Source organism: Coregonus clupeaformis, unplaced genomic scaffold, assembly GCF_020615455.1.
Source record: "Coregonus clupeaformis isolate EN_2021a unplaced genomic scaffold, ASM2061545v1 scaf0024, whole genome shotgun sequence".
Classification (NCBI taxonomy): domain Eukaryota; kingdom Metazoa; phylum Chordata; class Actinopteri; order Salmoniformes; family Salmonidae; genus Coregonus; species Coregonus clupeaformis.
In genome coordinates this window covers 235372-379550 of record NW_025533479.1, presented here as the reverse complement: position 1 = coordinate 379550, position 144179 = coordinate 235372, and the positions used below count along the sequence as shown (strand labels likewise).

General features: G+C 45.4%; 4 protein-coding genes and 1 long non-coding RNA gene across 15 annotated transcripts in view; 1 reads left to right on the top strand and 4 right to left on the bottom strand.

Moving 5' to 3' along the window:
* LOC121531394 (zinc finger protein 711-like) overlaps positions 1 to 16615 on the bottom strand; it is a 22305-nt gene extending 5690 nt beyond the window's left edge. Inside the window, exons 1-8 of one of the 4 annotated variants that reach the window (XM_045212562.1) lie at positions 16313 to 16615; positions 14998 to 15077; positions 14636 to 14735; positions 14008 to 14387; positions 13314 to 13953; positions 11540 to 11686; positions 8558 to 8701; positions 8181 to 8309 (exon numbers count right to left, since the gene is read on the bottom strand). In XM_045212562.1, the coding sequence (XP_045068497.1) occupies positions 8181 to 8309; positions 8558 to 8701; positions 11540 to 11686; positions 13314 to 13953; positions 14008 to 14387; positions 14636 to 14714 (1519 nt within the window). In that variant the 5' untranslated portion in view covers positions 14715 to 14735; positions 14998 to 15077; positions 16313 to 16615. Of the gene's footprint in view, positions 1 to 8180; positions 8310 to 8557; positions 8702 to 11539; positions 11687 to 13313; positions 14388 to 14635; positions 14736 to 14997; positions 15078 to 15777; positions 15875 to 16312 lie in introns of all 4 variants that reach the window. The other 3 variants (XM_045212561.1, XM_041836636.2, XM_045212560.1) reach the window with 3 other exon arrangements.
* A 366-nt stretch (positions 16616 to 16981) lies between these two features.
* LOC121531405 (SLAIN motif-containing protein-like) lies at positions 16982 to 40573 on the bottom strand. Of its 4 annotated transcripts, none has more exons than XM_041836667.2 (9): positions 40348 to 40573; positions 38962 to 39647; positions 27665 to 27804; positions 24884 to 25015; positions 23613 to 23753; positions 21641 to 21970; positions 21103 to 21246; positions 18543 to 18810; positions 16982 to 17383 (listed from the first exon to the last, which is right to left on the bottom strand). In XM_041836667.2, the coding sequence occupies exons 2-9, from the start codon at positions 39633 to 39635 to the stop codon at positions 17377 to 17379; spliced, it is 1836 nt and encodes a 611-aa protein (XP_041692601.2). In that variant the 5' UTR covers positions 39636 to 39647; positions 40348 to 40573; the 3' UTR covers positions 16982 to 17376. The 4 variants fall into 4 exon arrangements, with proteins under 4 accessions (XP_041692601.2, XP_041692588.2, XP_041692580.2 ...); XM_041836654.2 differs by lacking the exon at positions 16982 to 17383 and adding an exon at positions 17706 to 18323 and having other exon boundaries at positions 38962 to 39650; XM_041836646.2 differs by lacking the exon at positions 16982 to 17383 and adding an exon at positions 17706 to 18323.
* LOC123483092 lies at positions 18720 to 21092 on the top strand. Of its 4 annotated transcripts, none has more exons than XR_006658065.1 (3): positions 18720 to 20688; positions 20740 to 20910; positions 20962 to 21092. It is a non-coding gene; the product is annotated as an uncharacterized LOC123483092 (long non-coding RNA). The 4 variants fall into 4 exon arrangements; XR_006658068.1 differs by lacking the exon at positions 20962 to 21092 and having other exon boundaries at positions 18720 to 19891; positions 19932 to 20688; positions 20740 to 20952; XR_006658067.1 differs by lacking the exon at positions 20962 to 21092 and having other exon boundaries at positions 18720 to 20244; positions 20296 to 20688; positions 20740 to 20952.
* Positions 40574 to 77046: 36473 nt separating the features above from the next.
* Positions 77047 to 83604, bottom strand: LOC121531442 (ribose-phosphate pyrophosphokinase 1). Of its 2 annotated transcripts, none has more exons than XM_041836685.2 (7): positions 83289 to 83604; positions 82446 to 82635; positions 81157 to 81255; positions 80693 to 80817; positions 80110 to 80283; positions 79463 to 79622; positions 77047 to 78935 (listed from the first exon to the last, which is right to left on the bottom strand). In XM_041836685.2, exons 1-7 carry the CDS (start codon positions 83408 to 83410, stop codon positions 78843 to 78845), a joined length of 963 nt encoding a protein of 320 aa, XP_041692619.1. In that variant the 5' UTR covers positions 83411 to 83604; the 3' UTR covers positions 77047 to 78842. The 2 variants fall into 2 exon arrangements, with proteins under 2 accessions (XP_041692619.1, XP_041692626.1); XM_041836692.2 differs by having other exon boundaries at positions 82452 to 82635.
* Positions 83605 to 93828: 10224 nt separating this feature from the next.
* Positions 93829 to 116626, bottom strand: LOC121585863 (FERM and PDZ domain-containing protein 3-like). The gene is made up of 12 exons (XM_041902149.1): positions 116581 to 116626; positions 113525 to 113629; positions 108748 to 108855; positions 105918 to 106049; positions 105518 to 105637; positions 104939 to 105075; positions 102258 to 102384; positions 101704 to 101793; positions 101136 to 101315; positions 100542 to 100677; positions 98748 to 99716; positions 93829 to 97357 (listed from the first exon to the last, which is right to left on the bottom strand). The coding sequence occupies exons 3-12, from the start codon at positions 108850 to 108852 to the stop codon at positions 94488 to 94490; spliced, it is 4866 nt and encodes a 1621-aa protein (XP_041758083.1). The 5' UTR covers positions 108853 to 108855; positions 113525 to 113629; positions 116581 to 116626; the 3' UTR covers positions 93829 to 94487.
* Between the last annotated feature and the right edge of the window lie 27553 nt (positions 116627 to 144179).

Sequence of the window (144179 nt, the reverse complement as noted above, 5' to 3'; positions counted from 1 at the left end):
GGGTTATTGTGAGTTGATTGATGAGGAAAACATTTAAATGTAATCAATTTTAGAATAAGGCTGTAATGTAACAAAATTTGGAAAAGGGGAGGAGTCCGAATGCAACAATATAAAATATAAAACGCAACAATTTCAAAGATTTTACTTCACATAAGGCAATCAGTCAATTGAAATAAATTCATTAGACCCGAATCTAGGGATTTCACATGACTGACAATACAGATATGCATCTGTTGATCACAGATACCTTAAAAAAAAGGTAGGATCAGAAAACCAGTCAGTATCTGGTGTGACCACCATTTGCCTCATGCAGAGCGACACATCTCCTACGCATAGAGTTGATCAGGCTGTTGAATGTGGCCTGTGGAATATTATCCCGCTCCTCTTCAATGGCTGTGCAAAGTTGCTGGATATTGGCGGGAACTGGAACACGTTGTTGTAAACATCAATCCAGAGCATCCCAAACATGCTCAATGGGTGACATGTCTGGTGAGTATGCAGGCCATGGAAGAACGATTAGTTACCGGAGTGTAACTCCAGTTCTATGAGTGGAGCGGATCCCCATAGGGGAGCTCTGCTCCTATTGGTTTACCCTCTGCCCTAAGGCAGCATCAGCCTGAGACAAAATTATGCACACACCTGCAGCCAATAGGAGTACAGGTGTCCCTATAAGAGGGGATGCCTCCCCTCGATCAGCCTCCCAAGATATTTTTCTTCAGCGAGACTAGAGAGGGTCGGCAGGGCCTTGTCCTATGGGGGCTCCGCTCCACTCATAGAACTGGAGTTACACTCCGGTAACTAATCGTTCTATATCGTGGAGCTCCGCCCCATAGGGAGCTCTGCTTCTATTGGTTTAAGGCGGAGCGTAGCGCTCCCAAAATGTACTCCTGCCGAGCCCAACACTTCCCATCGAAACGAAAAGGTCAGGCCTAGCAATGGCTGCGACCAAGTCCCGCAGTACTGCAACTAAAAACCCCTACGGGCGTCACAATATACCGCGTCATCGGTTAAAGACTCTACCACCTAGTCCAATGGCAATGCCAATGACTAGTGGGCAGATCACCAGAATAGAAGCCATACTAATCTGTACTAGCAGATAGATGTGCCTCAATATCCTGTGAAAACACTACCAACCACTAATGGAATGACACCAAGTGTCACTCTACATTGTGAACGCGGTAGACCGCCTCACTCACTCAATTGAATCCCAGAGATTAGTGGGCAGGAACAAAACATGGGTCATACTAAACTGAACAAGCAGATAGATGACCTCACATTCTGTCAATCAACACATGCCTCTACTGTACTGACCCTGTCAGTCAGGATTCATGCCACAAAATATGTTTTCTTATCCAAAGCGGACCTGATGGAAACCCAGTCCATAGTCCTGCTTTTCCCTCTCTTCCTAGCTCCAGATCTCCCTTCAGCTATGCTGAGTACAGACCGAGCCAAAGAGTTAGAAGACATATCTAAGAGATAGAAACTGATAAATGGAGACGGCGTCGACCAGGATGCTGCTCTACAGATATCCTCTACCCCTGTTCCTCTGAAAAGGGCAGTAGAAGCCGCTACTCCACGAGTGGAGTGAGCTCTGATACCCTGAGGCAATTGCCGCCCGCTGCCTCATAAGCTGTCTCAATGCCTTCACAAAGCCAGTGAGACAACCACTGTTTTGAAAGTGGTCTACCTAGTGCAGCCGCACCGTGACACACAAACAACTGAGGCGATGACCTAATCGCTGCTGTGCGCTCGACGTAACACGCCAAAGTGCGTACCGGGCACAGGCGATGGAGCTTTTCCTCACTCCTCTCTCTATGAGGAGGAGGAGAAAAAGCCCACAGCTCCACGGTCTGTGACCTATATGAACTCTTAATAACCTTCGGCACAAATGCCGGGTTAGGACGTAACACTGCTCTGCTCAGGTCACCATTGATGGCCAGGCAGTCAGGTCTCGTCGAAAGAGCACACAAATCACTGACCCGCTTAGCTGTAGTCAAAGCGAGCAACAGTGCTGTCTTGATAGACAGCATCTTGAGGGGTATTTGATTCAATGGCTCAAAAAAGCCAAATCCCACTGAGGAAGCGTGACTCTAGGTGTTGGCCTAAGTCGCCGCATTCCTAATAGGAAGCGTTTCACTAGAGGGTGGCTAAAGACATTGTCTCTGCCAAACCCCTCATGACAAGCTGAAATCGCTGCTGCAAACACCCTAATAGTGGCAGGCGATTTTTGCTTATCAAACATGAGCTGTAGAAAAGAGAATACTCTCCACCTGACAGCTCATGGGGTCTACACCTTGTGTGACACACCATCGTGAAAACACGTTCCATCTACTGGCATACATCTTAGAAGTGGAACTGGCACGTGAACCCTGTATGGTCCTGATCACTGCATCAGATAACCCACGGCGCTCTAGCCTGTCCCTCTCAGCAGCCAGGCCTTCAGTGGTTGGCCGATTATGGGCAATTTCCCTATCGTGCCTCCCGCCTGAGATCAACGCGTCCCGTCGATGTGGAATTAGCCAAGGTGGCGCAATCAACATCTGACTCATCTCCGCAAACCAAGGAGCCCCGGGCGATCGGGCGCTATCAGTATCACTGACAGCCCCCTGACCTCACCCTGGCTAGCAGTGGGAGAATGCAGGACAGCGGAGGGAATGCATACAGGAGAACTCTCGGCCACGGTTGGTGCGCAAAGGCGTCCCTTCCCAGTGGCGGTTCGTCCTGTTCCCTCAGAGAGAACCACAGAGGACATTGCGCGTTCACGCGTGACGCGAATAGGTCCACCTCGGCTCTCCCGAATTGTTCCCAAATCTGGAGAACAATGTCCGGATGCAGACACCACTCGTTGTCTCGTGGACCCCCTCTTGACATGAGGTCTGCTCCTACGTTCAAGTAGCCCGGAATGTGTGCTGCTCTCGATGAGCGAAGGTGCTCGTGAGCCCACAGCCACAATTCCTCTGCCGCCCGATGGAGAGCAGGAGACCTGACTCCTCCCTGGCGATTTATGTGAGCTACTGTGGTCCGGTTGTCTGACCAGACCAGCACATCGCGACCCCGAAGGGTAGACGCGAAGTGGGTCAGAACCAGTCGAACCGTTTCCAACTCCAAGAGGTTGATATGACGACCTGATTGAGGCCACACACCTCCTATCGCTTGGGTCTGACATGTCCCTCCCCATCCCGTCAGGGACGCATCCGTGAATACTGGGATGTGAGAGGACACCTTTCCTATCGGGACTCCGTGCGTGCGAACGCGCGGGTTTCTCCAATAGTTCAGATCTGCACTGAGCGAGAGGGGAACCACCACCAACCGATGACGTTGACGCAATGGGTCTAGTCTTAGTTGGGCGAACCATCGCGCATCCTGCACATATGCAGGAGTCCCAGCGGAACCACAGAGTGGGCTGACGACATGAGACCCAAAAGTGACATGATCGACAGCGCCCGTCACCGTGTGATTCGGACGACACTTCCTCAGGGCTAGCAACAAGGCTACCCTTCGGGGTCCGAAATTCGAGCCCTCATCCTCACAGTGTCTAGCTGTATCCCCAGGTAGACAATCTGATGAGTGGGCCAGGGCGCGCTCTTTTTCCAATTCACAGCAAACCCCAGACTTGTGAGATGCATCACTGTCTGTGTTGTGTGAGTGATCGCCAGCTCTGCTGACGGGGCGAGAACCAGTAGATCGTCCAGGTAGGCTAGTAGCCGTATTCCCTGACGACGCAACGGTTCCAATGCCGCCTCTACACACTTGGAAAATGTGGGAGGTGCCAGGGCGTACCGAAATGGCATCCTCGTGTATTCGTACGCCACCCCTTGAAAGGCGAACCGCAGAAACTTCCTGTGACGCGGCTGAACCGGCACATGAAAGTACGCGTCCTTTAGGTCTATGCTCGTACAAAAGTCTCCTCTCTGGACACATTCCAGCAGACGTTTTGTCGTTAGCATTCGGAAGGGCCGTTTGGTTATGCTCTCGTTGAGAATGCGTAAATCCAAAATCGGCCTCACTCCCCCCCGTCTTTTTGGGCACTAGGAAATAAGGCGAATATAGCCCTTTGTTCCTTTGCTCCCGGGGAACTACTGTCACCGCCTCCTTCGCCAAAAGTTCCGTAATCTCTGTCATCAGAGCGGCCACTTTGTCTGGCGTTTCATCACCGTCTCCACCACTCCCCTGAACGGGGGTGGGGTCCGGTGGAATTGGAGAGCATAACCCTTCTGCAACGTCTGTTCTAGCCACCATGAGGGTGCAGCTTCTTCGCCACTGCCAGCAATGCAGGGAAAGCGGCTGAGCACGAAGCTGTGGTGCATCCAGTAGGAAGGACCTGTATTCCTCTATGGCCCTTACCGCCACTGTTCCCCAACATTGAAGTGGTGGAACAGCCCAAGGTGGGCCTCCCGTGAAAGGGAGAGGAACCATCAATGCGTTCTGAGAGAGAAAGAGGAGCAGGGACGTCGGTTAAACTAGTAACCGTCGTATTCCTGCCCTCCTTGAACGCATCGCGGGTCTGAATTGCGCTGACCGAGGTCACAGCCTGCGGCAGGGCACCATCCCCAGCAAGCGATTGCGTCATCTTAGGTGACTGCAATTCGCTATCAGAGCCCTTCACTACAGTACTCCTAGAAGTCTGTAGTATGAGGTCTCTATGAGGTAAAACAAGGCGGCGCCTTGATACCTTCTTAACTTTCACCTTCTGTGTGTGTTCAACTCTGCACCCCTTGTGGGTTGATTCACACTCAGTGTGGTGAGTACTAGCTCGTTCTGTCAGGGGAGCTGATACTTTGGTTATACCCATAACCCTAGTAATCCGGCCCTCCGTAAACGTAGCATGGGTCTGAATCGCATTAACCGAGACCTTGGTCTGCGATAATGCGCCGTCCCCAGATAGCTGCTGTGTTACAATGCCTGGGGGCGCCGATACTCTGGACACCTTCGTGACCGCGGTAATCGGGCCCTCCGTGAACGCAGCATGGGTCTGGCTCGTACTAGCGGAGACCTTAGTCTGTGCTAGTGCGCCATCCCCAAAAAGCGGCTGCGTCCTCATGTCAGAATCTGACAGGGACTGCTGCCTGCTATGTAAAGCACTTCTTATACGTGAAGTGTGATGTGACGACCTGATTGAGGTCTTATGGATACCTACTCTAAGTGCCTGTTCAGCAACGCACCCTCGGTGGGCTGAACGGCTCTTAGAGTGGTAAGGAAGAGAGGGTGAGATTTGAACGCTCTCGGACGTATTATGGAAAAGAGGCTCTTTTTTGACAAAGTCAGGTGGAGCCAACTCTTTATTAAACACATCAACAAAGGCATTTACATCAACACCCGTCCCTTCGACCGAAGGGTGGGGGGGAACAGTGGGCACGTTCGACACCATCGATGCGTCCTCCATCCACTCCCCCGCGTCCCGTCACGTACGCCTCCTCTTGCCTCCCTTGGAGGGCCAGGTCGGCGTCCTCGTCACCTCCCTCGCCGGCTGTAGTGGGGCTACCGTAGCTGCTGGAAGGGCGGGGCCCGTTCCCTTGCTGCTCGTGGCCGCCGGATGACGCCGACACGCCGCCTCGCCGTAGACCCCAGTCTACTTGGAGGGGCGGAGGTAGATGGCCTTTGGGATGGAGCGGGGCCGAGTCGTCCCTGCCAACGGCAGGTGCTTGGCCAGCTGTTTCTTCTCCTCCTCCAGCTTGGAAAAACGCTCCGTCGCCTCTTTGACTGCGACCCCAAAGAGGCCGTCGTCAGAGAGGGGGCGTTCAAGAGAGACGTCCTGTCTGCCTCTTTCATGGATGTCAAGGACAACCAGAGGTGTCGTTCCCCGACCACCGAAGTGGCCATGGACCTCCCCGCGCAGACTGCGGACGCCTGTGTCAGGTGGAGTATGGCGCCAGAAATTCTGGACGCCTCCTCCACCTCCTCCGGTGCCAGCTCTGTCTTGCCCGTGGTTAAACGGGACAGAGAGGCCGCCAAGAGGGCAATGTTGTTAGCTGCTGCTACAGCTTGGGTTCCCAACCCAAAGGACTTCTCTAACAGCGACACTGTGAGTCGGTCCTTCTGGGATGGCAACGTGGCCTTCTTGGAAGAGGGCCAAGGGCTCGAACCTGGTACGAGATACGCCGCCATGGCGCTCTCTAACCTGGGGATTCCCTGACCCTGGAACCTTCCTTCCACTCTCGTGAATGGGAGATACGCTTTTACTGGCGAACGCGCCGCTAAAGGTGCCTCCCACGAGCCCCAAACGTACCTAGCCAAAGAAGGCATGGCAGGAGCCACTGCCTCTGCCGCCTTCCTTGTCCTGGAATAAGGACCGCCCTCCATCATATCAACCTCCGGTGCGGAGGGAAGAGAGGGCAGCCTTATCACCAGCCGTTGAGCAGCTCTCTCAATGAGACCCGGAAAATCCGATCTCAGAGAGGCTGCAGCGAAAGAGAGAGCTTCTGATCTCTCAGAGCTCGTATCCCCTTCGCTATAGGGATTACAAGCCCTCTCGCTCTCCAAAGGAAAGGGGGGCTTGAAAATATGAGGGATGGGGTCCGACTGTTCCATTGGAATGCCAGACCCCTCCTCAAAGTCCCTATCTTCCCCGAGTCTGCGCTGCCGGACGACGCCTCTGAAGCAGAGGCTAGTATCGACAGCACGTCCTCAAGGGGGATGTCCTCCCTGAAAACGCCTAACGCTGCTTCCTCTCCTTTAAAGAAAGGAGGGTGCAGGAGGCGCATTCGGGGGGACTGCAGACGCCTTCCTTGGCATGCTGGGATCCCAAACACACGAAACACAGGTCGTGGTGGTCACCGGGCCGACATGGAAGTGCATCTGCACTGAGCTCTGAAAAGAGCTTTTGGGGGTGGAAAATCTCCCGGTGTGCTCATTTAGACGACGTTGATGACTGGAATATCAACGGCGTTTTCGTCCTGAGTCTTCGTGCTTCGTCTCTTCTTGGCTCTTCAGTCTAGTCATCCAGTCGCTGAAGAAAAAGGGAGGCTGATCGAGGGGAGGCATCCCCTCTTATAGGTACACCTGTACTCCTATTGGCTGCAGGTGTGTGCATAATTTTGTCTCAGGCTGATGCTGCCTTAGGGCAGAGGGTAAACCAATAGGAGCAGAGCTCCCCTATGGGGCGGAGCTCCACGATATAGAACTGGGCTATTTTCAGCTTCCAGGAATTGTGTACAGATCCTTGCGACATGGGGCCGTGCCTTATCATGCTGAAACATGAGGTGATAGCGGCGGATGAATGGCACAACAATGGGCCTCAGGATCTCGTCACGGTATCTCTTGTCCGTAGCGGTGTTCGTTGGCCGTAGCTTACGCCTGCCCATACCATAACCCCACCATGGGGCACTCTGTTCACAACGCTGACATCGGCAAACCGCTCGCCCACACGAAATGAACATTCAATTATCTGGCAACAGCTCTGTTGGACATTCCTGCAGTCAGCATTCCAATTGCACGCTCCCTCAAAACTTGAGACATCTCTGGCATTGTGCTGTGTGACAAAACTGCACATTTTAGAGTGGCTTTTCATTGTCCCCAGCACAAGGTGCACCTGTGTAATGATCATGCTGTTTCATCAGCTTCTTGATATGCCACACCTGTCAGGTGGATGGATTATCTTGGCAAAGGAGAAATGCTCACTAACAGGGATGTAAACAAATTTGTGCACAAAATTTGAGAGAAATAAGCTTTTTGTGAGTATGGAAGATTTCTGGGATCTTTTATTTCAGCTCATGAAACATGGGACCAACACTTCACATGTTGCGTTTATATTTTTGTTCAGTGTAGAACAATGTGGACTGCAAACAGCTTCAAGTTATTTTGTTTCTGTAAGATGTTTAACAAACTATAACGGACTAACATTGGAATTGGAGTTGATTCCAAGGCAATACATAAAAGACCGTAAATACACAACTTGAAGCAACCACATATTTAGTTAGCCATGGAGCACGTTATGATTGGCCAGTGAGGGGCCAAGCCTTAACACACCCACAATTTGTTTATTTATCAAAACCCAGCCTTTCGCGGCAATGCCAGCACTGTGACGATAATTTGAACCGATAGCGCTACCGCCAGCGCTTGGATTTACCATTACGTTAGGTTTGTTAAAATAGAGCCCATAGTCGTATGTCTTATATCCAGCTGAAGGAATACTGTTATTACTGAATATAAAACCAGTTGATCACACGATCCTTATTCCTTACCATAGGCTGCAGCCCAGGAGATTGGGACAAACATCTTGCTGTTCGGAGAGTCATCTATCTGGTTCTCCTGGACTGCAGAGGCCTCCTCCTCTCCTACAATCACCTCCATGTACACCTGCTCTGCCATGTCTGGAAACACACAGAGACAGACAGATTCAGTAACAACCTTAACCCTCCTCCTCACCACCAATCACCTACACCTGCTGTTCAAATCCTTTTGAGCTGCACCTGTGAATGCTATTTGTTGGAACCTTTGTTGGAGTCGTGTTTGATCACGTGTTTGATCACATGACTGAAATAAAGGGTTCCACTAAGAAGCCTTCACAGATGCAGTCATGTGAGAGGAGTTATTTCTTTAAAGAAGAGTGTATACTCACTGATCTCTTCCTCTGACTGGGTGTGGTCCTTCACAGCCATGTAGACCATCTTCTCCCCCCGGCCATGCCTGCCTCCTCCCCCAGACTCCCGCACAACATGGTGGCCGTTATGGAAGTCACTCTCAGACTCCACCTCTGTCCCACCTACAGACACAGACAGTAACCACGCTTCCATCCACAGTTTTTATGCGAGTAAAAAGTAATACCGTATTTAAAAAAAAATCACAACAGCTGTGATGGAAACAGGAAGCTTTGGTACAATTTTATAAATGGTGACAGATAAATTTGTTCATTCGACATAGTGGGATCTTTTTGTATCTGTAAAATTAATTATGCGAGAAATGGCGGTGGAAACACCTTTATGCGCAAATATTGATATAACACCCATCATATCGAAGTAAACTTGGAGTCACGTGATGATATGGTGTGTAGTCCTCTCACTATGACTCGGGAAAGCATAGTTTATTAGGCTACAGATGAAATAGTTATGATGAACTTCACAGGGTGGTGAAAGTTCACGGTGATCTTGATGCTCCGTTCTAATAAATACTGAAGGTCTTGTTCTGGTGACATGATGATCAATGCTTGACTGCCGTTCGACAAATAAAAAATATTCTGGCTATCATCCATAATAATCTCATGTAGACTAGGCTACCCGCACTATATCTGTCAGCTGTTGTGCCAAGACCCGAGTAGGCACATCTGCTATTTAACGCAACAGTTTGAGAAAAAACTATCGGTAGAGTTGCAAATGCAATGGAAACACATTGAACTTTAGATTTTTATTCAGTACATGAAAACTTAAGCGAAAAAGTACATTGATTGCAATACATCATCACGCACTGATTTTTATCAGCAACAAGTCAGTTTGTTGAAAACACCACTGGTGGCAAAATGCGCATATTTTCTTTATACAGATTTTTGAATACTCGCATGAAAATCTGTCGCCAATTGGATGGAAACCTAGCTAGTCACACACAGTTTATGCCATCTCGCTACTTCTCTAGGGAAAACATACCATCTAAAGTATAATTTTCATATACAGTGGGGAGAACAAGTATTTGATACACTGCAGATTTTGCAGGTTTTCCTACTTACAAAGCATGTAGAGGTCTGTAATTTTTATCATAGGTACACTTAAACTGTGAGAGACAGAATCTAAAACAAAAATCCAGAAAAACACATTGTATGATTTTTAAGTAATTAATTTGCATTTTATTGCATGACATAAGTATTTGATCACCTACCAACCAGTAAGAATTCCGGCTCTCACAGACCTGTTAGTTTTTCTTTAAGAAGCCCTCCTGTTCTCCACTCATTACTGGATTAACTGCACCTGTTTGAACTCGTTACCTGTATAAAAGACACCTGTCCACACACTCGATCAAACAGACTCCAACCTCTCCACAATGGCCAAGACCAGAGAGCTGTGTAAGGACATCAGGGATAAAATTGTAGACCTGCACATGGCTGGGATGGGCTACAGGACAATAGGCAAGCAGCTTGGTGAGAAGGCAACAACTGTTGGCGCAATTATTAGAAAATGGAAGAAGTTCAAGATGACGGTCAATCACCCTTGGTCTGGGGCTCCATGCAAGATCTCACGTCGTAGGGCATCAATGATCATGAGGAAGGTGAGGGATCAGCCCAGAACTACACGGCAGGACCTGGTCAATGACCTGAAGAGAGCTGCGACCACAGTCTCAAAGAAAACCATTAGTAACACACTACGCCGTCAAGGATTAAAATCTTGCAGTGCACGCAAGGTCCCCCTGCTCAAGCCAGCGCATGTCCAGGCCCGTCTGAAGTTTGCCAATGACCATCTGGATGATCCAGAGGAGGTATGGGAGAAGGTCATGTGGTCTGATGAGACAAAAATAGAGCTTTTTGGTCTAAACTCCACTCGCCGTGTTTGGAGGAAGAAGAAGGATGAGTACAACCCCAAGAACACCATCCCAACCGTGAAGCATGGAGGTGGAAACATCATTCTTTGGGGATGCTTTTCTGCAAAGGGGACAGGACGACTGCAAAGTATTGAGTGGAGGATGGATGGGGCCATGTATCGCGAGATCTTGGCCAACAACCTCCTTCCCTCAGTAAGAGCATTGATGATGGGTCGTGGCTGGGTCTTCCAGCATGACAACGACCCGAAACAAACAGCCAGGGCAACTAAGGAGTGGCTCCGTAAGAAGCATCTCAAGGTCCTGGAGTGGCCTAGCCAGTCTCCAGACCTGAACCCAATAGAAAATCTTTAGAGGGAGCTGAAAGTCTGTATTGCCCAGCGACAGCCCCGAAACCTGAAGGATCTGGAGAAGGTCTGTATGGAGGAGTGGGCCAAAATCCCTGCTGCAGTGTGTGCAAACCTGGTCAAGACCTACAGGAAACGTATGATCTCTGTAATTGCAAACAAAGGTTTCTGTACCAAATATTAAGTTCTGCTTTTCTGATGTATCAAATACTTATGTCATGCAATAAAATGCAAATTAATTACTTAAAAATCATACAATGTGATTTTCTGGATTTTTGTTTTAGATTCCATCTCTCACAGTTGAAGTGTACCTATGATAAAAATTACAGACGTCTACATGCTTTGTAAGTAGGAAAACCTGCAAAATCGGCAGTGTATCAAATACTTGTTCTCCCCACTGTATGTAGCTGATACTTCACGCTAGAAGATAATAGTTCAATGTCATTCACAATATGCAAATACTGCTTCACGTTTCAATTGACGTGGCTCTTGAAATGTCGGCCTCGTTCATGAAAGAATGATGCTTTCAAGACAACTGGGAACTCTGAAATAACCAAGGTCAAATCATAACGTCGGTGATCTTCAGGTCGGAAAGTCGTAGCTCTAGAAAGATGCCAGAGTTTCCGAGTTGAGATTCCAAGTTGGATGACCGTTCAAACCGATTTTTCCCCAGTCGGAGCTGGGGTTTTTTCCGCGTTCCCAGTTGTTTTGAACGTGACAGAAGTACCACTCACCTATCTCCACATCGTCATCGGCCTCTGCTTTGAAAATATAGACCTTAATGACCTCTGACCCCTCCTTGTTGGAGCAGTCGTCCTGCACCTCAGTAGTTATCTCTAGAGGAGTGTCTCCTATGTCCAGCTTCTCACCAACGTCATCCACTGGATGGACACAAATAACACATCACAGTTAGCTTTTACCGCGCAGAAGGGTAGGACAATAACAAGGACTTGGGAGGCAAAAACGCCCTCAAAATGGACTTCAGAAACTGTCTCCAAACAATACTTCAGATATATTCTAGCCTAAATTTGCAGTAGTCGTCAACAATGATTTAAATACAAAACCCCACACTGTAGATCACTGATCATAGCAAATCATTCAATGAAATCAACCCTTATTATACACTGAACAAAAATAGAACGCAATATGCAACAATTTCAAAGATATTACTGAATTACAGTTAATATACGGAAATCAGTCAATTGAAAAACATTCATTAGGCCCTAATCTATGGATTTCACATGACTGGGAATAGAGATATGGTGGTCCTCTGTAGCTCAGCTGGTAAAGCACGGCGCTTGTAACGCCAAGGTGTTAATCTATCGTTTGTCAGGAATGTCAAAGTAAAATACGTTATGGGGATGTGCCAGTCTGTTCTTGTAATGCTAAGAACAGAGCATTACAAAATGCTTTTGTAGAGAAAAACTCACTGTTCCTTCTTTAAAAAGGTTTCCATGTCTGATTTAGCTTGTTGCTGTTATATTTCTTCAGAAGAAAGCCGCCTCAGCTTGAGAATGTGACTGTAGGGGAGGGGAGGTAAGTGGGAGGCCATCTATGCTATGAGTGGGTGGATAGAATGTTGCCTTCGCATTAAATTATTATTATTATGTTTACAGGGGATGTAGCTCAGTTGGTAGAGCATGGCGTTTGCAACGCCAGGTTTGTGGGTTCGATAAAATAATGTATGCACTAACTGTAAGTCGCTCTGGATAAGAGCGTCTGCTAAATGACTAAAATGTCAAATGTAAGGTAGTGGGTTCGATCCCCGGGACCACCCATACACAAGAATGTATGCACGCATGACTGTAAGTCGCTTTGGATAAAAGCGTCTGCTAAATGGCATATCATTATATTTATTATTATATGCATCTGTTGGTCACAGACACTTTAACAAAAAAAGGGGCGTGGATCAGAAAACCAGTCAGTATCTTGTGTGACCACCATTCGCCTCATGCAGCGCGACATCTCTTTCGCATAGAGTTGATCAGGCTGTTGATTGTGGCCTGTGGAAAGTTGTCCCACTCCTCTTCAATGGCTGTGCGAAGTTGCTGGATATTGGCGGGAACTGGAACACGCCGTCATACACGTCGATCCAGAGCATCCCAAACATGCTAAATTGGTGACATGTCTGGTGAGTACGCAGGCCATGGAAGAACTGTGACATTTTCAGTGTCCAGGAATTGTGTACAGATCCATGCAACATTTTAGAGTGGCCTTTTATTGTCCCCAACACAAGGTGCACCTGTGTAATAATCATGCTGTTTTATCAGCTTCTTGATATGCCACACCTGTCAGGTGGATGGATTAACTTAGGAAAGGTGAAATGCTCACTAACAGGGATGTAAACAAATTTGTGTACAACATTTGAGAGAAATATGCTTTATGTGAGTACTGAACATTTCTGGGATCTTTTATTTCAGCTCATGAAACATGGGAACGACACTTTACATGTTGCGTTTATATTTTTGTTCAGTGTAGTTTGTAGGGCTAGTTGGTTAGTTGACTCACAGGAGATCATGAGGTAGTCCTCCGAGGTGCTCTTCTCCTCCTCCTCATCAGTCTGCAGAGAGACAGCCTTCACCTCCAGCTCCTCGTGGGCCTGGATCACTGTCTCCTCCTGCCCCACGTCCTCCCCAACCATCACCTCCTGGTCCAAGCCCTCCACCCCGTCCTCCTCCTGGTGCTCCACAAAGAGCTGGTCTGGCATGTGGTGGTGGTGATGGTGGACGGAGCCCTGAATGAGGTCTGAGGTTAGAACATGGTGGTGATGGTGAGAGTCCATAGCCTCCTCGATGGCCACCTCGGCCCCCAGCAAGTGCTCGTGGCCGATGTCAGGTCCTTCAATCACCTCCGTCTCTAGGTCTTCCTCTAGGACCTCTACCTCTTCCTCGAGGCCCTCGACTTCCACCTCCGCCTCCAGGCCCTCCACTTCCGCCTCCGCCTCCAGGCCCTCGACCACATCCGCCTCCAGGCCCTCCACGTCTACCTCCGCCTCCAGGCCCTCCACGTCTACCTCCGCCTCCAGGCGCTCCACGTCTACCTCCGCCTCCAGGCCCTCCACGTCTACCTCCGCCTCCAGGCCCTCCACTTCTACCTCCGCCTCCAGGCCCTCCACTTCTACCTCCGCCTCCAGGCCCTCCACTTCTACCTCCGCCTCCAGGCCCTCCACTTCTACCTCCGCCTCCAGGCCCTCCACTTCTACCTCCGTCTCCAGGCCCTCGACCACATCCGTCTCCAAGCCCTCGACCACATCCGTCTCCAGGCCCTCGACCACATCCGTCTCCAGGCCCTCGACCACATCCGTCTCCAGGCCCTCGACCACATCCGTCTCCAGGCCCTCGACCACATCCGTCTCCAGGCACTCAACCATCTGTGTCTCCAGCTCCACCAGCTCCTCTCCAAAGCCTTCAACTTCCGTCTCTAGGCCTTCCACCTCCACCTCCGACTCGAGGCCCTCCACCTCCAGGCCGTGCTCCAGCAGGATGCCTTCGTCCGTCATGATGTCAGACAGGAGCATGCCCTCTGGCACGGACACCACAATGTGATCCCCGTCGATGTGGGCCAGGCCCCTCATTCCTGCCACTGTACAGGGAAACAGTACGAGGGGTAATATTATTACAGGAATGTTTTCCCACTGCAGCCCTGGTTTGGCCTGAGGCTTTTCCAGGCTTTCCTCTTAGTGGAAAAGCACTAAAAAAAAGTACTAAGATACAGCTACACATGACATTGCTGTAGAGTGGTCAGCATCTAACTTTGCATGAGGCATTGGGCTATCAAGTGAAGACTAACGAACACAACATATACATTATCACAAGGCCATATTGACCTACCAAAGTCTTGCATGATCATGGTGTGAGGCATCTTTAACTCCTGTGTGTGTAGCTCCAAGACCCCTCCGCCGTCGTCCATCTCTTTGATCTTAAAAAAAGGCTTCAATCAAATTATTATTGTTAGGCCTACACATCATTTCAGAGGTTCTATATTCGTTACACACTGCGTGAGAATTCAAGAATGTCAGAGGATCAGGGCCGGTATCCACCAAGCATCTCAGAGTAGGAGGGCTGAACTGGGATCAGTTTGGCCTTTAGATCATAATGAATAATATGGTATGGACAGATCCTAGATCAGCACTCCTACTCTGACACTATGTGGATACAGGCCCTGGATATTGACTAGTGTCAGTGTGTATTACCTTCACATTTGATGCCAATGCTCTCTAAAATAAGAACAGGGTGTTGCTGGTGTTTCTTCCTTCCATCGGGGGAGAGAACACTGCGAAGAAGGGACAACATCAGCTGTGAGATAGATGCCACTGAAAACACTTCATCCCTGGACCACGAGAGGAAATGTGGGAAAGGCTGATGACATCATCACATATCCAGTAGATATCGGATCCCTCACAAACGTCCTCTGTGTAAGCTATTTCATTATGATAAGGATGTTGAAACTGCAGTATTCTAGCTGCTGTCTGTCTTGCCAAAATTAATGGCTGGAAAAATATGACCACATACTTAATTGGTGCTGCAGTGGAAACTATTGATTACTTAACACTTGTTGATGCCATTTAAGTCAGTCCTAGCTCATATGGAATATGAATGAATGAGATATTGGGCCATATATTTATATTATGAGACCATTCCAGCTTTCAATATCGAAAAGGACCTAGAACGGATATGTTGTTTTTCCTGCTTGTTAATTGCAATGATTTGCGCTGTTCCACACACGCCCACCATTCATTGCCAATTTCATGGTTGCCTGGATTGTGCATCTGAAGCAGGGCAAGCTAGCGAGCACTCGCTATTTAAAACAAATCAAGATAACCAACCAACTACCTAGTGTTACTACCGCCACCTGATTGCCAAATGTACGTGGTAACACTTGCAAACATGTTAGTTAGTCAATCCACATTCATTGGTTGGGCTATGTGTATCGGGCTAGCCAGCTAACAGTAGCTAATAACTAGACAAGGTACCTAGTTAGCTAAGCAAGCTTGTTTGGCGCCGTGCAGACGTTTTGCGGCTGATGCCGACATCTGGGGGGAAATTCCACAAACGCAACGTTGTGCAATACTGCAAAGAAAGGGATGTATAGAACAGTAATAAGTCGTTGAACAGTGTGTGTTGTGCTTAATGGCTGTTCTTTACGATATATTTATATCTGAAACGTTGCGCCCACAACAACGTTAGCCTCGCTTCCGCCATTTTGGTTAGGTAGCTTGTTAGCTAGCGTGTTTTAAAATTCCAGAAACCTCCACAAATCAACGATTGGTATTACATGACACACAATCGATACCACAAAGTAAATACAATCGACGTGTGCATTCACAACATTTCTCGATGCATTTGTAATTGCGAAGGGACATTAGCTAGCTAGCCTAGCATGTTAGCTAGCGCATGCGGCATTATCAACCATGTTGTTTTCCGACGGGCTGAAGGCGGCCCGCAACGGCCGACTGGGCCCTAGTCTCATATACGATATGCAATTTCAATCGTTTCGAAATGTTTTACCTGATTATGGACTCCTTCAAATGTATCGTCGTTATTTCTTCTTTCTTGGTTTTGTCTGTTATTGTTTGGGTTTATTTTTCGACACTAAGGTAAATGCGGCCTGTACATTTGGATCACCGGGCACTCATTCCGAGGCCTGGGCCAATCACGTTGCTCGCTCGCAACCAAGGGAGGGCAGACAATGCGTGGCCTCGTTTAGCGCTGATCCCTGTCTATTTGCGTCACGCAAGGGAAAGCTTGGAGTCCAAATCGATGTTGTCAAATTGACACCGAGAGAACGTACTATTTACCTATTGATCCGGATTGTTACAGCAGTTGATGAAATAAGAATATACATTTGTGTTTATATGTGTGTGATTATCAGGCAGGGTTCAACATTGGATAGAGCAAGGACAGCAGTGCATTGAAGTTACAATCGATCATGTGCATACACTCATCATTCATATTTCCTAATAAAAAAAATGGTCCCCTACTATAATGACATTACACATTTTGGAATAGACCAACTTATTGCCTGGTTCAATAAGACATAACAGTAGGATTACTCTTAGATTCTGAGTTTCAAAAACGGAACAGATTTTTTTTTATTACCATAATTTGTTCCAGCCTACAGCACATCAATCTCTGGTCTGTGCAGGAAGAGCATCTACATGAGAAACAAAGTAAACATTCAAGTTCTGGGTAGGTTTTATTGTTCATTTTCATTACAGTTCCTGATTTTCAGAGGCACTCCGCATGAGGCTCCATAGCTGGTTGTCTCTTAGAAAAGGCATAAGACCTTTGCTTCATGCATAAACCGTTTATTTTAATAGTACAGTGGTATTCAAAAACCAACACTCAGATTCAACTACCAATATGCAGTAAAAACAACTGTGGTAAATCAATGCATACATTAACTCAACTACAAGTAGTACTTCATTGGATTTTAGAAACAACAGTGCTGCAGCAACAGATATGCACCTTGGCACAAATAATTTATCCCAACAATAACGTTTGTTTTTAAATGTTTCTTAAGGGGGTCTTGATGGAAAGGCAGTGTGGTCCAGAGCAGTTGCGTTGTTGTGTCAGATTCTGCAACACACAAATATACAACACTTATAATTATAGGGGAATCACAACCAATCAAAAAACCTTCCCACACACACCAACATGGAGGTTGTTCCTTGGAAGAACAGACTTATTATTTATAAGGCTATTATATAAGAACAACTAATTTGGAGGAAAGAAAAAACTAAAACATCATGCAAAACCCAAGTTACAGATGAGATCACCTTATAATTAATAAAAATAATTGGTCATTTAGCAGACGCTCTTATCCAGAGCGACTTACAGGAGCAAATAGGGTTAAGTGCCTTGCTCAAGGGCACATCGACAGATTTTTCACCTAGTCGGCTCGGGGATTAGAACCAGCGACCTTTCGGTTACTGGCACAATGCTCTTAACCACTAAGCTACCTGCCGCCCTACCTTCATATCAGTCAGAGTTCAACTTCACCCACAATAGAACAAACAGTCCATTCAAAGTCTTCAATAATTTGTACATCTACAGAACAACAAACAAATCAAATAACAACCCTTAGTCTTCTCTCAACTATCATCATAAAATATAGACTGGAATTGGAATCGACTTGTTAAAAACAACATCTTCTGTACTCTGGAAGCTCTGTCTAGGTCCATAGAGCGAACGGTGTGTGTATGTGCTCTCAGTCACTCTCTACCCGGTCTCCAATGGAACCGTGGTGTGAGGGTTCTCCATGCCAGGGAAGGTCTGTTCATCTACAGTGGTCCAGCCTACAGAGGTATGTTCAGAGGACAGCGGTACGTTCAGAGGCAAGTACGTTGGTGTTGCCTACAGGGGTACGTTCAGAGTCAGTACGTAATGTTGGTGTTGTTTATACTAAAACGTAAGGTAAAGGAGAGAGGTGGAGGAAGTTTCCTTGTTGCCTCAGTAGCAGCCGTCTCTCCACGACTCATTTGAGATTGGGCCATTCATTCTAGTCATCCCCATAGACCTAACAAACAAAGACAACAATAACATAAGTCTTGATACCTGTAAGAGTGCCATTCAAACGGTTTGTGCCCTCCACTGATAAGGAGTAATCACGTTTAACCAACGAAATGACTGTACTGAAAATCACACTCTTATCAACTCACTTTGAGTAATCATCCCAAGTCATAATGCTGAATGTGTATTTCTAAACGATCGATCAATCAATTAATGAATTAATCACCTTCTAGGTGTCTGTGCCAGTCTTCCCCTGGAGGATGGGGCTGCTGCTTGCCTCCCACCCCCAGTAGAGGCTCTCCCGGCTGGGTAGGCTCCCCCGTTGGCAGGCCCTGGGGACTGGATCCTCCGTACCCCTCCATTGGGTACACTCTGGACTACAGGCAGGCCCCTGGAGGGCTGGTGGGCCCCCGGCATGGAGCCCATGGCTTTGACAGGGACCCGCATGGACAGAGGGGACTGGCCACTGCCTCGCATCCGACTGGATGACATACCTGGGCGGAGAGCGATGGGCATGATGAGATGGGTTTAAGAGAGTGCTATCCACACTCACACACTGCGAAGTAGTACACTCAAAAAGTATACATGTGGTCTTCTCCCTTATTTAATGTTCATATGCCAATGCTCTGATGACAGTACAATACAGAAAATGAGGGAGAAGGGCACATATTCTCTGTATACTTGAGATCAGGAATTGTGGCAGCAAAGAGTTGTAGGCTAGATGCCTGAACCCAGAGGAATATCAGTGGAACTGAGGTGTATAACCAGGGAGGGAGGGACAGTGCCTGAACCCAGAGGAATATTAGTGGAACTGAGGTGTATAACCAGGGAGGGAGGGACAGTGCCTGAACCCAGAGGAATATCAGTGGAACTGAGGTGTATAACCAGGGAGGGAGGGACAGTGCCTGAACCCAGAGGAATATCAGTGGAACTGAGGTGTATAACCAGGGAGGGAGGGACAGTGCCTGAACCCAGAGGAATATCAGTGGAACTGAGGTGTATAACCAGGGAGGGAGGGACAGTGCCTGAACCCAGAGGAATATTAGTGGAACTGAGGTGTATAACCAGGGAGGGAGGGACAGTGCCTGAACCCAGAGGAATATCAGTGGAACTGAGGTGTATAACCAGGGAGGGAGGGACAGTGCCTGAACCCAGAGGAATATCAGTGGAACTGAGGTGTATAACCAGGGAGGGAGGGACAGTGCCTGAACCCAGAGGAATATCAGTGGAACTGAGGTGTATAACCAGGGAGGGAGGGACAGTGCCTGAACCCAGAGGAATATCAGTGGAACTGAGGTGTATAACCAGGGAGGGAGGGACAGTGCCTGAACCCAGAGGAATATCAGTGGAACTGAGGTGTATAACCAGGGAGGGAGGGACAGTGCCTGAACCCAGAGGAATATCAGTGGAACTGAGGTGTATAACCAGGGAGGGAGGGACAGTGCCTGAACCCAGAGGAATATCAGTGGAACTGAGGTGTATAACCAGGGAGGGAGGATGAGGAAGTAAAGTTGTGGGCAGGTCTGAGTTACCTGCTGACGGACGGACAATGGTTACCTGAGAGGAGTGGGGTAGGTGAGGAACAGGTTAGGGTTACCTGAGAGGAGTGGGGTAGGTGAGAGACAGGTGAGGAACACGTTAGGGTTACCTGAGAGGAGTAGGGTAGGTGAGAGACAGGTGAGGAACAGGTTAGAGTTACCTGAGAGGAGTAGGGTAGGTGAGGAACAGGGTAGGGTTACCTGAGAGGAGTGGGGTAGGTGAGGAACAGGTTAGGGTTACCTGAGAGGAGTAGGGTAGGTGAGAGACAGGTGAGGAACAGGTTAGAGTTACCTGAGAGGAGTAGGGTAGGTGAGGAACAGGTTAGGGTTACCTGAGAGGAGTAGGGTAGGTGAGGAACAGGTTAGGGTTACCTGAGAGGAGTAGGGTAGGTGAGGAACAGGGTAGGGTTACCTGAGAGGAGTAGGGTAGGTGAGAGACAGGTGAGGAACAGGGTAGGGTTACCTGAGAGGAGTAGGGTAGGTGAGGAACAGGTTAGGGTTACCTGAGAGGAGTAGGGTAGGTGAGAGACAGGTGAGGAACACGTTAGGGTTACCTGAGGGGAGTAGGGTAGGTGAGGAACAGGTTAGGGTTACCTGGGGGGAGTAGGGTAGGTGAGAGACAGGTGAGGAACAGGTTAGGGTTACCTGAGAGGAGTAGGGTAGGTGAGGAACAGGGTAGGGTTACCTGAGGGGAGTAGGGTAGGTGAGAGACAGGTGAGGAACACGTTAGGGTTACCTGAGAGGAGTAGGGTAGGTGAGGAACAGGGTAGGGTTACCTGAGAGGAGTAGGGTAGGTGAGGAACAGGGTAGGGTTACCTGAGAGGAGTAGGGTAGGTGTGAGACAGGTGGGGAACAGGGTAGGGTTACCTGAGAGGAGTAGGGTAGGTGAGGAACAGGGTAGGGTTACCTGAGAGGAGTAGGGTAGGTGAAGAACAGGGTAGGGTTACCTGAGAGGAGTAGGGTAGGTGAGGAACAGGGTAGGGTTACCTGAGAGGAGTAGGGTAGGTGAGGAACAGGGTAGGGTTACCTGAGAGGAGTAGGGTAGGTGAGAGACAGGTGAGGAACAGGGTAGGGTTACCTGAGAGGAGTAGGGTAGGTGTGAGACAGGTGAGGAACAGGTTAGGGTTACCTGAGAGGAGTAGGGTAGGTGAGAGAGGCTCCCTCTGTACCTCTCAGGATAGGGTAGGCAGTATCAGGTTCCACTTGAGAGAGTGGGGAAGGTATAGGCCAGGTGTAGGTGAGGGTTACCTGAGGAGGGGGCGTGGGGCAGGTGGGATATGCGGTTGCCAGAGCTCTGGAGGTTAGCCTCCATGCTGCGGCTGTTCCTGACCGCCTCCAGGGAACGCAGGCTGGTGCGGGGGGCCAGGTTAGGCATGCTGTGCCTCAACTCTTCTGGAACCACACACACACGGCTTGAGTTGGAGAAAGACTGAACTGAAACTGCGTTCTATAGCAAGGTCTCCCAAAGTCGGTCCTGGGGCCCTCCCCGGGTGCATGTAGTGCTAGGGCGAAAATCAAAACACAGCTGATTCAAATAATCAAAGCTTGATGATGAGTTGGTTATTTGAATCAGCTGTGTAGGTCTAGGACAAAAAACCAGGGGGGGCCCCCAGGACCGAATTTGGGAAACCCTGTTCTATAGAACTAATCGATTTATAAGTCATGTCTTTAAACAATACAGAGTACATCTAACCGATCATTCTCTGTAGTTTTGACTGTGTACAGACACTGCTATGTGTTCGGTTTGTGTGTGATGCATGAACACTCCTCTCCAGTCTCCACCTACCCTCGGTCTTGACAAACTTTAGCAGCTCGGGCCCGGGCCCCTGTAGCGATCGGCGTGGAGCGCGTTGCCGGGGGGCCCCCAGCCTGCTGTACTCTGTCTGGCCCTGGGAGCCCGTGGAGGGGGAGAGGCAGCGGGGTGAGCCCAGGGGAGAGGGGGAGTAGCGGAGGCGTCGCTGGGGCAGAGAGCAACACTCATCCTCCTCATCCTCCAGGCTGTAGGTATCAAACTCCTGGTCGCTGTAGGTCCCACCCCGACGTAAAGACTGGAGGGAGGCAGAGGAACTACGACGAGACACTGAGGCAGAGCTGGAGGCATAGTCCTGTCTCAGACCTGAGAGAGAGGAGACAGAGAGAGAGAGAGTTACAGGGCCTGGACACATAAAAGAACAAGGGTCTACTGTATTTTATACAACGGGTGGGTCTAAACCAATGCTGATTGGTTGAAACCGCATTCCAGCCGGTGTCTATTCCACAAGTTACCACCAGCTAAATCTATGACGTTAAAATGCCCATTTACTCTGTTTCATCTGACTGCGAAATCCACTGTCTCATCAGCCCAGCCAGGCAATTTATAAACTTGATCTCCACTATAAAAAGCATCTATATATTATCCCCCATTTCTTTTAGACTAACATTTAGTTTAACAGTGGAGATTTGTATAAACCTTGCTGTCTGTCTAGCCAACATTTGCAACATTGTTTCAATATTTAAATTCGATTTCCAGCTGTCCCATAGTAATGATCGTGTCGGAAGTCGGGTTGAGACAGACAGGCAGCGTTTCTCAGCCAGTCGAAATCATGAATCAGCATAGCTTTTATGGATATATACAAATAACTATTAATAGAAAACAGGTAAAACGAAACGAAGTGCAGCTAGTTTGCAGTGATTGTGTTAGGGGCGTTGTTGGCTAGCTCTCGTATAACAGTGTCCTGACGAGAGAGCACATTTTCTATGCCAGGTGAAATCGGGCATCAGTAGCTCAATGTTATGGATGTATCCAAATAATTATCACTAGAAAACAGCTTAAACAAATGCAAATGCAGCTACTTTGTTGTTATATTGGCTGCACTGTTTGATGTGACTGTAAATTAGCTGTAGTTGGCTAGCAAGCAACCCTAGATTTGTGTCGGGACTATATCTTGTGGAAGGATGAAATTGTATGAATAAATTCATCAAAATAAAGTTTAATGAAAATATGTCAATCATTATTTGAATATGTTGGTAACCCCTTGTATAAAAGTGATAATGCCCGAGAAGCCGGTGTTTAGAGGATGTATTGGCGCGCAACGCCGGCTTCTCTAGCATTATCACTCAAGTGTGTATCCAGTATCTACACGGACAAACTCTGAAAGACATGGACACACCCACCCACACATCACAAACACTACCACAATGAGTCAGCATATTCTCAGTCTCCTTTATAAGTTACCTGTGGCATTTTGACAATCACAATGATGTAACCCTTTAGACTTTCATAACAGAATTCTAAACAACACCACTCACTCTCTTCCTGAAACACATTATCACAGCAGTCATTATTCAACACCACTCACTCTCTTCCTGAAACACATTATCACAGCAGTCATTATTCAACACCACTCACTCTCTTCCTGAAACACATTATCAAGGCAGTCATTATTCAACACCACTCACTCTCTTCCTGAAACACATTATCACAGCAGTCATTATTCAACACCACTCACTCTCTTCCTGAAACACATCATCAAGGCAGTAATTATTCTACACAACACCACTCACTCTCTTCCTGAAACACATTATCAAGGCAGTCATTATTCAACACAACACCACACCACTCACTCTCTTCCTGAAACACATTATCAAGGCAGTCATTATTCAACACAACACCACTCACTCTCTTCCTGAAACACATTATCAAGGCAGTCATTATTCAACACCACTCACTCTCTTCCTGAAACACATTATCAAGGCAGTCATTATTCAACACCACTCACTCTCTTCCTGTAGGCGGGCCATGATCTGGACGTCAGTGAGGTCCTGTAGCTTGTAACCCATGGAGATGGAGTCGTCTGAGGTACTCAGTTCACTGTCTATAGAAGACTGGGAACTCAGAGCAGAGTGCACACTCATGTAGCCTGGAAACACAAGAACACAACCAGGATTTAGATCACACACTCCTTCAGAATCCATCCACAGGTTTGTCCCACACAACTGCCCCTCGAGGGATAAAAACAAGGACTATAATACAACTTGAAAACCAAGGACATGCAACTATACATTATCCATCCACAGCTATACAGTAGTCAATTATCTTTATTAGTCTCTAAATCAGAGACGGAGGGCTGGACCAGTAACTGCGTTATGAGAGGAGATGACTTCCCTGTCTGTCCTGCTGTATTAGTCTAGACACTGTGCTGAGGACAGCTGGAAGCATGAGGCGTCTACTAGGCATTAGGCATTAGGCCATCGTCTGACACACACCCACACACCCTTCATTCAAACTGACACAGAGGCAACAACAGCAGCATCCAGGGTGTTTGGTTATATAACAGATCTGGGATTAGGAGGGATCACCAGCAAGCAAAACATTTACATACTTCATGCAAAGAGTTATTTACAGTCGGTGTTCATAATAAAAACATAAGCATTGTGTTGGCTTACATAGCGCCACACACACACACACTGAGAAGTTAAAACGTTTGTTTTCCCAGTATCGCTAAGGATCACAGTATTTGATATCCACACCACTCTGCAAAGCAAGCCTGTAAATGCCATTAGTTTTGGTGAAATTATTATCAATGCATAATACAAGATACCATTCAGCATCTTCACTGTAGTAGGCCAATATACAGAAGAGATCCAACCTTTGACCCTTTACGTTGTTGAGTTGAGGAGAACAACCCTTTGAAGAAACGTTGCAGATAACAGCAAATATTGTAAACAAACATTGAAAACATTAAAACACTCCTTACAAACTTGTTACTTTAAAGTCCTACTCCAGTCTCCCTTTCAGCTCATTTATCACCTGATTTACTTAAAATGCCCATCTCTATAGGTGGTCCAGATTACTGTATTTATACATGGGATATTGTTTTCAACAGGAAAAGTTCCAAAATAGCTGGAGTGCATATTTAAGAACTTATCAAGTTCTTTTTAATCTGATAAAGTAGTATCTTGAGTTCCACCAACACAAAATTAAAAACACTGTGGAGAGCGAGAGCAGCTGGATGTAAAGAAGCATGTGGTGTGTTAATATCATGTGTACCTGAGACACCACTGGTTAGTAGGGTTTTGGTAGTGGATTTGTTGTGGTACCCAGGAGAGAGGAGGCCAGAGCCAGAGGAGCAAGCCTCCCCCATCTGACCAGAGCTGCTGTAGATGTTCCTCCAGCGAGACGCTAAGGCACACAGGAGAGGAGACAGGAGAGGAGACAGGAGAGGAGACAGGAGAGGAGACACACAGTTACATAAACAGAGTCAAGGCCCAGTTTAAAAAGCAGCCTGTATTGTGCGAAGTGTTTACTTCACTAGAGAGTGTTAGGACTTTTTTGGCCAACATCTATGTGCCTTGTAGACAAATATAAAAACACACTGGGGTGGGAGTGAGTATGTGCTAAGGATTCCTTTACCGGTTCTTTAGGTAGTGAGTCTGAAGTGAACAAGAACTTTAAAAGTAATTCCCGATCAGATAGAATCTACAACTTTCATCAGTGTTACTAAATGGCCGTGGCTGGTTCGTTTTGAGCTGTTGCAAAAGACAGTTGAGACTAGATGCATTGGTTTTGTCTTAAGCAGGACAGAGGAAAATTCAAACATCTTTTAGAACTTACTGTCCTATATCAATACAATGGAGGCTATGACACAGCATTTATTCCTAGGGCAATGGGTTCTATATGTTCACTTCATCAAGTGTCATTGTCTATAGCTGAATTGGTAGAGCATGGCGCTTGTAACGCCAGGGTAGTGGGTTCGATCCCCGGGACCACCCATACGTAAAAATGTATGCACACATGACTGTAAGTCGCTTTGGATAAAAGCGTCTGCTAAATGGCATATTATTATTATTATTATACACTGTTGGCCACTACCTTCATTCTATTCAGCCCCATTGGTGTCTATATTATTTACTGACTTCACACAGCTTCATTGTCAGCCACTACCTTCATTCAGACTCATTGCCGGAGCCAATGGGCCACAACACCACAGGTTTGGCAGGGTGTACCCGTTCTACATCACCCTTATAGGCTATGAGAGGTAGCAATGAGGCTATGGCAGGTCATTATTCCTAAGGCACTGGTTCCTATAGGTTTATTTACTTCATCCAGGAAGCAGTATTGTTTGCTATTCACTGTTTGCCATTGGCTCAGTCATTGAGCCTGAGCCAATGGGCCACAACAACACAAGTTTAGGAGGGTGAAACTATCCAATATCACACTTATATAACAGGACTCATTACTATGGGGTAGGTTATAGCCTAGTGAATGACTTCCTATATTTGCCTGCTGCCTGTGCCAGTGGGTAGTTTGTAATCTAGCACGTTCAGGAGTCATCTTTAATCTTTTCTACAATCAAGTCAACTCTGGGACTGTAATCTCCTGTACCACAATGGTGTGCATGTTAACGTTTCACTTCTAAAGTGGATAGTTTCATGCCCTGACAGACAGCTGTGTTCTGGTGCTATAAAACTATCTGAGCCAGCCCAGTCGCTACACCATGTGGTCATTGAGCCAGGCCCTGGTTGGGTGTGAATGGCTCGGTTGTTGAAGGTCAGTATCTGCAGGAAGTAGACGCATAAATAAATAAATAATGAATGAATGGGGGTGTGCTGCTGGATCTAACACTCACTGAGTGGTAAAGTACTGGTGGTTGCTGAGCTGCCGTCTCTCTCACACACCTCTAAATAAGGCTTTTAGCACTGGTGCTCACAACTTCAAAGTTAGGAACACCACACTAAATTTAGGAGCACCAGAAAATATATTTTTTATTGATTGAGATGCAACCTATATTGGGCCTATATGAATTCTAGCTACTTTTGAAGCACATTGTGCCCTAGAAACTAATATTTAACACTGTAAAAGACATTAGTTTATTATAAAAGCTAAAAATGTTGATATGAATACCTGTCATTGAAATTACAAAGTAATTTGTGGAATATTACATTTCTACATTGTGTAAAAGCACTATTTTCCTATTGAGATCATTACATTGAAAATTGTACACTCTTTAAAATGTCAGGGTTGCCTGACTTCAACTGTAGTGACCAGCTTTTTGTCTGTGTTGCTAATCCAGCTCGTGGCAGGGCGCTCTCGATCTCCCTGGAATATAGCAGCAAGGGTCAAGGGTTACCTAGCAGTGTATGTGCCCACTCCACCAGGGGTCTGGCAGCGTCTTGGGCGTTATTTAAAGGATTGACTATAGGAGATATTTGTGCTGTGGAGAGTTGTGCTGTGAGGTTGTCGCTTGGATGTCACTGCTCCCAGTGTAGCCCAGTGTGCTTACGGCTGGGACAGGGGACAGTCACTAGGCAGCACGCCGTGTGCGCAATACCCAAACTGCCGCATCCGGCGGGGTCAGGTCTGGGTGGTCATTTAGTATCCGTTGGGGGGTCGGCTTGGGGCGTGATTATATTTCCCCATAGTGTGTTGTACCTCATTTCCCTCCTTCAGGGAACAGTAGTTAAGTCATAATGTTAGGTAATTGGATACGAGGTCGAACTGGTTATTGCCTCAGATACTGTGTTATGACTGCATTCACTGGTGGTCAGTGGCAAGTTTATAAATTTTTGTATTAGTTTATTGCTTGTTATGAGGTTATTGGTGTAGGACAGGATGTTGGTTATTATAGGGTTACTGGGCACTGGTAGGAAGCAAGGTTATTGTAGAAGGAGTCCTATAGAGTTGTTATAATGTTATTGTAAGGTTATTATATTTTTTTTATGGTTTCAGGTTTTATTTTTTTTACTTAGGGTTATTGTTGTTATACATGGTTGTTAAGGTTACTGATTTACTTTTATATGGTTATCATAAGGTTACTAGGTAGGTGCGTACCCTGGTCGAGACGGTTGAGCAGGGTACGACAGGCCACCTCCGTCTCTGGGGTGGGGTGGTCCAGAACCTTCCGACACCACTTCAGAGGAGACTCAGGCCTGGGCTCAGCAACTACCTGCTTCTTAGGGGAGACATACAACCTGCAGGGAGAGGAGGGAGAGGGGGAGGGAGGGAGGGAGGGGGAGGGAGAGGGGTGGAGGGAGGGAGGGAGAGGGAGAGAGGGGGAGGGAGAGGAGAGGGGAGGGAGAGAGAGAGGGGAGGGAGAGAGAGAGGGGAGGGTGGAGAGAAAAGAGATGAGGATAGAAAACAGAGAGAAGGAGAGAGATGTGGAGAGGTGAGGGAGAGAGAGAGGCAGGGAGTGATGAAGGGAAGAGGAGGAGAAAGGAGGTGGTTAGAGAGAGAGAGAGACAGAGAATTTACATTTTGCAAACCCTGTTTATCCAGCCTGCCTGCAGCCAAGCGAACAGCAGAACAGTGGGATGGGAACACAGTATTAATTGAGTTCTCTGGCCTTTTAGTATGTGGGAATGTCTGCAGGAGGCATGCCTTCTACGCATGGTGGAACACAACCACAGTATCCTTCATAACACTAACCATCTACTACTAGAAATAGGCTAGCCATAGCGAATACTCCACTTGACCCAACATACAGCAACATGTCTTCGTTGCATACATAAGCCATAGCCGTAGGCTACACTGTAGCAGGACGATATTGATACATTATACTTTCTTGTCCGTACTTTAAGTACAGTCAGGCCAGTCTCTTGACCTAAACCCATCCAATTATTCAATCCTAGACGGTCACCACTCCACACACACAGCCCATCTCACTCCATCCCAACCCATTTAGTTCTGCCCATTCTAGCCTGTCCCATGTTCCCAGGCAATAACCACAATCCACAGCAGTAGCAGTGTTGTGTGTGCTCAGCCCATCCCTGGCAGTGACCTCTTCCCTCCACAGCAGCAGTAGTATCATGGCCCCCATCTCCTAATGAGGGCTCTACTGTACGGTCCTCCGGTCCTCTCCCAGCCATCACCATGCATTACCTTCTACTGCATGAGTTGTCTGAAATAGGCACATCTACAGCACGTCTTGCCTACTGTAGACAACATGCCTAGTCTACTACACACCACCTCACATGACAAGGGGATTAGTTCAACTGATATCAATACGTGTGACTTGAACATCTGTGATCGGCCTGATAGTCCTGCATTTTGTTTCTAGAGTACATGCGAAGTCTAGCGATGTAGCGATGAGTGTTTGAGTTGAGGGAGTCCCTCCCCTTGAAAAACGTGCAGAGCAAACAGCCAAGTCCGTTAGGACGTTTGATCCGGGTCACATGGGGAATGCGTTGAGGCGCGAAACACACAAATAGGCCTGGCTGTGCGAACTGGTTTTTGAGTAATCAACCTGGCCTCATCTTCCCATTGGACAAACACAAAGACAAGCCCTCTATCCCACTGGGACCAGCAACAATACAGACAGACATTCTCCATGCCTCTCTCACACACAGAACAGATGGTAGAGTAGTCAGTCAGGGCTATAAAGTCAGACAACTTGAGCCTGGAACCATTTACTTCTGGCAATTGGAGAGCTGACCAGCAGTGGCTGATGCTAACGAGTAGGCCTAGTTAGCTAGGCTAGCTGTTTAACGGTCAGATCGTTTGATCCTCAGAGCTAACGAGTAGGCCTAGTTAGCTAGGCTAGCTGTTTAACGGTCAGATCGTTTGATCCTCAGAGCTACAGTTGAAGAGGCTCTAAGGGCAGATCATTTGGTAAATGGACCATTAGTAATTATTTGTTTTACATAGATAGAAATACCAGTAGGCACGCCATCATCTGCACACAAAACAAAGCTCTCAGTAAATGTTTTAAGTACCAGAAGGTCCATGACGGATCACATGCAGCCTAAGTTCCCTCAAAGCAGTTTAGCCCCCAGCAGCCTCCAGCCCAAATGGCACCCTATATAGTCCTCTACACCCACAGGGCTCTGGTCAAAAGTAGTGCACTATAAAGGGAATAGGGTGCCATTTGGGACTCAGCCCTGAGCCCTAGAATCCAGCACAAAGCAGCTTAGGGGTCCATGCCTGGGCTTATTATTTATTGAATGTTGTGGTAGTTGGAACCTCCTGTCCTCATACAGACTGGCTAATGATGTGGTAGTGGGAACCTCCTGGACCTCATACAGACTGGCTAATGATGTGGTAGTGGGAACCTCCTGGACCTCATACAGACTGGCTAATGATGTGGTAGTGGGAACCTCCTGGACCTCATACAGACTGGCTAATGATGTGGTAATGAGGACAGGAGGTTCCCACACAGACTGGCTAATGATGTGGTAGTGGGAACCTCCTGTCCTCATACAGACTGGCTAATGATGTGGTAGTGGGAACCTCCTGTCCTCATACAGACTGGCTAATGATGTGGTAGTGGGAACCTCCTGGACCTCATACAGACTGGCTAATGATGTGGTAGTTGGAACCTCCTGGGCCTCATACAGACTGGCTAATGATGTGGTAGTGGGAACCTCCTGGGCCTCATACAGACTGGCTAATGATGTGGTAGTGGGAACCTCCTGGGCCTCATACAGACTGGCTAATGATGTGGTAGTGGGAACCTCCTGGACCTCATACAGACTGGCTAATGATGTGATAGTGGGAACCTCCTGGACCTCATACAGACTGGCTAATGATGTGGTAGTGGGAACCTCCTGGACCTAACACAGACTGGCTAATGATGTGGTAGTGGGAACCTCCTGGGCCTCATACAGACTGGCTAATGATGTGGTAGTGGGAACCTCCTGGACCTCATACAGACTGGCTAATGATGTGGTAGTGGGAACCTCCTGGACCTCATACAGACTGGCTAATGATGTGGTAGTGGGGACCTCCTGGACCTAATACAGACTGGCTAATGATGTGGTAGTGGGAACCTCCTGGATCTCATACAGACTGGCTAATGATGTTAGTTGGGAACCTCCTGGGCCTCATACAGACTGGCTAATGATGTGGTAGTGGGAACCTCCTGGGCCTCATACAGACTGGCTAATGATGTGGTAGTGGGAACCTCCTGGGCCTCATACAGACTGGCTAATGATGTGATAGTGGGAACCTCCTGGACCTCATACAGACTGGCTAATGATGTGATAGTGGAACCTCCTGTCCTCATACAGACTGGCTAATGATGTGATAGTGGGAACCTCCTGGACCTCATACAGACTGGCTAATGATGTGATAGTGGGAACCTCCTGGACCTCATACAGACTGGCTAATGATGTGATAGTGGGAACCTCCTGGACCTCATACAGACTGGCTAATGATGTGGTAGTGGGAACCTCCTGTCCTCATACAGACTGGCTAATGATGTGGTAGTGGGAACCTCCTGGGCCTCATACAGACTGGCTAATGATGTGGTAGTGGGAACCTCCTGTACCTCATACAGACTGGCTAATGATGTGGTAGTGGGAACCTCCTGGACCTCATACAGACTGGCTAATGATGTGGTAGTGGGAACCTCCTGGACCTCATACAGACTGGCTAATGCTGTGATAGTGGGAACCTCCTGGGCCTCATACAGACTGGCTAATGATGTGGTAGTGGGAACCTCCTGGACCTCATACAGACTGGCTAATGATGTGGTAGTGGGAACCTCCTGGGCCTCATACAGACTGGCTAATGATGTGGTAGTTGGAACCTCCTGGGCCTCATACAGACTGGCTAATGATGTGGTAGTGGGAACCTCCTGGACCTCATACAGACTGGCTAATGATGTGGTAGTGGGGACCTCCTGGACCTAATACAGACTGGCTAATGATGTGGTAGTGGGAACCTCCTGGACCTCATACAGACTGGCTAATGATGTGGTAGTGGGAACCTCCTGGGCCTCATACAGACTGGCTAATGATGTGGTAGTGGGAACCTCCTGGTCCTCATACAGACTGGCTAATGATGTGGTAGTGGGATTGTTAATCCACAGATCAGCTGCTAAAGTAGCTACCAGGAATACAATATGGCACCTGTTTGTGTCGGACAATACTGTATAAAATGGGATGGGTAAACAAACGCATAATGGGTTTAGAACAACACCCTGGACTTGGCAAACACACACAAGCCACAGGCCTAGATGAACCTTGTGGCGTACAGAGGGAAAATGACATTTTAATGGATTATATGGGAATTAGCAGTCTGCCATTACAAACATTTTGAGGTAATCCAATCGTGTTAATTAAATTCTGGTAAACAAGCCAAGCTCCTCCTCAACAGAAGAACCCTGACTAGACACAGGAACTCAGTAACAACAGTACAGGGCTGACATTCATTTGATCATTTGAATGATGCAAAATATAGTAGTGACTTCCAGGACTTTGCCAGCAGTAGTAGAAGCCCTGAGTAGTGACTGAACTAGGACTAACCTAGGCACTCTGCATGTGGGATACACAGACGACAACAAGAAGCCCTGAGTAGTGACTGAACTAGGACTAACCTAGGCACTCTGCATGTGGGATACACAGAGGACAACAAGAAGCCCTGAGTAGTGACTGAACTAGGACTAACCTAGGCACTCTGCATGTGGGATAAACAGAGGACAACAAGAAGCCCTGAGTAGTGACTGAACTAGGACTAACCTAGGCACTCTGCATGTGGGATACACAGAGGACAACAAGAAGCCCTGAGTAGTGACTGAACTAGGACTAACCTAGGCACTCTGCATGTGGGATACACAGAGGACAACAAGAAGCCCTGAGTAGTGACTGAACTAGGACTAACCTAGGCACTCTGCATGTGGGATAAACAGAGGACAACAAGAAGCCCTGAGTAGTGACTGAACTAGGACTAACCTAGGCACTCTGCATGTGGGATAAACAGAGGACAACAAGAAGCCCTGAGTAGTGACTGAACTAGGACTAACCTAGGCACTCTGCATGTGGGATAAACAGAGGACAACAAGAAGCCCTGAGTAGTGACTGAACTAGGACTAACCTAGGCACTCTGCATGTGGGATAAACAGAGGACAACAAGAAGCCCTGAGTAGTGACTGAACTAGGACTAACCTAGGCACTCTGCATGTGGGATAAACAGAGGACAACAAGAAGCCCTGAGTAGTGACTGAACTAGGACTAACCTAGGCACTCTGCATGTGGGATACACAGAGGACAACAAGAAGCCCTGAGTAGTGACTGAACTAGGACTAACCTAGGCACTCTGCATGTGGGATACACAGAGGACAACAAGAAGCCCTGAGTAGTGACTGAACTAGGACTAACCTAGGCACTCTGCATGTGGGATAAACAGAGGGACAACAAGAAGCCCTGAGTAGTGACTGAACTAGGACTAACCTAGGCACTCTGCATGTGGGATACACAGAGGACAACAAGAAGCCCTGAGTAGTGACTGAACTAGGACTAACCTAGGCACTCTGCATGTGGGATAAACAGAGGGACAACAAGAAGCCCTGAGTAGTGACTGAACTAGGACTAACCTAGGCACTCTGCATGTGGGATAAACAGAGGACAACAAGAAGCCCTGAGTAGTGACTGAACTAGGACTAACCTAGGCACTCTGCATGTGGGATAAACAGAGGACAACAAGAAGCCCTGAGTAGTGACTGAACTAGGACTAACCTAGGCACTCTGCATGTGGTATAAAAAGAGGACAACAAGAAGCCCTGAGTAGTGACTGAACTAGGACTAAACTAGGCACTCTGCATGTGGGATAAACAGAGGACAACAAGAAGCCCTGAGTAGTGACTGAACTAGGACTAACCTAGGCACTCTGCATGTGGGATAAACAGAGGACAACAAGAAGCCCTGAGTAGTGACTGAACTAGGACTAACCTAGGCACTCTGCATGTGGGATAAACAGAGGACAACAAGAAGCCCTGAGTAGTGACTGAACTAGGACTAACTAGGCACTCTGCATGTGGGATAAACAGAGAGGACAACAAGAAGCCCTGAGTAGTGACTGAACTAGGACTAACCTAGGCACTCTGCATGTGGGATAAACAGAGGACAACAAGAAGCCCTGAGTAGTGACTGAACTAGGACTAACCTAGGCACTCTGCATGTGGGATAAACAGAGGACAACAAGAAGCCCTGAGTAGTGACTGAACTAGGACTAACCTAGGCACTCTGCATGTGGGATAAACAGAGGACAACAAGAAGCCCTGAGTAGTGACTGAACTAGGACTAACCTAGGCACTCTGCATGTGGGATAAACAGAGGACAACAAGAAGCCCTGAGTAGTGACTGAACTAGGACTAACCTAGGCACTCTGCATGTGGGATAAACAGAGGACAACAAGAAGCCCTGAGTAGTGACTGAACTAGGACTAACCTAGGCACTCTGCATGTGGGATAAACAGAGGACAACAAGAAGCCCTGAGTAGTGACTGAACTAGGACTAACCTAGGCACTCTGCATGTGGGATAAACAGAGGACAACAAGAAGCCCTGAGTAGTGACTGAACTAGGACTAACCTAGGCACTCTGCATGTGGGATAAACAGAGGACAACAAGAAGCCCTGAGTAGTGACTGAACTAGGACTAACCTAGGCACTCTGCATGTGGGATAAACAGAGGACAACAAGAAGCCCTGAGTAGTGACTGAACTAGGACTAACCTAGGCACTCTGCATGTGGGATAAACAGAGGACAACAAGAAGCCCTGAGTAGTGACTGAACTAGGACTAACCTAGGCACTCTGCATGTGGGATACACAGAGGACAACAAGAAGCCCTGAGTAGTGACTGAACTAGGACTAACCTAGGCACTCTGCATGTGGGATACACAGAGGACAACAAGAAGCCCTGAGTAGTGACTGAACTAGGACTAACCTAGGCACTCTGCATGTGGGATAAACAGAGGACAACAAGAAGCCCTGAGTAGTGACTGAACTAGGACTAACCTAGGCACTCTGCATGTGGGATACACAGAGGACAACAAGAAGCCCTGAGTAGTGACTGAACTAGGACCAACCTAGGCACTCTGCATGTGGGATAAACAGAGGACAACAAGAAGCCCTGAGTAGTGACTGAACTAGGACTAACCTAGGCACTCTGCATGTGGGATAAACAGAGGACAACAAGAAGCCCTGAGTAGTGACTGAACTAGGACTAACCTAGGCACTCTGCATGTGGGATAAACAGAGGACAACAAGAAGCCCTGAGTAGTGACTGAACTAGGACTAACCTAGGCACTCTGCATGTGGTATAAAAAGAGGACAACAAGAAGCCCTGAGTAGTGACTGAACTAGGACTAAACTAGGCACTCTGCATGTGGGATAAACAGAGGACAACAAGAAGCCCTGAGTAGTGACTGAACTAGGACTAACCTAGGCACTCTGCATGTGGGATAAACAGAGGGACAACAAGAAGCCCTGAGTAGTGACTGAACTAGGACTAACCTAGGCACTCTGCATGTGGGATAAACAGAGGACAACAAGAAGCCCTGAGTAGTGACTGAACTAGGACTAACTAGGCACTCTGCATGTGGGATAAACAGAGGACAACAAGAAGCCCTGAGTAGTGACTGAACTAGGACTAACCTAGGCACTCTGCATGTGGGATAAACAGAGGACAACAAGAAGCCCTGAGTAGTGACTGAACTAGGACTAACCTAGGCACTCTGCATGTGGGATAAACAGAGGACAACAAGAAGCCCTGAGTAGTGACTGAACTAGGACTAACCTAGGCACTCTGCATGTGGGATAAACAGAGGACAACAAGAAGCCCTGAGTAGTGACTGAACTAGGACTAACCTAGGCACTCTGCATGTGGGATAAACAGAGGACAACAAACGCCTTGTTTCCACTTCTCTGGCTGTGGAAAATGATGCATTGACTGCAGCCTTGGATCATCACAGTTTAACAGGGGCACATAACAAGTCACTGTGTGTGTGTGTGTGTCCTTTTGAACTTTGCCAAGAAGCAATAAGTCAAGTCATGCCATTGGAGTACCTATGGCACTATGTATTAGTACCTATGGCTCTATGTATTAGTACCTATGGCTCTATGTATTAGTACCTATGGCTCTATGTATTAGTACCTATAGCTCTATGTATTAGTACCTATGGCTCTATGTATTAGTACCTATGGCTCTATGTATTAGTACCTATGGCTCTATGTATTAGTACCTATGGCTCTATGTATTAGTACCTATGGCTCTATGTATTAGTACCTATGGCTCTATGTATTAGTACCTATGGCTCTATGTATTAGTACCTATGGCTCTATGTATTAGTACCTATGGCTCTATGTATTAGTACCTATGGCTCTATGTATTAGTACCTATAGCTCTATGTATTAGTACCTATGGCTCTATGTATTAGTAAATAATAAAATAAATAAATAAATAAATAATATGCCATTTAGCAGACGCTTTTATCCAAAGCGACTTACAGTCATGCGTGCATACATTTGTGTATGGGTGGTCCCGGGGATCGAACCCACTAATAAGCTCTATGTATTAGTAGCTATGGCTCTATGTATTAGTACCTATGGCTCTATGTATTAGTACCTATGGCTCTATGTATTAGTACCTATGGCTCTATGTATTAGTACCTATGGCTCTATGTATTAGTACCTATGGCTCTATGTATTAGTACCTATGGCTCTATGTATTAGTACCTATGGCTCTATGTATTAGTACCTATGGCTCTATGTATTAGTACCTATGGCTCTATGTATTAGTACCTATGGCTCTATGTATTAGTACCTATGGCTCTATGTATTAGTACCTATGGCTCTATGTATTAGTACCTATGGCTCTATGTATTAGTACCTATGGCTCTATGTATTAGTACCTATGGCTCTATGTATTAGTACCTATGGCTCTATGTATTAGTACCTATGGCTCTATGTATTAGTACCTATGGCTCTATGTATTAGTACCTATGGCTCTATGTATTAGTACCTATGGCTCTATGTATTAGTACCTATAGCTCTATGTATTAGTACCTATGGCTCTATGTATTAGTACCTATGGCTCTATGTATTAGTACCTATGGCTCTATGTATTAGTACCTATGGCTCTATGTATTAGTACCTATGGCTCTATGTATTAGTACCTATGGCTCTATGTATTAGTACCTATGGCTCTATGTATTAGTACCTATGGCTCTATGTATTAGTACCTATGGCTCTATGTATTAGTACCTATGGCTCTATGTATTAGTACCTATGGCTCTATGTATTAGTACCTATGGCTCTATGTATTAGTACCTATGGCTCTATGTATTAGTACCTATGGCTCTATGTATTAGTACCTATGGCTCTATGTATTAGTACCTATGGCTCTATGTATTAGTACCTATGGCTCTATGTATTAGTACCTATGGCTCTATGTATTAGTACCTATGGCTCTATGTATTAGTACCTATGGCTCTATGTATTAGTACCTATGGCTCTATGTATTAGTACCTATGGCTCTATGTATTAGTACCTATGGCTCTATGTATTAGTACCTATGGCTCTATGTATTAGTACCTATGGCTCTATGTATTAGTACCCATGGCTCTATGTATTAGTACCTATGGCTCTATGTATTAGTACATATGGCTCTATGTATTAGTACCTATGGCTGTATTTTAGGGCCCACAGTAGCAAAATGCTTTAAAAACGGAAAACTAACAAGCCTTTCTTATTGGACAAGCTCAGGTAGTCCCTCCCCGTTTCAGTCCATTTTATCCGGTTTGGTACCTAGTGAATAGGACCCATGTCTCCTTGAATGTTGAGAGGCCCAGCGGTGCTAGCTCTGGCTCTGGCCTCCTCCTCCCTCTCTGGGTGTTCACGTCAGAGGAGGACAACACTACTGCTGCTGACACACACACACACACAATACCCAGAGTAAATCAGGTTGGCTGGCTGCCCTTAACCCAGCGACAACATTGGCCTCTCTCCCTCTGTGCCCCTCTCCCTCTAGACTAGAGCAAGATGCTCCCTCTCTCTTTCCATTTCGGTCTCCCCCTCAATCACTATCCATCCTTTCGCTCCACACTACCCCCTCTTTTCTCTCTGTCCCCAATTAATTATCTATCCTAGTCACATAGATCCAGTGATCAGAGGCACTGCCTGTCACAGCCCACAAAGCCGAGCATTTCCAAAGCAGAAGCAGAGCTCAGATATTTCCATCTAAAGGCTGCTGTAGCCTACTAGCTCCGCTGCATAACACCCTGCATGCATTTTCTGCACGTTTTCCTCTGGTTGTTACGTATCACGGAAACCAGGTCAACTGCCACAGCAGAGACCCACCTCCAACCTAGGGTCAGCGTCCCAAATAGTGCCCTATTCCCTACATAGTGCATTAGGGCCCATAGGGTTCTGGTCAAAAGAAGTGCACTATGTAGGGAATAGGGTGCCGTTTGGGACGTAGCCCTGGTCAAATTAACATTTTTGTATGACTAAAGGTTGCAGTCATAGTGCCTCTACTTATAGGAGTGAAAGGTTGAACAGAACAGTACCATAATGACTCAACTGGCTAAAGGACCTTTCATCACCCTGGAGACAGTGGTGAACAGATGTCTCCACTCCAACATGTGGGGTGCAGACTAGTGAATGTTACTCTACGTGTGTTCCTCTCCTTCATCTGCAGTGATCAGAATGCATGTCTAGTGTCTACTGGGAATGCAGATCTACTGGGAATAAATGTAATCTGAACAGTTGTTTCATGACATAGCACAGAGTGCAGAATCTGCAGGTATAGCAGCAGAAAGAGACAGTAGACTAAAATACTGACATGCACACGTGGCACACACCTAAGGCGGACTAAGACCCTTTATGACCGAAGCATAGCAAATAAACAGGTACGGGACCTTCCATACCGTGTGCAGAGGACATTTGGCTGCATCCGAAATGGCACTCCATTCCCTATATAGTGCACTACTTTCGATGAGAGACCTATGCAGGCCCTGGTCAAAAGTACTGCATTAGCTATATAGGAAATAGGGTGGAATTTCACATGCATCCTTTCGCTCTCTCCGTCTCCTATCACCGTGGTACCTACCAGCTGTCCTCACCATCTCCTATCACCATGGTACCTACCAGCTGTCCTCACCATCTCCTATCACCATGGTACCTACCAGCTGTCCTCACCATCTCCTATCACCATGGTACCTACCAGCTGTCCTCACCATCTCCTATCACCATGGTACCTACCAGCTGTCCTCACCATCTCCTATCACCATGGTACCTACCAGCTGTCCTCACCATCTCCTATCACCATGGTACCTACCAGCTGTCCTCACCATCTCCTATCACCATGGTACCTACCAGCTGTCCTCACCATCTCCTATCACCATGGTACCTACCAGCTGTCCTCACCATCCACCTCTGCAAAGTCCTCCTCTAGGTCCAGAACATCCACCTCATCCAGAGCCAACTGGTCCACCCCTGAATCGCTCTCCGCCAGGGTCTCAGACTCATAGCTGTCCAGAGAGGGACTCTCTGGGGTTGGGCTTAGCCCCTGGGTCTGCTCCTGTCCCGGTCCGTTCCCGCACGGCAGGGTCAGAAAGCCTGCACACAGTCCACCATCCTCCTCCTCCTCTATCCGGTTAGCTACAGGGAGCGGGGACATATCCTCACTGCTACTACAGTCCTGAGGAGGGGACAGCTCCAAGTCACTGCTGCTGCCTAGCTCCGTTCCACAACTTCCACTGCTCCCCAACCTGAGAGGGGAGTTGGTGTTGATCACCCCTTGGCAGGATGAGATTCTCTCATTGATGTTGGTACTGGTTGTGAGGTTACTGTTGTTTGTGGTGGTCGCTCCTCCGAGATGTAGATTCTTACTGCCTCCTCTGTTGCGGAGTGTTTGATTCTGGACCTCGAGTCTTCGAATGAGCTCCTGGAGCTTACGCACCTCCTCCAACTCCACCCCTGCTAGCTCCTGCTCCTCCTCGTAGCTCGGCTGGGAGGTCTTCATAAGACCCCCGGTACCGTCATTGCCTGCTGGTTGGACCTCACCGGCGCTGTCCGGAACTACCATGTTGCTCCCGGTCTGCTAGGGGCAGATAATGTTTCGATCAGCAGCTCGCGCAAGGAACAACAAACCATGCATATCTTGGGACGGTACAGACACTCAGAGAGTTACAGATCATGGTTGAAAAGTGTTTTTTTTAGTCACAGCGTTGCGTAAAATGGCTCATTATTAGCTGGACTACTGTTGTGAGATTAGCAGTTGATGAGCTAGTAATCAATCATCCGAACAAACACCCAAACTGCGAGCTAATCGTGGGGGGATAGCTAATCAATTTGATCAGGCAACTAGCTACTTCGCTACGTTTGGATGCCAATAAAGGCCATATAGACGGCGGTTGAATATATTTTATGGCTAGATCAACTAACTAGCAAGCTCCCATGTTTATCATCAATAACACTGCCATGATGAATAAATAAATGTCCTAAAATTACGGCCGAAGCATTGAAGGCTGACAAATTACAGGCTAGGAACATCTTCCCCTACACTCGTTCAGTTTCATTGAATGCCGCCAACATTTACAGGTAAAGATAATTGCAGCTTCTGGTTGCTAGCTAATTATATCAAATTAACTTTAAAACACACATGCATTTATATAATTTATAATGCAAGCCAATAGATCGTTTTTGTTACATCGATATATCGATGTATTTTCAAAAGAGCTGTTGGGTTAGCCAGCCACCGAGCTAACGCGCTGCTAAACATAAAGGACCTACTGTACCTGCACCGGTTGAGCTGAGCCGTGTTGATGTCAAGAGGTGCTAAGTCCAACGCACGAGAGTTTGCATGAATCAAGTACGTTTACAAGGAATACAAAAACATAAATGAGATGTATATAATAAAAAATACAGCTATATGATTGTCGATGTAATAGGGGGACCACGCTAAGCCATGTCCCCATTAGCCTGTAACTGGCTGTTAGCAAAGCTAGCTAATTAGCAGCTATGTTTTGCCAGCTTTTGAGGGACTCGAGTTGACCCAATCAGAGCATTGGTCCCGCCCCCTACTTGACATTACTACGTTATTTGGTGCCACCTGCATGATATTTCAGGTATTGCCTGCCGTTCTCTTCTCATGCGCTAGAGGTCGCCAAATACAAGGGGAAAGGAAAGAGACACACGTAACGCAATGTCACACCTGGGGTGCGTTCAGTTCCTTTCAACGTTTGCTACGTTGCGTGACGATATATATATTTTTTTATTTTATTTTTTATTTCACCTTTATTTAACCAGGTAAACCAGTTGAGAACAAGTTCTCATTTACAACTGCGACCTGGCCAAGATAAAGCAAAGCAGTGCGATAAAAACAACAACACAGAGTTACATATGGGGTAAAACAAAACAAAGTCAAAAATACAACAGAAATACATATAATATACAGTGTGCAAATTTAGCAAGTTATGGAGGTAAGGCAATAAAATAGGCTATAGTGCAAAATAATTACAATTAGTATTAACACTGGAATGATAGATGTGCAAGTCCATGGAGAATAAGAGCACTTCCTCCCAGCTGCCCACTGCACTGAGGCTAGGAAACACTATCACCACTGATAAATCTACAATAATCGAGAATTTCAACAAGCATTTTGCTACAGCTGGCCATGCTTTCCATCTGGCTACCACTAACCCGGCCACCAACTCTGCACCCTCTGCTGCAACTTGCCCATGCCCCCCCCGCTTCTCCTTTACACAAATTCAGACAGCTGATGTTTTGAAAGCGCTGCAAAATCTGGACCCCTACAAATCAGCTGGGCTAGACAATCTGGACCCTTTCTTTCTAAAACTAGCTGCCGAAATTGTCGCTACCCCTATTACTAGTCTGTTCAACCTCTCTTTCATAACGTCTGAGATCCCCAGAGATTGGAAAGCTGCCGCGGTCATCCCCCTCTTCAAAGGGGGTGACACTCTAGATCCAAATTGCTACAGACCTATATCCATCCTGCCCTGCCTTTCGAAAGCCAAGTTAACAAACAGATCATCGACCATTTCGAATACCACCGTACCTTCTCCGCTATGCAATCCGGTTTCCGAGCTGGTCACGGGTGCACTTCAGCCACGCTCAAGGTCCTAAACGATATTATAACCGCGATTGATAATAGTCAGTACTGTGCAGCCGTCTTCATCGACCTGGCCAAGGCTTTCGACTCTGTCAACCACCGCATTCTTATTGGCAGACTAAATAGCCTTGGTTTCTCAAATGACTGCCTCGCCTGGTTCACCAACTACTTCTCAGATAGAGTTCAGTGTGTCAAATCGGAGGGCCTGTTGTCTGGACCTATGGCAGTCTCTATGGGGGTGCCACAGGGTTCAATTCTTGGGCCGACACTTTTCTCCGTGTATATCAATGATGTCGCTCTTGCTGCTGGTGACTCTCAGATCCACCTCTCACGCAGACGACACCATTTTGTATACATCTGGCCCTTCATTGGACACTGTGTTAACAAACCTCCAAACGAGCTTCAATGCCATACAACAATCCTTCAGTAGCCTCCAACTGCTCTTAAACACTAGTAAAACTAAATGCATGCTTTTCAATCGAACGCTGCTGGCACCCGCCCACCCGACTAGAATCACCACTCTCGACGGGTCTGACCTAGAGTATGTGGACAACTACAAATACCTAGGTGTCTGGTTAGACTGTAAACTCAACTTCCAGACTCACATAAAGAATCTCCAATCCAAAGTTAAATCTAGAATCGGCTTCCTATTTCGCAACAAAGCCTCCTTCACTCATGCTGCCAAACATGCCCTCGTAAAACTGACTATCCTACCGATCCTTGACTTCGGCGATGTCATTTACAAAATAGCCTCCAACACTCTACTCAGCAAATTGGATGTAGTCTATCACAGTGCCATCCGTTTTGTCTCCAAAGCCCCATACACTACCCACCACTGTGACCTGTACGCTCTTGTTGGCTGGTCCTCACTACATGTTCGTCGTCAAACCCACTGGCTCCAGGCCATCTATAAATCACTGCTAGGCAAATCCCCGCCTTATCTTAGCTCATTGGTCACCATAGCAGCACCCACCCGTAGTCTGCGCTCCAGCAGGTATATCTCACTGGTCATTCCCAAAGCCAACACCTCCTTTGGCCGCCATTCCTTCCAGTTTTCTGCTGCCAATGACTGGAACAAATTGCAAAAATCTCTGAAGCTGGAGACTCTTATCTCCCTCAATAACTTTAAGCATCAGTTGTCAGAGCACCTTACCGATCACTGCACCTGTACACAGCCCATCTGAAATTAGCCCACCCAACTACCTCATCCCTATATTGTTATTTATTTTGCTCTTTTGCACCCCAGTATCTCTATTTGCACATAATCTCTTGCACATCTAGCATTCCAGTGTTAATACTATTGTAATTATTCTGCACTATAGCCTATTTATTGCCATACCTCCATAACTTGCTACATTTGCACACACTGTATATATATTTTCTGTTGTATTTCTGACTTTATGTTTTTTACCCCATATGTAACTCTGTGTTGTTTTTTATTGCACTACTTTGCTTGATCTTGGCCAGGTCGCAGCTGTAAATGAGAACCTGTTCTCAACTGGCTTACCTGGTTAAATAAAGGTGAAATAAAAAATAAAAAAAAGATGATGTGCAAATAGAGATACTGGGGTACAAATGAGCAAAATAAATAACAATATAGGGATGAGGTAGTTGGGCGGGCTAATTTCAGATGGGCTGCGTACAGGTGCAGTGATCGGTAAGGTGCTCTGACAACTGATGCTTAAAGTCAGTGAGGGAGATAAGTGTCTCCAGCTTCAGAGATTTTTGCAATTTGTTCCAGTCATTGGCAGCAGAGAACTGGAAGGAATTGCGGCCAAAGGAGGTGTTGGCTTTGGGGATGACCAGTGAGATATACCCGCTGGAGCGCAGACTACGGGTGGGTGTTGCTATGGTGACCAATGAGCTAAGATAAGGCGGGGATTTGCCTAGCAGTGATTTATAGATGGCCTGGAGCCAGTGGGTTTGGCGACGAATATGTAGTGAGGACCAGCCAACAAGAGCGTACAGGTCACAGTGGTGGGTATTATATGGGGGCTTTGGAGACAAAACGGATGGCACTGTGATAGACAACATCCAATTTGCTGAGTAGAGTGTTGGAGGCTATTTTGTAAATGACATCGCCGAAGTCAAGGATCGGTAGGATAGTCAGTTTTACGAGGGCATGTTTGGCAGCATGAGTGAAGGAGGCTTTATTGCGAAATAGGAAACCGATTCTAGATTTAACTTTGGATTGGAGATTCTTAATGTGAGTCTGGAAGGAGAGTTTACAGTCTAACCAGACACCTAGATATTTGTAGTTGTCCACATACTCTAGGTCAGACCCGTCAGAGTAGTGATTCTAGTCGGGTGGGCGGGTGCAAGCAGCGTCGGTTGAAGAGCATGCATTTAGTTTTACTAGTGTTTAAGAGCAGTTGGAGGCTACTGAAGGAGTGTTGTATGGAATTGAAGCTTCGTTTGGAGGTTTGTTAACACAGTGTCCAATGAAGGGCCAGATGTATACAAAATGGTGTCGTCTGCGTAGAGGTGGATCTGAGAGTCACCAGCAGCAAGAGCGACGTCATTGATATACACAGAGAAAAGAGTTGGCCCAAGAATTGAACCCTGTGGCACCCCCATAGAGACTGCCATAGGTCCAGACAACAGGCCCTCCGATTTGACACATTGAACTCTATCTGAGAAGTAGTTGGTGAACCAGGCGAGGCAGTCATTTGAGAAACCAAGGCTATTTAGTCTGCCAATAAGAATGCGGTGGTTGACAGAGTCGAAAGCCTTGGCCAGGTCAATGAAAACGGCTGCACAGTACTGTCTATTATCGATCGCGGTTATAATATCGTTTAGGACCTTGAGCGTGGCTGAAGTGCACCCATGACCAGCTCGGAAACCGGATTGCATAGCGGAGAAGGTACGGTGGGATTCGAAATGGTCGGTGATCTGTTTGTTGACTTGGCTTTCAAAACTTTTGAAAGGCAGGGCAGGATGGATATGGGTCTGTAACAGTTTGGATCTAGAGTGTCACCCCCTTTGAAGAGGGGGATGACCGTGCAGCTTTCCAATCTCTGGGGATCTCAGACGTTACGAAAGAGAGGTTGAACAGGCTAGTAATAGGGGTTGCGACAATTTCGGCGGCTAGTTTTAGAAAGAAAGGGTCCAGATTGTCTAGCCCAGATGATTTGTAGGGGTCCAGATTTTGCAGCTCTTTTAGAACATCAGCTGTCTGGATTTGTGTGAAGGAGAAGCGGGGGGGCATGGGCAAGTTGCAGCGGAGGGTGCAGAGCTGGTGGCGGGGTAGTGGTAGCCAGGTAGAAAGCATGGCCAGCCGTAGCAAAATGCTTGTTGAAATTCTCGATTATTGTAGATTTATCGGTGGTGATAGTGTTTCCTAGCCTCAGTGCAGTGGGCAGCTGGGAGGAAGTGCTCTTATTTTCCATGGACTATACAGTGTCCCAAAACTTTTTGGAGTTAGTGCTACAGGATGCAAATTTCTGTTTGAAAAAGTTAGCCTTTGCTTTCCTAACTGCTTGTGTATATTGGTTCCTAACTTCCCTAAAAAGTTGCATATCGCGGGGGCTATTTGATGCTAATGCAGTACGCCACAGGATGTTTTTGTGCTGGTCAAGGGCAGTCAAGTCTGAGGAGAACCAGGGGCTATATCAGTTCTTAGTTCTGTATTTTTTGAATGGGGCATGTCTATTTAAGATTGAGAGGAAATTACTTTTAAAGAACAACCAGGCATCCTCTACTGACGGAATGAGATCTATATCCATCCAGGATACCTGGGCCAGGTCAATTAGGAAGGCCTGCTCGCTGAAGTGTTTTTGGGAGCGTTTGACAGTGATGAGGGGTGGTCGTTTGACCGCGGACCCGTTACGGACGCAGGCAATAAGGCAGTGATCGCTGAGATCCTGGTTGAAGACAGCGGAGGTGTATTTAGAGGGTAAGTTAGTCAGGATGATATCTATGAGGGTACCCATGTTTACGGATTTAGGGTTGTACCTGGTAGGTTCGTTGATAATTTGTGTGACTGAACGACACGTTTCCCCAAAACGGTGAGCACCGTTCTTCAACAGCATTAGAGGTACAGCCACAAAAATGTCAGTCGACATGAGATTAAATGAGATGTATTGGAATATTTGGTATTGTACTAGGTGTGTAATCTACCACAATACCTATAATTATCCAAATAACCTGTCTTCAACATAACAAATTACATGAGCTGTGAAAGGGGAAGAAAAAACAAACCAACTGAGGAAAATTATTCCTCTGTAGTCTTGTGATTGCCACACCTCTCTTTATCTGTGCCAAGGTAGCACACCCACACGTACCACCATTGTTCAGGTTCTGCAGAACACTAGCTCTGTTGCAAAGGTGATTCTCACGGCTATAAACATGCTTCACTTATCGAATTGTACCCGTAGATAATAGAGCTATGAGTCAGTAGTAGCCTACGACCAGAAACAAGCTCAGGGCAAGGACTAGACCTGATGTTGACCTAGTGGAAGAACACTGGGTTGAGTTCCCAAAGTGAAGGGAGAGAGAGAGGGTGAAACCTGAGAGTGTCAGTTTGATAGTAACTCTGCTGGGTTGGGAACATGTACTAACAAGAAGGCTTATGCACATGTTACTGTGTGTGTGCAGCACCCTATTCTTCACTATATGAGCTGTTGTGGCCTGGATTCATAGTAAAGATGGTGGTGGGGGGGGACTTAAGATACTGAGGAAACTGAAGACCTACAATCCTATTAAACAGATTACTATCCAAGTGCGACAACAATCGTATTAGATCCGCAAACGTAATGACAATACAGCTTGGGAGGGCTTAGGATGCTTGGTGCCATAGTCTACGCCCCAAATGGCTCCATTTTCCCTGTGTAGTGCACTACCATATAGGGCCCTGGTCAAAAGTAGTGCACTATATTGGGAATAGGGTGCAATTTGGGACACAACCCTAGGCCTACTCCTCTTAGTTGGTGATGGGTTGTGAGATACTGGTAGTCTGATCTCTCATGTGTCCTCTGTCCTCTCTGTCCTCTCTGTCCTCTCAGTCTTTGTCCTCCTAGATACTGCCCGGCGTCTATGACATATGTCATGCATTGGGCTAGACTACCAGAGACATGAGTTGTATGAGTGTGGGGTGTAGGTCCCGTGTAGCTCAGTTGGTAGGGCGTGGCGTTTGCAACGCCAGAGTTGTGGGTTCGATTCCCACGGGGGGCCAGTATGAAAATGTATGCACTCACTAACTGTAAGTCGCTCTGGATAAGAGTGTCTGCTAAATTACTACAATGTAAATTAGTTAATCCTCATGATACCATACATATAGTGAGGTGGGGCATGTGGAACTCTGTCAGGGCAGATTCCTTCTTCATATTTGAGACCATATTTAACCAATTATCCCATAGATGAGATAAACGTCCTTCCAGTGAGTAGTCTAAAGGTTGTAGCTAAGGTGGTCCCCTCACATAAACAACAATGGGATCATTGGTTAAATACAGCCTTTATACTAGTCACTGGGAGGACGTTTATCTCATCTATGAAGGATGTCCTATGATTGTAACTCCCTCTTACTTACAATATATGTCAGAAACACACACTGTGGAGTAAAACACACTGTAGGGTAAAACACACTGTGGATTGAAACACATTGTGGAGTAAAACACGCTGTGGAGTGAAACACGCTGTGGAGTAAAAAACACTGTGGAGTAAAACACATTGTGGAGTAAAACACGCTGTGGAGTGAAACACTGTGGAGTGAAACACGCTGTGGAGTAAAACACACTGTGGGGTGAAACACTGTGGGGTGAAACACTGTGGAGTAAAACATGCTCTGAGTAAAACACTGTGGAGTAAAACACTGTGGAGTAAAACACTGTGGAGTGAAACACTGTGGAGTAAAACACGCTGTGGAGTAAAACACACTGTGGCGTGAAACACGCTGTGGAGTGAAACACGCTGTGGAGTAAAACACGCTGTGGAGTAAAACACGCTGTGGAGTAAAACACTGTGGAGTAAAACACACTGTGGAGTAAAACACTGTGGAGTAAAACACTGTGGAGTAAAACACGCTGTGGAGTAACACACTGTGGAGTAAAACACACTGTGGAGTAAAACACACTGTGGAGTAAAACACTGTGGAGTGAAACACACTGTGGAGAAACCCACGCTGTGGAGTAAAACACGCTGTGGAGTAAAACACTGTGGAGTAAAACACACTGTGGAGTAAAACACACTGTGGAGTAAAACACTGTGGAGTAAAACACACTGTGGAGTAAAACAAGCTGTGGAGTAAAACACGCTGTGGAGTAACACACTGTGGAGTAAAACACACTGTGGAGTAAAACACACTGTGGAGTAAAACACGCTGTGGAGTAAAACACGCTGTGGAGTAAAACACACTGTGGAGTAAAACACTGTGGAGTAAAACACGCTGTGGAGTAAAACACACTGTGGAGTAAAACACGCTGTGGAGTAACACACTGTGGAGTAAAACACACTGTGGAGTAAAACACACTGTGGAGTAAAACACTGTGGAGTGAAACACACTGTGGAGAAAACCACGCTGTGGAGTAAAACACGCTGTGGAGTAAAACACTGTGGAGTAAAACACACTGTGGAGTAAAACACACTGTGGAGTAAAACACTGTGGAGTAAAACACACTGTGGAGTAAAACACACTGTGGAGTAAAACACGCTGTGGAGAAAACCACGATGTGGAGTAAAACACGCTGTGGAGTAAAACACTGTGGAGTAAAACACTGTGGAGTAAAACACACTGTGGAGTAAAACACACTGTGGAGTAAAACACACTGTGGAGTGTGTGTCTGGGAGATCTGGCAAGTCTACTCCACAAGTGGAGCAAACTGGAGGTTTAAAAAAAATACATCCTTCTTGGCAGCCAGTTGTTTTAAATCTCCTCTGCTAAATTCATAGACATGATTCCTCTCTTTCTCAATTACAAGAACAGGCAGACCTGTTAGTAACATGATCTTGACTTCCCCTTTTTTTTGCAGTGCCATAAATTGTAAAAAGTGTAATTGTGCAGAAGAAGACCCCAGAACAGTGAATATAGATCAGCTAATATACTAATACAGGACTGATTGTACATTAATCTTGAATATCTACAGTGGCTTGCGAAAGTATTCACCCCCCTTGGCATTTTTCCTATTTTGTTGCCGTACAACCTGGAATTAAAATTGATTTTTGGGGGGTTTGTATCATTTGATTTAAACAACATGCCTACCACTTTGAAGATGCAAAATATTTGTTCTTGTGAAACAAACAAGAAATAAGACCAAAAAACGGAAAACTTGAGCGTGCATAACTAAAGTCAATACTTTGTAGAGCCACCTTTTGCAGCAATTACAGCTGCAAGTCTCTTGGGGTATGTCTCTATAAGCTTGGCACATCTAGCCACTGGGATTTTTACCCATTCTTCAAGGCTAAACTGCTCCAGCTCCTTCAAGTTGGATGGGTTCCGCTGGTGTACAGCAATCTTTAAATCATTCCACAGATTCCCAATTGGATTGAGGTCTGGGCTTTGACTAGGCCATTCCAATACATTTAAATGTTTCCCCTTAAACCACTCAAGTGTTGTGTTAGCAGTATGCTTAGGGTTATTGTCCTGCTGGAAGGTAAACCTCCGTCCCAGTCTCAAATCTCTGGAAGACTGAAACAGGTTTCCCTCAAGAATTTCCCTGTATTTAGCGCCATCCATCATTCCTTCAATTCTGACCAGTTTCCCAGTCCCTGCCATTGAAAAACATCCCCACAGCATGATGCTGCCACCACCATCCTTCACTGTGGGGATGGTGTTCTCGGGGTGATGAGAGGTGTTGGGTTTGCGTCAGACATAGCGTTTTCCTTGATGGCCAAAAAGCTCAATTTTAGTCTCATCTGACCAGAGTACCTTCTTCCATATATTTGGGGAGTCTCCCACATGGATTTTGGCGAACAACAAATGTGTTTGCTTATTTTTTTCTTTAAGCAATGGCTTTTTTTCTTGCCACTCTTCCGTAAAGCCCAGCTTTGTGGAGTGTACGGCTTAAAGTGGTCCTATGGACAGATACTCCAATCTCCGCTGTGGAGCTTTGCAGCTCCTTCAGGGTTATCTTTGGTGTCTTTGTTGCCTCTCTGATTAATACCCTCCTTGCCTGGTCCGTGGGTTTTGGTGGGCGGCCCTCTCTGGGCAGGTTTGTTGTGGTGCCATATTCTTTCAATTTTTTAATAATGGATTTAATGGTGCTCCGTGGGATGTTCAAAGTTTTGGATATTTTTTTATAACCCAACCGTGATCTGTACTTCTTCACAACTTTGTCCCTGACCTGTTTGGAGAGCTCCTTGGTCTTCATGGTGCCGCTTGCTTGGTGGTGCCCCTTGCTTAGTGGTGTTGCAGACTCTGGGGCCTTTCAGAACAGGTGTACAGTGAGGGAAAAAAGTATTTGATCCCCTGCTGATTTTGCATGTTTGCCCACTGACAAAGACATGATCAGTCTATAATTTTAATGGTAGGTTTATTTGAACAGTGAGAGACAGAATAACAACCAAAAAATCCAGAAAAACGCATGTCAAAAATGTTATACATTGATTTGCATTTTAATGAGGGAAATAAGTATTTGACCCCCTCTCAATCAGAAAGATTTCTGACTCTTAAAGGGAGTGCTCCTAATCTCAGCTTTTTACCTTTATAAAAGACACCTGTCCACAGAAGCAATCAATCAATCAGATTCCAAACTCTCCACCATGGCCAAGACCAAAGAGCTCTCCAAGGATGTCAGGGACAAGATTGTAGACCTACACAAGGCTGGAATGGGCTACAAGACCATCGCCAAGCAGCTTGGTGAGAAGGTGACAACAGTTGGTGCGATTATTCACAAATGGAAGAAACACAAAATAACTGTCAATCTCCCTCGGCCTGGGGCTCCATGCAAGATCTCACCTCGTGGAGTTGCAATGATCATGAGAACGGTGAGGAATCAGCCCAGATCTACACAGGAGGATATTCTCAATGATCTCCAGGCAGCTGGGACCATAGTCACCAAGAAAACAATTGGTAACACACTACGCCGTGAAGGACTGAAATCCTGCAGCGCCCGCAAGGTCCCCCTGCTCAAAAAAGCACATATACAGGGCCTTCTGAAGTTTGCCAATTAACATCTGAATGATTCAGAGGAGAATTGGGTGAAAGTGTTGTGGTCAGATGAGACCAAAATCGAGCTCTTTGGCATCAACTCAACTCGCCGTGTTTGGAGGAGGAGGAATGCTGCCTATGACCCCAAGAACACCATCCCCACCGTCAAACATGGAGGTGGAAACATTATGCTTTGGGGGTGTTTTTCTGCTAAGGGGACAGGACAATTTCACCGCATCAAAGGGACGATGGACGGGGCCATGTACCATCAAATCTTGGGTGAGAACCTCCTTCCCTCAGCCAGGGCATTGAAAATGGGTCGTGGATGGGTATTCCAGCATGACAATGACCCAAAACACACGGTCAAGGCAACAAAGGAGTGGCTCAAGAAGAAGCACATTAAGGTCCTGGAGTGGCCTAGCCAGTCTCCAGACCTTAATCCCATAGAAAATCTGTGGAGGGAGCTGGAGGGAGCTGAAGGTTCGAGTTGCCAAACATCAGCCTCGAAACCTTAATGACTTGGAGAAGATCTGCAAAGAGGAGTGGAACAAAATCCCTCCTGAGATGTGTGCAAACCTGGTGGCCAACTACAAGAAACGTCTGACCTCTGTGATTGCCAACAAGGGTTTTTCCACCAAGTACTAAGTCATGTTTTGCAGAGGGGTCAAATACTTATTTCCCTCATTAAAATGCAAATCAATTTATAACATTTTTGACATGCGTTTTTCTGGATTTTGTTGTTGTTATTCTGTCTCTCACTGTTCAAATAAACCTACCATTAAAATGATAGACTGATCAAATCAAATCAAATCAAATCACATTTTATTGGTCACATGCGCCGAATACAACAGGTGCAGACATTACAGTGAAATGCTTACTTACAGCCCTTAACCAACAGTGCATTTATTTTAAACAAAAAAAGTAAGAATAAAACAACAACAAAAAAAGTGTTGAGAAAAAAAGAGCAGAAGTAAAATAAAGTGACAGTAGGGAGGCTATATATACAGGGGGTACCGTTGCAGAGTCAATGTGCGGGGGCACCGGCTAGTTGAGGTAGTTGAGGTAATATGTACATGTGGGTAGAGTTAAAGTGACTATGCATAAATACTTAACAGAGTAGCAGCAGCGTAAAAAGGATGGGGTGGGGGGGCAGTGCAAATAGTCCGGGTAGCCATGATTAGCTGTTCAGGAGTCTTATGGCTTGGGGGTAGAAGCTGTTGAGAAGTATTTTGGACCTAGACTTGGCACTCCGGTACCGCTTGCCGTGCGGTAGCAGAGAGAACAGTCTATGACTAGGGTGGCTGGAGTCTTTGACAATTTTGAGGGCCTTCCTCTGACACCGCCTGGTATAGAGGTCCTGGATGGCAGAAAAGCTTTGCCCCAGTGATGTACTGGGCCGTACGCACTACCCTCTGTAGTGCCTTGCGGTCGGAGGCCAAGCAGTTGCCATACCAGGCGGTGATGCAACCAGTCAGGATGCTCTCGATGGTGCAGCTGTAGAATTTTTGAGGATCTGAGGACCCATGCCAAATCTTTTCAGTCTCCTGAGGGGGAATAGGCTTTGTCGTGCCCTCTTCACCACTGTCTTGGTGTGTTTGGACCATGATAGTTCGTTGGTGATGTGGACACCAAGGAACTTGAAGCTCTCAACCTGTTCCACTACAGCCCCGTCGATGAGAATGGGGGGCGTGCTCAGTCCTCTTTTTTTTCCTGTAGTCCACAATCATCTCCTTTGTCTTGGTCACGTTGAGGGAGAGGTTGTTGTCCTGGCACCACACGGCCAGGTCTCTGACCTCCTCCCTATAGGCTGTCTCATCGTTGTCGGTGATCAGGCCTACCACTGTTGTGTCGTCGGCAAACTTAATGATGGTGTTGGAGTCGTGCCTGGCCTGGCCATGCAGTCATGGGTGAACAGAGAGTACAGGAGGGGACTGAGCACGCACCCCTGAGGGGCCCCCGTGTTGAGGATCAGTGTGGCAGATGTGTTGTTACCTACCCTTACCACCTGGGGGCGGCCCGTCAGGAAGTCCAGGATCCAGTTGCAGAGGGAGGTGTTTAGTCCCAGGATCCTTAGCTTAGTGATGAGCTTAGAGGGCACTATGGTGTTGAATGCTGAGCTGTAGTCAATGAATAGCATTCTCACGTAGGTGTTCCTCTTGTCCAGGTGGGAAAGGGCAGTGTGGAGTGCGATAGAGATTGCATCATCTGTGGATCTGTTGGGGCGGTATGCAAATTGGAGTGGGTCTAGGGTTTCTGGGATAATGCTGTTGATGTGAGCCATGACCAGTCTTTCAAAGCACTTCATGGCTACAGACGTCAGTGCTACGGGTCGGTAGTCATTTAGGCAGGTTATCTTAGAGTCCTTGGGCACGGGGACTATGGTGGTCTGCTTGAAACATGTTGGTATTACAGACTCAGTCAGGGACATGTTGAAAATGTCAGTGAAGACACTTGCCAGTTGGTCAGCACATGCTCGGAGTACACGTCCTGGTAATCCGTCTGGCCCTGCGGCCTTGTGAATGTTGACCTGCTTAAAAGTCTTACTCACATCGGCTACGGAGAGCGTGATCACATAGTCATCCGGAACAGCTGGTGCTCTCATGCATGCTTCAGTGTTGCTTGCCTCGAAGCGAGCATAGAAGTGGTTTAGCTCGTCTGGTAGGCTTGTGTCACTGGGCAGCTCGCGGCTGTGCTTCCCTTTGTAGTCTGTAATAGTTTTCAAGCCCTGCCACATCCGACGAGCGTCAGAGCCAGTGTAGTATGATTCAATCTTAGACCTGTATTGACTCTTTGCCTGTTTGATGGTTCGTCGGAGGTCATAGCGGGATTTCTTATAAGCGTCCGGGTTAGAGTCCCGTTCCTTGAAAGCGGCAGCTCTACCCTTTAGCTCAGTGCGGATGTTTCCTGTAATCCATGGCTTCTGGTTGGGGTATGTACGTACGGTCACTGTGGGGCCGACATCATCGATGCACTTATTGATGAAGCCAGTGACTGATGTGGTGTACTCCTCAATGCTGTCTGAAGAATCCCGGAACATGTTCCAGTCTGTGCTAGCAAAACAGTCCTGTAGCTTAGCATCTGCGTCATCTGACCACTTTTTTATTAACCGAGTCACTGGTGCTTCCTGCTTTAGTTTTTGCTTATAAGCAGAAATCAGGAGGATAGAGTTATGGTCAGATTTGCCAAATGGAGGGCGAGGGAGAGCTTTGTATGCGTCTCTGTGTGTGGAGTAAAGGTGGTCTAGAGTTTTTTTCCCTCTGGTTGCACATTTAACATGCTGGTAGAAATTAGGTAGAACGGATTTAAGTTTCCCTGCATTAAAGTTCCCGGCCACTAGGAGCGCTGCATCTGGATGAGCGTTTTCCTGTTGATTAATGGCCTTGTACAACTCATTCAGTGCAATCTTAATGCCAGCATTGGTTTGTGGTGGTAAATAGACAGCTATGAATAATATAGATGAAAACTCTCTTGGTAAATAGTGTGGTCTACAGCTTATAATAAGATACTCTACCTCAGGCGAGCAAAACCTTGAGACTTCCTTAGTATTTGATTTTGTGCACCAGCTGTTGTTTACAAATATACACAGACCGCCTCCCCTTGTCTTACCGGAGTCAGCCGTTCTGTCCTGCCGATGTAGCGTATAGCCTGCTAGCTGAATGTTATCATTGTTGTCGTTCAGCCACGACTCCGTGAAACATAAGATATTACAGTTTTTAATGTCCCGTTGGTAGGATAACCGTAATCTTAAATCGTCCATTTTATTTTCAAAAGATTGAACGTTGGCTAATAGGATTGATGGAAGAGGCAGTTTACTCGCTCGCCGTCGGATCCTTACAAGGCACCCCAATCTGCGTCCGCGATATCTCCGTCTCTTCCTCACGCGAATGACGGGGATTTGGGCCTTGTCGGGTGTCTGTATGATATCCTTCGCGGCCGCCTCGTTGAAGAAAAAATCTTCGTCCAATACGAGGTGAGTAATCGCTGTCCTGATATCCAGAAGCTCTTTTTGGTTATAAGAGACGATGGCAGAAACATTATGTACAAAATAAATTACAAATAACGCGGAAAAACACACATAATAGTACAATTGGTTAGAGGGCTGTAAAACTGCAGCCATCTTCTCCGGCGCTGTTCGAATCTTTGTCAGTGGGCAAACGTACAAAATCAGCAGGGGATCAAATACTTTTTTCCCTCACTGTATATGGCCGGTGTAGGCCGTCATTGTAAATAAGAATTTGTTCTTAACTGACTTGCCTAGATAAAAATAAGTTAGAAGGATAATTTAGTTGCTATGGCAGCCTGCAGTACCCCCGTTGGCCTTCAACTTGAGATACTCAATGAGAGGGGGCAGCACTGAGCTAACATCACTTCCTGGAGTAGCACAAACTGCGCATCTTATGTCTCCATGAGACGCCATTTTAACCGACTTCATTTGGCTTCAATGCACTATTGAGTCTTCACATAGGAATGAATGGTGTCACGTGATCGATGGCTTTGTCCATTCACATACAGTGCATTCGGAAAGTATTCAGACCCTTTGACTTTTTCCATATTTTGTTACGTTACAGCCTTATTCTAAAATGGATTAAATATTTTTCCCCCCTCATCAATCTACACACAATACCGCATAATGACAAAGCGAAATTCAAATGTATTAAAAATTAAAAAATGAAATATAACATTTACATAAGTATTCAGACCCTTTACTCTACTTTGTTGAAGCACCTTTGGCAGCGATTACAGCCTCAAGTCTTCTTGGGTATGACACTACAAGCTTGGCACACCTGTAAATAAAGGTGCGTCCTTTATTTAAAGGGGGAGATCAAGCTGATCCTAACTGTTATAGGCCAATTCTATTTTGCCCTGTTTATCAAAAGTGTTGGAAAAACTTGTCAATAATCAACTGACTGGCTTTCTTGATGTCTATAGTATTCTCTCTGGTATGCAATCTGGTTTCCGCCCAGGTTATGGATGTGTCACTGCAACCTTAAAGGTCCTAAATGATGTAACCATTGCCCTTGATTCTAAGCAATGTTGTGCTGCTATTTTTATTGACTTGGCCAAAGCTTTTGATACGGTAGACCATTCCATTCTTGTGGGCCGGCTAAGAAGTATTGTGTCTCTGAGGGGTCTTTGGCCTGGTTTGCTAACTACTTCTCTCAAAGAGTGCAGTGTATAAAGTCAGAACATCTGCTGTCTCAGCCACTGCCTGTCACCAAGGGAGTACCCCAAGGCTCGATCCTAGGCCCCATGCTCTTCTCAATTTACATCAACAACATAGCTCAGGCAGTAGGAAGCTCTCTCATCCATTTATATGCAGATGATACAGTCTTACTCAGCTGGCCCCTCCCCGGACAACAAAGCTTTCTTAGTGTCCAACAAGCTTTCTCTGCCCTTAACCTTGTTCTGAACACCTCCAAAACCAAAGTCATGTGATTTGGTAAGAAGAATGCCCCTCTCCCCACCAGTCTGATTATTACCTCTGAGGGTTTAGAGCTTGAGGTAGTCACCTCATACAAGTACTTGGGAGTATGGCTAGACGGTACACTGTCCTTCTCTCAGCACATATCAAAGCTGCAGGCTAAGGTTAAATCTAGACTTGGTTTCCTCTACCGTAATCGCTCCACTTTCACCCCAGCTGCCAAACTCACCCTGATTCAGATGACCATCCTACCCATGCTAGATTACGGAGACGTAATTTATAGATCGGCAGGTAAGGGTGCTCTCGAGAAGCTCGATGTTCTTTACCATTCGGCCATCAGATTTGCCACCGATGCTCCTCATAGGACACATCACTGCACTCTATACTCTTCTGTAAACTGGTCATCTCTATATACTCGTCGCAAGACCCACTTGTATAGCCTCTTAGGCCTCACTCCCCCCTATCTGAGATACCTACTGCAGCCCTCATCCTCCACATACAACACCCGTTCTGCCAGTCACATTCTGTTAAAGGTCCCCAAAGCACACACATCCCTGGGTCGCTCCTCTTTTCAGTTCGCTGCAGCTAGTGACTGGAACAAACTGCAAAAAACACTCAAACTGGACAGTTTTATCTCCATCTCTTTATTCAAAGACTCAATCATGGACACTCTTACTGACAGTTGTGGCTGCTTCGCGTGATGAATTGTTGTCTCTACCTTCTTGCCCTCTGTGCTGTTGTCTGTGCCCAATAATGTTTGTACCATGTTTTGTGCTGCTACCATGTTGTGCTGCTGCCATGTTGTGTTGCTACCATGCTGTGTTGTCATGTGTTGCTGCCATGCTATGTTGTTGTCTTAGGTCTCTCTTTATATAGTGTTGTGGTCTCTCTTGTCGTGATGTGTGTTTTGTCCTATATATATATATTTTATCCCAGCCCCTGTCCCCGCAGGAGGCATTTTGCCTTTTGGTACGCCGTCATTGTAAATAAGAATTTGTTCTTAACTGACTTGCCTAGTTAAATAAAGATTAAATAAAATCTAAATAAAATGTGGGGAATTTCTCCCATTCTTCTCTGCAGATCCTCTCAAGCTCTGTCAGGTTGGATGGGGAGCGTCGCTGCACAGCTATTTTCAGGTCTCTCCAGAGATGTTCGATCGGGTTCAAGTCCGGGCTCTGGCTGGGCCACTCAAGGACATTCAGAGACTTGTCCCGAAGCCACTTCTGCGTTGTCTTGGCTGTGTGCTTAGGGTCATTGTCCTGTTGGAAGGTAAACCTTCACCCCCAGTCTGAGGTCCTGAGCGCTCTGGAGCAGGTTTTCATCAAGGATCTCTCTGTACTTTGCTCCGTTCATCTTTCCATCGATCCTGACTAGTCTCCCAGTCCCTGCCTCTGAAAAACAGTCAGGTTTCCTCCATACGTGACGCTTGGCCTTCAGGTCAAAGAGTTCAAGCTTGGTTTCATCAGACCAGAGAATCTTGTTTCTCATGGTCTGAGAGTCCTTTAGTTGCCTTTTGAAAAAAACTCCAAACGGGCTGTCATGTGCCTTTTACTGAGGAGTGGCTTCTGTCTGGCCACTCTACCATAAAGGCCTGATTGGTTGAGTGCGGCAGAGATGGTTGTCCTTCTGGAAGGTTCTCCCATCTCCACAGAGGAACTCCAGCAGGTTCTTGGTCACCTCCCTGACCAAGGCCCTTCTCCCCCAATTGTTCAGTTTGGCTGGGCGGCCAGCTCTAGGAATAGTCTTGGTGGTTCCAAACTTCTTCCATTTAAGAATGATGGAGGCGACTGTGTTCTTGGGGACCTTCAATGCTGCAGACATCTTTTGGTACCCTTCCCCAGATCTGTGCCTCGACACAATCCTGTCTCGGAGCTCTACGGACAATTCCTTCGACCTCATGGCTTGGTTTCTGCTCTGACATGCACTGTCAACTGTGGGACCTTAAATAGACAGGAGTGTGCCTTCCCAAATCATTTCCAATCAATATAATTGACCACAGGTGGACTCCAATCAAGTTGTAGAAACATCTCAAGGATGATCAATGGAAACAGGATGCACTTGAGCTCAATTTCAAGTCTCATAGCAAAGGGTCTCAATACTTATGTAAATACATTTCTAAAAGCCTGTTTCTGCTTTGTCATTATGGGGTATTGTGTGTAGATTGATGAGGGAAAGAAATCGTTTTTTTTCATTTTAGAATAAGGCTGTAATGTAACAAAATGTGGAAAAAGTGAAGGGGTCTGAATACTTTCCGAATGCACTGTACATATTTTAATGAATCTTAATAGTATTGCATACTCAATAATGATAAAAGATTACACTCATTGCCCGAAGTCAAAACAATTAAGACAAGACCCAAATTCAGTATTACCACACTCATTTTATTAAAACAAAAATATCTTCTCTCATGTTATTGTTACAGAATTTATCCAGAATGGCACCGTGTACAGGCAGAACATTGGGCATAGTTGACAGTGGAACAAACTGTTGATGGTGACAGTATTATATGTCATTGACACAAACGCAACATGCTCATTTCTGCCATCTGTTCAAACACCCTGTCTCATCCATATTTATCTGACTTCACCCCTTTCCAACCAAGACTGCATGAAAAAGCACAATTTAAAACATTGACGGTTAAAATCGTATTGGCCTTCCCTTTACTAATCATGCACCCCTAACCCCCACAGCATCAGAGTCAACGCCATTGTGATTAACTAACTTGTTGATACGCAAAGAAGCAGAAGCAGAAGTGATAGACATTATTTATTGTGGAGGAGAAGAGAGAGGAATGACTGGAGGAGAGGAACCATGGCGTTTCATTTGGAGCCATCTTCAGCTTTCTTCTCCTGCTCGATATCTGTGAGAGGAAGAGAGAGCGAGGGAGGGGGAGAGAGAGAAACTTAGTGATTAGTCTATGTCTTGAACACTGTGGTGATGGATACCTGGCATATTGAGTAATCAAACTATCATATATATTTGTTAATCACCTCATCTATTTCAAAACACTCAAAACAGGACACAACACAACCCATCCAAAATGGAAGATACTGTATCATAAAATGGCAGTACATCATCATACTGAACGTTAAAATCATGAGCTGTCGCTGGGCAATAAAAGGCAGGATGAATCCACTCTCAGGAGGAGGAGGGCTGGCTGAGAGGCAGCTTCTGAGACAGATGGATCCTCTCCTGTCATTGGCTCGTTATCAGCCTGGCTGGCAGAACCGCCAGTCAATAGTCTTTTATCCTGCTATCAACAACCCTCTCGTCAGGTTTCTACTGTAAACCCTACTATCAACAACCCTCTCGTCAGGTTTCTACTGTAAACCCTGCTATCAACAACCCTCTCGTCCGGTTTCTACTGTAAACCCTGCTATCAACAACCCTCTCGTCAGGTTTCTACTGTAAACCCTGCTATCAACAACCCTCTCGTCAGGTTTCTACTGTAAACCCTGCTATCAACAACCCTCTCGTCCGGTTTCTACTGTAAACCCTGCTATCAACAACCCTCTCGTCCGGTTTCTACTGTAAACCCTGCTATCAACAACCCTCTCGTCAGGTTTCTACTGTAAACCCTGCTATCAACAACCCTCTCGTCAGGTTTCTACTGTAAACCCTGCTATCAACAACCCTCTCGTCCGGTTTCTACTGTAAACCCTGCTATCAACAACCCTCTCGTCAGGTTTCTACTGTAAACCCTGCTATCAACAACCCTCTCGTCAGGTTTCTACTGTAAACCCTGCTATCAACAACCCTCTCGTCAGGTTTCTACTGTAAACCCTGCTATCAACAACCCTCTCGTCAGGTTTCTACTGTAAACTCTGCTATCAACAACCCTCTCGTCAGGTTTCTACTGTAAACTCTGCTATCAACAACCCTCTCATCAGGTTTCTAATGTAAACCCTGCTATCAACAACCCTCTCGTCAGGTTTCTACTGTAAACTCTGCTATCAACAACCCTCTCGTCAGGTTTCTACTGTAAATATTCAAGAGGTGTGTGAAGCTGTGTGAGGTGTGAGTGAAGCTATATGGTATATCTGCTGGTAATACTGCACTGTACAGCCCTGTCTAAGTTGGTATGTGCCAGGGATTTATGGGGAAATTGTGCGTTAAGAAATAAAATGGAAGACTACATAATAGAAAATGGTAACAGAGTAATTGTCATGTAATTTTAATATTATTAGCATGTAATACTGACATAAATACCTGGTAAATAGAGAACTGAAAATTAGAAAGAATAACTAACCTACTTCAATTGGGGTTCTACATTTCTATACTAGAGGTTCCTCCCTGCATTGCAGTGTTCTCTGTCCTGGGGTGGGGGTTATTGCAGCTGATGTTTCTAGAGCAGTGAACACTGCTACTTACAGAGAGTAACTTTAATATCTACCCAAATCACACCTCTAACCACACTGCTACTTACAGAGAGTAACTTTAATATCTACCCAAATCACACCTCTAACCACACTGCTACTTACAGAGAGTAACTTTAATATCTACCCAAATCACACCTCTAACCACACTGCTACTTACAGAGAGTAACTTTAATATCTACCCAAATCACACCTCTAACCACACTGCTACTTACAGAGAGTAACTTTAATATCTACCCAAATCACACCTCTAACCACACTGCTACTTACAGAGAGTAACTTTAATATCTACCCAAATCACACCTCTAACCACACTGCTACTTACAGAGAGTAACTTTAATATCTACCCAAATCACACCTCTAACCACACTGCTACTTACAGAGAGTAACTTTAATATCTACCCAAATCACACCTCTAACCACACTGCTACTTACAGAGAGTAACTTTAATATCTACCCAAATCACACCTCTAACCACACTGCTACTTACAGAGAGTAACTTTAATATCTACCCAAATCACACCTCTAACCACACTGCTACTTACAGAGAGTAACTTTAATATCTACCCAAATCACACCTCTAACCACACTGCTACTTACAGAGAGTAACTTTAATATCTACCCAAATCACACCTCTAACCACACTGCTACTTACAGAGAGTAACTTTAATATCTACCCAAATCACACCTCTAACCACACTGCTACTTACAGAGAGTAACTTTAATATCTACCCAAATCACACCTCTAACCACACTGCTACTTACAGAGAGTAACTTTAATATCTACCCAAATCACACCTCTAACCACACTGCTACTTACAGAGAGTAACTTTAATATCTACCCTCATCACACCTTTAACCACACTGCTACTTACAGAGAGTAACTTTAATATCTACCCAAATCACACCTCTAACCACACTGCTACTTACAGAGAGTAACTTTAATATCTACCCAAATCACACCTCTAACCACACACTGCTACTTACAGAGAGTAACTTTAATATCTACCCAAATCACACCTCTAACCACACTGCTACTTACAGAGAGTAACTTTAATATCTACCCAAATCACACCCTCTAACCACACTGCTACTTACAGAGAGTACCTTTAATATCTACCCAAATCACACCTCTAACCACACTGCTACTTACAGAGAGTAACTTTAATATCTACCCAAATCACACCTCTAACCACACTGCTACTTACAGAGAGTAACTTTAATATCTACCCAAATCACACCTCTAACCACACTGCTACTTACAGAGAGTAACTTTAATATCTACCCAAATCACACCTCTAACCACACTGCTACTTACAGAGAGTAACTTTAATATCTACCCAAATCACACCTCTAACCACACTGCTACTTACAGAGAGTAACTTTAATATCTACCCAAATCACACCTCTAACCACACTGCTACTTACAGAGAGTAACTTTAATATCTACCCAAATCACACCTCTAACCACACTGCTACTTACAGAGAGTAACTTTAATATCTACCCAAATCACACCTCTAACCACACTGCTACTTACAGAGAGTAACTTTAATATCTACCCAAATCACACCTCTAACCACACTGCTACTTACAGAGAGTAACTTTTAATATCTACCCAAATCACACCTCTAACCACACTGCTACTTACAGAGAGTAACTTTAATATCTACCCAAATCACACCTTTAACCACACTGCTACTTACAGAGAGTAACTTTAATATCTACCCAAATCACACCTTTAACCACACTGCTACTTACAGAGAGTAACTTTAATATCTACCCAAATCACACCTCTAACCACACTGCTACTTACAGAGAGTAACTTTAATATCTACCCAAATCACACCTCTAACCACACTGCTACTTACAGAGAGTAACTTTAATATCTACCCAAATCACACCTCTAACCACACTGCTACTTACAGAGAGTAACTTTAATATCTACCCTCATCACACCTTTAACCACACTGCTACTTACAGAGAGTAACTTTAATATCTACCCAAATCACACCTCTAACCACACACTGCTACTTACAGAGAGTAACTTTAATATCTACCCAAATCACACCTCTAACCACACTGCTACTTACAGAGAGTAACTTTAATATCTACCCAAATCACACCTCTAACCACACACTGCTACTTACAGAGAGTAACTTTAATATCTACCCAAATCACACCTCTAACCACACTGCTACTTACAGAGAGTAACTTTAATATCTACCCAAATCACACCTCTAACCACACTGCTACTTACAGAGAGTAACTTTAATATCTACCCAAGTCACACCTCTAACCACACTGCTACTTACAGAGAGTAACTTTAATATCTACCCAAATCACACCTCTAACCACACTGCTACTTACAGAGAGTAACTTTAATATCTACCCAAATCACACCTTTAACCTCTAACCACACTGCTACTTACAAACAAGTTACATACATTTCCACACTATGAGGTTGGAATAATATTGTGAAATTGTGAAAATTATGATAATGCCCTTTTAGTGTAAGAGCTGTTTGAAAAAACCACCTGAAATTTCAACCTGTTTTGGTGGGAGGGAGTTATGGCCTTCCATAGTGACATCACCAGGCGGTAAATTAGTTAATAGACCAATAAGAAAGAGATTTCCAAACCTCTCTGCCAATAACAGCTAATTTTCAGTTTTCCGCTCCCCACTCAAAACTAGCAAAAATCTTGCTTGAGAAATTGCTCTTTGCTAAGAAGCTATTTTTGTTTCTTTTTGACAATTTTAACTGAAAACAATCAGAGTAAGGTACTTAATGGTTAACCAGAAATGAGTTGATATTGAGATTTTTTTAAACGGCTGCATTGTACCTTTAATATCCACCCAAATCATCTCCCTCCCACTGACTTCAATGCATGAGATGTGGGCATGCAGTCTCTCAGGTTAGGATTGGGTCAGGATAGATAGAGTCTGCATCCCAAATGGCACCATATTCCCTATAAAGTGCTCTACTTTTGACCAGAGACGGGCACTATGTAGGGATAAGGGTGCCATTTGGGATGCAGTCAGAGAAAGGAGGAATCAGGGAGTATCTAAGACACTGATGGAGGAGAGGGCTGAGGATCAGTTCATGTTGATAAGGCTGCTAACATGGTGAGAGCTCAACTCCCCTCTTCCTACTCCTCTCTCACATCACTCCCTCTGAACAAAGGCTTCAGTCTATCCTGTCTGAACTAAGGCTTCAGTCTAGTCCACCCTGTCTGAACTAAGGCTTCAGTCTAGTCCACCCTGTCTGAACTAAGGCTTCAGTCTAGTCCACCCTGTCTGAACTAAGGCTTCAGTCTAGTCCACCCTGTCTGAACTACGGCTTCAGTCTAGTCCACCCTGTCTGAACTACGGCTTCAGTCTAGTCCACCCTGTCTGAACTACGGCTTCAGTCTAGTCCACCCTGTCTGAACTAAGGCTTCAGTCTAGTCCACCCTGTCTGAACTAAGGCTTCAGTCTAGTCCACCCTGTCTGAACTAAGGCTTCAGTCTAGTCCACCCTGTCTGAACTAAGGCTTCAGTCTAGTCCACCCTGTCTGAACTAAGGCTTCAGTCTAGTCCACCCTGTCTGAACTACGGCTTCAGTCTAGTCCACCCTGTCTGAACTAAGGCTTCAGTCTAGTCCACCCTGTCTGAACTAAGGCTTCAGTCTAGTCCACCCTGTCTGAACTAAGGCTTCAGTCTAGTCCACCCTGTCTGAACTAAGGCTTCAGTCTATCCTGTCTGAACTAAGGCTTCAGTCTAGTCCACCCTGTCTGAACTAAGGCTTCAGTCTATCCTGTCTGAACTAAGGCTTCAGTCTAGTCCACCCTGTCTGAACTAAGGCTTCAGTCTAGTCCACCCTGTCTGAACTAAGGCTTCAGTCTAGTCCACCCCTGTCTGAACTAAGGCTTCAGTCTAGTCCACCCTGTCTGAACTAAGGCTTCAGTCTAGTCCACCCTGTCTGAACTAAGGCTTCAGTCTAGTCCACCCTGTCTGAACTACGGCTTCAGTCTAGTCCACCCTGTCTGAACTAAGGCTTCAGTCTAGTCCACCCTGTCTGAACTAAGGCTTCAGTCTAGTCCACCCTGTCTGAACTAAGGCTTCAGTCTAGTCCACCCCTGTCTGAACTAAGGCTTCAGTCTATCCTGTCTGAACTAAGGCTTCTGTCTAGTCCACCCTGTCTGAACTAAGGCTTCAGTCTATCCTGTCTGAACTAAGGCTTCAGTCTAGTCCACCCTGTCTGAACTAAGGCTTCAGTCTAGTCCACCCTGTCTGAACTAAGGCTTCAGTCTAGTCCACCCTGTCTGAACTAAGGCTTCAGTCTAGTCCACCCTGTCTGAACTACGGCTTCAGTCTAGTCCACCCTGTCTGAACTACGGCTTCAGTCTAGTCCACCCTGTCTGAACTACGGCTTCAGTCTAGTCCACCCTGTCTGAACTAAGGCTTCAGTCTAGTCCACCCTGTCTGAACTAAGGCTTCAGTCTAGTCCACCCTGTCTGAACTACGGCTTCAGTCTAGTCCACCCTGTCTGAACTACGGCTTCAGTCTAGTCCACCCTGTCTGAACTAAGGCTTCAGTCTAGTCCACCCTGTCTGAACTAAGGCTTCAGTCTAGTCCACCCTGTCTGAACTACGGCTTCAGTCTAGTCCACCCTGTCTGAACTAAGGCTTCAGTCTATCCTGTCTGAACTAAGGCTTCAGTCTAGTCCACCCTGTCTGAACTAAGGCTTCAGTCTATCCTGTCTGAACTAAGGCTTCAGTCTAGTCCACCCTGTCTGAACTAAGGCTTCAGTCTAGTCCACCCTGTCTGAACTAAGGCTTCAGTCTATCCTGTCTGAACTAAGGCTTCAGTCTAGTCCACCCTGTCTGAACTAAGGCTTCAGTCTATCCTGTCTGAACTAAGGCTTCAGTCTAGTCCACCCTGTCTGAACTAAGGCTTCAGTCTAGTCCACCCTGTCTGAACTAAGGCTTCAGTCTAGTCCACCCTGTCTGAACTAAGGCTTCAGTCTAGTCCACCCTGTCTGAACTACGGCTTCAGTCTAGTCCACCCTGTCTGAACTAAGGCTTCAGTCTATCCTGTCTGAACTAAGGCTTCAGTCTAGTCCACCCTGTCTGAACTAAGGCTTCAGTCTATCCTGTCTGAACTAAGGCTTCAGTCTAGTCCACCCTGTCTGAACTAAGGCTTCAGTCTAGTCCACCCTGTCTGAACTAAGGCTTCAGTCTAGTCCACCCTGTCTGAACTAAGGCTTCAGTCTATCCTGTCTGAACTAAGGCTTCAGTCTAGTCCACCCTGTCTGAACTAAGGCTTCAGTCTATCCTGTCTGAACTAAGGCTTCAGTCTAGTCCACCCTGTCTGAACTAAGGCTTCAGTCTAGTCCACCCTGTCTGAACTAAGGCTTCAGTCTAGTCCACCCTGTCTGAACTAAGGCTTCAGTCTAGTTCACCCTGTCTGAACTAAGGCTTCAGTCTAGTCCACCCTGTCTGAACTAAGGCTTCAGTCTAGTCCACCCTGTCTGAACTAAGGCTTCAGTCTAGTCCACCCTGTCTGAACTACGGCTTCAGTCTAGTCCACCCTGTCTGAACTAAGGCTTCAGTCTAGTCCACCCTGTCTGAACTAAGGCTTCAGTCTAGTCCACCCTGTCTGAACTACGGCTTCAGTCTAGTCCACCCTGTCTGAACTAAGGCTTCAGTCTAGTCCACCCTGTCTGAACTAAGGCTTCAGTCTAGTCCACCCTGTCTGAACTAAGGCTTCAGTCTAGTCCACCCAGTCTGAACTAAGGCTTCAGTCTAGTCCACCCTGTCTGAACTACGTTTTCAGTCTAGTCCACCCTGTCTGAACTACGGCCTCTCTAGGTCTGCACTAAAAAGCTGCCTCTACACACCATCTCTGACTGCACTAAACCCTCTTTAGTCCACACCCTTTCTGCACCAAAAGGTAGCCTCTCCCCCCCCTAACTGCACTAAGATTGCCTCTCCACTGCGGCTGGACTGCAAAGCTCAATGCACAGGCCCATAAAGCCCAGTTTTATATGACTACTCAGCATAATGTTATCAATACCACAGTAATAGCTGATGGCCCCCAGGCCACGGAGCCACTAAAAGAGCAGCATGGTTCTGCAAAGCAGCTGGATAGCAGTCAGACAAGTGTGTACTTGATAACTGGAATGCATTGGGCGTAACTGTAAAAATGTAACCTACGGTAACTGTTCTTCTCGACAGTGTTGTACTATTCCTGGATGCTCATGTGAAGATTTACTCTACTTTACATACATTAAAATGAAGAGAAACTACACATTACTAACACTACAGTAGAAGGGCACTAACACACTGCTAACACTAAAGTAGAAGGGCACTAACACACTGCTAACACTACAGTAGAAGGGCACTAACACTACAGTAGAAGGGCACTAACACATTACTAACACTACAGTAGAAGGGCACTAACACACTGCTAACACTACAGTAGAAGGGCACTAACACACTGCTAACACTACAGTAGAAGGGCACTAACACACTACTAACACTACAGTAGAAGGGCACTAACACACTACTAACACTACAGTAGAAGGGTACTAACACACTACTAACACTACAGTAGAAGGGCACTAACACACTGCTAACACTACAGTAGAAGGGCACTAACACACTGCTAACACTACAGTAGAAGGGCACTAACACACTACTAACACTACAGTAGAAGGGCACTAACACACTACTAACACTACAGTAGAAGGGCACTAACACACTACTAACACTACAGTAGAAGGGCACTAACACACTGCTAACACTACAGTAGAAGGGCACTAACACACTACTAACACTACAGTAGAAGGGCACTAACACACTACTAACACTACAGTAGAAGGGCACTAACACACTGCTAACACTACAGTAGAAGGGCACTAACACACTGCTAACACTACAGTAGAAGGGCACTAACACACTACTAACACTACAGTAGAAGGGCACTAACACACTACTAACACTACAGTAGAAGGGCACTAACACATTACTAACACTACAGTAGAAGGGCACTAACACATTACTAACACTACAGTAGAAGGGCACTAACACACTACTAACACTACAGCAGAAGGGTACTAACACACTACTAACACTACAGTAGAAGGGCACTAACACACTGCTAACACTACAGTAGAAGGGCACTAACACACTGCTAACACTACAGTAGAAGGGCACTAACACACTACTAACACTACAGTAGAAGGGCACTAACACACTGCTAACACTACAGTAGAAGGGCACTAACACACTACTAACACTACAGTAGAAGGGCACTAACACATTACTAACACTACAGTAGAAGGGCACTAACACACTGCTAACACTACAGTAGAAGGGCACTAACACTACAGCAGAAGGGTACTAACACACTGCTAACACTACAGTAGAAGGGCACTAACACATTAGTAACACTACAGTAGAAGGGCACTAACACACTGCTAACACTACAGTAGAAGGGCACTAACACATTACTAACACTACAGTAGAAGGGCACTAACACACTGCTAACACTACAGTAGAAGGGCACTAACACACTACTAACACTACAGTAGAAGGGCACTAACACACTGCTAACACTACAGTAGAAGGGCACTAACACACTGCTAACACTACAGTAGAAGGGCACTAACACACTACTAACACTACAGTAGAAGGGCACTAACACACTGCTAACACTACAGTAGAAGGGCACTAACACACTACTAACACTACAGTAGAAGGGCACTAACACATTACTAACACTACAGTAGAAGGGCACTAACACACTGCTAACACTACAGTAGAAGGGCACTAACACACTGCTAACACTACAGTAGAAGGGCACTAACACTACAGTAGAAGGGCACTAACACATTACTAACACTACAGTAGAAGGGCACTAACACACTGCTAACACTACAGTAGAAGGGCACTAACACACTACTAACACTACAGTAGAAGGGCACTAACACACTACTAACACTACAGTAGAAGGGCACTAACACACTACTAACACTACAGTAGAAGGGCACTAACACACTGCTAACACTACAGTAGAAGGGCACTAACACATTACTAACACTACAGTAGAAGGGCACTAACACACTGCTAACACTACATTAGAAGGGCACTAACACATTACTAACACTACAGTAGAAGGGCACTAACACACTGCTAACACTACAGTAGAAGGGCACTAACACACTGCTAACACTACAGTAGAAGGGCACTAACACTACAGTAGAAGGGCACTAACACACTGCTAACACTACAGTAGAAGGGCACTAACACACTGCTAACACTACAGTAGAAGGGCACTAACACATTACTAACACTACAGTAGAAGGGCACTAACACATTACTAACACTACAGTAGAAGGGCACTAACACACTGCTAACACTACATTAGGACGGCACGTGTATTTTATCACTTTTTCCTCCTGGCCAGCCAAAGGCATTAGGTTGAACAAGGACAAGACCTCTTACTGTTGCCCTCAGGTGTACCAGGCTCTCGGTTAATCAGTAATAGGCCTATATCATGCTAGTGCAGTGTTGCCGTCTTCTCTTGGTACAATAGAGTGGGAGGCACTTAGCTACTGCAAACGGAGAGGGAGACAGGTACAGGGTAACTACTGCAAACGGAGAGGGAGACAGGTACAGGGTAACTACTGCAAACGGAGAGGGAGACAGGTACAGGGTAACTACTGCAAACGGAGAGGGAGACAGGTACAGGGTAACTACTGCAAACGGAGAGGGAGACAGGTACAGGGTAACTACTGCAAACGGAGAGGGAGATAGCTCGGAGAGGGAGACAGGTACAGGGTAACTACTGCAAACGGAGAGGGAGACAGGTACAGGGTAACTACTGCAAACGGAGAGGGAGACAGGTACAGGGTAACTACTGCAAACGGAGAGGGAGACAGGTACAGGGTAACTACTGCAAACGGAGAGGGAGACAGGTACAGGGTAACTACTGCAAACGGAGAGGGAGACAGGTACAGGGTAACTCGCAAACGGAGAGGGAGCAGGTACAGGGTAACTACTGCAAACGGAGAGGGAGACAGGTACAGGGTAACTACTGCAAACGGAGAGGGAGACAGGTACAGGGTAACTCTGCAAACGGAGAGGGAGACAGGTACAGGGTAACTACTGCAAACGGAGAGGGAGACAGGTACAGGGTGGGGTAGGATTATGAGCAATAAGCGGAGGAGACAGCTTAAGAGGCAGGACAGGAAAGAAGGAGACTGGGTAGGAGTCAGAAATGGAGATTGGGTAGGAGAAACGTACCCTCCTTGGTTGGCAGAGTGTTCTTCTCAGCCGTACTGGTCTTCTTCAGACACTTCTTGTCAAAGGTCTCCACTCCCTGCTTCACTGGGTTGTTGTCGCCCATCTTAGATGATGTCTGAGGGAGAAAGAGTCAGAATGTAAATGTCGAGGGAGAGAGAGAGGGAGAGAGTCCTTAGACGAATATGTATTCTAGAATACAGGTGAGTGCATGCAGGTGAAGTCCAGCTGCACCCACCTTACCTCTCACACACACACACACACACACACACACACACCCTGTATAATCCAGACTCTCTAGCTAGTTACGTAATTCAGTTACTTGAATCAACACACACTCCCACAACTTTACCATTCACCGTCTAACAAAGGAGAACAAATAGCCAGGAGAGAGAGAGCTGTTCTTATGGCGTTATGTTACCCAAGCACGCATGGCGTTTGCAACGCCAGGGTTGTGGGTTCGTTTCCCACGGGGGACCAGTATGAAAACGTATGCACTCACTAACTGTAAGTCGCTCTGGATAAGAGCGTCTGCTAAATGACTAAAATGTACATTGCAGTGTGATTTCACATGCAAGAGCCAATGGTGTATCATGTGCCACCTCCACACACTGGTACTTTATTTGAACACAAACGCAGAACTAAAAAACAGTCTCATGATCTGCTCGTGTGTGCAATAACTGGGTGTGACGTTTTTTTTTTTTTTTTACCATTAATTCATAGGTGTCAACGCCATCTGCAGTAAAATTAGCTAATTTGACGGATTTGTCATGTTAAGGCATGTTGACCTCACCGGTAGAATATGTTTTTATCATAAAACAGCACGCCAATGAACTGCCAAACCATAGGCAGACTGTAGGCTAGAAGCATGTCAGCCGTCAACATCGCATGCATTGATTGGGCTTTAGGTAACAGTGCGACAACTGAAAACATTAAAATGTATTCGGCATGACATCACATCAAGGCCTGTAACTATGATATAGAGCCATTATGACAATTCGCCTAACCTAAGCATGCAATAATGAAACACAGACATGTTAAATAGCCTAGTTGGCAAATTAATGCTGTAGGGGGTGCGTTAAATGCATGCATTGCAGAGCTGTCAACAAAGCAAAAAAGACAAACGAAATCATATCGCCTAATAATAACCAATAGTCTATAGCCTACTCTTTACTGACAACCAAATACAACCGTCCCTTCCTTCCGTCTGAAAAATACATTTGAAGAAAAGTCAGATTTGTTTTTTTCCCCTCACAATTGCATAATAACACGACCGCCCATCAGAATGTCGTTATTAGGCTATCATGGCAACATAGGGTGGCATCCATAAACTAACGAACACAGAGGGAGACAGCGACATGGAATTTCAATACTTTCTATACTAAATTACCAATATTTACCTGGTGCGGGGATGTGCGATGAGAATGTCCGTTACAGGTACTAGGTCTGGGTGCAATGTGTATAGGACAAACGGTTTAAATAGGGGAAAGCGCACCCTTTTTCACACCAACATGGACATCAATCTGAGCTACGCCATTGGCCCAATCCATACAGAGGAGGGATATCATTGGCCAGGTTAAATCCATGAGTTGAGATGTTCTGGTGGGCAATGTTGTGCAGCATTCATTTGATAAATCCGACAGTGATACCATAGCGCCACCTTGTGGATACATACAGCATAGCCTACAGGTCCAGAGTTGAGTTCAGAGGGCAATAAAATAAGTATCTTCATCATATAAAGTTACAGTTTACAGTTTACAGTTTAGTAAAGTTCAGTATAAAGCGCACACACATATTCAGAATAACCTGCAAAGTGTGGCTTGATAAAACATGTATTAATACTCAGGCATATCATAATACAGCCTTATGGATCAACATTGTATAGTAGTACAGTTTGGTACATATATGTTCTCTGAGGTCAAAAGAATATCATTTAAGGATTCCTCTCAGAGTAGTATAGAGTAGAATAGAACAAATTAGAATAGAATAGATATATTTTATAGTCCATTTGTGAGAAACAGACATTGGTAATGGTATCCAATTAAGTACAAGACAATAGAAAGGCCTATACTCAGTGATACATATCTTATTTGATTCATATGTAGTTGTTCATTGAAATATTATCAGTACCTGTTGACAAACCTTGATAGAGCAACTTGAACATAAATGGATCTCCTAGGCTCCGATACATTCATGATTTAAAAAAATAGGAAACAGTGAGGCACCTGAAAGAAATAGAACCTTTAATCATCATTGCACAGTAATCTTTGGCTCATAAAAACCTGATATCAGAGAGACAGTATTGATGACTGAGGACATACAAATTTAATTAAATGTTTAATAAATCCTTGCCAACAGCATGCCCGTCTGCCAGTGTTGCAGTACTCGAGACCGGTCTCGGTGTAGAGTCTGGTCTCGAGTCGAGACCACATATTGAGTGTCTCAGTCTTGACTCGGATACATTTGTACTCGGTCTTGACACGGTCTCGGCTCGTAATTTCTTCCCGAGACCAGCCGAGACCAGCGGAGTAAAAAACTAATAATGATCAGTTTCCATTCAGTCAGCGCATAAAACCACTTCGCCAGGCCAAATATATACATTCCTTTCTTGAAACATTAATATCTTAACAGCCTTATCTATTATAGACATGTTTGCGCAGTGGTGAACTTATAGTCCTTCTGTGTGTGACAGGTTCGTGATTCTGAAAGGACAGCAACCGTAATACCAGCGCACTCATGTAGGAGAGTGCACTTTTTGTAAAACACAAAGGGCCAGTGGTGTAGTGGAGGGTGTACGCAAGTATAAACCGACTACGCCTAAGATAATGAATGGAAAATATCTACTAAATACAATATGTGTTGTATGGGGTAAAGAATAATTAATTACAACACCGACAGGAAATAACGGTGTAGGGAGCACTACTGTTGTCATTGCGGGGTTGGGGGTTCCCGCCCCTCCTAGAATGACCATTGGATGAATTTCCATGGATTGGACAGCATCACCTATCAATCAATGTCGGGCAGGGAGCGTTTATCACAGAAGATCCGATTGTTGGCTGATCGATTAACAACCCCCTAAGGTCAATGCCCGCTCCCCTCGGAAATCTAATTACAGTAATCATTATTATAAAAAATTTTTTAATCCATTAGTTTAAGCTAGAGATATCTGTGGTTTTGCATTGGACGTGTCTCAATCCCCCGCATCCGAGTTATCTTCTCACAAAATCTTCTGTAGTGTCCGAACAGTTTGGTCTACAAATTATGACTCCTTTATGGAAAGATGAGACTCCTATGAACAGATGGTGTTCTCCATTGTGCTCTATGACATTTTTTACATTTTAGTCATTTAGCAGACGCTCTTATCCAGAGCGACTTACAGTTAGTGAGTGCATACATTTTCATACTGCCCCCCCCGTGGGAATCGAACCCACAACTCTGGCGTTGCAAGTGACATGCTCTACCAACTGAGCTACAGGAGTGCCTTGGGACTCTGAAGTCCGTACAGCCGATCTGACAACTTCTGTCCGTAGGGCCCGAACCGTTGGGGCTACACACTAATATGACCCATCGGTAGGGCCCGAACCGTTGGGGCTACACACTAATATGACCCATCGGTAGGGCCCGAACCGTTGGGGCTACACACTAATATGACCCATCGGTAGGGCCCGAACCGTTGGGGCTACACACTAATATGACCCATCGGTAGGGCCCGAACCGTTGGGGCTACACACTAATATGACCCATCGGTAGGGCCCGAACCGCTGGGGCTACACATAATATGACCCATCGGTGGGGCCCGAACCGTTGGGGCTACACACTAATATGACCCATCGGTAGGCCCGAACCGTTGGGGCTACACACTAACATGACCCATCGGTAGGGCCCGAACCGTTGGGGCTACACACTAATATGACCCATCGGTAGGGCCCGAACCGGCTGGGGCTACACACTAATATGACCCATCGGTAGGGCCCGAACCGTTTGGGGCTACACACTAATATGACCCATCGGTAGGCCCGAACCGTTGGGGCTACACACTAATATGACCCATCGGTAGGGCCCGAACCGTTGGGGCTACACACTAATATGACCCATCGGTAGGGCCCGAACCGTTGGGGCTACACACTAATATGACCCATCGGTAGGGCCCGAACCGTTGGGGCTACACACTAATATGACCCATCGGTAGGGCCCGAACCGTTGGGGCTACACACTAATATGACCCATCGGTAGGGCCCGAACCGTTGGGGCTACACACTAATATGACCCATCGGTAGGGCCCGAACCGTTGGGGCTACACACTAATATGACCCATCGGTAGGGCCCGAACCGTTGGGGCTACACACTAATATGACCCATCGGTAGGGCCCGAACCGTTGGGGGCTACACACTAATATGACCCATCGGTAGGGCCCGAACCGTTGGGGCTACACACTAATATGACCCATCGGTAGGGCCCGAACCGTTGGGGCTACACACTAATATGACCCATCGGTAGGGCCCGAACCGTTGGGGCTACACACTAATATGACACATCGGTAGGGCCCGAACCGTTGGGGCTACACACTAATATGACCCATCGGTAGGGCCCCGAACCGTTGGGCTACACACTAATATGACCCATCGGTAGGCCCAACTGCTGGGGCCTACACACTAATATGACCCATCGGTAGGGCCCAACCGTGGGGCTACACTAATATGACCCATCGGTAGGGCCCGAACCGCTGGGGCACACACTAATATGACCCATCGGTAGGGCCCCGAACCGTTGGGGCTACACACTAATATGACCCATCGGTAGGGCCCGAACCGTTGGGGCTACACACTAATATGACCCGTCGGTAGGGCCCGAACTGCTGGGGCTACACACTAATATGACCCATCGGTAGGGCCCGAACCGTTGGGGGCTACACACTAATATGACCCATCGGTAGGGCCCGAACCGTTGGGGCTACACACTCAATATGACCCATCGGTAGGGCCCGAACCGTTGGGGCTACACACTAATATGACCCATCGGTAGGGCCCGAACCGTTGGGGCTACACACCTAATACGACCCATCGGTAGGGCCCCGAACTGCTGGGGCTACACACTAATATGACCCATCGGTAGGGCCCAACCGTTGGGGCTACACACTAATATGACCCATCGGTAGGGCCCGAACCGCTGGGGCTACACACTAATATGACCCATCGGTAGGGCCCGAACCGCTGGGGCTACACACTAACACGACCCATCGGTAGGGCCCGAACCGCTGGGGCTACACACTAATATGACCCATCGGTAGGGCCCGAACCGTTGGGGCTACACACTAATATGACCCATCGGTAGGGCCCGAACTGTGGGGCTACACACTAATATGACCCATCGGTTAGGGCCCGAACCGCTGGGGCTACACACTAATATGACCCATCGGTAGGGCCCGAACTGCTGGGGCTACACACTAATATGACCCATCGGTAGGGCCCCGAACCGCTGGGGGCTACACACTAATATGACCCATCGGTAGGGCCCGAACTGCTGGGGCTACACACTAATATGACCCATCGGTAGGGCCCAACCGCTGGGGCTACACACTAATATGACCCATCGGTAGGGCCCGAACCGTTGGGGCTACACACTAATATGACCCATCGGTTGGGGCCCCAACTGTTGGGGCTACACATAATATGACCCATCTGTAGGGCCGAACCGTTGGGGCTACACACTAATATGACCCATCGGTAGGGCCCGAACCGGTGGGGGCTACACACTAATATGACCCATCGGTAGGGCCCGAACCGCTGGGGGCTACACACTAATATGACCCATCGGTAGGGCCCGAACCGCTGGGGGCTACACACTAATATGACCCATCGGTAGGGCCCGAACTGTTGGGGGCTACACACTAATATGACCCATCGGTAGGGCCCGAACCGTTGGGGGCTACACACCAATATGACCCATCGGTAGGGCCCGAACCGCTGGGGCTACACATCAATATGACCCATCGGTAGGGCCCGAACCGCTGGGGCTACACACTAATATGACCCATCGGTAGGGCCCGAACCGTTGGGGGCTACACACTAATATGACCCATCGGTAGGGCCCGAACCGTTGGGGCTACACACTAATATGACCCATCGGTAGGGCCCGAACCGTTGGGGCTACACACTAATATGACCCATCGGTAGGGCCCGAACCGCTGGGGCTACACACTAATATGACCCATCGGTAGGGCCCGAACCGCTGGGGCTACACACTAATATGACCCATCGGTAGGGCCCGAACCGTTGGGGCTACACACTAATATGACCCATCGGTAGGGCCCGAACCGTTGGGGCTACACACTAATATGACCCATCGGTAGGGCCCGAACCGTTGGGGCTACACACTAATATGACCCATCGGTAGGGCCCGAACCGTTGGGGCTACACACTAATATGACCCATCGGTAGGGCCCGAACTGCTGGGGCTACACACTAATATGACCCATCGGTAGGGCCCGAACCGTTGGGGCTACACATCAATATGACCCATCGGTAGGGCCCGAACCGTTGGGGGCTACACACTAATATGACCCATCGGTAGGGCCCGAACCGCTGGGGCTACACACTAATATGACCCATCGGTAGGGCCCGAACCGCTGGGGCTACACACTAATATGACCCATCGGTAGGGGCCCGAACGTTGGGGCTACACACTAATATGACCCATCGGTAGGGCCCGAACCGTTGGGGGCTACACACTAATATGACCCATCGGTAGGGGCCCGAACCGTTGGGGCTACACACTAATATGACCCATCGGTAGGGCCCGAACCGTTGGGGGCTACACACTAATATGACCCATCGGTAGGGCCCGAACCGTTGGGGCTACACACTAATATGACCCATCGGTAGGGCCCGAACCGTTGGGGGCTACACACTAATATGACCCATCGGTGGAAAGGTGAGACTCATGAACACCTACATGTTGGTGGTTTTGCTCTAAGACTTGTCTGAAGGTCCCCCGGTACCAGTTGAAAAAATGAATGGAAGTATATATGGAGACTGTTTAGTGCCAAAAATGAGGGGCTAAATACATGTAAAAGGGGGGAATTCAAAATCAAATAGCAAAATGATCCTTGGTATGACCTTCTTTAAACAATTCCATATACAGTAGTTTAGTAGTACATGGATATTTGGATTGCCTAATAAACTAACCAGAATCCAGGCTTCATTCGTTTTCACCATCTCTTTAATAAGATCACATTCAGCCATCAGATATTTGGTGCACTGATTCACCTTATGCTGAACAAGTCAAAATCAGAATATAAGCACATACATGAACCTTTAAAGTCAGACAGATACCACTCTTTCGAGAGTTTATTATACAAATGTTATTGAAAAAACAAAAAAGTAAATAAAATGTAAAATTGCAGATAAAGACTTGTGTTTTCTAGGAAGCTCCATCCTGCAGAGCTAAAACCCCCAGCTAGAAACCAACAGCTTCAAACGACAAGCTCAAAGAGCAAAACCTGCCTCCTCTGCACCCACACTGAAAGAATGATTCCCAATAGTCTTAAGAGGAGCAATCCGCGATTCGAAAAGCGGTCACTCTGCTACTTGTTTAGGTCAACAGCTGAGGAATGGGGTTGGAGGAATGTACCCACTCTCAAATTCCTAGACAGAGGTAGGGATGCAGATCACGTACGAGGCATTTATAAGTTATATACTTCAAGAATCAGTGGCTATATATAATTAATTTAGAAGCCCCAAAAATAGAAGTATCAATCCTGGATTGCCCCTTTAAAAGACTTAAGTCTCTACAGACTATGTGGAATCACCCAGAGGAACATCAGAGGCACTGTAAACTATAGCTCATTCTGATTCACTTAACTTATTATGACCTCATCTTTCAAACTGATAAAATTAAATGAAGACTAAAATAATAAAACACCTGAAGCACAGGAGGTTGGTGACAGGTTAAATGGGGAGGACGGCCTTGTGGTAATGACTGGAGTGGAATAGGTAGAATGGTATCAAATACATCAAACATGGTTTCAAGGTGTTTAATGCCATTCCATTTGCTCCGTTCCGGCCATTATTATGAGCCGTTTTCCCCTCAGCAGCCTCCACTGACCTGAAGTCAGTCAACATCCAACCATCTATCTCACCCTCTTTCTGTAGCATATTGTAACAGCATTATTATGAAAAAGAGGAGACTGTTCACATTAGCTAAAGACTTACAGCTTACTCTCCCCCCCCCCCCATAGACATGTCCCAAATTGCACCCTACTCCCCATGTAGTGCACTACTTTTGATCAGCGCCCATATGGCACTAGTCAAAAGAAGTTCACTATGTAGGAAAAGGGTGCCATTTGGGATGCTCCCACTGTTTAGGAGTGAGAGAGGGACTGAAAAATTAACTTATTATTATTAATCATTGATCCTAATTGTAAGAGCGTCTGCTAAATGATGTAAATGTAATTATTACATGGTTAGTTAGCATTAGCAGCAGAGTGATGCTAATATAATGGTGGTGTTTCTCAGGGTTGGGGGCAATTCCATTTCAATCTCAGTCAATTCAGAAAGTAAACCTAATTCCAAATCCACATTTTCCTAATTCAAAAGCATTGAAGAGAATTGGAATGTCAGTGTCCTTCTTGAATTGACTGGAATTGAAATGGAATCGACCCCAACCCTGGTGTTTGTATAGGACATCCCCTCTCTTCCTCTATTTGGTGTAACAGAACAGCAGGGCTGGATTCTATTCAGTGATGAGAAACATTCCAGAATACTGGGCATAGAAATGGAATGAAGAGCTGACTCTGCATTCCTTATTCTACCTGAAAGACTATCGTATCTGTTCCCCACATTCCCTATTCTGCATGAGAGATGGTCATGTCTGTTCTATCTGAATGTTCTGTGGTGTTGTGTCCTCCTGAACAGTGCCCCAGGTGACTCAGTGTGTGTGTGTGTGTGTGTGTGTGTGTTTGAGGCGGTGTGTATGTGTGTGGCAGTGTGTGTGTGGTGTTACAAGGGGACGTGGCTAAAGAGGTAGGAGACAGATTCCCCGTTGTGGGTCCTGCGGATGGCCTCCGCCAGGATCATAGAGATGTCAATTACCTATAGGAGAAACAGATGGTTAATAACACATAATCCATAATAAACTATGTTCATGAAACATCCGGATACATGTCAGACTATTTACCATTTATAAACAGAAACATTGTGCTTTTTCTCATTTATAGAGTGAACTATTTTAATTATTTTACCATTTAAACTGTTTAGGTGATAAGATTATTTAAACTACTTGTCGTTGTCTTAGTTGTTAAACATCATCACAGTAGCAACAACAGAATTTCAGCTTCAACTACCGTCACATTATCGGACAGTATGACAGTCTAATTATGTTAAGGTGAATGACCCTGTTATAACCTCTGACCTGTAACTTAGGACAGTAATACAACCTTTAACCCCTGAACTGTATCTTAGGACAGTAATATAGCCTTTGACCCCTAACCCCTATATCTAAGGACAGTGCTGTGACCCCTGACCTGTATCTTAGGATATTAATATACCACCTGACCTGTATCAAAGGACAGTGCTGTGACCCCTGACCTGTATCAAAGGACATTGCTGTGACCCCTGACCTGTATCTTAGGACAGGTCTTCATCTTCTCCTCCTGAGGGATAGTGTTGGTGACGACCACAGCCTCAAAGCAGGCGTTGTTGATGCGGGAGATGGCCGGGCCAGAGAAGATACCGTGGGTCAGGATGGCATACACCTTGGTAGCACCAGCTGAGATCAGCCTGAGGGTGAAGGGACAGGATCTCCTTAAAAAACTGTTTGGGATTATAGCGCCGCCACATTTACCTGTTTGGATACACTGACTTTTGCTGCAAGGACTCTCATTTAGAATTTTTTTTTTTTTTTTTTTGTGCCATTTAGCAGACGCTTTTATCCAAAGCGACTTACAGTCATGCGTGCATACATTTTTGTGTATGGGTGGTCCCGGGGATCGAACCCACTACCTTGGCGTTACAAGCGCCGTGCTCTACCAGCTGAGCTACAGAGGACCACCTAGATGAAGGTGAAGTGAAATGTGAAATAGTGGTGGGTATTTCCACAGCTCTGTAATATGAAGGTCTTGACTTCAAATCAGAGATCCAGTTTAATTTATAGGATCATAATTCATATTTGTTTTTGTATGGTTAAGATTCAGCCCAGACACCCATTGCCTGGGCATAGATAAATGTGTCAAGGTTAGTCAAGGTCATAAGGTGAGACTTTACTTACTTGTCGGCCGCGTGACATATAGTACCACAGGTGTCTGCCATGTCATCCACCAAGATGGCTACCCGGTCCGTGACGTCCCCGACCAGCACCATGCGATCCACCTCGTTGGCCCTCTTTCTCTCTTTGTGGATCAGAGCAAAGTCCACGTTGAGCCTGTCCGCTATGGAGGTCACTCTGTCACACAGAATACAATACACAGTGTTAAGAGCCAGCCAAGTCACAGAGGCACAACAGTCACCAAGTCAGTCCATTGTTATCGCTTAAAGATGTGTTCGTGTGAAGGAGCAGTTAGACACACAAACGTGTGAATCTAAAGTCCATTTCTCCACAGATAAGGCAGAGTTAAAGAAAGACATGGCTCTAGGGTAAAACCACCTAAGGTAAGAAAGAGAGCAAGTTGAAGTCCTTGAAGCAGTAGCGGTGCTTTGAAGCAGTTGTCTAGCATGCACAATGGTTCCCATACTTACCAAGCACTCTCTATTTATTTTCTCCTGTCTCCTCCCCCTCTCTCTGATGTCAAATTTCTTCTTTTGGCCAAAAGCCCTCGGACCAAAAGCTTTTTGACTACTCTGTCCTGTCTCACCTCTTGGCACCCCCTGCGTCTGGAGAGACGATAGTGCAGGTCTTCCACTCTGCAATGTTCTCCTTGATCCACTTCAGTACAGCAGGCTCAGCATACAGGTTATCCACTGGGATGTCAAAGAAACCCTGGAGATACCAGAGACACACAGACAGGTGTCAGAGGCTGCCATTTAGCAGTTTCACATCCCAGGAACCATCCCCAGTTATTGTGCCCTTGAGCAAGTCACTTAACCCCTATAGAACTCCATGTGTGGTGTGTGTTTGCTGATTGTGTCTGTTGGATTGGAGGGCGCAAAAGAAGAATTTACATCTGATGGACTCAGTTTCTCTCTATAGCCTGGCTGGTTGAACCTCTACTGCCAGACCCCAGTGCTCTCCCTGCTCCTGACCTCTACTGCCAGACCCCAGTGCCCTCCCTGCTCCTGACCTCTACTGCCAGACCCCAGTGCTCTCCCTGCTCCTGACCTGGATCTGTGAGGCGTGGAGGTCCATAGTGATGATGTGGTCAGCCCCAGACACAGACAGCATGTTAGCCACCAGCTTGGCTGAGATGGGCGCCCGACTCTGCAAACAAACACACACACACACATCTCATTTGCTGTGCTCACATCACATGATATGAGCTGAGTCTTCCATCTAAAAAGGTTGGCTGTACTACATTTACTTCCTAAGCCACAAGGGGCAACAGACAGGCTATTCTAAACTACAGGCAACAGACAGGCTATTCTAAACTACAGGCAACAGACAGGCTATTCTAAAATACAGGCAACAGACAGGCTATTCTAAACTACAGGCAACAGACAGGCTATTCTAAACTACAGGCAACAGACAGGCTATTCTAAACTACAGGCAACAGACAGGCTATTCTAAACTACAGGCAACAGACAGGCTATTCTAAACTACAAGCACCAGACAGGCTATTCAAATTACTCTGCTCCTTCAAGCCCAAGAAAAGTAATACTGTACAAAAAGTTAACAGTATATTTTGGGCAGATACATACATCCAATACATTATATTGGAAGGACAATAACATGCACTGATATAAATAATCAGAGGAATGGAGGCAGGCAGGTGACTGCAACAATACAAACGGAACCCACAATGACTGCTTACTCGGTTCAGAGTTCACACATGGGCTGAACATAAATCAGTGGAGATGGCAAAAATGAAACGGTGAGAAATGAACTCTAAACAAAACCCAGGCATGCTCCCAGTCCCATCCATCTATTGTGGCTTCCTGCTGGAGTCCGTCCATGCAGTCAGTGGCAGCAACATGGGTGGTCGGGTCACTGGTCAGTGATGTGGTTTAATGGCAGGGTTGGGGTCAATTCCATTTAAAAATTCTAGTCAATTGTAATTATTTTGCACTATGGCCTATTTATTGCCTTACCTCCATAACATGCTACATTTGCACACACTATATATATATTTTCTGTTGTATTTTTGACTTTATGTTTTGTTTTACGCCATATGTAACTCTGTGTTGTTGTTTTTATCGCAGTTGTTTTTTTCTTGGCCAGGTCGCAGTTGTAAATAAGAACTTGTTCTCAACTGGCTTACCTGGTTAAATAAAGGTGAAATAAAAATACAAAATAAAAATTCAGGAAGTACTTTTCAATGAAGAAAATGTGGAATTGGAATTTGGTTTCCTTTCTGAATTGACTGGAATTTAAATGGAATTGACCCCAACTCTGGTGATGTGGTATAATGGTCGGCGGTGTGACAGTAAAGTAACTAGGCATCTGTCCCTCACCCCCACCTTGTCCTTCTTGTCCTGCCGTGCGTAGGGGAAGCAGGGGATGACCGCTGTGACCCGGGAGGCAGAGGCGATCTTACACGCATTGATCATAATCAGCAGCTCCATCAGATTATCATTGATCTCCCCACAGCCGCTCTGTACGATGTAGACATCCTCTCCACGCACACTCTCCCCGATCTCAACACTGTTAGGGCCCAGGGGAGGGGAGGAGTGAAGTGGAGGACAGGTTAAACAACGCTCTCTGCTAACACAGCATTACATTTTTACATTTTAGTCATTTAGCAGACGCTCTTATCCAGAGCGACTTATAGTTAGTGAGTGCATACATTTTCATACTGGCCCCCGTGGCCCCGTGGTGATGGATAATCACGAGACAGAGAAAACACAGCCTACAGGTGTTTAGCGCTAAGGGCCTTAGAAGTGCAGTGACAAGAGAAGCGTTTGGAGTTGGCTAAGTTCAGTGACAATACAACCATGGTATGAGAAAAGTACTGAACAGCACAGAATGAGAAGTACACCGCTTGTTGCATCAGTGTTGCAAGTAGCAATTGTTTCACTTGTGTTTTTAACAAAACGTGTCATTCAATCGTGGTTATAGCCTGTATGGGTTGTCAGCTCTCACAATATCCAGAAATGTATGGGGAAGTGTAGTTAGCCCTAAAGACAACAAACTGAGCGCCAAAATGAACGCCAGTGATGCGTGACAAACTACAAGTTCCAAGCACCATTGCGAGGCAGCATCAGAAACAGCACGCTAACGTAACGTTTCTCACTCATCTTTCTGTAACATAAGATTTAAACAGATTAGCTTTCTATAGATTAAAAGTTTACACTTACCATGTTTCTTGATTGCTGAATTTCTTGGTCACAACCTTCCCGAGTTCCATCCCAAGACGGTCGGCGATTTTGTGAGACAGTTCCCGATGCGAGCTACCGCTAAATATCTTAATGTTCGGCATTTTTGTATGTTCCAGGGTGTCGTTCTACGGGAACTAGCTACAGTGCTAGTAGCAGCAAATACCTTTGGGTGATGTACGATCTATTAGCTCTAGTGAACTGTTGGGAATCGATAGCTATCATCCAGCTTGATGCGTTGCCTTCCTATCCCACCATCATTCCCTTCTTCACGCGTGCGCCTGTCCTTCTTCCTGGTGGCGCGCATCACCAACAAAACACCTTATTCTTCGATGAGGTTTAACGGCGGTTGGCATCCAATAAATGTTGCATTACCGCCACCTACTAGACTGGAGTATAACTCCCTTATCATTTGCTTTAAAAAAATACAACAAATACCCTACCATCTAATACTAAACTCACAAAAAAAACAAAAAACATTATAATAATTATAACTACCATACTCCACTATTTAAATATATTTATTCCTACTTCAGGCCAACAGCCTGAAGGGATGGGACACCACCAATTAACACACCCTGTAACTCTTCTGATGTCAAGTCTCGCACACCCAAATACCTCTTTGCAGCTGCCAACACAACCTCTATTTTCTGCGATTTACATTCCATCCCTGAAGTATAGTTGATAACCATTGCTATAAATGCCAAAAATCCAATCTTACTGAAACATATATCACTTGTTGGTTTATCCCTCTGTACTGGTACATCACTACTATTCACACCACTCCTCTCAGGATCCCTCCCCCTTGACCCATCTTCCTCTACTTTCTTCACTGCCTCAGCATATGGCAACTTCTGCACTACTCTAACCCTGGAAACCTCAACCTGCCTCTCTCGCACGGGACATTTCTGATCCCCAGCCCCATGGGCACCACTACAATTAACACATACCACTACTTTCCCCAATGCTACACATTCCTTTGTCTCATGCCCTTCTGAACACTTCTCACACCTAGGAACCTCCCTCCTACACACTGCTGCCACATGTCCATAAGCTTGACACCTGTAACAACGGAATGTATTCGGCACAAAAGCTTGTACCGGATAACTTATATATCCTAACATCACTTTGTCGGGCAAAGACTCAACATCAGAACTCAAAAGAACAGACAATGACTCTTCTGTTTCTCCACTCACACCACCCTGTCTGCGTCGCACCAAATGACAAGCATCACAAACACTGGGAATCTTCCCCTTCAGTTGGTCAGCTTTCACATTTACTGCTACCCCAGTAATCACGCCTTTCAATGGCGCCCTTTTCTTGAGAGCGAAACAATTCCCTCTGACCAGCAGAAACACAAACAGTTATCACTAGACCACTTCTGGTTACCATCACGATTTCACAGCACCCAACTCTGTTTTCACCCACCCTGAAACCACAAATGGATCAGCCAAAAGGCAAGGGTCCACTTTTTCCCAAAACTTCACTCCTACTGTCACAGACTCATCTTTATCCTGACCCTCGGTGGAAACCTCGGGCTCCGAGAACATCACCACACCTACCACCTCCAATACTTCACCCTCATTCACTTCCATTTCTCCTCCTGTCTTCAACTAACTCTGTTTACACTTTCTACCATTCTTCTTTAACAAACCATCTCCCTTTTTCCCGCCATTTTTAACTGACTCAAGCTCACCCTCTTCCTCCTTCTCTCTCTTTGACCTCCTCTGCCTCTCTTTTTCCCTCCATTCCTCCTCCGTATTCCAAGTATAACTCTCCTTATGACAGTACTGCACTTCTCCTGACATACATCTAGTTCTTGCCTTGTCTAGGGACGACATTTCTCCTCCAACTCCCCCTACTCTTCGAATTTCCCCCACGTCCAATATGATAAATTGTACTGATTTCTTTGTTATGTAGACCCTCAAATGTTCATTTTCATGTGACGCGCATCAATGTGGCCCAATCAATCCATCTTCTCCACGACCCCAACAAAACACTGTCCGCTTCATGTGATTTTGTTGAATCAAAGATAATGGATATACTGACAAGATACATGTCTCTCCGCTCTAACAATGGGAGTCGTTGTCCACAAAGCGGCACGGTGGGCTGTCTAGCTCCCGCCTATCCTTTCTTTGGATTGGTGGATACATTGCATTATTTTAATCCTATTTTGAATATTCGATGAGGGTTGTTGACGTCAACCGCGTGTACTCAGTGGAGAGAGACGCTACGCTACTAGCCTCATACCATGAATATGCATAGCCATCTCGAGATAACTCCGATATAATGTGTTTTTTCTCAAAGTTTCCGGGATGTCACGTGTCCTACTTATATTAGTACACTCATAACAACTAAAGCATTACGAAACTTCTATTAGATCAAATAAACCTCACGTAGCAAATAAGCCATACATTTTGACCTCCATACAAAAACTCTTCGCTTGGTGGGCGAAACAACGAAAAAACGCCACATGCTGGAGGGAGACAGATTTCCTGCCGAGATTGGCCTCTCTCTTCCTCTTCCTCTCTGGTTGAATGCATGAACCCTGTGAAAATTAATGCTGATTGGCTGACAGCCATGGTATATCAGACCGTGTACCACGGGTATGACAAAACATTTATTTTTACTGCACTAATTAAGTTGGTAACCAGTTTATAATAGCAATAAGGCACCTCAGGGGTTTGTGGTATATGGCCAATATACCACGGCTAAGGGCTGTGTCCAGGCACTCCACATTGCATCGTGCAGGTACAGCCCTTAGCCGTGGTATATTGGCCATATACCACAAACCTCCTCGGGCCTTATTGCTTAAGTATACTATTCCGTGTTCAAAACACCTGGCTACACGGAACTGGGAACTTGGAAATCTCCTCGGGCCTCTATAGCTCCAACTTTCCAACCTGAAGATCACCGACGTCATGATTTGACCTCGTATTTTTCTGAGTTCCCAGTTATTTTGAACACGGTACTAGTGATGGGCATTCCGAGCCTTTCTGTGAGCCGGATCATATATAATAAATAATATGCCATTTAGCAGACGCTTTTATCCAAAGCGACTTACAGTCATGCGTGCATACATTTTTTGTGTATGGGTGGTCCCGGGGATCGAACCCACTACCTTGGCGTTACAAGCGCCGTGCTCTACCAGCTGAGCTACAGAGGACCACATCATTTGGCTCCATTCACCTAAAAGAGCTGCTAATTTGGCTCCCAAATGGCTCTTTGTTCAGTAAGGCTTAGAAATCGGATAGAAGGATAGAAATCACCAGTAACACACATTATAACATTGTACATGATACACTAAGCATGAATTTCCCATGTAATATGCTACCAATTGGATTACGGAATCTTAACATTATCATTCTAGTATATATTATAGCTTCTGGCTCTTTCATTATACTGGTGTCATGACATTGATGATTATAGCTCACTTCCTGTAAATATATAGGCCTACTTGCACATGAATGGGTACTTTGGGTAAATTAAATTGTGGCTTTGACTTGCAAACATTGTTGTGCAAATGTCTCTTTACCCACAATCAACACTAACAGTTATGCAATCCTCCTCTATGCCATTGACCTTCTGATTCTGTCTCTGTATTCTACAATTATTCTCAGTAAATAAACGAGGTAGAATTACAACGCTCCCTCACACCATATTATTCTCATTTTTTATATTTTTAATTAGCCTACACATTGCCAACTCCTTATTTTCATTTAGAGTATTGTACCTAGAATACAAGGGTTGGATTTGCGCTAAACAATTTCATGTCAATTTCATGACAATCAAATAAAACCGATTGGAAAGCTCACAACTGGACAAAAAGTTAAAGCAACACAGAAACACAGACAAATTAGAGACAGATCCCCTTCACACCTTTTTATTGCAGAATTGTGATCTGTGATGAATGAACATTGACACTAGTTAATCTTGAATAATGTTTTTAAGTTAAGAATTAAGACAAGTTAAACACTTCAATGAATCAACATTGAATTAATCAAAAATATACAGATAATCTAACTTGTTTGTAAATGTTAGACATCTTAGTAAGTAGGCTATTATTACTAAAACTCATTAGGTTTGATAAGTTGAATAGAGTGTGTTAGTGCTGGGCTGGAACATAAGCCTGCACACCCAGCATACCTCTAGGAGGATTGGCTTGCTACAGTTGTAATACGTTTGTAGCCTACTTTATGTGTGACTTTTAACTGTATTGTTGTGTACAACAGAAGTACACATGCAACCCATGGATATGCCAGTAGTCTCTTGGGACATTCACTGGGACCTCTTCATCTGCAGACAGGCTTTTGCAGCTCTCCAAATCTGAGGACAGACATCACAAAGAGACAAGCTTCATTTTTATTACAATTAGACAGCCCTGGCTATTATCTCTCTGTCTATCTTCATAGTTTTCCTCTCTAGGGACTAGAACTGGAGAATCTTGTCATAATGTCATCCCACAACCTGCCCTATAACACCCACTCACCCTCTTACATTGCTGTTATCTACAAATGCATTTGGAGCATGAGTTTTCAATTTACAATGATAAATAGGCCTACATCAAGATAAAAAGATAATATGAAGTTAACTAGCTGATGATATTTCACTTAGCTATAGTATGTCAAGTTGACTAGCTAGCTAGATAACAAGTAGCCTACACACAGTGGCCTGCTAGCTAGCTAGCTAGCTAATAATACATTGTTTTAAAAAAACATTTAAAAAATGTATTTACTTACTGTATACAGTACCAGTCAAATGTTTGGACACACCTACTCATTCCAATTGATTGGCTCAAACGCATTAAGAAGGAAAGAAATTCCACAAATTAACTTTTAAGAAGGCACACCTGTTAATTGAAATGCATTCCAGGTGACTATCTCATGAAGCTGGTTGAGAAAATGCCAAGAGTGTGCAAAGCTGTCATCAAGGGTGGCTATTTGAAGAATCTCAAATCTCAAATATATTTTGATTTGTTTAACACTTTTTTAGTTACTACATGATTCCATATGTGTTATTTCATAGTTTTGATGTCTTCACTATTATTCTACAATGTAAAAAATAGTAAAAATAAAGAAAAACGCTTGAATGAGTAGGTGTGTCTAGACTTTTGACTGGTAGTGTAGGTTCATGCCTACGCCCACGAAGTGGAGGCACCGCTTCTGTCAAGCGGAGGCACCGCTTCTGGTCGAAACGTACCATAAGAGTAATTGGATGAAGGTGTCTTCTGTAGGGGGAGTTTTGTTAAATTCCACAAATTAACTTTTAAGAAGGCACACCTGTTAATTGAAATGCATTCAAGGTGACTACCTCATGAAGCTGGTTGAGAGAATGCCAAGAGTGTGCAAAGCTGTCATCAAGGCAAAGGGTGGCTATTTGAAGAATCTCAAATTTCTAATATATTTTGATTTGTTTAACACTTTGTCGGTTACTACATGATTCCATATGTGTTATTTAATAGTTTTGATGTCTTCACTATTATTCTACAATGTAGAAAATAGTAAAAATAAAGAAAACCCATGAGTAGGTGTGTCCAAACTTTTGACTGGTAGTGTATATATAAATTATTTCCTGAGCTTTCTTATATCTTCAAAAACCTTATTCATTATGCTTTTTTAAAACTGTATTTTCTGGCTGTTTATGAATGTGTTATTCAATGCATTTCTAAAGGCCAAATTCAATATTTTATCAAATATTTGTTTTTATATATATTTTTGGAATACCTAAATGGGTCCTAAAATTCAAAATCAAATAGCTAAATGATCCATGGTATGTCAGCTTAGAACACCCCCAGCCGACTTTTAAGAAATTAAATTGGTCTGAACATCAACACTCATCGCTTGCAATACTGTTTTGGAACCTTATCTTTCATATCAGCGAGAAATAATTTTCAAAAAACAAAAGGTTCAATTGATACACCTTTATAGGGTTAGGGTTAGAGTTCCCTAACAGCCATATCTCCATGTTACAGCGAGTGTTTGCGGAAGACAGAGGGACCACCTGTGCTAATTAGCTATCTAGCATACTATGAACACCTGTGTTCAATGGAAGAAGGCCGCCAGAAAGGTGCTGTCACTGAAAAATACTGTTGGCTGCGACTGTGATGAAGACATTTAAAACAGTGTGCAGCAGTGGAGGCTGCTGAGCGGAGGACGGCTCATAATAATGACTGGAATGGAGTCAAATGGATGGAATGGAGTGAATGGAATTAATCAAACACATGAAAACCATGTTTTTGATTCCATTCCATTTACTTCATTCCAGCCATTATTATGAGCCGTTCTCCCCTCAGCAGTCTCCACTGATGTGCAAGTATTTCGCATTTGTGAAATTATTTTGATGTGATATGAAAGTAAAGGGTTTTATGTTTCTATAACTGTATCGCAATTGAGAATTGATTCACGTTTAGTGTATTTGGCTGTTTTGGCTGCCAGAGCCTGTCTACCTCTGAAAATAACAGACAGTATAAGGTCCTTGGACCTTGAGGAGTAACGGTAGGCTCCTTTACTATCTTGTAACCTTTACTATCTTGGCGATACTTACTTCATCCTCGATTTGGAAGAAACTTGTGTCATAAATGTCTGTGTGCAGTTGCAGGTGGTACTCCAAAAACCAGAGAAAATACGGAAAATGTTGTATCTACTTTTTGTACCAGGCGAGGAGGTTCCTCGCCATCTTAGCTGTCACACATCTCGCATTTCCCAACATATTTGCAGGTTACTACTTGTTCCTATGCGGGCCACGCGTAGAAGTCGATGACAGCACATCACAAAGTGCGACCAAACCAAAGATCTACACACATGCAAGAGGCATTTCTCACTCGATACAAAATGTGTATTTAATATTTTTCCGAATATTCTCAGGTTTTTACAATACCACCTGCAAAATGCACATAAACGTTTATAGACTATTTTATTCAGAGAACGAAGAAAGTATGGCCAAGTAAAGGTTAGTCGAAAATATGGCTAAACAGCAGCCTATGCAGAGCTTTAGCTCTGCTGCGGAGGTTCACGTCTACACTGCTAATATTATGTCATGTTATCTGCAGTAATGTGTTGGCAACGAGTGATGTTTGTGTTGACATAAAATAGCCAAGGTTTTGGAATGATATGCTTTGTGACTGAGCAACATTTTCTCTGATTGCAGACCGAGAATAGAGGCCACAGTAATCTAGGCCAGACGTTTGGAGAAGGACAACATGGATTTGGAGAAAGATAGGCTACTTCTGCCCAATGCTCGGTAAGGAGAAAGACATCTCAAGTAAGTCTATTTCATATTAATTTGGAAGTGAATGTCAGATGAGGCCCAAATAACTTGAGTGTAACAAACAAACATTTCAATCTACACCAAATGTAAATGTGACGTTTCTAAATTGAGGATTATAACTTCAATACACTTTATTGTTCTTAAAACATGAGACACGTTGTACAGACAGAAGAACACAGTGAAGACAAGATATTGACAAATAAAAAAATAAGTGTAAGACAAACACAATGGAATAGGCTGTGGAATATAGGTCCATTATGTTATGGAACATGGGTCCATTATGTTATGGAACATGGGTCCATTATGTTATGGAACATAGGGTCCATTATGTTATGGAACATGGGTCCATTATGTTATGGAACATAGGGTCCATTATGTTATGGAACATAGGGTCCATTATGTTATGGAACATGGGTCCATTATGTTATGGAACATGGGTCCATTATGTTATGGAATATAGGGTCCATTATGTTATGGAACATGGGTCCATTATGTTATGGAACATAGGGTCCATTATGTTATGGAACATAGGTCCATTATGTTATGGAACATAGGGTCCATTATGTTATGGAACATGGGTCCATTATGTTATGGAACATAGGGTCCATTATGTTATGGAACATAGGTCCATTATGTTATGGAAAATAGGTCCATTATGTTATGGAAAATAGGTCCATTATGTTATGGAACATAGAGACACATTCACAATTTGGCAACAATGCAACTCAACAATGACAACCACACAAAATATTTGTATATTATCATTACGTCAAAAACTAAATGTTTGAAAACAATTCCAGGTGGTCATGATGAGAGAATGTCGCTTGATACTGTAAATATTTTCTTTTTATAAAAATAAACATGTCCCATGCTTTATACTCATTATATACTCTTAAAATATACGTTTTTGCTATTAGTTTTCTAAGGAACATAACTACTATAAATGATACGGTACAGACATGTTTTCTCTTTTTTTACAAAACGGTGAAGAATTCGGAACCAATCTTCACATTGTCAGTTAGTGTGATAATTAAAAAGTGTTTTCCAGGCTCACAAATATTGCAACTGTTTTACAATATTTACATCTCGAGTGTAGAATAACACAACTCCGCATAAAGAATTTCCATTGCAAAACATTATTGGCATAAGTAGCCTCCTCAAATCTTTGTGGGTGTATATTCTTTCTTTGTCACTTCATAAAACTAGTAGTAACACAGTATCTGGTAACTTGACCGTTTCTGCTTCTTGTAACTCCAAGAATAAAGGTATAATTGGGGAAACATGCAAGACAGTAGTGCAGTGAAAGAAGCCACATGGCCTGGTATGAATCGTATCCTGTCAGAGTATAACAGTTGTGGTCTGAATAGTTTCTGTTTCTGTTGAGGTTAGCTATAGGCTGCTTTGATCTCCGTGGTTTGACAACAGGATGAGACAGAAAGACGTTTTCAGACGGAAAACACAGGTGTTAGTTTTATTAAAATACATAGAAAACTACTTTGTGTGTATGTTAGTGATTTTTTTTTAAATATTTCCTGTATTGCACAATGGATAACAGCACATAGAGAGAGCAAAAAGTATAACCCCATTGAATTGTTTGTGACACACAATCCTGAACAATGATTGTAGAGGAGAATATAGCAACTTTAATCTTTTATAAGATGAAATAGTTTATAAAACTGAAGGTGTATGTGGAGTTTGTTTTCTAGCGCAGTGTTCAGTGGACTGAATGTAAACAAAACATGAACTTAGATCCAACATTGTGAATGTGATGTACACCACCGGTCAAAAGTTTTAGAACACCTACTCATTCAAGGGTTTTTCTATTTAAAAAAAAACGATTTTCTACACTGTAGAATAATAGTGAAGACATCAAAACTATGAAATAACACATATGGAATCATGTAGTAACCAAAAAAGTGTTAAACAAATCCAAATATATTTTATATTTGAGATTCTTCAAATAGCCACCCTTTGCCTTGATGACAGCTTTGCACACTCTTGGCATTCTCTCAACCAGCTTCATGAGGTATTCAACTGGAATGCATTTCAATTAACAGGTGTGTCTTCTTAAAAGTTAATCTGTGGAATTTTAGCCAATCAGTTGTGTTGTGACAAGGGGGGGTATACAGAAGATAGCTCTATTTGGTAAAAGACCAAGTCCAATTTATGTCAAGAACAGCTCAAATAAGCAAAGAGAAAAGATAGTCCATCATTACTTGAAGACATGCAGGTCAGTCAATCTGGAAAATTTCAAGAACTTGCAGTCGCAAAAACCATCAAGCGCTATGATGAAACTGGCGCTCATGAGGACCGCGACAGGAATGGAAGACCCAGAGTTAACTCTGCTCCAGAGGATAAGTTCATTAGAGTTACCAGCCTCAGAACTGCAGCCAAAATAAACGCTTCACAAAGTTCAAGTAACAGACACATCTCAACATCAACTGTTCAGAGGAGACTGTGTGAATCAGGCTTTCATGGTCGAATTGCTGCAAAGAAACCACTACTAAAGGACACCAATAAGAAGAAGAGACTTGCTTGGGCCAAGAAACACGAGCAATGGACATTCGACCGGTGGAAATTTGTCCAAATTGTAGATTCTTGGTTCCATCCGCCGTGTCTTTGTGAGACGCGGTGTGGGTGAACGGATTATCTCCGCATGTGTATTTCCCCTCGTAAAGCATGGAGGAGGGGGTGTTATGGTGTGGGGGTGCTTTTGACACTGTCTGTGATTTATTTTAAATTCAAGGCACACTTAACCAGCATGGCTACCACAGCATTCTGCAGCGATACGCCATCCCATCTGGTTTGGGCTTAGTGGGACTATCATTTGTTTTTCAACAGGACAATGACCCAACACACCTCCAGGCTGTGTAAGGGCTATTTTACCAAGAGGGAGAGTGATGGAGTGCTGCATCAGATAACCTGGCCTCCACAGTCCCCCGACCTCAACCAAATTGAGATGGTGTGGGATGAGTCGGACCGCAGAGTGAAGGAAAAGCAGCCAAAAAGTGCTCAGCATATGTGGGAACTCCTTCAAGACTGTTGGAAAAGCATTCCAGGTGAAGCTGGTTGAGAGAATGCCAAGAGTGTGCAAAGATGTCATCAAGGCTATTTGAAGAATCTCAAATCTCTTTTTTGGTTACTACATGATTCCATATGTGTTATTTCATAGTTTTGATGTCTTCACTATTATTCTACAGTGTAGAAAATAGGAAAAATTAAGAAAAAACCTTGAATGAGTAGGTGTTCTAAAACTTTTGACCGGTAGTGTATGTGATATTGTTTAGGTGCAGGTCATGACATTGTCCGGATGACCAACAGAACGCATTGTGTGACAACAGTTAGAAAATGTAACAAACAAACACTACTAACCCAGGCTTTGGACTACCTTAATTCACAGATTTCGCTACTTTGACGTTTTCTCTGCGGTATTTTTGCCCAGAGCACATTAAAATGTCTGAAGATTTATTGTAGATGTATTACTCTTTATATTTGTTATACTCAATTTTATATATTATTTTCATTAGTTTTCTTCTCCACAAAATGGTATACTTTGCTAAAAGATACAACTCAAATATACATAGAAAAGAATGAGAAGGAATTTTGAAATGTGAGAGTTGACAAGGAGGAGTGGTTAGCCCTGTTTTCACCCAGTATTTCAGAGGTGTAGGTCCTTGCACCTTTTGTACAGCGGTGCCCAAGTGTCTGTCTCTTATTCTAGAACACTACAGGGCCATTCTAGGCTGCAACTACCACAGCCCCTGTAAACGCATAATCGAGCAGTTGCATTGCGATTTTTGCTGAGGATGGATCATTGCATGTCCTGTAAACAATAAATAACTAATGGGCATTGAGAGCCACCCACACTCCCAACTGTCATATATGATTATTCACTAACTTCCCCCTGCTTTGTCTCTACTGGGTGGGCAGGGTTTTGATTGGGCGAGAGAGGGAGCCCATGTTAGTGGTGGGTGTAGTAACTTGGGGACTCACGCTCTTGTTAGGCAGACTACTGGAGTGGCCCATCGCCTCCTCGGCTGCACGCAACAGCAAAGTGTAATTGATAGCAACCTCTTCAACCTTTCGCAGCAGCTGCAGCCTTTGGGGCTCTGAACGCACCCCTCTAACCAGCTTGATGAAGGTCTGAGTCAGTTCGCAGAGGACCAGGAAGCTGGCCGTAACAACGCTCAGCATGCGCGTGGGGCTCTTCTCAACGCTCGCCACCCTCCTGCACGCCGCCCTGAACTCCTTGAAGCGCACCGCCAGCTCCTGCTTGTACTCGGCGATCCGGGACGGCTGGAGGCGTGATTCGTTAGCCACCTGGGGAATGTTAGCGCATTGTCGCAGGATGGCTAGCAGCTCATTAGCATCCAGCTGGGCATTGAGGAAACCGTCCGGCAGGCTGAACGTCTTCCCTTGCAGGAACTGAACCCTCGCCAGGCTCCCCTCCAGAGTCCCGCAGGCCCGAAGGTCGATTTCCTGTGTCTGCGGCTCCTCTTCTTCTTCTTGCTCTACTTCTTCCTCCTCCCCACTGCAGCCCTCAGCGTGGAGGACCTGGAGCGTTTTGCTGATGACGGGAAAGGTCTGAGAACCCAGCTGCATCCCGGGCAGGACCTGGAGAGGGATGGAGTAGGAGAGCTCTTCTTTCTCGCTGCTCTCGTCCGCCGCCTCACACTTCCTGTAGCAGAAACAGAAGGAGCAGCAGTTCTCCCTGTCTTCAGTGTCCTCACTAGGCAGCCCCAGCAGCACCTCTGTCGGTGCCCCCTCTTTGCTCTCCCGCAGTAGCTCTTCTCCCTGGATAAAGAACACTCCTTTCATCCCCTTCGCCTCTGCAGCAGCCGTTTGAGTTTGAGTTTGAGTTTGATTGTGAACGGGCTCCACGGTTGTTGGAAGCCTCAGTCCTGTGGCCCTCACTCGCTCCATCTCCTTCTCCAGGCTCTTGGCTTTGGGTTTGACCTCGGTGTACAGCTGGGTGCCTTCAGCGTTGTCCACCTCCCCGATGCTATACCGCCTCTGGAGCTTCTTGTACTGCGGGGCGCCCATGCAGTCTGATGTGCGGGAGGTGCAGGTGGGCAAGCAGGAAGCCTGCTCCCCCCTGGGTTCCCGCGACTCCAGACTGGTCGAGCGGATTCGGGTGGTCTTGATCTCTAAGGTCTGAGGTCTCCTCGGACCTCCCTGGGGGTGAGGGGTTTTGGAGGTCGCTGGAGGGATCTTGGAGAGGGGTCTCTCTCTGCCTCTATGCTGCTGTGTCTCTGCAGTTGAGCCGCCCGGTGTATCGGGCAGTCGGATGCCTCTACACATCCTCTTGCAGTCGCAGCTGCGGCGTTGCTCTCGGGAGATGCCGGGGGCTTTTAGCACAGGACTTGTAAGGAGCTGGCAAGCACATGGGGTGCATGAGGGGACTGGCGAGGACCCCTGGGGTAGGTACTCGCCCCCGGACGACTTGGGCTTCAGAAGTTCTTCCAGGAACTCTAACTCGTACTGCCGGACCTTCTGGAGCTGGGCTCTGCGCTCGTCAGTCTCCCGCCGAATCCGAGCTGGGAACGTGGCCGACAGGAGGTTCTTGATACTCAGGAAGGGGACGCTATGCTGGGCCTTCCCTTTACCGCCACCCTGCTTCTTACTGTCGACAGATGGGAGAGTGGAGACCTTGTCCACAGAGCAGGTAGGGTGTGTGGGGTCTCCCAGGAGAGGTAATGACTTCGGGGGGCATTTCTGTGGCTCAGCTTGAGCTTTACCCTGGGACCTCTCTGCCTTGGCCTCTGCTGCTTCCTTCCTCTCAGCTTTCACAGGCATGTGTGGGGACTGGGAGTACTTGGTTGAGACCTGGGGGCTGGGCTTGGCCAAGACGGGGTCTGCTCCTCCTCCTCCTGCTGCTCTTGCTGTGCTCTCTTTGCTGCTGGCCAGTTGGAGGCCTTTGGCATGAAGACGCTCATCATCTGTTGGGGAAGAGGAGTGGAATACCACTACCTTCTGGGTATGTGGATCATTCAGTCTTAGCTGTGGCCCGGGTTCTCTAACTGGGCACGTGCAGAACAGGTCATCAACTGGCAAGAGTTCTTTAGCGCTTGAAGACTTGATGGTCTTGCTAGAGGCAGTCTCGGCATCTTGGCACATATTCATGGGGCAAATCTTGGCGGAGGCAGTTCTGTCCACAGGCAAGAGAATGGGTAAGGCTTTGTTGGTAGGGTCCGGGCTCAGAGGCGCAGACTTCTTCCCCTTGACCCCCACAGAGAGATTCGGGCTTAGTTTGCCCACAGCAGAACAGGGCGACCTTTGATCCTTGCCGACCTTGGGTGCCTGCCCTGGATCTGAGACTTTCAGCTCCTCAGGTGACTTCACAGGGCGGTCTGGGGTGCACGCTTTGGTGGGCTCTGGTTTTTCCTTCTTGCATTCACTCGGCTCACTCTGCGTCGGGTCTTGGGTAACATTACTCCCCTGCTCCACTGGGCTGAGACCTGGACTGGCAGTGTCCTGTCCAGGGCTAAGCTTTAGGGGAACAGTCTTACTGAGGATCACTGGCTTCGAGGGGCAGCCGCCGCGGATCTGACCCATGGAGAACGCACCACCTCCTATAGTCTGGGTGGTGCAGCCTGGTATGGCCAAGGGGAAGTCCCTGCGACTGAAGATACGTTCCTTGTTGATATGGTGGGCCAGCAGGTAGGCCTGGTTCTGGTGCTGCTTCATGGCCGACACCATCTCTGAGACGTCTGTCAGCTCCGAGTTGGTCTCGTGCCCTGAGTCCAGCGATGACTCAGGCGTAATGGCCGCCAACACGATCAAGCCTATGGGAAGAAGGAAACACAAGACACTATCAGGGTCACAAGGAAGTCATGCAACATCACAGACAGATGGAAAACAGTCATTGATTTCTGAAAGATGGCACATCAAATACACCGTTTCTAAGTACTGACTGTTGTCAAAATCTCTTGATGTTTATTTTAAAGCTCTGCTAACCGTCTATGAGTAAAACCTTGTTTTGCATCAAACTGAATTTAAATCAAGACTGAGTGAACTCTTGTGTTTCTCTCGCTATCAAAAGATACAACACAAGAGACTATGTTCAGTGTCAAGCAGTGTGCTGTAGAACAACACGTCAAAACATAGTATTTTTGTCTCTGTTTTGGGATGTTAAAGCTTTGAACTTGAATTATGCTATCAAGCCAGCCTCAATTCGTCGGGGCATGGACTCAACATGGTGTCTAAAGCGTTCCACAGGGATGCGGGCCCATGTAGACTCCAATGCTTCCCACAGTTGTACACACGGGAAACTGTTGAGCGTGAAAACCCCAGCAGTGTTGCAGTTCTTGACACACTCAAACCTCAAACCGGTGCGCCTGGCACCTACTACCATACCCCGTTCAAAGGCACTTAAATCTTTTGTCTTGCCCATTCACCCTCTGAATGACACACATACACAATCCATGTCCCAATTGTCTCAAGGCTTAAAAATAATTATTGAACCTGTCTCCTCCCCTTCATCTACACTGAAGTGCACAAAACATTCAGAACACCTGCTCTTTATATTACACAGACTGACCAGGTGAAAGATATGATCCCTTATTGATGTCACTTGTTAAATCCACTTTAATCATTGTAGATGAAGGGGAGGAGACAGGTTAAAGAATGATTTCTAAGCCTTGAGACAATTGAGACATGGATGGTGTATGTGCGTCGTTCAGAGGGTGAATGTGTATGAAAAACGTATGCACTCACTAACTGTAAGTCGCTCTGGATAAGAGCGTCTGCTAAATGACTAAAAATTGTGTTGTTTTTTAAATGGGCAAAACAAAAGATTTAAGTGCCTTTGAACGGGGTATGGTAGTAGGTGCCAGGCGCACCGGTTTGAGTGTGTCAAGAACTGCAACACTGCTGGGGTTTTCACGCTCAACAGTTTCCTGTGTGTACAACTGTGGGAAGCATTGGAGTCAACATGGGCCAGCACCCCTAAGGGAAAGCTTTCGACACATCCATGCCCTGACGAACTGTGGAGGGCAAAACGGTGTGCAACTCAGTACTAATGTTTTGTACACTCAGCGTATAAAAATATTTCAAAGTGCCCTTAGCAGTCACTGTGCTCTAAAATGAACCATTAGCACTAAAAAGAGCCCTTGGTGGTTAGATTAGACTCTCTATATGAGATGAAGTCCATAAAGCATGACTCGGCATTTTGACCTGTGGTCTGAGCTGGCTGTTGGTGGTGATGGGGGAAGTCCTCTGATGCAGCTAGGGCCTCCAGTGCCTGCAGAGTGGACACCAGAGCATCATCCAGCTCCTGGGCATGGTCCCGGACTGTCCTGGTTGCCACGTTGTCTATCAACGTCACCGGGACATCCTCTGGAGCCGGTACCACTTCCTTGGAAGTAGCCTTGGCAGAGCTCTTGCTGACTGCAGCCCCAGTTGCAGTGCTTGGACGCGGGACGGGGTTGGGGTTGGGTCGAGATTTCCGTCCTCTCTTGGCGTCGTCTTCGTCTGAGCTGTTGTCCCTGAACCCAGGTGGAGGGGCAGCAATGGCCGGCGGGGGCGGCTGCAGCTTTCTTCCTATGTCCTCCACCTCTTCTTCCTCCTCCTCTTCATTCCCCGGGGGAGGCAGGGCCATGAGGTCTACTGCACCTCCGTTGCGGGAGGCACAGGCGCTGGAGCAGTGCTTCGACGAGGCGCCGCTGCATCCACCGTTCAAGCCCACAGCCACTCCCTCTGCCCTCAACCGGGCCTTGCAGGAGTCACAGAAGAACCGTGTAGTTCGGTGGGACTGCCCCATTGTTTGGACTCTGCTCCTGAAGGCCACTGAGCTCTCCTGGACGGGGCTCTCTGGCCTCCCGGTGATCGTCTCCGTGCTCTGCAGCGTCGGGTCAGACTTGGTACGGGGCCGCCCTGGTGCCTCTTGGGAAATGAAGTTCTCATTGATGTCGAGCTCGGGTTCTGCCTGCATTTGGAGCTCCTGCAGCTGTTGTTGCTCCCGGAGATGGACGTGGCATAGACCCAGGTGTTGGGACTCTGCGGGCAGTGGGGTGGCCGCTGTCTTCTGAGACTGGGACCCTGGGTCCCTCGTATGGGGTCTTTCCCTCTCGTCCCCTCGCCGGTCCCCACTGGACACCGCTGTGGCGCCGGAGCGCGGGTGGGCGTGGTGGGAACCTCTGTAATCTGAGGACAGAATTGTCAGAGCAGTTGAGAGGCTGAGAGGTGAGGAATCGCATGGGAGGATGGAGTGGGTCCTTATGGGAAAATAGAGGCGAAGACTGGTGGATTTTTTCGGTGATGGATGCTGGAGATAAGAGTTGGAGGTTTGAGGTAAGTCTGGTGGGATGTTATGGGATGTAGCGGCCTTCCTCTCATGCAGGCACACCACCACAGTAGATGGAAACAGAGCTGTGCATCTTTGAATATTACATGTATATTTGATTACAGAGAGAAAATCAAGGCAAAACCCCGAAATGTACCCTATGCGAGGAAAAGGGAGAGAATAGTCCGATGAAGATGAGATCTCAGGATGGAGATGGGAGGAGAGACAGCAGAGGTGATTGGTAGCTGTTGATATGGTTTAGGTCCAGATGCACAGATGCATTATGGAGAAGCAGGTCTCAGTCCAGTTAGATTGAGTAGAGTTGGTTGCAGTATAATGGTTTACATGCAATGCCTCACACTTGCAGACACACACAAAAACCTGTAAATGGAATCCTTGAGATGCAAACTGATATGCAGTCAATGGGGCTTTGGATGCTGAGTTTGAATGCTGAGTTTTATTGTTACAAAATGTAGCCAAAGCAAACAGTATGGAAAGGATTTTAACTGTAAATGAAAAACATTTTCAGTTTGATCTAAAGATAATAATAATGGAATCTCTGTAACACCTCCCGAAACACTAGACTTACAGATACATTTCTTAAACATCAACAGATATTGTAAATATGCAGTTTCATTGCAAGTCCTAACTAGCAGTATAAATCAAGGAGGTGACTACTAACATACCTGCCTTGATCATATAAGACTGACCAGGTGTCCTGTAGTAGATGGTCCGTTTGGGATCCACGAACAGCTTGTAGTAGCCGGAGATGAGACAGGCGAAGTTACTGGCATCAGGCCACTCCATCAACAGGACCAGAGGCTGCAGGGGTGGGAGTGGATAATTAAGATTTAGATTAAGATTCCTTTATTGTCCAATTGTACACAAGGTCCAACGGAAATGTGTCTTCTGCTTTATCCAATGATGTATATATTGGCTTTATCCCAGCCCCTCCGAAACACACACATATTCATACACAGAGGTTGGAGAGGTTGGAGCTGGGATGGAGAGGAGTTAGGAGACTTCAACAAAGCATTTGACTGTATATTTAATATAATGACCATACCGGTACTTCAACTTGGTTTATGTCACAGGTTTGATTTAATTGAATTTGAAAGGAATTCTTCTGGGCAGCGAAAATCTATGTTAGGTAGCATAGCCTACTAGTATGGTGCAATGATTTCTGGCAAAACAAACAAAGCTCATTCTTTTGAGTTACACCCTGAGCTTCATAATGTCCTTCTAAATCTATAGTTGTATATGTGTTCAGTCTGCCATACCTTGGCCTCATGTATGGCCACCTCTACGCGGGCAACGCCCTGGTTCTCCCGGTGCAGCTGTATCTTAGCAACACGACTGAACTCTGTCAGAACCGTGGTCAGGTTGTTTTTTAGGTCGATCACATGACTGATGCCGTGCCGCGGACCCACCAGCAGCGTAGTGGCCGACTGCGTCTCATCCTGTTGATCAATCAGTCAGTCAATCAATCACTCAAACAAACGTTCTATCAACACAGAGAGAGTTCTTAATTCAAGGAACAACATTATAAAACTTAACTCAGAAACATGCAATTCTTCAAAAGTGACCATTGAAGTGTGTTGATTACATGTAGTATATATATATATATATATATATATATACATGTACGTAGTAACAGTTTAGGGTTGACTATACTTATTATATCAGTTTGGATTTCTGGCCTGGGATACTACAAGGCTACAGCAAAACATCAACATGAGCTGTACCTTGACATAAGAGAAATTCCTATGGAAATCAAATTCATCATAAAGGAGTCGGACTCATATACAGTATAATGTGGGAATGTTTATAAGAGAATGTTGCCATTACTAGTCCGACGGTGTGGAACAGCAATCCTCCAAAGGGCGGAAGGTCGTTGAGCACCCGCATGTACTGCAGCTTTCCCTGGAGAGGAGGGACCTGTCAGTAGACACAACACAACACTCAAGGGCCCAGTCTCAATAGTCTCCAGTGGCTTCCTCTACTCGTCTCCTCTCCTTGATCTGCACTAACATTACAGGTGAAATTAAAATCCTAGTTGGCATCCTCCATGTTGTGATTTCAGATCAGTGATGAAGGAAAGGAGACGGGGAGGAAAAGCCACTTTATATGGTTGAGATTCACCCAAGGATGACCAGTGGATTATTGACTGCAATACTGTACATGTCCTCTTGGGGGCACTGTATAGCCATGTATAGGGGCACCAGCACACTGTTTAAACACGTTTGAAACGCCACAGCCAATCAGAAACAAAGATAAACTGCTTAACTGAGAGTGCAAGATAAAAGGTACAATTAATCTGAATTACTCAGTGTTATAGCTATGCTGTATCTAGAGAATATTTACTGAACGGAAGGTCATTGGTGACAGAGAGGAGAGATCACCTTGTTGCCGGAGGGAGGCAGATGCTGATAGGTCTTGAGCAGCTGTGACAGGGTCTTGCACACATTCTTCTCCTTGATGGTGGGCAGCAGAGTGAGGGGTAGGAAGGGTTCCAGACCCCACTCTTTCCTGGGGAGGGAGAGAGAGAAAGAGAGAGAGAGAGATAGAGAGAGAGAGAGAGAGCGAGAGAGAGAGAGAGAGAGAGAGAGAGAGAGAGAGAGAGAGAGAGAGACCATATCTATATCTCAGGGCGAGGCCCACAGGGAAGACTCGAGGGGCTACGTCCCAAATGGCACCCTATTCCCTTTATAGCCCTGTGGGCCCTGGTCAAAAGTAGTGCACTATATAGGGAATAGGGTGCCAGTTGGGACGCTGCCAAAGACTCATGGAGCTACTCCTCTTATTCTCCGTCACACTGACAGGGTTGACAAGGCCACCCTCAGAGCCAGACTCAGACAGGAGGGAGGACACTGGGTCTACTCTGTCTGTGTGACTGAATGCAATGCAGTGACTTGACTTGCAATTCATGTCATTTCCTTGTATTCACTCACATATTATGTGGTTGTTTTTTTCTAGTTGAATGCACTGATTGTAAGTCACTCTGGATAAGAGTATCTGCTAAATTAGTAAAATATCTGTCTGTCAGAGTGAGTTAGTTATCTGGTAATGTCTGTCAGTCAGAGTGAGTTAGTTATCTGGTAATGTCTGTCAGTCAGAGTGAGTTAGTTATCTGGTAATGTCTGTCAGTCAGAGTGAGTTAGTTATCTGGTAATGTCTGTCAGTCAGAGTGAGTTAGTTATCTGGTAATGTCTGTCAGTCAGAGTGAGTTAGTTATCTGGTAATGTCTGTCAGAGTGAGTTAGTTATCTGGTAATGTCTGTCAGTCAAAGTGAGTTAGTTATCTGGTAATGTCTGTCAGTCAGGGTGAGTTAGTTATCTGGTAATGTCTGTCAGTCATTCAATTGAAATAAATTCATTAGGCCCGAATCTATGGATTTCACATGACTGGGAATACAGATATGCATCTGTTGTTCACAGGTAGGGGCGTGGATCATAAAACCAGTCAGTATCTGTTGTGACCACCATTTTCCTCATGCAGTGTGACACATCTCCTTCACATAGAGTTGATCAGGCTGTTGATTGTGGCCTGTGAAATGTTGTCCCACTACTCTTTAATGGCTGTGCGAAGTTGCTGGATATTGGCGAGAACTGGAACATGCACTGTCGTACACGTCGATCCAGAGCATCCCAAACATGCTCAATGGGTAACATGTCTGGTGAGTATGCAGGCCATGGAAGAACTGGGACATTTTCAGCTTCCAGGAATTGTGTACATATCCTTGCGACACGAGGCTGTGCACTATTATGCTGAAACATGAGGTGATGGCCGTGGATGAATGGCACGACAATGGGCCTCAGGATCTTGTCTCTGTTCATTCAAAATGCAATTGTGTTTGTTGTCCGTAGCTTATGCCTGCCCATACCATAACCCCACCACCACCATGGGGCACTCTGTTCACAACGTTGACATAAGCAAACCGCTCGCCCACACGATGCCATTTACGATGCCGGTACAGTTGAAACTGGGATTCATCCGTGAAGAGCACACTTCTCCAGCGTGCCAGTGGCCATCGAAGGTGAGCATTTGCCCACTGAAGTCGGTTACGGCGCCGAACTGCAATCAGGTCAAGACCCTGGTGAGGATGACGAGCAAGCAGATGAGCTTCCCTGAGACGGTTTCTGACAGTTTGTGCAGAAATTCTTCAGTTGTGCAAACCCACAATTTCATGAGCTGTCCGGGTGGCTGGTCTCAGTCGATCCTGCAGGTGAAGAAGCTGGATGTGCAGGTCCTGGGCTGGCGTGGTGTCACAGGGTCTGCGGTTATGAGGCCGATTGGATGTACTAACAAATTCTCTAAAACGACGTTGGAGGCGGCTTATGGTAGAGAAATTAACATTCAATTCTCTGGCAACAGCTCTGGTAGACATTTCTGCAGTCAGCATGCCAATTGCAAACTTGAGACAATTGTGGCATTGTGTTGTGTGACAAAACTGTACATTTTAGAGTGGCCTTTTATTTTATACCTGTGTAATGATCATGCTGTTTAATCAGCTCCTTTATATCTCACACCTGTCAGGTGGATGGATTATCTTGGCAAAGGAGAAATGCTCACTAACAGGGATGTAAAGAAGTTTGTGCACAATTTGAGAGAAATAAGCTTTTTGTGCTTATGGAACATTTCTGGGATCTTTTATTTCAGCTCATGAAACATGGGACCAACACATTACATGTTTAATTTATATTTTTGTTCTCTATAGTTATCTGGGAATATCTGTCTGTCAGAGTTATCTAGTTATCTGGTAAGTTGGGGATATGACTAAATGTGTGGCCAAAGGGAATTTTAATTCTAAAAGGAATTTCTTGGTGTCAGAGTGACTTGAGCTTGTGGTTTGAGTGGTTTCTGCTTTTAATATTAGATGGATTAATTATGGATCATTTTGATATACTTTTAGAAGCTCAGCTGGATACCACACTTCAACATATTAAGAGCTAAGACATTTTTTATGAAATATAATGGAATACGGAGACACGCATTTCGGTCTGTGAAGTGTCTGAGTAATGAGTCATGCAGCTGAGCGATCCATTTTGTCGTAAGACACACACACACACACACACACACTTACTCCACATTCTTGAGGGAGATCTTCTGATTAGGTCTGGCCGACGACACTGTGATGTAGATATGAAGCGCCGCCAGCCGCAGTGTGACGTCAGACTTCCAGTCCATGCCGAAGCGCTCTTTGATGACGTCATTTCGACTCTGTGGTGGGGTGGGGGGTAATGTCATGTTTTTCAGGTTATACAGTTTTAGGCACAGCTATAACAGAGATGGATGTCCTTGTCAGGAACCTCTTCCAGCAATCTTATGCAAAGGGGTGAGACAGAGAGATATTGAAGTTGCACTGATTACTTCTTTGATTTGTGTTGGACGTGACGTGAAACTGGTTTTGCTACGTCTATATACCATCTTGGTATGGCAGAATCTCTAGCATGTGAGATTTACTATAACTCCATTCTAGAATGAGATGGAGAAGGACATAAATCTGGAACTACTCATGGGTGCCAGAGGTTCTAAGCCTTCAGTTGGCTCAGTGGGCTGAGGGGCTCCGCTGCAGAAAGAACCCCTTGACAATCCAAACAGAATCATGAGGTTTGTATCCATGGTATCCCCACCTAGAGGTACCTGAAGGCTGTAGCCCCACCTGTATGTAGAGGTACTCGAAGGCTGCAGGGTCCCTCCTGAGCAGGTCTGCTGGATCCTTGGGGAAGAAGCAGATGCGGAAGAGACACTTCATCCCCTGGAAATACGTCCTGTGCACCACCTGAGGAGAGAGAGGGAGACGTCATGAATAACATCTATATCATAACAGCTTCCTTCACAACATTGTAGACAAACACAGCTAGTCAATGGAAGGTGATTACCATGCTATCTAATCTATAGATTCTATTTCTATGAGTGTAAACAATTTGCCATGGTCTGAAGAGCTTTGTCCTTGGTAATGATTCAGTCTGGTTTAACCAGGCTATATTACACCTACACTGCTCTTAGAATGACTGTAACATGGTAATCAGGAGGAATACAGTAACTGTTGGCTCCCTTACATGTGAGAGCGGCTGGTTCTCCTGCAGCATGTGTAGTCTCTGGTTCTGGTCCAGCCCACCTGATTCCAGCACCAGGGCAAAGTGCTCTATGTAACGCAGGGACAGGCGGTCCTGCAGGGACGAGATCACATCCTAGAGAGGGAGAAGGAAAGAGGGAGAGATTTATTTGGAGTTTATGGATAGCATTTATCTCTTGCAATATTGATTAAATATTTAATGTCCTCCTGTGTTATGATTTTTATCTGTGCGACGTAGATTTCTCTACATGTGGCTGTCCGCACAAATAGACCAAACTATCCTGTGATCTTCTCCAATGAGGGTTTCAGAGGTCATTCCCTATCTACACTAGTCCCTGTAATAGTGCACTAACTGTCAAAAGTAGTGCACTATGTAGGGAAAGGGAATAGCGTGTTATTTGGGACGCATCCCGTCTGTACTTAATTGCCAGAGCTCTATTTGCTCTCTCACGGTGTTGCATTGGGATCAATATTCTGTACTACTAGCTAGGTTTCCATGGCGACGGAATTTCATGTGAATTTTCTGAAATCCACATAAAGAAAATATGCAAATTTTCCCACCAGTGGTGTGTTTCCACCAAACGGACTTGTTGAGGATAAAATTAGTGCGTGATGACATAGCGCACTCCATGTACTTTTTTGCTTAAGTTTTCATGTACCGAATACAAATCTAAAGTTCAATGTGTTTCCGTCGCATTTTCAACTCTGCCGATGGTTTTGTCACAAAAAGTGTTGCGTTAAATAGCAGATGTACCTACTCTGGTTTTGGCCTGTGCGGTCTAGACAACAGCTGGCAGATATAGTTCTGGTAGCCTAGTCTACATTATTATGGATATGAGCAAGAATATTTTTATTTGTCAAACGGCAGTCAAGCATTGATCATCATGTCACCAGAACAAGACCTTCAGTATTTATTAGAACGGAGCATCAAGATCACCGTGAACTTTCACCACCCTGTGAAGTTCATCATAACTATTTCATCTGTAGCCTAATAAACTATGCTTTCCCGAGTCATAGTGAGAGGACTACACACCATATCATCGCGTGACTTTAAGTTCACTTCGATATGATGGTTATTATATCAATATTTGTGCATGAAGGCGTTTTTATCACAATTTCTCGCATAATTCATTTTACGTACATAAAACCATCCCACCATGTCGAACGAACAAATCATCTGTCTGCATTCATAAAATTGTACCGAAACTTCCTGTTTCCGTCACATTTGTCGTGATTAAAAAAAAAAAAAGGTATGACTTTACTCACATAAAAACTGTGGAGGGAAATGTGGTTATTGGTAGTCTTCTTTTGTGCTGTGCTTCTCTCTCTCACTCTCAATCTCTCTCTCTGTCTCTCTCTCTATGTCTCTCTCTCTCTCTCTCTCTCTCTCTCTCTCTCTCTCTCTCTCTCTTTCTCTCTTTTCTCTCTCTCTCTCTCTCTCTCTCTCTCTCTCTCTCTCTCTCTCTCTCTCTCTCTCTCTCTCTCTCTCTCTCTCTCTCTCTCTCTCTCTCTCTCTCTCTCTCTCTCTCTCTCTCTCTCTCTCTCTCTCTCTCTCTCTCTCTCTCTCTCTCTCTCTCTCTCTCTCTCTCTCTCTCCACACTGCAGAGGAAATGTAACCTAGGCCCGTACTGTCTGCATTCCAAATGGTGCTGTATAGTGCATTACTGTAGAGGCCTATGGGCGCTGGTCAAAAGTAGTGCACTGTATACTTTTGTTAATAGGGTGCCATTTGGAACTCCGGTGTATTCTTCTCTTTGCTCCTTGTGACTGAGGGTAAGATTTCATAACATACTGTATTTCAACTCAGACAAATACAGTACTTGGATAGTGTTAGTGTGTGCATGTGTGTGTGTGTGTGTGTGTGTGCAGCCAATGACCTATCATAATGGTGGATGGAGAAAACCCTAGTCATTTTTGTCCCTCCCTCCCTTTCTCTCTCATTCTCTCTCGCTCCCTCCATCCATCCCTCGCTCCCTGAATGAGCAGGAAAAGAGATTTCTGAAATGTAATATTGTGCCTTTAATGAGTCTGGTGGGAGATGTCAGAGTCGTCTCATAGCCTGATAGTAGATGGTAATGACTTCTATCTGTCTCTTGACTGACTGCTGGATGTCATTACAATATTACAGCATGTGCCCCATATGGTACCCTATTCCCTTTTTTAGCACACTAATGTTGACCAGAACCCATAAGGCTTGGGTCAAAAGTAGTGCACTATATAGGGAATAGGGTGCCATTTGAGATGCATCCACAGCCATTATAAAATACTGGGAATTGAAGGAAGTGGGCTTCTCATAACTAGGCCTGTTCCTCCAACACTGTGGGGGGGTCTTACCATCAGTGGCGTCATTAAATATTTGTATGATGGTTATACCCGCTGGGCACAGACGTCAGTACAACGTCTAGTTTTGATTTACATTTGGTTGAGTTGTCAACTAACGTGAATAAAAAATTAAATAATTGGATTCCCATCACATCGATAATGTTTCGTCTGTAGGTGCTACAAAGCAACATTTGGTGTTATATGAAGCTTCACCTCTTGCTCTGTAATATGAGTAGTATTTTACAATGTATCGTTGAACATGATATACTCTACGGGCGTATCAAAGTTCCAGATATCTACTACTTTTAGAGTTATGGCCCATTTAATACAGATACATGGGCACAGTAGGCAATGTAACCAATCACAGCCCTCCTTTTACTTGTATCATTGCACATCCTGCAAATCACCAGCAGAGAGTGACCTTTTAAAATCAGTTTTCACATTCACTCTGTTGGTAATGTTTACAAATTGGACCCTAACTATATACGTACCCTGACAGTGGTGCGGCTGTCAAACGTGAAGGACTTGATCTGACCATTCTCCAGGAACACCTTCAGCACATTTGGTATGAGTAGCAAAGAGTCGTCCTTTAGCATTGTCTGTGAGAGAGAGAGATGGAGAGACAGAGAGAGGGAGAGGGTGGAGGGAGAGGGAGAGGCGCAGAGATAGAGGGAGGGAGAGAAAGAGAGAGAGAGAGAGATAGAGAGAGAGAGAGAGAGAGAGAGAGAGAGAGAGAGAGAGAGAGAGAGAGAGAGAGAGAGAGAGAGAGAGAGAGAGAGAGAGAAAGAGAGAGAGAGGGAGGGAGAGAAAGAGAGAGGGAGGGAGAGAAAGAGAGAGCAAATGTAAAACCTTAGTGCCTCTTATAGCAGTAAGAGAGAGGCAAGATGAGGTATCTGAGAAAGTACTTAAAAGGTTAATATCCTACATCAACATGGTACAGTACATTTAATCAACCCCAGAGTCGGGGATCAGGGCTATAACTGAATGAAGTCAGAGCTCCAGAACTGTGGAATGTGCAGAGAGAAGTACATTCCATCTAAAAGCAGTTGAGAAGGGACCAGGCTGGAGCTATTTTTTTTTTGGGGGGGGGATACTTTGTGCTGTGATCAAAGAACAGCTTATTACATTTCCTCAATGCATCAATTTAATATGTATGTGCCGGTGCTGCAAGTACAATTGGAAGCTAGCTGGCTGAATAGACTATAAAGTGTGGTGGTTGCGTAGCCCAGGGAGAGCTGCAGGAGGCCTGATAACTCAAGGTTATTCTGCTTTTATCAGCCACTCATCAGAAAAGTTTCCTCTGCTGGAGCTGAGTTCCGTCCAGGTAGGGAGATGGGCCGTGACACGTCTTCACTCTCTCCAGAGGTGGTGTCATCAGGAGGGTGAATGAGGGATGTAGAGTGAGTTATATACACACATCACAAGCATCCACTGCTGTTCTGAAAATCACTTGGTGAACAGAGAGAAGAGAGAAGAGAGGAAGATGGACAATGTAGCCTAGTGGTTAGGAGCTGAAAGTACAAGGCACAAGGCCGAAAGTACAAGGACAAGGCTGAAAGTACAAGGCACAAGGCTGAAAGTGCAAGGCACAAGGCTGAAAGTACAAGGCACAAGGCTGAAAGTGCAAGGCACAAGGCTGAAAGTACAAGGCACAAGGCTGAAAGTGCAAGGCACAAGGCTGAAAGTACAAGGCACAAGGCTGAAAGTGCAAGGCACAAGGCTGAAAGTACAAGGCACAAGGCCGAAAGTACAAGGCACAAGGCTGAAAGTACAAGGCACAAGGCTGAAAGTGCAAGGCACAAGGCTGAAATTGCAAGGCACAAGGCTGAAAGTGCAAGGCACAAGGCTGAAAGTGCAAGGCACAAGGCCGAAAGTACAAGGCACAAGGCTGAAAGTGCAAGGCACAAGGCTGAAAGTGCAAGGCACAAGGCTGAAAGTGCAAGGCCCAAGGCTGAAAGTCCAAGGCCCAAGGCTGAAAGTACAAGGCACAAGGCTGAAAGTCCAAGGCCCAAGGCTGAAAGTACAAGGCACAAGGCTGAAAGTGCAAGGCACAAGGCTGAAAGTACAAGGCACAAGGCTGAAAGTGCAAGGCACAAGGCTGAAAGTGCAAGGCACAAGGCTGAAAGTGCAAGGCACAAGGCTGAAAGTGCAAGGCACAAGGCCGAGAGTACAAGGCACAAGGCTGAAAGTCCAAGGCCCAAGGCTGAAAGTCCAAGGCCCAAGGCCAGTAACTAATTGCTTCTGTATGTCGCTCTGGATAAGAGTGTCTGCTAAATGACTAAAATGTGATAATATTCAACAACTACTGTATCTGATGAGAGGTAATGAAATGAACATCATTTAGAATAGACTGACTACACTACACTACAGATGTATCCACATAAGATGTCAGCTAGGCTACACTATCTAGAGGTGCTATCTAGAACCTAAAAGGGTATTTCGGCTGTCCCCATAGGAGAACCCTTTTAAGAACCCCTTTTGGTTCCAGGTAGAACTCTTTTGGGTTCCATATGAAACCCTTTCCAAAAGGGTTCCACCTGGAACCAAAAAGGGTGTAGTTTAGAATTCCACCCAGTCTACCATGGCTTCTCTCTAAGACCTGAGGTGGATAATGATGACAGAAGTAAAGGTTGAATTTAGCATAACGGCCTGTGTTAGCCGAGCGTGGAGCAGAGCAGTGCAGGCAGGCCTGCCTCCCAAATGACACCCTATTTTCTATATAGTGCACTACTTTTGACCAGAGCCCTATTGGCTCCTGTTAAAATTAGTGCACTATATAGAGAATAGGGTGCCATTTGGGACGCGTGCCTAGTAGATGTAGTTGTGGCTGAACATATAGCCGCCTCATCTCTCTTTCCTTCTATGTCGATTAACTTCAAACGCTCAGGTTAGGTGGTCTGCACTGATAAGCAAGTCCAAACCAATCAATCCCCACTCCCAGCCTCTGATCACAGGAGACGGATAGACATGATTAAATGCTCTGCCGAAGGGGGATGGTCTGATCTTTGCCAAACGCTAACCCTCCTCCTCCCCTCACCTCCCTCCCTCTGCCTCCAGCTCTGATCAACATACTTTTTTTATTTTGTATATATAAAACATACAGTCTACTTGCAGTGAAGCCACTCAACAACTACATCACATTAGTAATCTAACAGACTCCCATCCAGAGAGACCCACAGAAGCAACCAGGGTCAACGCCCTGCTCAAGGGCACGTCGACAGATCTCCCACAAGGTCAAAAACGGGGACCCGAACCAGCGACCTATGAGCCACCAGCCCAAGCTCTTAACCGCCAGGCCACCAGCCCTCCAAGACCCCCCCCCCACAGTTCTCCAAGAGCTGCCCCTCAACCATCCGAGACCCCCAGAGTTTTTTTAGTCATTTTAGCAGACACTCTTATCCAGAGCGACTTACAGTTAGTGAGTGCATACATTTTTCATACTGGCCCCCCCGTGGGAATCGAACCCACAACCCTGGCGTTGCAAACGCCATGCTCTACCAACTGAGCTACACGGGGCTCCAAGAGCTGCCCCTCAACCATCCGAGACCCCCCCCTCACAGTTCCCCCAGAGCTGCCCCTCAACCATCCGAGACCCCCCCCTCACAGTTCCCCCAGAGCTGCCCCTCAACCATCCGAGACCCCCCCCACAGTTCCCCCAGAGCTGCCCCTCAAACATCCGAGACCCCCACAGTTCCCCCAGAGCTGCCCCTCAACCATCATAGACCGCCCCCCACAGTCCCCCAAGAAAAATACAATAAAATGGCTTTAAAAAAATTAAAATAAAAATTTTAAAAATAAAAACAGCAAGGCCAACTGAATATGTTTGAGTGCATGTATGGCACTATTTACGTGTGTATGTGTGTGTGTCCGTGTATGTGCACGTGTGTGCATTTGAATGAGAGTGTGTGTATATGCATGTGTACAAACCCCTGCGCGGCATCAGCCTCAGGCAAACAGGCATTAGCTGTAACAACACTGCCCCTCAGTGTCATTCAAACTTACTTTTTGTTTTGTTTTATTTTGACTTAATTTTTTTTACGTTCATCTTTGATCGTCATTCTATCCCCCTGCCCAGCAACTCCATTCCCACTTGTCTCCAATTCCAATTCCACATCCCAACCCTCAGCTTCCCTAAGCCCATCCCACCTATCTCTGCTGGCCACCCTCTTCGGATTTCTACGCACCATGTATCTTTGATATATACCATATGATCAACAGAACTTACTTCAACGAGAAAGAGTGAGGGAGAGAGAAAGGGGGTGGTCAGAGATAGATTGAGATGGAGAGACTTGGGAAGAGAATAGGTTCACCCCTGTCTACACTTATTTATTCATTTAGCCTCCGTACACCCAGGGGAGAAGGACCATCTCTCTCTCCCTGTAGCAGGCCTACACCCAGGGGAGAAGGACCATCTCTCTCTCCCTGTAGCAGGCCTACACCCAGGGGAGAAGGACCATCTCTCTCTCCCTGTATCAGGCCTCCACCCAGGGGAGAAGGACCATCTCTCTCTCCCTGTATCAGGCCTCCACCCAGGGGAGAAGGACCATCTCTCTCTCCCTGTATCAGGTCTACACCCAGGGGAGAAGGACCATCTCTCTCTCCCTGTATCAGGCCTCCACCCAGGGGAGAAGGACCATCTCTCTCTCCCTGTATCAGGCCTCCACCCAGGGGAGAAGGACCATCTCTCTCCCTGTATCAGGCCTCCACCCAGGGGTGTTGGACCATCTCTCTCTCCCTGTATCAGGTCTACACCCAGGGGAGAGGGTCCTTCACAGCCAAGTAGGGACTTTACATCTCAGCTCTCAGCCAGCCTAACACTGTAACGCTTCTGCTGCAGCTGAATACAAAATGTGCCCAATGTTTAACAAACGTCTTAGAAACAGTTTAGAGGTGCAACCTGTGCTCTACCAGAGAGAGGGGACATCGATCTGGAGGAGAACAATTTATAATCAAAAAGCTGCACTGTGTTGGACCCAAGGCTGTTTTGTATGGTGCAAGTAGTCAGCTACCCAAAATACAAACACGGTGATGGAGAGGAAGAGGATGTTCAGCCATGTTTAATCAGCCGGGAGACAGGCCCAGGCCCAGGGTAAAGAGAGAATAAACAGAGGAGAACGTTTTAGAGAGACGTGGAGAAAGACTGAGTAGTGAGAGAAATTGTGTTACAGAAAAATAGCGAGAGTGAGAGAGAATGAAAGATTGAGAAAACAAGAAACGACAGAGAGGGAGACAGAAATGGAGAGAGAGAGATAGAAAGAGTATACTTACTGAGTCTGGGTCACTGAAGGACACTTGCTCTGAAAAGCGCACTTTGGGCGGGTTGGTTCTCAGATGGGCCTTCTTAGCTGCACTTATAAAGGCTGACTTAGGTGACTGGAAGAGAAGAGAGGAAACAGGTGACTGGAAGAGAGGAGAGGAAAGAGAGGAAGAAACAGGTGACTGGAAGAGAAGAGAGGAAACAGGTGACTGGAAGAGAAGAGAGGAAACAGGTGACTGGAAGAGAAGAGAGGAAACAGGTGACTGGAAGAGAGGAGAGAAAAGAGAGGAAGAAACAGGTGACTGGAAGAGAAGAAAGGAAACAGGTGACTGGAAGAGAAGAAAGGAAACAAGTGACTGGAAGAGAGGAGAGGAAAGAGGTGACTGGAAGAGAAGAGAGGAAACAAGTGACTGGAAGAGAAGAGAGGAAACAGGTGACTGGAAGAGAAGAGAGGAAACAGGTGACTGGAAGAGAGGAGAGGAAAGAGGTGACTGGAAGAGAAGAGAGGAAACAGGTGACTGGAAGAGAAGAGAGGAAACAGGTGACTGGAAGAGAAGAGAGGAAACAGGTGACTGGAAGAGAGGAGAGGAAAGAGGTGACTGGAAGAGAAGAGAGGAAACAGGTGACTGGAAGAGAAGAGAGGAAACAGGTGACTGGAAGAGAAGAGAGGAAACAGGTGACTGGAAGAGAGGAGAGGAAACAGGTGACTGGAAGAGAGGAGAGGAAACAGGTGACTGGAAGAGAAGAGAGGAAAGAGAGGAAGAAACATCTCTATCTATCTCCATAGCTTATAAGACATTTAGGTTTTATTCACTGCATTAACAATCAAATTAAACAAATGAGAAAAGTTTTATGATTTGAAACCATTTAGTTATGTTTAGCAAAAATGTGATTTAGTTAGATGGTTAAATAATTAGGACGTTTTACATTAAAGTTTCATTACATGCCTGGCTGAGCATGGGTCTGTAATTACAAAGGCAACAAAATAACTGATATGTGTTTGTGCATAAAACAGTGCTTTTGAAACAGACTGTTGAGACGAGAAATTGTAGCAGTAGCCATGTAGCCTATAGAGGTGATTGTGTTCAGTAGCACAGCACACTAAAAAATGAGTGTTCCTCAAGGGTTCTTTGGGAAGGGTGCTGGTTCTATGTGGAACCATACAGACGCAAAGAACCCTTTAACCCAATGGTTCTTTGCAGTTCAAAAAAGGGTTAGTTCCTCTTTTAGTGATAATTCAAATGTACGCAGTGGTGTAAAGTACTTAAGTACAAATACTTTAAAGTACTACTTATGTTTTTTGGGAGGGTATCTGTACTTTACTTCGCTATTTATATTTTGGACTACTTTTACTTTTACTTCACTACATTCCTAAAGAAAATAATGTACTTTTTACTCCATACATTTTCCCTGACACCCAAAAGTACTCGTTACATTTTGAATGCTTAGCAGGTCAGGAAAATTGTCAAATTCATACACTTATCAAGAAAACATCCCTGGTCATTCCTACTGTCTCTGATCTAGCAGAATCAATAAACACATGCTTTGTTTGTAAATGATGTCTGAGTGATGGAGTGTGCCCCTGGCTATCTGTAAATAAAATAAAACAACTAGAAAATGTGGCTGTCTGGTTTGCTTAATATAAGGAATTTGAAATGATTTATACTTTTACTTTTGATACTTAAGTATATGTAAAACCAAATACTTCTAGACTTTTACTCAAGTAGTATTTTACTGGGTGACTTTCACTTTTACTTGAGTCATTTTCTACTAAGGTATCTTTACTTTTACTCAAGTATGACAATTGGGTACTTTTCCACTACTGAATGTATGGGCAGCGGCTCATCTGAATATTTGGGGGCGTGGTTTGTTCACAGCTCTTTTTGTGCAACCGTGAGTGAGAGAGTCATTCCAGTTTATCTAGTCTGTTGTGTTACGTAATTACATTTTTTATTTGAATACTGTCGGTGACAGTGTCTAGTGAAAGATTTACGTATGGCCTTGTGGCAACTGAGAATGGTTGACTATGTCAGTAGTTCTCAGTTTTCTCTTCAGGGAACCCTAGCTGTTCGACTTGTCAATAAACCAATAAACACAACAATACAATTATGGAATTTTAACAATATGACTATTAAACCAGAATAAAAAACCCTATATGGTTCTTTCCATGACATAGACTGACCAGGTCAAAGCTATGAACCCTTATTGATGTCACTTGTTAAATACACTTCAATCTGTGTAGATGAAGGATTTTTAAGCCTTGAGACAATTGAGAAATGGATTGTGTATGCGTGCCATTCAGAGGGTGAATGGGCAAGACAAAAGATTCAAGTGCCTTTGAATGGGGTATGGTAGTAGGTGCCAGGCGCACCAGTTTGAGTGTGTCAAGAACTGCAACGCTGCTGGGTTTTTCATGCCAACTTGACACAACTGTGGGAACCATTGGCATCAACATGGGCCAGCATCCCTGTAGAACACTTTCGACACCTTGTTGAGTCCATGCCCCGACGAATTGAGGGTGCTCTGAGGGCAAAAGGCGGTTGCAACTCAATATTAGGAAGGTGTTCCTAATGTTTTGTACACGTTCTCCATAAAGGTTCTATAAGGAACCATAAAAAAGGTTTCTATATAGCCCCAAAAAGGCTTGTAACCATTTAATGGTTCTTTATAGAACCTTGGGAAAGGGTTCTTTATAGCACCATACAGGTTCCATTTAGAACCTTATGAGTATTGTTCTTTACAGACCAAAAAGGGTTCAGCTATGGTTACAAGCCATGTAACCCTTATTTGGGACTATATACACTACCGGTCAAACGTTTTAGAACACCTACTCATTCAAAGGCTTTTCTTTATTTTGACTATTTTCTACATTGAACTAACACATATGGAATCATGAGTAACCAAAAAAGTGTTAAATGCTAAGAGTGTGCAAAGCTGTCATCAAGGCAAAGGGTGGCTATTTGAAGAATCTCAAATATAAAATATATTTTGATGTAGAATATATTTTGATGTAGAAAATAGTAAAAAATAAGGAGAGAAACGGTGAGCGAGAGCTGTGTATTGTTACCTGGTGAGGCTGCAGCACAGTGAGAACTATGGAGTCTTTGCAGCATCTATAGAGAGGACAGGCAGCAGAGAGGAGAGAGGAGTGTGGAGTGGGTTAGGTAACACTAGAGCTGTGGCATTGGAAGAAACGCTCCTGTTTTTACCTGCTAGACCTCCTCTCTGTTCTCTGTGATTCATCTGTCCCATTATGTTTCTATGGAATATATGAGGCTTAGAGACAGACTATTTCTCCGTTACTTTAGCCTTCAAACACACAGAACGATCACCGCTGTACTGCTGCTGCTGAATGTACTGCAGATACTGCTCTTATGTGTTGTGAGAGTTCACACATTGAATGAGCTTAGAAAAACATTCCCACCAAAGCTTTGTCCTGTCCCAGACTCACATAAGGTGTAGGCTATAGACGAACAACAATCTAGAGACACAGAGCATTGGATTTTCCTCCTCGACTCATTCCTTACCTCCCCCTCTCCCTCGCTCTACCTTCCTCGCCAAACCCACCACCCCTTGACCTCCCCATTCCCCCCCCTCCCCCCTCCCCCTGTGGTGATATAAAGGATGTTACCTTACAAGGTCTATGACTCTCTCCCGGGGAGCCTCGCTCACCACCTCCTCATTGATTGCCAGGATCTGGTCTCCAGGGAGAAGCTTGCCGATGGACGGGCCGTCTGGGGACAGCATACACACACACACACACACACACACACACACACACACACACACACACACACACACACACACACACACACACACACACACACGCACACGCATACACACACACACACACACACACATACACACACACACACACACACGCACACGCACACGCAGACGCAGAGGAACACTTAGTCTATGCGTAATGGACGGACACACAGACACAGACATCAAACTGACAATACTCATATATTATCTCTCTATCTATCTCTCGCTCTATCGCTCTCAGATACACACACACACACACAGACAGACTCACACACACACACACAGACTCACACACACACATACACACACACAGATCCCTACCTACCTGCAGAGACGGAGCGTATGATGACTGGTCTCTGGCTGCCTGCTATGAATCCGAAGCCTTGGCTGGGGTGGCGCTGAATGCAGACCTGTCGAGCTGAAGCTGGAGTCAGGCTACCACTGTCCATACCATCCTGGCTCTCTTCTAACATCGCAGGGCTGCACCGGGAACACACACACACACACACACACACACACACACACACACACACACACACACACACACACACACACACACACACACACACACACACACACACACACACACACACACACACACACACACACACACACACACACACACACACACACACACACACACACAGGTACACACACAAACACACACAGGCACACACACACACACACACAGGCACACACACACCACACACATACACAGGTTTATTAGATACACAAATAAATTAAAAGTGTGTATGTGTGTTTATGTGTGTGTATGTGTCTGTGACTCATTATGTTCCCTATGTAGGGTGTATATGGGGTAGGAAATGTCCTATGTAGGGAGTATATGGGGTAGGAAATGTCCTATGTAGGTTTTAAGTCAAGTACTCCATGTAGAGATAAATAATGTGTTTGTGTGCCCTACGTAGGGAGGAAGTATAGTGTACCTGTCACATGTGTTTGTGTGTCCATCCTGGACCTTGGCCATCCCCTGAGAGGAGGGAGGAGCATGGGGCGGGGTCTCACAGCAAGGAGCTCTCTCTGATTCTCAATCATTCACCTGAGAGGAGAGGGAGGATGGACGGAGAGGGGGAGTAGGGAAACGGGGAGCACGGGGAGGGAAGGATGGAGGGAGGAGGGAGAGAAAGAAGGGAGAAGGAGGGAATAACATTAGAGATTGACTTAGGAGCAATCACATGACTGAAGCAAATTCCAACAGAGCCTATAAGATTTAATGTGCTCTACTTGCTGCAGAGTAAAATACTAAATTGGTATAGGCTATTTGTTGTTATGAAACCACCATCCATTTTCTTTCAAGCAAGCAAAATGTGTAGTCTAGCCACAAAACAGCATGGCATCTACACAGGGGCAAAAAGTACTACTGTGAAGTTGAACGATGCAATTTCACAGAACACACACTCCGGCTGCATCCCAAATGGCACCCTATTCCCATAGGGCTCTAGTCAAAAGTAGTGCACTATATAGGGATAGGGTGCCATTTGAGACACAGACTCAGTCTCAGTCACAGTCTTCAAAACACACAATAGATTGTGTTGTAGTTTCTTCCAAAGCTTCTGACTCCAGATAAAGAAACACGGGAGGTACAGAGGAAGAAGAGGTGAAAGAGGATTTGGGAATGTAGACAGAGAGAGGGAGTGTTTATGCACGGCAGGAAGCAAAGCACTTAGAATATGTGTAAGGCAGAACAACTGACTGAACCTAGCTTCTAATGGCTCTAGTGATGAAGAGGCAGCTAAAGTCAACAACAACAACAACAACACACAGACCTAGTCTGGGCTCATGTCAAACAACACCTTCTCATTTCCAGATGCCTGCGTGGGAGTTAGAGGTTGAAGGAGGGAGAGAAAGAGAGTGATATACTGTTGTTTTATCTCATTTTAGTGAGCTGCATATTCTGACAGTGTCTGCCTAAAGATGAGACACTGATTGGAATTTGAATGGGACATGTTGCATCTGGAGGACTTGCATCAGACACAGAGAGAGAAAGAGATAAAAGAGAGGGAGAGAGAGATGGAAAGTGAGAGAGGGAGACAGAGATAAGGAAAAGGTAAATGTTATTCAGATACTGATGATCTATTATGCACACAGTGTCTGATCTGTGGAGAGGCACAGATTAATACAGGGATGACAAGCCATCAATAACATGAGCACAGATGAGTCAGTGGAGTCAATGGTTGATATTTATGTTCTGTCACATTTGTTTTTCCTGATAATGACAGAAGGGCATTGGAAGAAAATGTCACCTCTCCAATCACAATGCAGCGTTAATGATCCCTGACTAATCTATGACAGGCGATCAATTGACGATTGATATCCGTTTCAAAGATCTCTCAACAAGGGATAGACTCATTATAGCAGTATGCTACGAATTAACTAAAGGGATTAAAATGACACCCTTTTCCCTTCATAGTGTACTACTTTTATAGGGAACGTGGTGGCATTTGGGAGGAAGACATAGCACAATATCAACCCAGCTAGCACATTTGGTTTCTTGTAAATTGTGGGAACGTATGTTTTTGGTTTCACATTGGTTGTTGGAATGAAGCATACGTTTCCTGACCGTTAAAACAGAAAGTAGGTTGCAGGGAGGTTCTGAGAACTTTTTACTCTGGTTCCTTGAAAGTTTTCCTGGGAGGTTTTATTAACACTCTGAGAATGGAAGATATAGGTTATTTTGAGGTTTTTTAATATCTTCCTTAAAACTTTCACTGAATGTTTCAAAAACACTGCTAGCTTATTTTACGCTTAACTTTTTTTAAACTCCAGGCATAGATAGGACATAGATAGTGTGACCAATTAGTAGGCGCGGCCAACACACTTAAAAAAGCTAGAGGATAGAGTTTTGTTGATGCTTATAACGGAATCTCTATGTTTTTAAATAAGTTTTAGAACGTTCTCTGAACATTGGTGTTCTTATGGGTTTTATGGAACATTTTCTAAATGTTCTCGGAAACAATTTGAGAACATGACTTTATAGAACCATGAGCAAACCTGTAGAATGTTCCTAGAATATTACCAAAATTAGAACAAGACAACAGTAAACATGTCATCCCCCACGAATGATGCACCCCCCCCAACCCCACCCGGGCCAATTGAGATATCATGTGTGACTAACACATTTCAGTTAATTACTATAAGTCCCGCCTTGGGCCAATCAGTGGAATTTTGTAAATGCCAGATCTCTATGGCAAGACGCATCATTCACCCAAGTTTTGTCTAAATCGGGCCAGCGCTGTCTGAAATATTGCGTGTGACATACATATGAACGAACGGACTGACAGAGAGTTGTGGGAAGGTTGTATGCAAAATAACTATAGGACAACCACGCTCTCACCAAGCTCTAAGAAATATATGGTTCTCAGAACGTTATGTGCTAGCTGGGAAGGCTTCCCAGTTGGTATACAGACTGCTTCCTCACTGGTTGCCAGCAATTAAAGAACGTTCACACAACATTAGGTAACCAGATATTGTTTGCTGGGAAGTTGTTTTCAGGAACTTGTGAAACTCCTGATGTATAATGTTTGTTGTTTATGTTAATTCAGGCTGAAGTGTGAAGGTATTTAAGTTCTAACTGTAGCTTAGACTCTCTTTGATGCTATGTATGAAGCATCACCAGCTGTTGCAAAACCTACTCATATTCAGTGATTACGCACTTGTGACTAAGTAGCCTATAGCTGTCACAATGTAATTGTTCTCTCTCTCTCTCTCTCTCTCTCTCTCTCTCTCTCTCTCTCTCTCTCTCTCTCTCTCTCCCTCTCTCCCTCTCTCGCTCTCCCCCCCTCTCTCTCTCTCTCTCTCTCTCTCTCTCTCTCTCTCCTCTCTTTCTCCTCCCTCTCTCGCTCTCGCTCTCGCTCTCCCCCCTCTCTCCTCCCTCTCTCTCTCTCTCTCCCCCTCTCTATCTCCCTCCCCTCCCCAGCTCTCTCTCTCTCTCTCTCTCTCTCTCTCTCTCTCTCTCTCTCTCTCTCTCTCTCATCTCTCTCTCTCTCTCTCGCTCCCTCTCTCTCTCTCTCTCTCTCTCTCTCTCTCTCTCTCTCTTTCTCTCTCTCTCTCTCTCTCCTTCCCCCTCTCTCTCTCTATCTCGCTCTCTCTCTGCCCATTCTCTCCCCCTCTCTCTCTCTCTGATTCCTCGCCCCTCTCTCTTCCTCCTCCCCTCTCTCTCTCTCTCTCTCTCTCTCTCTCTCTCTCTCTCTCTCTCTCTCTCTCTCTCTCTCTCTCTCTCTCTCTCTCTCTCTCTCTCTCTCTCTCTCTCTCTCTCTCTCTCTCTCTTTCTCTCTCTCTCTCTCTCTCCCCCCTCTCTCTATCCATCAGTGGTCTGTGACGGCTGTATACCATTATGCATGTCAATGGCTCCTCCACACCGCCCTGCCAGGGCTGGGTACCATTATGCATGTCATATCTTCTCAGCACCGCCATTTCAGCCATCCATGCCAAGAGAGGGGGCTGGGTTTGTGTACTGACCAAGGAGATAGCATAAATATCCCTGTTAAGGAGAGAGAGTCCACACTTATCCTCGTCAAACACAGACGTTACTCACTGGGGCCAGAGTCTGGAGTCCATTGGCCATTACCCCATAGTCAAGTACCCAGAGCTTGGAACCCGTAATCTATTCTAGAACCTGTAGAACAGGAGCCGTCAGGCAGACAATATATCAGTCCTACATAAAGTGGGGGAAAAAAGTATTTAGTCAGCCACCAATTGTGCAAGTTCTCCCACTTCAAAAGATGAGAGAGGCCTGTAATTTTCATCATAGGTACACGTCAACTATGACAGACAAATTGAGGAAAAAAAATCCAGAAAATCACATTGTAGGATTTTTAATGAATTTATTTGCAAATTATGGTGGAAAATAAGTATTTGGTCACCTACAAACAAGCAAGAGTTCTGGCTCTCACAGACCTGTAATGTCTTCTTTAAGAGGCTCCTCTGTCCTCCACTCGTTACCTGTATTAATAGCACCTGTTTGAACTTGTTATCAGTATAAAAGACACCTGTCCACAACCTCAAACAGTCACACTCCAAACTCCACTATGGCCAAGACCAAAGAGCTGTCAAAGGACACCAGAAACAAAATTGTAGACCTGCACCAGGCTGGGAAGACTGAATCTGCAATAGGTAAGCAGCTTGGTTTGAAGAAATCAACTGTGGGAGCAATTATTAGGAAATGGAAGACATACAAGACCACTGATAATCTCCCTCGATCTGGGGCTCCACGCAAGATCTCACCCCGTGGGGTCAAAATGATCACAAGAACGGTGAGCAAAAATCCCATAACCACACGGGGGGACCTAGTGAATGAGAGCTGGGACCAAAGTAACAAAGCCTACCATCAGTAACACACTACGCCGCCAGGGACTCAAATCCTGCAGTGCCAGACGTGTCCCCCTGCTTAAGCCAGTACATGTCCAGGCCCATCTGAAGTTTGCTAGAGTGCATTTGGATGATCCAGAAGAGGATTGGGAGAATGTCATATGGTCAGATGAAACCAAAATATAACTTTTTGGTAAAAACTCAACTCGTCGTGTTTGGAGGACAAAGAATGCTGAGTTGCATCCAAAGAACACCATACCTACTGTGAAGCATGGGGGTGGAAACATCATGCTTTGGGGCTGTTTTTCTGCAAAGGGACCAGGACGACTGATCCATGTATAGGAAAGAATGAATGGGGCCATGTATCGTGAGATTTTGAGTGAAAACCTCCTTCCATCAGCAAGGGCATTGAAGATGAAACTTGGCTGGGTCTTTCAGCATGACAATGATCCCAAACACACCGCCCGGGCAACGAAGGAGTGGCTTCGTAAGAAGCATTTCAAGGTCCTGGAGTGGCCTAGCCAGTCTCCAGATCTCAACCCCATAGAAAATCTTTGGAGGGAGTTGAAAGTCCGTGTTGCCCAGCAACAGCCCCAAAACATCACTGCTCTAGAGGAGATCTGCATGGAGGAATGGGCCAAAATACCAGCAACAGTGTGTGAAAACCTTGTGAAGACTTACAGAAAATGTTTGACCTGTGTCATTGCCAACAAAGGGTATAGAACAAAACTTTTGTTATTGACCAAATACTTATTTTCCACCATAATTTGCAAATAAATTCATAAAAAATCCTACAATGTGATCTTCTGGAGAAAAAAAATTCTCATTTTGTCTGTCATAGTTGACGTGTACCTATGATGAAAATTACAGGCCTCTCTCATCTTTTTAAGTGGGAGAACTTGCACAATTGGTGGCTGACTAAATACTTTTTTCCCCACTGTATATCTATGGTGTAATTTAGGGTTGCAAAATTCTGGTAAGTTTCCCAAAATTCCCAGGTTTTCCAAAAATCTAGGTTGGACAATTCCGGATTTCCTATTTATTTCCCTCTGATTCCGGGAATCTTCCAACCCGGTTGTTACGGATACAGGTATCCTGTGTTTTTGTGTGTTTCTACTCTTTCTGCCCTAATCACAGGTGTCCTGTATGTTCCTGATTGGTGGTCGTTGAGGTGTCTGCTGATTGGACCAATCAGTGAACATTCCTGTTAATTGCACCACCTGTTATTCGTTTGTTCAATCACACATCCCATTTTATAAAAACCAGACTTGTGTTTGTTGAGAGAGAGAGACTTTTTGCCATATGTGAGTATGGACACGGTGGTGTCCTGTGTGTTGTGTACGCACTAAGTTGTTGGTTACCCTATTGGTAACATTATTAGAATATATTTCTTTACCTGAGTGTGGATACTGTTGTATCCTGTGTACTTATTTAATTGCTGAGTACCCTGTTTAGTAGTTTTGTGTTTTTTTGGGGAAAAGGGGGGTTTAAGCTAGTTGCCCTTGGGCGTACATTACCCGTAGGGAAGAAATCTGTCTATAAACACCAGTTAGACCTGAGCGGACCACCCACTGTATTTTTGTATGGTAGCAGTAGCCTAGCGGTTCTTGAGGCAGGCAAGATCAGTTTAGGGGTTTTACACTATTGTTTCATTTCTTGGGTCCTGCTCAGCCCTTTTTCCCAAACCCTTACCGTGTGTTCATAAATAAACACTTTGTGTTTGACGGTAGTTCATGGTAGTTGTGTCTTATTTGTTCTCACTATTCCATGCCACACTTATAATTTACATGAATTTATGTTACGGGTCTCATGTCCATCCACCCTAGATGTTTAGAGCCACGGGGTTCGTAACATAAAGTGGGGGCTCGTCTGGGATCCTATCTATCCCATGCTACTCATGTAAATTAGTTAGTGTCTGGTTCAGTGTTGAGCTTAGCAGCTGTAACTACCTGTTTTTTTTGTGTGTTCAGTAGTCGACGGCTCGTGTTGCTAGTAGGATGGCTACTTTTGATGTGGAAGCATTCTTGGAAAACCCTACGTGGGAGATTTTTGAGAATTGTCGTAGAGTGGATCTACAGGCTTTGGCTGACCACTTTTCTGTACCCATACCGAGGGGTATAGTGAAAGCAGAAGTTAGGGAAGTAGTGTTAGCGATATTGTTAAACGAGCGAGTGCTTGAGTTACCGCCGCCTGAGTCTGCTGCTCCTGTAGGGGATGTGGTTGCTGTTCCTGTAAGCCCATCAGTGTCTGAGGACGAGGCTAAGGCTCCAGCCACATTGCCCCGTTATGACCCACTCTCCCCACTGACTGACAGTGATGCCAGGATCGATGTCCGCTCGACACGGCTCCAAATGGAGGCGGAAGAGCGGGCACACATCAGGCAAGACAAGCTGGAGATGCGTAAAATGGAACTAGAGGCAGAACAGGAGACGCGTAAGCTAGAGGCAGAACAGGAGACGCGTAAGATGGAACTGGAGACGCGTAGGCTTGATCAAGAACTGGAGACGCGTAAGATGGAACTGGAGATGCGTAAAATGGAACTAGAGGCAGAAACAGCGAGGTTAGTCTCTGCTCATACTATGCCTGCTAGTGAGCCAGCCTCTCACCAGCGGTGTCGTCTGCTACATTTGATATTAGTAGACAGATCACCTTGGTACCTGTGTTTAGGGAGTCAGAGGTTGATTCCTATTTCAGTGTGTTTGAGCGTATAGCGGTAGCATTGAAATGGCCCGACGAGGTATGGTGCCTATTACTTCAGTGTAAGCTAACAGGTAAAGCCCAAGAGGTTCTGGCAGCGCTACCTCTTGAAGACAGTTTGAATTATGAGGTGGTCAAAGCTACTGTTCTTCGTGCCTATGAGCTTGTTCCTGAGGCATATCGACAGAGATTTAGGTCTCATAAAAAGTCTCCTACTCAGACTTATGTGGAGTTTGCTAGAGACAAAGGAAATCTGTTTGACAAATGGCACAGTGCTAGTAAGGTAACTGATTTTACCTCTCTACGGGAGTTAATCTTGTTAGAAGAGTTTAAAAATTGCTTACCGGAACGCATTGTAGTTTATCTGAACGAACAGAAAGTATCCTCACTGTCGGAAGCGTCTGTATTGGCAGACGAGTTTGTGTTGACGCATAAGAGCGTGTTTTCGGCTCGTACGGAGAGCAGGGCTGCGGAGTTGCTAACTTCTAGTCCTAGTCGACCAGCAGTACATCCAGCACGCCCAAAAGATGTGCGTCACTGTTTCTATTGTCATAAGGTGGGACATATAGTTAATGATTGCTTTCTGCTAAAACGCAAACCGGGGATGCCTCAGCACGCCAGGCCGCCAACGGGTGTTGGGCTGATTCGTACGGTTGTAGGGCCGGAATCAAGACAGAAGCCTCATAGTGAATGTGGTTTGAAAGTCCCTGTCCCAGATCACAGTTATGAACCGTTCATTTTTGAGGGGTTTGTTTCTATATCAGATGACGAAGCGTCTCAGCGTCCAGTTAGAATCCTCAGAGATACTGGTGCGGCGCAGTCGTTCATACTAGCTGATGTGTTGCCCTTGTCCAGTAATACATATTGTGGTTCCAGTGTGTTAGTACAAGGAATTGAAATGGGTTTCGTCCCAGTGCCATTGCACTTTGTGAACGTACACTCTGAGTTAGTCAGTGGATTGTTCAGAGTGGGCGTATCGTCCTATGTTGCCAGTAAAAGGTGTGACATTTATAATGGGCAACGATATTGCCGGAGGAAAGGTAATACCCATATTGGAGGTATTGGATAAAAGTGACCAGTCTCTCTCCGAGGAGCTGGCACAGGGTTATCCAGATGTGTTCCCCGCTTGTGCTGTCACACGTGCTCAAGCACGACAAGTGGGTGAAGTGGTAGATTTGTCAGACACGATTCTATTCAGAGAGTGTGACCCAGAGGATAGTTCGGGTGCTACCTCTGGTAAGCTGGTGCAGTCTGACCAACAGCCCAGAGAAAGGAAGAAGGATGTGGAACTTGTTGCTGAAGCAATCCAGTTACCAGTTACTCGTGAGCAGCTGATCGCTAACCAACAGGTTGACATTAGCCTGGCTAAATGTTTTTCTAGTGTTGTCTCAAAAGACGAGCTAAAGAAGAAAAACATGGCATACTTCATTGATGGTAATCTCCTCATGCGTAAATGGACATCCCATGTTGACGCTGGCGGAGATTGGAATGCTGTTTACCAAATAGTGATTCCTACAGCCTTTCGACAAAATGTTTTATCCCTCGCTCATGATCACCAGTGGTCCGGACATCTGGGAGTCACCAAGACTTATGATCGTGTTTTGCGACATTTCTTTTGGCCTGGTTTAAAACAAGATGTGGCTCAGTTCTGTCGGACTTGCCACACCTGTCAAGTAGTTGGGAAACCGAACCAGGTTATTTCCCCGCGCCTCTTTGTCCCATACCGGCCATAGGTGAACCATTCGAACATGTGATGGTTGATTGTGTTGGACCATTACCAAAAACAAAATCTGGTAACCAGTTTATGTTGACAATTATGTGTGTGGCCGCCAGGTACCCAGAGGCCATTCCTCTGCGAAGAGGGGTTGGATAATGTGTTGGCAGATGCTTTGTCTCGTGTGTAATGATCTAGGTTTTTTTTTTATCCCGGTAGGGTGGTTTGTTGATTTGGGTGTTGTGATAGATACGTGTGTCGCAAACCATTTTGGTTTGCTCTTTTAAGGGTGGGAGTGTTACGGATACAGGTATCCTGTGTTTTTGTGTGTTTCTACTCTTTCTGCCCTAATCACAGGTGTCCTGTATGTTCCTGATTGGTGGTCGTTGAGGTGTCTGCTGATTGGACCAATCAGTGAACATTCCTGTTAATTGCACCACCTGTTATTCGTTTGTTCAATCACACCTCCCATTTTATAAAAACCAGACTTGTGTTTGTTGAGAGAGAGAGACTTTTTGCCATATGTGAGTATGGACACGGTGGTGTCCTGTGTGTTGTGTACGCACTAAGTTGTTGGTTACCCTATTGGTAACATTATTAGAATATATTTCTTTACCTGAGTGTGGATACTGTTGTATCCTGTGTACTTATTTAATTGCTGAGTACCCTGTTTAGTAGTTTTGTGTGTTTTTTGGGAAAAGGGGGGTTTAAGCTAGTTGCCCTTGGGCGTACATTACCCGTAGGAAGAAATCTGTCTATAAACACCAGTTAGACCTGAGCGGACCACCCACTGTATTTTTGTATGGTAGCAGTAGCCTAGCGGTTCTTGAGGCAGGCAAGATCAGTTTAGGGGGTTTTACACTATTGTTTCATTTCTTGGGTCCTGCTCAGCCCTTTTTCCCAAACCCTTACCGTGTGTTCATAAATAAACACTTTGTGTTTGACGGTAGTTCATGGTAGTTGTGTCTTATTTGTTCTCACTATTCCATGCCACACTTATAATTTACATGAATTTATGTTACGGGTCTCATGTCCATCCACCCTAGATGTTTAGAGCCACGGGGTTCGTAACACCGGTATTCTGGAAAACCTGGAAATGTTTTGGAAAGTTACCGGAATTTTACAACAATAAGACAGCCTGCGCACACTGAAGAACCTCTGAGTTCAGCAGGCCAGCTAAGGAAGATCTCTGGAGTTCAGCAGGCCAGCTAAAGAAGATCTCTGGATTTCAGCAGGCCAGCTAAAGAAGATCTCTGGATTTCAGCAGGCCAGCTAAAGAAGATTTCTGAAGTTCAATGCTTTTGTGTTCTGAATGAGTGAACCCAATCCTTCCCTTCACAGTTTGATTGACAAATTAATTGACAAATGGACGTATTAGTTACAAGTCACAGCTGGCAGCCACTGAGCTGGAGTCAGCCCAGGGTTCACTGAGTGTAAACAAATAGCTTTAGATTATTTTCTGTTCAATACCTCATGCTACAACCACTGTGTTCAGTGTTCAATACCTCATTCTACAACCACTGTGTTCAGTGTTCAATACCTCATGCTACAACCACTGTGTTCAGTGTTCAATACCTCATTCTACAACCACTGTGTTCAGTGTTCAATACCTCATGCTACAACCACTATGTTCAGTGTTCAATACCTCATTCTACAACCACTGTGTTCAGTGTTCAATACCTCATTCTACAACCACTGTGTTCAGTGTTCAATACCTCATGCTACAATCACTATGTTCAGTGTTCAATACCTCATTCTACAACCACTGTGTTCAGTGTTCAATACCTCATTCTACAACCACTGTGTTCAGTGTTCAATACCTCATTCTACAACCACTGTGTTCAGTGTTCAATACCTCATGCTACAACCACTATGTTCAGTGTTCAATACCTCATTCTACAACCACTGTGTTCAGTGTTCAATACCTCATTCTACAACCACTGTGTTCAGTGTTCAATACCTCATTCTACAACCACTGTGTTCAGTGTTCAATACCTCATGCTACAACCACTATGTTCAGTGTTCAATACCTCATGCTACAACCACTGTGTTCAGTGTTAATTGACTTATGGGACTTAATCCTAGGAGTAAAGGATGAAGGCTACTACTGCGAGGAAAAGATAGGAAAGGATATAGAGAGAGTCAAAGAGAGAGAGAGAGCGAGAGAGAGAGAGAGAGCGAGAGAGATAGACAAAGAGAGGGAGAGAGAGAGAGAGAGAGAGAGAGAGACAGAGAGAGACAGAGAGAGAGAGATAGACAAAGAGAGGGAGAGAGACAGAGGGAGAGAGAGAGAGAGAGACAGAGAGAGAGAGAGAGAGAGAGAGAGAGAGAGAGAGAGGGAAAGAGAGACAGACCGGAGGACACAGAAGCTTTCCAGTAACAGCGGCCTTTAGTGAGCGAGGAGGCCCAGGAATTCTGTCAAGAACCACCTCCCCGAGGGCATCGACAAGCCTGACCATTTCCATGGTTACCACAGCACTAGCACGACAGTGGGGGATGATGATTATGATAATAATTATTTGGGGCTGCTTATATTTGTCCTGTTACACAAGTGTGTAATGAAAATGTGTTTCTTGCATATCCCAACATCCCCTGAGACACCGCCAGGAAGTGGGGTCACCATTGTACAGCGCCCCTGGAGCAATTAGGGTTAAGTGGGTTGCTCAAGGGCATAGCAACAGATTTTTCACCTTGTCGGCTCCGGTCACCGCCCACCATGATGATTATGGTGATGGTGATGGTAATGGTGATAAGGAATGATTATGGTGATGAGGCGACAGCTAGGTTGGGTTACAGACGACTGGCTTGACTTGGCTGCTTCACAGACAGACCGCTGCGCCACTCATGAGGCCCTACAGCCAGTGTGGCCAGATGTTCAAACTTTCCCGAGGACCAGAGGCACAGACCGAACCAATCCATTCTGTCCTTGTACCCAGGCAGGCTTTGCCCTGTGGTGCTGCCTCAGGGGGTGGCTACCCCTTCTGTGGGGAGGCTGGGAGACTGGGAGATGGAGGATAAATTTACTCTGACCTTTTATGTTTAATACACTCTGGAATATAACATCTGTACACTTGGCATTTGTACAACTACAGATGTTGGATCTTAATTTGACCCAATTCGTTGCAGGAGGAAAATGATCCTGTAGCAGGAGGATTTGAATAGCTGAAGAAATATTTAGATTCGCCACCAGGGGACAGCTGGAAGCAGTGTTTGTATACAATGCAGTACCAAACCTATATTGTACCTTCGACTGCAGGTCCACTGGGCGCCAGTTCAAATAGCCTATGTAGGCTATGTGCAGGCTACAACTCGTCTCATTTGAATTCTTATGTGGACTATAATAAATTGACATATTTGTAGGGGGTATACAGTGGGGGAAAAAAGTATTTAGTCAGCCACCAATTGTGCAAGGTCTCCCACTTAAAAAGATGAGAGAGGCCTGTAATTTTCATCATAGGTACACGTCAACAATGACAGACAAAATGAGAAAAATAAATCCAGAAAATCACATTGTAGGATTTTTAATGAATTTATTTGCAAATCATGGTGGAAAATAAGTATTTGGTCAATAACAAAAGTTTCTCAATACTTTGTTATATACCCTTTGTTGGCAATGACACAGGTCAAACGTTTTCTGTAAGTCTTCACAAGGTTTTCACACACTGTTGCTGGTATTTTGGCCCATTCCTCCATGCAGATCTCCTCTAGAGCAGTGATGTTTTGGGGCTGTCGCTGGGCAACACGGACTTTCAACTCCCTCCAAAGATTTTCTATGGGGTTGAGATCTGGAGACTGGCTAGGCCACTCCAGGACCTTGAAATGCTTCTTACGAAGCCACTCCTTCGTTGCCCGGGCGGTGTGTTTGGGATCATTGTCATGCTGAAAGACCCAGCCAAGTTTCATCTTCAATGCCCTTGCTGATGGAAGGAGGTTTTCACTCAAAATCTCACGATACATGGCCCCATTCATTCTTTCCTTTACACGGATCAGTCGTCCTGGTCCCTTTGCAGAAAAACAGCCCCAAAGCATGATGTTTCCACCCCCATGCTTCACAGTAGGTATGGTGTTCTTTGGATGCAACTCAGCATTCTTTGTCCTCCAAACACGACGAGTTGAGTTTTTACCAAAAAGTTATATTTTGGTTTCATCTGACAATATGACATTCTCCCAATCCTCTTCTGGATCATCCAAATGCACTCTAGCAATCTTCAGACGGGCCTGGACATGTACTGGCTTAAGCAGGGGGACACGTCTGGCACTGCAGGATTTGAGTCCCTGGCGGCGTAGTGTGTTACTGATGGTAGGCTTTGTTACTTAGGTCCCAGCTCTCTGCAGGTCATTCACTAGGTCCCCCCGTGTGGTTCTGGGATTTTTGCTCACCGTTCTTGTGATCATTTTGACCCCACGGGGTGAGATCTTGCGTGGAGCCCCAGATCGAGGGAGATTATCAGTGGTCAGTATGTCTTCCATTTCCTAATAATTGCTCCCACAGTTGATTTCTTCAAACCAAGCTGCTTACCTATTGCAGATTCAGTCTTCCCAGCCTGGTGCAGGTCTACAATTTTGTTTCTGGTGTCCTTTGACAGCTCTTTGGTCTTGGCCATAGTGGAGTTTGGAGTGTGACTGTTTGAGGTTGTGGACAGGTGTCTTTTATACTGATAACAAGTTCAAACAGGTGCCATTAATACAGGTAACGAGTGGAGGACAGAGGAGCCTCTTAAAGAAGATGTTACAGGTCTGTGAGAGCCAGAAATCTTGCTTGTTTGTAGGTGACCAAATACTTATTTTCCACCATAATTTGCAAATAAATTCATAAAAAAATCCTACAATGTGATTTTCTGGATTTTTTTTCCTCAATTTGTCTGTCATAGTTGACGTGTACCTATGATGAAAATTACAGGCCTCTCTCATCTTTTTAAGTGGGAGAACTTGCACAATTGGTGGCTGACTAAATACTTTTTTCCCCCACTGTATGTATTTTTAGTTAGGGAATATACATATTTTTTAAATAAATTGTTTTATTAAATGTATTATATACAAGCAATAGGCAGAATCAATTACTGGTGTCCTCTGTGGTCCAACGGTTACAGCTGTTGACCCTGGCCAGAGTTGGCATGCGTTCGAATCCGACCCACTGCCTTTTGACTCACCCTCCTCCTATCTTCCCTGTCTTTCCAACACATTTTTAAATATTTTTAGTCATTTAGCAGACGCTCTTATCCAGAGCGACTTACAGTTAGTGAGTGCATACATTTTTCATACTGGCCCCCCGTGGGAATCGAACCCACAACCCTGGCGTTGCAAGCGCCATGCTCTACCAACTGAGCTACAGGAGACTACACTGTTCTATCTCTTCAATAAAAGCTAAAAAAATTATGAAAGGAGTGGGACTGCCCCATTCCTTAAAAAACACCTTTAGTAAATCATTGGACAAATAACATTTTGATTGTGACTGCACGTCCAACATAAAACATGATTATAAATAAGACAAGCTAGGCTAAATTGATTCATAGAACATGCACAGACCTACTAAGCAACAATAGATGCTATGCTAACTAATATATAAAGCAACAATAGATGCTATGCTAACTGATATATAAAGCAACAATAGATGCTATGCTAACTGATATATAAATTAAGAATAGATACTATGCTAACTGATATTTAAAGCAACAATAGATTCTATGCTAACTGATATATGCTAACTGATTCCACCATTGAAAGAGAAAACAAAATTAGAAATAGAAAATAAACTCCATATGCTGAGATTCAGGTCTGAGAGTTTGAGGTAGAAATTAAAAACTTCAGAGGACTTTTAAGCATCGAATACATTGCAAGTTTGCCGTTTCACTTTTGGATTAACACACTGAATGAGTGGAGGAGTTCCACCATCGGATCGTTAATTTTCCAATTAATTTAGATAGCCTCTAGCCCAGTGGTGTAGTGGTGCCTGGAGAAGTGGGTATACCAAGTGGCCCGCCTGCCGAAGGAAAAGCTCCCTGTGTGAAAAACTCTATGAGAAACAGTGACATACACTCTGAATGACCTAAGATAATCAATCCAATATTGGTCTTTCACAGTCAGGCCAACCCAATCTGTACTGTGGAAGTAGGCTAATCAACTGAGTCAGAAATTCACAGGTTTAAGATTTTTTCCATTATCTTCAGGTTTCTCAAAGTCAAACTTTTTTAATAGAAAAACAACTAAATTGGATGTTCTAAGTACACAAAAAGTCTTCATCCACATCAGTAGACCACTTTTTCATGATATCCAATTGATAGTTACAATCTTGTCTCAGTGCTGTAACTCCCCAACTGTCTCGGGAGAGGCGAAGGTGGAGTCATGCGTCCTCCGAAACATGACCCGCCAAGCCGCGCTGCTTCTTAACACACTGCTCGCTTAACCCGGAAGCCAGCTGCACCAATGTGTCGGAGGAAACACTGTTCAAACTGACAAACGGAGTCAGCTTGCAGGAGCCCAGCCCCGCCACAAGGAGTAGCTAGAGCACGATGAGCCAAGGAAATCACCCCTGGCCAAACCTGGACCCTATGGGGATCAAACCCAAGGCTGTAGTGGCACCTCAGCACTGCGATGCAGTGGCTTAGACCGCTGCGCCAACTCGGGAGGCCCCCAGGAGACCACTTTTGAGGTCTGGGAAAACATTTGAGTGTAGTTACCCTTCAGTTCAAGTGCAGGCACCTATCACCGTTGTTTGGTTGGTGGTGTTTCTGTAGCAAATGAGATGGTGTTTGCAAAACAAACGGCCAAATAATTATGATATAATTCTGCTTCTTAATTGAGAAGGTTTTTGGGAAAGCCTTTCCATCTATCTACCAGAAGACGGTTAGGCCTACCATTAGCATCGCTATATGTTTCATGTTCCTTAATTGTTTGAAACTGGACATTTTACTTCATATTATGACGCATGTCTTACAATAACCAAAATCCCACCATAGAAACCTTAAGGCAATTATTTTATAAAGACTTCCTCATATGTGTTCTCCTGTTCTATTGGTTTTCTTTAAACTTTCTTTCATTGTCTAGCAGCCAAAAGCATTATTCTTATTCATATTAGCATCCTATGATAGTTGTTGCATTTTTAATGGATATTTCCATCTCTGTCCATGAAACCCCTTGCATGTGCATTTTAGAACAGTGTTTTCCAGCATATTGCATTATGGACCATTTGCAGTTAGGCCTACCACCGTGTGAAAATTGCTGCACGTAAAATTTGAAGAAATAATAGTTGATCAACATTTTAAGCTAAATATTCTGATCTGTTCCATCAGCCTTATTATTACGTGACAATGGATAGGCTAATGGGTAGCCTACAAAATCTATTGGATATAATCAAATAACATGGGGCCTATTGCAACCATCGATGGCACTAGATTATCGCCAGTTGATGTCTTGCTAAACCATCAATATGTGTTAAATTCACCCGCACAGCTGATCTCAATTACAACCATTACTGTTCACCTCATTACCGCTCCAGTCATAAAATATATATTTACCCTCTGGTTGGTATTGTCATCACAACAACGTAGTCCTTTTTGAACAGACTATGGGCGATTTACAGTGCATTCGGAAAGGAATTCAGGCCCCTTGACTTTTTCCACATTTTGTTACATTACAGCCTTATTCTAAAATGGATTAAATTGTATTTTTTCCTCATCAATCTACACACAATACCCCATAATGACAAAGCAAAAACAGGTTTTTATAAATTTTAGCTAATTTATTTAAAAAAACATTGAAATATTACATTTACTTACGTATTCAGACCATTTACTCAGTACTTTGCTGAAGCACATTTGGCAGCGATTACAGCCTCGAGTCTTCTTGAGTATGACGCTACAAGCTTGGCACACCTGTATTTGGGGAGTTTCTCTCATTCCTCTCTGCAGATCCTCTCAAGCTCTGTCAGGTTGGATGGAGAGCGTTGCTGCACAGATATTTTCAGGTCTCTCCAGAGATGTTCGATTGGGTTCAAGTCCAGGCTCTGGCTGGGAAACACTGAAGGACATTCAGAGACTTGTCCCGAAGCCACTCCTGCATTGTATTGGCTGTGTGCTTAAGGTTATGGTCCTGTTGGAAGGTGAACCTTCGCCCCAGTCTGAGGTCCTGAGCGCTCTGGAGCAGGTTTTCATCAAGGATCTCTATGTACTTTTCTCCGTTCATCTTTCCCTCGATCCTGACTAGTCTCCCAGTCCCTGCCGCTGAAAAACATCCCCAAAGCAGGATGCTACCACCACCATGCTTCACCGTAGTTTTTGCTTTGTCATTATGGGGTATTGTGTGTAGATTGATGAGTAAAATGTTTTATTTAATACATTTTAGAATATGGCTGTAATGTAACAAAATGTGGGAAAAGGGAAGTGGTCTGAATACTTGTATGTCAAGGTGGAAATCAATGTCTATCTTGTCTTATTAAGCTATATAAAATGACAGTTGTTGATGTGTATGGATGCATTTCAGATACATTTTTGTACATTTGAATTGTTTTTATTTTATCATTCTAAAAACATTTTTACCCTTATTTTACCAGGTAAGTTGACAGAGAACACATTGTAATTTACAGCAAAAACCTGAGGAATAGTTACAGAGGAGAGGAGGGGGGATAAATGAGTCAATTGGAAGCTGGGGATGATTAGGTAAATCAGCTTTTAGTTTTCTTGTACCTTATTTGTGGAACAATCTTCAAAATGTTCTTAAATTTGATGTTTTGGTGCCTCTACAGCAATTCAGAAAGCAGATTGAGGACCTTATTGCTGATGAATGTGTTTAAATGTCTTGGAATGGCCTAGTCAAAGCCTAGACCTCAATCCAATTCAGAATCTGCGGTATGACTTAAAGATTGCTGTACACCAGCGGAACCCATCCAACTTGAAGGAGCTGGAGCAGTTTTTCCTTGAAGAATGGGCAAAAATCCAAGTGGCTAGATGTGCCAAGCTTATAGGGACATACCCCAAGAGACTTGCAGCTGTAATTGCTGCAAAAGGTGGCTCTACAAAGTATTGACTTTGGGTGGGTGAATAGTTATGCGCGCTCAAGTTCTCTTTTTTGTGGTCTTATTTCTTGTTTGTTTCACAAGAAAACATATTTTGCATCTTCAAAGTGGTAGGCATATTGTGTAAATCAAATGATACAAACCCCCAAAAAATCCATTTTAATTCCAGGTTGTAAGGCAATGTCACGATCGTTGAGAGACGGGTCAGACCAAGGTGCAGCGTGGTATGCGAACATGTGTATTTAATAATAAACACAAAACAAAACAACAAACCAACGTAACGTGAAGTCCAAGGCTATACACAATACAAGCCAAACACAGGAACAAGAAAACAGGCTACTTAAGTATGATCCTCAATCAGAGACAACGAGCGACAGCTGCCTCTGATTGGGAATCACACCCGGACAAACATAGAAATACGAATCTAGATCCTACACATAGAAAACATCACATATATTCCCACACCCTGACTAAACCAACAAATGTTCCATACGTCAGGGCGTGACAGTACCCCCCACCAAAGGTGCGGACTTCGACCACACAAACCTGACATAACAGGGTAGGATCCGGGTGGGCATTTCGCCTCGGAAGCGGATCCGGTTCCGGGCGTGACGACCTCTTCCTCTCAGCCTCCCCGTTGCGCCCCTGGTCTGGTCTGGACCTCGGCGCGTTGCTTCCCCTCTCCTTCCTCCCAACGATGCACCAAGCCCTGTCTGGACCCTGGTGTGGGAGACCCCGAACCTGGAGAGGGGCTGACGTCTGGACCTGGATCGGCAATCCTCCCGTGATGCACCAAGCCCTGTCTGGACCCTGGTGTGGGAGGCCCCGACCCTGGAGAGGGGCTGACTTCTGGGTCTGAAGTGGAGCCGCTGACCCGAGCTGGACTGGGCACTAGTGGAGCGGACTGCTCTGGCTCCGGAATGGATCCGCTGACCGGAGCTGGATTGGGCACCGGTGGAGCAGACTGCTCTGGCTCCGGAGTGGAGCCACTGACCGGAGCTGGACTAGGCACCGGTGGAGTGGACTGCTCTGGCTCCGGAATGGATCCGCTGATCGGAGCTGGACAGGGGGAACCGGTGGAGCGGACCGCTCTGGCTCCGGAGTGGAGCCGCTGACCGGAGCTGCACTGGACCCCGGTGGAGAGGACTGCTCTGGCTCCGGAGTGGAGCCGCTGACCGGAGCTGGACTAGGCACCGGTGGAGCGGACTGCTCTGGCTCCGGAGTGGAGCCGCTGACCGGAGCTGCACTGGACCCCGGTGGAGCGGACTGCTCTGGCTCCGGAGTGGAGCCACTGACCGGAGCTGGACTGGGCACCGGTGGAGCGGAGTGGAGCCGCTGACCGGAGCTGGACTTGGCACTGGTGAAGCGGACTACTCTGGCTCCGGAGTGGAGCAGCTGACCGGTGCTGAACCAGGCACCGGTGGAACGGGCACGGGCCGTGCCGGACTGGGAACACACACCACTGGCTTGGTGCGAGGAGCAGGGACGGGCCGGACTGGGAACACGCACCACTGGTCTGGTGCGGGGAGCAGGAACGGGCCAGGCCGGACTGGGGACGCGCACCACTGGTCTGGTGCGAGGAGCAGGCACGGGCCGTACCGGACTGGAGACACGCACCACAGGCCTGGTGCGGGGAGCAGGTACGGGGTGTACCGGGCTGGCGACACGCACCACTGGTTTGGTGCGAGGAGCAGGGACGGGCCGTACTGGACTGGGAACACGCACCACTGGCTTGGTGTGGGGAGCAGGTACGGGGCGTACCGGGCTGGCGACACGCACCACTGGTTTGGTGCGAGGAGCAGGTACGGGCCGTACCGGACTGGATACACGCACCACTGGTTTGGTGCGGGGAGCAGGCACGAGGCGTACCGGACAGGGAACCGGCGCTGGAGGTCTACGACTGTACCAGTCCTTTACTCTCCGCGCCCAGTCCTCCTCCAGTGAGGACTCCTCCCTGAGCCCCCACGAGTGCAGTGGTCGGGGCTCTTCTCTATCGATCCCCGACCACACTTTTAGCCCCCCCCCAAAAAAAATGTTTTCTTGGGGCTGTCTCGCGGGCTTCCTCCTCGGCCGACGCCTTCTGCGTTCCTCTCCTGCCTGGGCCTCCTCCTTCGCCCAGGGTCCTTTTCCTGCCAAAATCTCCTCCCATGTCCAAAAACTCTTCCCCACCTGTGTCCAGGGTGTCTGCTGCTCCTGGACACGCTGCTTGGTCCGTTTTTGGTGGGATCTTCTGTCACGATCGTTGAGAGACGGGTCAGACCAAGGTGCAGCGTGGTATGCGAACATGTTTATTTAATAATAAACACAAAACAAAACAACAAACCAACGTAACGTGAAGTCCAAGGCTACACACAATACAAGCCTAACACAGGAACAAGATCCCACAAACATAGTAGGCAAACAGGCTACTTAAGTATGATCCCCAATTAGAGGCAACGAGCGACAGCTGCCTCTGATTGGGAATCACACCCGGCCAAACATAGAAATACGAACCTAGATCCTACACATAGAAAACATCACATAGATTCCCACACCCTGACTAAACCAACAAGAGTTCCATACGTCAGGGCGTGACAGGCAACAAAATAGGAAAAATGCCAAGGGGGGTGAATACTTTCGCAAAACACTGTAAAGTAGCAGCAGCAGTAGGACAGTTATTAATATTCAGTCTGGTGCTTTTAGCGTTTGAGCAAGTGAGAGAGAGAGGGACTTTTACAGAAGGTATTGGTCTGAATGACACGACTGCCCTGTCATGGAGAGAAAGAGAACTGCAGGTTTTCAGTGAACATATCTTTAAATCACAAGGCTCATTTTAATTTCTTGATGCGCAGGAAAATGTTTTGCAACTAAAGTACGATCAAATTAAGATCCGACATCTGTATAGTTGTACCATCGTCCTTAACACATACAGAATGACTGACCATTTAGTTGTAAGGAGGTGCAATGTACACTATATAAACGACTTGATTAATAATGTTATCCAGTACAGGACAGATTATATGTGTTATAATTGTGTTATCTCTGATTTAGGAGTTTATTCACTATCAAGTAGTGTCTTGGTAGCATTGGAAACAGAGATAACTCCAGCAGAAGTATGGAGTTAAAGCTATGCTATGCTATGCTAGGCTATGCTAGGCTATGCTAGGCTATGCTAGGCTATGCCTGCGTCCCAAATGGCACCCTATTCCCTATTTAGTTCACTACGTTTGACCAGGACCCATAGGGCTCTGGTCAAAAGGCTGCCAACGTTTGCCTGCCAATATTTAGCATCAAATTGAGTAAATCCTTAATTCTGTAAAATCCTGTTAGCTTTATGAAAGAAGACGCAGTAATCTCCTGTGAGATGAGACTTCCCAGACAAACAGACAGATACCCCCCGTCAGACGTCCGACTCCACACACACATTATGTTATTCTATCCTCGTAGGGACCTAAAATTAATTTCCATTCAAAATCCTATTTTCCTTAACCCCTAACCCTAACCCTAAACATAACCCTAACCTTTACCATAACCCTAATTTTAACCCTAACCTTAACACCTAACCCTAAACCTAACTACTAACTACTAACCCTAAACCTAACCACTAGTCACTTTTCCCTAAGCCTAATTGTAACCCTATCCCTAAACCTAACCTCTAAGCTTAAAATAGCCTTTGTCCTCATGGAGATGTGGGAAATGTCCCCACGAGGGAGAATTGTGGGGACTTTTGGGGATTTTAGGTCCCTATAAGGATAGAAGAACCAACCCCACCAGCTCACACACACACACACACACACACACACACACACACACACACACACACACACACACACACACACACACACACACACACACACAGAGAGTATGCAGTGTATTGTAGCCACCTCCTGTCCTTCATTTATTTTCAGTTGTAAGAGGCAATAAACTCTGCACTAAACATTTATACTGTTTATCTGCCTGGAGAAGGCCAGAGAGCTTTGTGAACTGCTGTGATGGATATACTTAGAGAGAATCAGGTGATCCTATCTACTGGGGCCTGACTTATCTAATACTTGTTGCCTATTCCAAAGGGCTGGTTGAGGCAGTCCCAATAGAAAGCCTGCAGGATTCAAGCACCATTCATATAATTCAGTTTGGAACGGAACTGATGATAAATGTGATATTGTGTGTTTCTAATCCACCCAGGGTTAAATCTGTTCAATATTGAGGCAAACCTTTCACTATAAATGGAATTGGCTTTGCTCAGACAGTGGGCTTTCCAACTCTGTATTCATGAAATCTCTTGGTTTCCTTCTCTATTTCCATGTCTCTCTCTTTCTCTTTTTCACCCCTCTCTTTGCCCTGCATTTCCATCACTTTACCAGTCTCTCTCTCTCTCTCTCTCTCTCTCTCTCTCTCTCTCTCTCTCTCTCTCTCTCTCTCTCTCTCTCTCTCTCTCTCTCTCTCTCTCTCTCTCTCTCTCTCTCTCTCTCTCTCTCTCTCTCTCTCTCTCTCTCTCTCAATTCAATTCAATTCAATATACTTTATTGACATGGCAAGTAAAATTACTTACATTGTCAAAGTATACATATAACAAAAATGGTGGGACCAACAGCAATAATAATAGTAGAAGTGGAAATGGGATTACCATTAACAGCAACTACAACAACAATATTAATGAGAATAACAATACGTTAAAGCAATAGTAGTCGACCAATCTCAACATGACTGAGAAGACACATTACATGCTATGAAAGCCAAAACAAAACAGGAAATATTATTGACATTACATTACACTTTTCACTGGCTGTCCCTCAGGTTGTGGCAGGAGGACACATATTTGGCTGCCAAAATTGCACATTTTGGCTTTTCACCCAATAAATATTTGATTTTTTCTTCCTCTTTTATAGTTTCAAATTCTTTGTACTGAATGATAATTTTGGGAAAGAAAGATTCTCTTAGGTCTGAGTATTTGTCACAGTGTAATAGGAAATGCAGCTCTGTCTCTACCTCTCCCGGGGGCAGAGTGAGCACAGCCTGTCCTCTCTGGGCAGCCAGGTTTGCCTGTGACGACCGGTCTCTATAGCCAGACTGTGCTCACTGAGTCTGTACCTAGTCAGTGTTTTTCTCAGTTTTCTATCAGTCACAGTGGTCAGATAGTCTGCCACCATGTACTGTCTGTTTAGAGCCAAATAGCATTGAAGTTTACTTTGATTTTTTGTGGTGTCTTTCCAATAGGTGATATATTTTTATTTTTGCTTTGTGATGATTTGGTTGGGCCAGATTTTCTGAGTGCTGTTCTGAGGCTCTATGAGGTTGGTTTTGGTTAGTGAACTGAGCCTCAGAACCAGCTGGCTGAGGGGACTCTTCTCTTGTTTCATCTCTTGACATAGTAGAGCTGTGTGATGGAATGTTTTGGGGTCACTTGTTTTTAGATGGTTGTAAAATTTGTTTGTCCCATTTGGTAAATTCAGTATTAGAGAGCGGACCCCATACTTCGCTGCCATATAGAGCAATTGGTTCTATAACTGATTGGAAAATTTTGAGCCAGATTCTAATTGGAATTTCGATTTTAATATTCCTTTTAATGGCATAGAATGCTCTTCTTGCTTTGTCTCTCAGCTCATTCACAGCCATGTGAAAGCTACCTGTGTTGCTGATATTTAGTCCTAGATATGTGTAATTTTTGGTGTGTTCTAATAGAACTGTGTCCAAATAGAATTTATATTTGTTATCCTGATTTCCGGACCTTTTTTGGAATGTCATTATATTCGTTTTTTTTAGATTAACGGTCAGGGCCCAGGTCTGGCAGAACCTGTGCAGATGATCTAGATGCTGCTGTAACCCCTCCTTAGTGGGAGACAGTAGCACCAGGTCATCTGCGTACAGCAGACACTTGATTTCAGTGTTGTGTAGGGTGAGACCAGATGCTGCCGATTCTTCTAATGTTTTTGCCAATTCGTTAATGTAGATATTAAATAGTGTTGGACTTATTGGGCAGCCCTGTTTCACTCCACGTCCCTGAGAGAAGAAGTCTGTTTGCTTGTTGCCGATTTTAATCGCACATTTGTTTTTAGTGTACATTGATTTAATAACATCATATGTTTTCCCTCCAATACCACTTTCTATTAGTTTGTAAAAAAGACCTTCGTGCCAAATTGAATCAAATGCTTTCTTGAAGTCTACAAAACACGAGTAGATTTTGCCTTTGGTTTGATTTACTTGTTTGTCAATTAGAGTCTGGAGGGTGTAAATGTCGTCTGTTGTATGATAATTTTTTACAAATCCAATCTGGCTTCTGCTTAGGACATTGTGTTCATCAAGGAAATTATGTAGTCTGCTGTTTATGATACTGCAGAGAATTTTCCCCAAGTTGCTGTTAACGCAAATTCCTCTGTAATTATTTGGGTCAAATTTGTCTCCATTTTTATAAATTGGTGTGATCAATCCTTGGTTCCAAATATCGGGGAAAATACCTGCAGTTAGGATAATGTTGAAGAGTTTGAGTATAGCCAATTTGAATTTGTGGTCTGTATATTTGATCATTTCATTTAAAATACCATCAGCACCACAGGCCTTTTTGGGTTGGAGAGTGCAAAGTTTTTCCAATAATTATTGTTCTGTAATTGGGGTATCCACAGGATTCTGATAGTCTTTGACTGCTGTTTCAAGGATTGTTAATTTGTCTTGTATATCTTGTTGTTCTGGGCTCTTTGTTATATTGCTGTAGAGGTTTGCAAAGTGATTTCTCTACATATCCCCATTTTGGATAGCCAATTCCTCATGATGTGGTTTGTTTAATTTATTCAAATTCTCCCAGAAGTGATTTGATTCTATGGATTCCTCAATCACATCTAGCTGATATCTAATGTGCTGTACCTTTTTTGTTCTTAGGGTGTGTTTGTATTGCTTCAGTGTTTCCCCATATTGAAGACGTATATTTTTGTTGTCTGGGTCTCTGTGTTTATGATTAGATATATTTCTCAATGACTTTCTTAGATTTTTGCAATCATTATCAAACCATTTTTCATGATCTATTATTTTTGGTTTGCTCTTATGTTTCTTAAGATTAGCCAAGGAGGCTAATTTGTCAAATATAAAGTTTATGTTCCAAACGGCCAAATTTATACCTTCATTGGTGTAGGAGAATGTTAATGCTTTGTCCAGGAGAGATTGTATTTTTTGGCTATTAATTGCTTTTTGGTAGATTTCTGTACTGTTTGCACTCCATCTATAGGTCTGTTTAGTACCATGTAATTTATTGGGCCGTGATGCTTCATGGTTGGGTTCTGCTCTTTTCAGATACACTGTGATTTTACTGTGGTCAGAGAGAGGTGTTAGTGGGCTGACTGTGAAGGCTCTGAGAGACTCTGGGTTAAGGTCTGTGATGAAGTAGTCTACAGTACTGCTGCCAAGGGATGAGCTGTAGGTGTACCTACCAAAAGAGTCCCCTCTTAACCTACCATTGACTATGTACAGACCCAGTGTTCGACAGAGCTTCAGGAGCTGTACTCCATTTTTGTTTTTCACTTTGTCATAGTTGTTTCTAGGGGGTATGTGGGGAGGAAAGGTTGTTGCTTCCCGGTAGGTGTTTGTCCCCATGACTGTTAATAGTGTCTAGTTCTTCTGCTGTTCTAGCATTCAGGTCTCCACAGACCAGCACATTGCCTTGGGCCTGAAAGTGACTAATCTCCCCCCTCTAGAATGGAGAAACTCTCTTCATTGAAGTAGGGTGACTCTGAGGGGGGAATGTATGTGGCACAGAGGAAGACGTTGTTATCTGTTAAGATAGCCTCCTTGTTGATTTTTAGCCAGATAAAGAATTCTCCTGTTTTGATCAATTCAATTGAATTAGTTATTTCAGATTTATACCATATTAGCATTCCCCCTGAGTCTCTGCCCTGTGTGATTCCTTTTAATTTGGTGGATGGTATGATTATCTCCCTATAACCTAGTGGACAGCCAGTGGAAACATCACCTCTGCACCATGTTTCCTGTAGTACTACAATATCAACATCATCAATTTCTTTAAGGAAGTCTGGTTTCTGCTCTTTAGCCCAAAAGCAGAGGACTTCAAGCCTTGTAAATTCCAACATGCAACGTAAAAAGACTTCATAACTGTTTTTTCTTTACATTCAAAATGAGATAAACACTCACAATCCAACAAGAACTATTAAAATAGGATTTTTCAATT

What these genes read in the sequence shown, in the direction of transcription:
- LOC121531405 (XM_041836654.2), bottom strand. Translation starts at nt 39,635, where the DNA reads ATGGTAGTTCCGGACAGCGCCGGTGAGGTCCAACCAGCAGGCAATGAC. An exon ending in GTGGATGGTGAGGACAGCTG is followed by an intron (nt 27,805 to 38,961) that starts GTAGGTACCATG and finishes CTCTCCCTGCAG; the next exon opens with GTTGTATGTCTCCCCTAAGA. An exon ending in AAAGTTTGTCAAGACCGAGG is followed by an intron (nt 21,247 to 21,640) that starts GTAGGTGGAGAC and finishes GTGTGGTTCCAG; the next exon opens with AAGAGTTGAGGCACAGCATG.
- LOC121531442 (XM_041836685.2), bottom strand. Translation starts at nt 83,410, where the DNA reads ATGCCGAACATTAAGATATTTAGCGGTAGCTCGCATCGGGAACTGTCT. An exon ending in TTCAGCAATCAAGAAACATG is followed by an intron (nt 82,636 to 83,288) that starts GTAAGTGTAAAC and finishes GGGCCCTAACAG; the next exon opens with TGTTGAGATCGGGGAGAGTG. An exon ending in AGACCTGTCCTAAGATACAG is followed by an intron (nt 78,936 to 79,462) that starts GTCAGGGGTCAC and finishes TTTCTCCTATAG; the next exon opens with GTAATTGACATCTCTATGAT.
- LOC121585863 (XM_041902149.1), bottom strand. Translation starts at nt 108,852, where the DNA reads ATGCTAAAGGACGACTCTTTGCTACTCATACCAAATGTGCTGAAGGTG. An exon ending in AGAACCAGCCGCTCTCACAT is followed by an intron (nt 105,638 to 105,917) that starts GTAAGGGAGCCA and finishes CTCTCTCCTCAG; the next exon opens with GTGGTGCACAGGACGTATTT. An exon ending in TCGAGTACCTCTACATACAG is followed by an intron (nt 105,076 to 105,517) that starts GTGGGGCTACAG and finishes ACCCCACCACAG; the next exon opens with AGTCGAAATGACGTCATCAA.